Source organism: Nicotiana sylvestris, chromosome 3 (genome assembly GCF_000393655.2).
Source record: "Nicotiana sylvestris chromosome 3, ASM39365v2, whole genome shotgun sequence".
Classification (NCBI taxonomy): Eukaryota; Viridiplantae; Streptophyta; class Magnoliopsida; order Solanales; family Solanaceae; genus Nicotiana; species Nicotiana sylvestris.
In genome coordinates this window covers 111,727,757-111,871,935 of record NC_091059.1, presented here as the reverse complement: position 1 = coordinate 111,871,935, position 144,179 = coordinate 111,727,757, and the positions used below count along the sequence as shown (strand labels likewise).

The 144,179-nt window shown below is 39.8% G+C and overlaps 7 protein-coding genes across 7 annotated transcripts; 3 read left to right on the top strand and 4 right to left on the bottom strand.

The window, feature by feature from the left end:
- Positions 1-55,551: 55,551 nt before the first annotated feature.
- Positions 55,552-56,226, bottom strand: LOC138887839 (uncharacterized). The gene has a single exon (XM_070169630.1). The coding sequence runs from the start codon at positions 56,224-56,226 to the stop codon at positions 55,552-55,554; it is 675 nt and encodes a 224-aa protein (XP_070025731.1).
- Positions 56,227-75,800: 19,574 nt separating this feature from the next.
- LOC104223964 (metacaspase-1-like) lies at positions 75,801-80,445 on the top strand. The gene is made up of 5 exons (XM_009775504.2): positions 75,801-76,298; positions 78,779-79,109; positions 79,326-79,446; positions 79,546-79,752; positions 80,083-80,445. Exons 1-5 carry the CDS (start codon positions 75,890-75,892, stop codon positions 80,140-80,142), a joined length of 1,128 nt encoding a protein of 375 aa, XP_009773806.1. The 5' UTR covers positions 75,801-75,889; the 3' UTR covers positions 80,143-80,445.
- Positions 80,446-86,230: 5,785 nt separating this feature from the next.
- On the top strand, positions 86,231-88,459 carry LOC104223965 (probable pterin-4-alpha-carbinolamine dehydratase, chloroplastic). The gene is made up of 3 exons (XM_009775506.2): positions 86,231-86,658; positions 87,226-87,421; positions 88,092-88,459. Exons 1-3 carry the CDS (start codon positions 86,311-86,313, stop codon positions 88,181-88,183), a joined length of 636 nt encoding a protein of 211 aa, XP_009773808.1. The 5' UTR covers positions 86,231-86,310; the 3' UTR covers positions 88,184-88,459.
- A 605-nt stretch (positions 88,460-89,064) lies between these two features.
- On the bottom strand, positions 89,065-92,511 carry LOC104223966 (uncharacterized). Its single transcript, XM_009775507.2, has 6 exons — positions 91,762-92,511; positions 91,581-91,623; positions 90,383-90,467; positions 90,229-90,284; positions 89,821-90,128; positions 89,065-89,727 (listed from the first exon to the last, which is right to left on the bottom strand). Exons 1-6 carry the CDS (start codon positions 92,509-92,511, stop codon positions 89,206-89,208), a joined length of 1,764 nt encoding a protein of 587 aa, XP_009773809.2. The 3' UTR covers positions 89,065-89,205.
- Positions 92,512-92,797: 286 nt separating this feature from the next.
- Positions 92,798-96,409, bottom strand: LOC138887838 (uncharacterized). Its single transcript, XM_070169629.1, has 7 exons — positions 95,908-96,409; positions 95,032-95,766; positions 94,529-94,728; positions 94,204-94,410; positions 93,612-94,096; positions 93,251-93,305; positions 92,798-93,187 (listed from the first exon to the last, which is right to left on the bottom strand). The coding sequence occupies exons 1-7, from the start codon at positions 96,407-96,409 to the stop codon at positions 92,798-92,800; spliced, it is 2,574 nt and encodes an 857-aa protein (XP_070025730.1).
- Positions 96,410-97,164: 755 nt separating this feature from the next.
- On the top strand, positions 97,165-99,747 carry LOC104223967 (superoxide dismutase [Fe], chloroplastic). The gene is made up of 9 exons (XM_009775508.2): positions 97,165-97,309; positions 97,412-97,455; positions 97,673-97,747; positions 97,887-98,075; positions 98,652-98,823; positions 98,911-99,029; positions 99,142-99,168; positions 99,300-99,323; positions 99,418-99,747. Exons 1-9 carry the CDS (start codon positions 97,255-97,257, stop codon positions 99,622-99,624), a joined length of 912 nt encoding a protein of 303 aa, XP_009773810.1. The 5' UTR covers positions 97,165-97,254; the 3' UTR covers positions 99,625-99,747.
- Positions 99,748-134,778: 35,031 nt separating this feature from the next.
- LOC104211762 (ATP synthase subunit delta', mitochondrial-like) lies at positions 134,779-141,951 on the bottom strand. Its single transcript, XM_009760877.2, has 2 exons — positions 141,551-141,951; positions 134,779-135,385 (listed from the first exon to the last, which is right to left on the bottom strand). The coding sequence occupies exons 1-2, from the start codon at positions 141,809-141,811 to the stop codon at positions 135,041-135,043; spliced, it is 606 nt and encodes a 201-aa protein (XP_009759179.1). The 5' UTR covers positions 141,812-141,951; the 3' UTR covers positions 134,779-135,040.
- Between the last annotated feature and the right edge of the window lie 2,228 nt (positions 141,952-144,179).

Below are 144,179 nucleotides of genomic sequence, written 5' to 3'. Positions count from 1 at the left end.
AGTATCAAGATAAAACATGCTGAAGTTTTTTCTTGCAGTTTGAGGGTTAGCAATGAGTTTTCCCTAAAAACATCAGAACAAAAATGTAGAAGTTATTTAGTTCATGTGATAAAACTTCAGACGGAACATGCTGAAGTTTTGTCCTGTAGTCTGAGGGTTAGCAATGAGTTTTCCATAAAAACTTTAGAACAAAAATACTGAAGTTATTTAGTTCATGTGATAAAAACTTCAGATTGAATATGTTGAAGTTTTTTCCTGCAACTTGAGGGTTAGCAATGAGTTTTCCCTAAAAACTTCAGAACAAAAATGCCGAAGTTATTTAGTTCATGTGATAAAACTTCAGACTGAACATGCTGAAGTTTTTTCCTGCTGTCTGAGGGTTAGCAATGAGTTTTCCCTAAAAACTTCAGAACAAAAATGCTGAAGTTATTTAGTTTATGTGATAAAACTTCAGACTGAACATGCTGAAGTTTTCTCCTGCAGTCTGAGGGTTAGCAATGTGTTTTCCCTAAAAACTTCAGAACAAAAATGCTGAAGTTATTTAGTTCATGTGATAAAAACTTCAGATTGAATATGCTGAAGTTTTTTCCTGCAACTTGAGGGTTAGCAATGAGTTTTCCCTAAAAACTTCAAAACAAAAATGCCGAAGTTATTTAGTTCATGTGATAAAACTTCAGACTGAACATGCTGAAGTTTGTTTGTTCATTTCCTCACACTTTATAGTAAACATGCAGAAGGTAAAACTTTATGGTAATATAGTTTGTTTAACATTGAAGCTAAAACTTCAAGCTAGCGAATGCTAAATTTATTTAGTTCATTTGCTAAAACTTCATACCAAAATAAGATGAAGTTTTTGTGACGACCCGACCGGTCGTCTCATGAGTTACCGCTCCATTTCCACCAGTTCTACTTCTTATTGTTATGTTTATTGGTATTATGTGTTATCGGGTTGGTTGGCTCGGGTTCGGAAAGGTTTTGGTGAGGTTTGAGACACTTAGTCTCATTGGATTGAGCTTAAGTTGAAAAAGTCAACTGAATGTTGACTTATGTGAAATAGGGCTTGGATGTGAGTTCCGATGGTTTGGATAGCTTCGGGAGATGATTTGGGACTTAAGAGTGTGATCGGAATGTGTTTTGAAGGTCCGGAGTAGATTTAGGCTTGAATTGGCGAAGTAGGCTTGAATTGGCGAAGTTTGAATTTTGGCGTTCTCCGATCGATAGGTGAAATTTAGATATAGGAGTCAGAATGGAATTCCGGAAGTTGCAATAGGTCTGTTGTGCCATTTAGGATGTGTGTGCAAAATTTCAGGTTATTCGGACGATGTTTGATAGACTTTTTGATCAAAGCGGAATTTGGAAGATTTTGGAACCTTAGGCTTGAATCCGAGGTGTTTTGGTTGATTCGATATTGTTCGAGGTGTTTTGAAGATTGGTATAAGTTTGGATAGTGTTATATGACTTGGTTGTGCTTTTGGTTGAGTCCCCGAGGGCCTCGGGGTGATTTCGTATGGTTAGCGGAAAGTTAGGAATTTGGAAGTTGCAGCTGAAGCTAGTATGTTGTCATAACCGCACCTGCGGCTAGGGGACCGCAGGTGTGGGCTCGCAGAAGCGGAGATGCAGTCGCAGATGCGGCCAAGAGGGAGATCAGCTGGAACCGCAGAAGCGGCTAAAGGAGCGCACATACGGTAATGCAAGTGCGAGATTGTGATTGCAGATGCGGTAATGGACCTTTAAGTAAAAACCGCAGATGCGGTTGGTTGGACCGCAGAAGCAGAAATAGGACCGCAGGTGTGGAATCCCTGGGTCAGAAAGTATATTTTCCATCCTTCATGATTTTTGAGCTATTCTTCACCATTTGCATGCGAGTTTGAGCTTGAGGGAGCTATTTGAAGAGGGATTTCATAGACGTAAGGTTTTTGGACCCTAAACTCGATTCTATGGTGTTATTTCACTGATTTGGCTTGTAAATTGATGGAAATTAAGGGTTAAAAATTGGGAACCTAGGGCTTGAGATTGGAGACCTTTGAGCAAGGGTTTGAGGGGTCATTTGTGGTCAAAATTTAGTACTTTTGATATGTATGAACTCGTGGGGAGAAAAGGAGTCTATTGATGTAAATTTTATCGGATTCCGAGATGTGGGCTCGGGGTCGAGTTTGGCCAATTTCGGGATTTTTTGTATAATTTAATTATTTTTGCATGGGCTTTGTTCCCTTAGCATATTATAATGTTATGATTCTGATTTTTGTAGATCTGGCGTGAGTTGAGGCCGAGGCGAGAGGCAAAAGCGTTGCGGAGTAGTATTTCATCTGGTTTGAGGTAAGTAACCATTGTAAATCTGGAACTGAGGGTACAAACCCCGACATTTCGTATTGTTTTGATAAATGAGGTGACGCACATTCTAGGTGACGAGCATGTGGGCGTGCACCGGTAGGGATTGTGACTTGGTCCGTCCCATAGCGACTATTAAGCCGCGTATTTGATTTGAAATCTTATGATATCACTTATTTTAGAGATTGATACTATATTCTGGGTTGTATGTCATGTTTGGGACCTTGTGCCGATCTTTAAGACCCTTAGGGGCATTTTTACTATTTTCCCCACTCTATTTGTTTGAAAGCATATCGTCAGTCATGTTTTACCTGTTTATTGTTTAAACTTGGGTTTATCACTCTACTTCTTAAAAATGTGCAAACTGTTTGGGTTGAGTTCCCTGATTTCCACTATTATTCCTGAGTGGCTGTGAGGTTAATGACTGAGGGGGGTTGAGGACCTTATGGTGAGGATTATATATATTATGGATAAGGTTGCACGCCGCAATAATATTATGTGTATATATATATTATGGATCGGGCTGCACGCCGCAACGATACTTATATGGATCGGGCTGCACGCCGCAGTGATATATATATTGGATCGGGCTACGCGTCGCAGCGATATAACGCTTGGGTTGTAGGATCCCCTCCGGAGTCTGTACACCCCCCAGTGAGCGTAGTCGACTATAAACTATGGATCGGGTTGCACACCGCAGCGGTTATTATGATTACTACTATTATGAGTTATTATTGAGGCGGAGTGCTGAGTGTGAGTACTGTGTGACGAGAGCTGAGTCACGAGTGACTGAGAGAATTACCCGAGAGGCTATATTTATGAGTGATACTTTGCCTGAGGCGCCCATTTTGTGACATTTTTGCTGATTTCACTCTTCCTCTATAATGAGCCTCTGTTGAAAACTGCTAAGTAAATGATTTCAAAGTATTTCAATTGAAATTGAAGTTTTATGAAGAAACTAGCTTTTAAACTGTTGAGTTTGACTTGATATTCTGTTGTATACTCTTATATATGATTTTTAACTGCTCGTCAGTGCTCTCGGACCTTATTTACTTTAGTTACTTATTGAGTTGACGTACTCACGTTACTCCTGCACCTTGTGTACAGATCCAGGTGCCCGAGCGGCAGAGTGAGGGTCCCCAACATTTTCCAGAACTTATCGGAGATGCAAGGTAGCTGCACGACGTCCGCAACACTGCTTTCCTCCTTCCTATCCTTGTTTTCTGTATTTTTAGACTTGTTATGTATTAAACAGTCGGACTAGTTGTATTTAGAGGCTCTAGACTTGCGATACCAGATGTTTGGGCTATGTTGGTATATTTTTGTAATATTTTCCGCACATTTGAGTGATTTATGTATTTCTTATTAAGATATAAGACTTAAACAGTTTTAGAAAAATGGAAAAAGAACTCCTGTGGTTACTCGTTGGGTTGGCTTGCCTAGTATTGTGATAGGCGCCAACACGACCGGGGGATTTGGGGTCGTGACAGTTTTTGTCCTACAGTCAACACTTTAATTATGAGTTTTATCTGAAACTTCAGCCTAAACAAGCAGAAATTATTTTGTTCATTTGCTAAAAATTTAGACTAAGCATGCTGAAATTTCACAAAAACATACTTAAGTTCATGATAAAAGAGACAAAAGTATTTGATATAATCCAAGACAACTTCAGACTAACTAACGCGAATAGAACAAAAATTTAAAAGACAGACATCACATAATTCACAAAAATTAATGTATATTCACAAATCTAATTTTGTTTTAACTTACATCCTTCAAAAAATAACAAAAAAATTGTTTTTCATTTAAAAGTTATTCTCTATCGAAAAAATTCACATAGAGTGTCTTCATATTCTCTATAGTCATGTCCTAGCTGCTCTTCTGGAGTTTCATAACCGCTATCTTCTTTCCACTTTGCATGAGCCTAAAGATTTGCAGACAATTCTCTCCTGAATGTCAACACATCACTTTGATTGAATTTGAAGACATCATCTTGCTTCAACCGGAACTCAAGGAGCTTAAGAGTAAATATACCACAATCAACACTACTAAAAGAACATGAAAAAAAATTGAAGAATAGTTAACACAAAATGAAAAAATGATAAACATAAGATGCATGGTAAACATATGTCAAACACGTACTTGTTATCCTGTAGGGGTGTGTTCATCCACTTAATCGCAAATTTTTCCACAAGATTTTTCCCATAAATTTTATTGTGTGTGCCAAAGTTCAAGCATTTGAAACAGTTTAGGATCAACCGGCCATAATTTTGGACATGTTCAACTGCACGCTCATGTGGTGTATTGCTCATGGAATAATACACATATATAGTTTTTTTTTCAAAGTGCAGAATTCCAAGAAAGTAGTGCGTAGATGTCTGGCCCGCCCTTGGCTTAAGTCGAAATGGAAAGAATACTTTTTTGACAGATGCCCATGTGATACCACATGAAAGGTCAATGCCTTTTACGTAGTTGGCCACCTTTTCAGTAGTTGATTCTTCAATAAACCGGGTAAACTCGGTAAGATCCTCAATCTCCACTTCTTCTTCTTCATAATCCTCAACTTCTTGTTTTTTGACAGTCCGCTTTCTCTTTGATTTGCTCTTTTTCTCTTCCATTTTTTCTCCTGCATTCTCTTTTCCTTCCTTATTCTAATTTTCTCTTTATGTTCATTAGAAATGATACCTTGGGACGGTTGTAAGGCTAAACAAATTGCTTCTGCTCCACGAACAGAGGACTGTGTTGGTTGTAAGAGATGTGAATCCGCCTGTCCAACAGATTTCTTGAGTGTCCGAGTTTATTTATGGCATGAAACAACTCGCAGTATGGGTCTAGCTTATTGATACGTTCGAGAAAACTCTACTTGAATCCATTTAATTTTTTTTACCGACAAACCTGTGCTCGAAAATCACAATATTTTGAGCACGGGTTTTTATGGTCCAAGTGTATCTTGTCTTTACTACGAATTATTTTCCTTGGTTAACAATAATTGTAGTTTTTCCAATATTTGCGGGTTCCTTAATTTTCTTTCTTCCCCATAAAGGAAATAGGGTAATTAGGTGGTATACGATATGTATATGTATTTTAGAACTCCTTCTAACGACTTATGCATTTTGTTATCATTTCCAATCGGATGATCCATTAATCCAACTAGTGGAGGATTATAAATGGATCAATTTTTTTGATTTCCATTGGAGATTAGGAATAGATGGACTTTCTATAGGACCCATTTTATTAACAGGATTTATCACTACTTTAGCTACTTTAGCGGCTTGGCCAGTTACTCGAGATTCTCGATTATTCCATTTTCTCATGTTAGCAATGTACAGTGGTCAAATTGGATCATTTTCGTCTCGGGACCTTTTACTTTTTTTCATCATGTGGGAGTTAGAATTAATTCCTGTTTATCTACTTCTATGCATGTGGGGAGGAAAGAAACGTCTGTACTCAGCTACAAAATTTATTTTGTACACGGCGGGGGGTTCTGTTTTTCTCTTAATGGGAGTTTTGGGTCTTGCTTTATATGGTTCTAATGAACCAACATTAAATTTTGAAACATCAGTTAATCAGTCATATCCTGTGGTTTTAGAAATAATATTCTATATTGGATTTTTTATTGCTTTTGCTGTCAAATCGCCCATTATCCCCCTACACACATGGTTACCAGATACCCATGGAGAAGCACATTACAGTACTTGTATGCTTCTAGCCGGAATTTTATTAAAAATGGGAGCGTATGGATTAATTCGAATCAATATGGAATTATTACCTCATGCCCATTCTATATTTTCTCCTTGGTTGATGATAATAGGTACAATACAAATAATCTATGCAGCTTTAACATCTCTTGGCCAACGGAATTTAAAAAAAAGAATAGCCTATTCCTCTGTCTCTCATATGGGTTTCATAATTATAGGAATTAGTTCTCTAACCGACACGGGACTTAATGGAGCCCTTTTACAAATAATATCTCATGGATTTATTGGTGCTGCACTTTTTTTCTTGGCGGGAACGACTTATGATAGAATCCGCCTTGTTTATCTTGACGAAATGGGCGGAATAGCTATTCCAATGCCAAAAATGTTCACGATGTTCAGTAGCTTTTCGATGGCTTCCCTTGCATTACCAGGTATGAGTGGTTTTGTTGCCGAATTGATAGTATTTTTTGGAATAATTACCGGCCAAAAATATCTTTTAATTCCAAAAATACTAATTACTTTTGTAATGGCAATTGGAATGATATTAACTCCTATTTATTCATTATCTATGTCACGCCAGATGTTCTATGGATACAAGCTATTTAATGCCCCGAAGGATTCTTTTTTTGATTCTGGACCGCGAGAGTTATTTCTTTCGATCTCCATCTTTTTACCCGTAATAGGTATTGGTATATACCCGGATTTCGTTCTTTCATTAGCAGTTGACAAGGTCGAAGTTATTCTATCTAATTTTTTTTATAGATAATTTGGATGACTGAAATAAAAAAAACCTATGTTTGTTTTGAAAAACATTCTTGGACAATGAAAAAAAGAAGACTTTTTTTCTTCTCTTAACTCTTAAGTTAAGTAAAAACAATGAAATTGAACTACATATGGTAGAAAACCGTGTGAATCAAATATTGTATTGATGATTCACACGGTCCGCACGCTGGTTCATACAATGCGCCGCCCGCTCTTGTATTTGTAATAACTTGTCTTGAATTCAATTAAATGTTGATGGAAAAGAACCATAACTATGTAACCCTATTCCTAAAAGATTGACCCCAAAATAGCATATCCAAATTATAAGAAAGCCTATAGACGCTACAATTGCAGAATTTGCACCCCGCAAATTTCTATTTGTTCGAGTATGTAAATAAATTGCAAATACGATCCAAGTAATAAATGCCCAAGTTTCTTTTGGGTCCCAATTCCAATACGACCCCCACGCTTCATTAGCCCATACCGCTCCCGAAAGGATTCCTATGGTTAAAAAAGTAAATCCTAAACTAATAACCCGATAACTCCAATAATCCAATTGTTGAATCAATTGGGACCTGTAATAATTTTTAGCAGAAAAAAAAGAAGTATTTTGTAAAACATTTTCACCCAAGAAAAATGACTCGTTTAAAAAACCATTGCTCTTATAAAAAAGCTGTCTGTTTTTTCGAAATGTAATCACTAGAAGTGCTACTGATAATAATGATCCACATAAAAGAGCTGCATAGCCCAATATCATCATACTTACGTGCATTATTAACCACTCGGATTGAAGAGCAGGTACTAATATTACAGATTGGTGTATTTCAGTTAAAATACCTGACGTAGCAAAGCCTTGGGTAAAAATAGCACTAGGGCCAGTTATTTTACTTAAAATTAAAACATTTTTTTTGAAATACGGAATTATATGAATAAGGGAGAAACTCCATGAAAGGAAAATTAATGATTCATATAAATCGCTTAGTGGGAAATGTCCAGAAGAAATCCAACGAGTAACTAATAATCCTGTTATACAGAAAAAAGTAACTATTATGCCCTTTTCTGATGAATCGTATAGTTTTACGATTTCATCGACTAAAAAGGTTATCAAATGAATTGTAATTACAATTGAAACGATCGAAAAGGAAATGTGAGTTAGAGAGAGAGAAGTAGTGCTATGAACGTCGGCATCTACCTTGCTAAACTCCAATGACTCTGCCTTTGATCAGCCAAAAACCCGCTACCGGGTTCATAAATACCTGAATCTGCACACAAGGTGCAGGGAGTAAAGTGAGTACTCCAACTCAGTGAGTAATAATAATAAATAAAGACTGAAGGTAAGAAATCACGTAAAGCATACCGAGATGTTGTATAGAAGCAGTTCAAAACCAGTAAGAAAGCAGTGAAGCTATAAAATCTCTTTAGAATATTTTGGCTCAGTTTACTTCTTTTGAAAATGACTTTTCCAACAGTTACGCAAATGAATGCCAAAAACAGTTAGTGCAGATAAGCATAGAAATCCGCCTCTCGGGCACAAATACCATAGTTTAACAAGTAAAATGACAAGTAAATATGAAAGGTAAACATATAAAGGTTCGCCCCTCGGGCAAAATGTCAACAACTCCGCCCCTCGGGTAATCACATAGAACAGGTACCAGCCACTCGGGCAAATCACATAGAACAATACCAGCTCCTCGGGCTATCACATAGAACAATATCATCCCCTCGGGCTATATCTCACATCACAATGGGTACCCGCGCTCACTGGGGATGTACAAACTCCAGGAGGGGCCCCTTACGGCCCAAGCGCAATATCAAGCCATCTCGTGGCATAAAATCTAGGCCCTCGACCTCATATTAGTCAAGCCACCTCGTGGCGTATAAATGTATCTCAAGCCCTCGGCCTCATATCACTCAGTGTATCCTCACATCTGGCCCTCGGCCGCACTCAGTCAGAAAATAATCACAAGCCCCTCGGGCATTTATATAACAGTAGTGCTCAGCCCAAAACTTCGTTTAGAAATATCATAAGTCTCAAAACTGAGTAAAAGTGGCTGAGTTGTAAAACAATGGAAAACAACAGGACTGAGTTCAAGTAATAAATCAATACAGTGAGGAAATAGTGATAAAAATCCCCGGAGGGTTCAAATAGTTGGCACGAAGTCCAAATATGGCAATCAGCCCAAACCGTGATGATAACAAACAAGTTTCAGTCAAATACGCGGTAAAATCATCAATTGGGATGGACCAAGTCACAATACCCAATAGTAAACGGCTCCACGCTCATCATCAAGCGCGTATCTCACCTCAATATAGCACTACGATGTGCAATCTGGGGTTTCAAACCCTCAGAGCATCATTTACAATTATTACTCACCTCGAACCGGCAAAATTCCTAGCTCGCGATTCCTTTGCCCCTCAAATCGGCCTCCACGCACATCGAATCTATCCAAAATCAGAACGAATACATCACAATATGCTAGGGGAATAAAGCCCAAGCAAAAACAATCAATATCGAGCACAAATTCCGAAATTACCAAAACCCGAGCCCCAGGCCCACTTCTCGAAACTTAGAAATTTTTATATCATTAGATTCCTTATCTCCTCACGAGTTCATACATATCAAAGGTTCTCAAATTCGATCCCAAATGGTCCTTCAAATCCCAAATCAAAAGTCCAATATCTCAAGCTCTAGTTCTTCAATTTTAGGCTTAGTTTTCCATGAATTTCTTGGTGGATTTCACAATATAATCGAGTTTTAAGACCAAGATTCTTACCTTAAGTCGGTTCCTCTTGAATCCCTCTTTAATTTCCTTCAAAAATCTCCAAAAACGAGCAGCCATGGGTGAAAATAGACCCAAAATCGCGGACAAGACGACTTAAAAACATTCTGCCCAGGCCTGACTTACCTTCTTCGCGAACGCGGTCAACCACCAGCGAATGCGTAGCACAAAAATTGCATTGACCAATTTTATCCTACGCGAACGCGACATGCCAGTTGCGAACGCAGTGCTTCCATAGCCTTGACCTTCGCGAACGCGTTTGCTCTATCGCAAATGCGATGACTAACTGACCATCAGATCCAATTCCTCCTACGCGATCGCGTATACACCCTCGCGAACGCGATGCAGTCCTCTCACAAACCTTCACGAACGCGGCATGGACCCTCGAGAATGCAATGCTTAAGAATCTCGGCCCTTCGCAAACGCGAGATCTCCTTCGCGAGCACGAAGGCCAACATGCCTGCAATTGAAACCTGCAATTTCTGAAGTTCTCAAAACATGAAATTGATCCGTTTAACCTCCCGAAACATACCCGAGTCCCTCGGGACCTCAACCAAACCTACCAACATAACCCATAACATCATTTGAACTTGTTCCAATCATTAAAACACCTCAAACAACATCAAAATACCCGAAACTCATCGAATTCAAGCCTAAGTTTTCTAAAAACTTCCGAAATATGTTTTCGATCAAAAACTCAACCAAACCACGTCCGAATGACCTGAAATTTTACACACACATCCCAAATGACATAACAAAGCTACTGCAACTCTCGGAATTTCATTCTGACTCCTGGATCAAAATCTCACCTACCAACCGGAAATCGCCAAAATCTCAACATCGCCAATTCAAGCATAGTTCTACTCCGGACCTCCAAAACCAATTCTGATCACGCTCCTAAGTCACAAATCACCCAACGAAGCTAACCAAATCATAAAAATTCCGTTCCGAGCTCATATACAAATAAGTCAACTCTTGGTCAAACCTTTCAAATTCAAAGCTTTCATCTGAGACTGTTCTTTCAAATTCATTCCGATTTTCCTGAAAATCAAAACCAACGATCTACATCAGTCATAATACATTACACAGGGCAAGTCATGCCCGAGAACTGGCGATCAAAGTGCAAAAGCTCAAAACGACCGGTTGGGTCGTTACAATGAATAAGGGAGAAACTCCATGAAAGGAAAATTAATGATTCATATAAATCGCTTAGTGGGAAATGTCCAGAAGAAATCCAACGAGTAACTAATAATCCTGTTATACAGAAAAAAGTAACTATTATGCCCTTTTCTGATGAATCGTATAGTTTTACGATTTCATCGACTAAAAAGGTTATCAAATGAATTGTAATTACAATTGAAACGATCGAAAAGGAAATGTGAGTTAATATATGCTCTAAGGTTGAAAATATCATAAAAAATCTTAAAAAAGAAGAGTCCCTTAATTACATAATTCTAAAAAGGAAATCGGGAATTGAATTCATTATAAGATCTATTTATCCTTTTTAGAAGACGGTATGCCGCCACTCGGACTCGAACCGAGATGCATTAGCACTGCTTCCTAAGAGCAGCGTGTCTACCAATTTCACCATAGCGGCCTGTCTTGAACTCATAATAGCCTATGAATAAGCAATCGTCGAGATTGAGGAAGCTATTTTAGTTTAGTAATGATTCAAATGGATCAATAACAATAAAAAGTTGTTCAAATAGGAATTTGAAGTTGAAGGTTCATTATTTTAGATTTGAGTTTAGAGTCTTAGTTTTTTTTATTTAACCTGGGACTTTCCCATATTTTATGCTTTCCTCGAATTGAACTCTTGTAACTAAACCGTTCTATACTCAATTAAGGAATAGAGTTCCCAAATTTTTTGTTTTCATTGTTTAATCAGCTATTTCCTATTTATTTTATTTCAGAAATCTAAAACAAAAAATGGATTTTGAAGACAAAATAGAAAGAAAAGAACCTATTTTGCATCGCTCAAAATTGACAACCAGTCATACAGAATTTCATTAAGCAATTTTCTCTATTGGGTTAAGGGCAAGATATACATGGGTATCTATATAATAATTCAGAGAAAATAAAGAGTTAGAAAGTTAGACAAAACAAAAAGGTTTCAAAATAGAATCAATTAGTTTCAATGAGTTCTTAACTTTCACTAATTTCACTAAAGATTTTTATATACGTTCTTCTATAGATATGGAAATAGAATGGAAATATAGAATTTTTTTTTAATGGAATTCTGCAAATAGGTCGATGGGGAAAATGAAACTCCCCACCTTGGAATAGAAATGATGTTTACTCTTTTGTCAACAAAAAAGTTATTATTCAGTAAATAGAGGATTTCCTAATTCTATTATTTTATCTATCAATCAGAAAAGCGAAGCGAGTTCCATTACGTATTGATTGGTGAGCTAATCAATATCAAATATGAAAGGGAAATCGTTAAATTATTCAATTATTATCTAATTGAATAATTTAAGAATAATTGAATTCTTTTTTAGGATCGGGTTACACGCTGCAACAGGTGTAATAAGGGTGGATTGATATGGTGAAATAAGGGTGAAATTACAATATTGATATTCATATATAGTGGGATCGGGTTGTGTGCCGCAATACATATATTATTTACTATAATTGATATTGGTGGAATAAGAGAGGATTATGTGTTGTCTGGTAGGATCGGGTTGTGCGCCGCAACAACCTATATGTTTCTATTTCTTGAATTGCGGTCTTTTTCCGATATTTTGTTTAAACTGGTAATATTGGTAAATTCTGGACGACACTGGTTTATTTTCGAGGTTGTGGTTATCATTCTTGTTGGCTGTTTAATTCTGTATTGTACTTCAAATTGTTATGTCATTATTATATAATGCGTACTGGTTTTAGTGTAAGTGGACCTCCTTAGCCTCATCGCTACTTCGTCGAGGTTAGGCTTGGCACTTACCAGTATATGGGGTCGGTTGTACTGATACTGCACTCTGCACACTATGCAGATTTTGGAGTCGGTCCCAGTGACGGATACTAGCGTGCTCGGATTGAACATTGTTGGAGACTTGAGGTACGGCTGTTCAGCGCCCGCAGCTCCTGAAGTCCCCATTCTCTTTTATGTTTTTAGCTGTATAACTTTATTCAAACAGCTTGTACTTATTTCAGACTCTTATGTGTATTACTTTAAAAGCTCGTGCACTTGTGACACCAGGTTCAAGGAATTGTAATAGACGTTTGGTTGTTTAACTTTCGCATTTATACTTAGAACATAGCTGTTATTTCAGTTCGTTATTAATGCTATCACTTAAACTGTTAAAGGAAGTAAATTGTTCGAACATTGGCTTGCCTAGTAAGTGAAATGTTAGGCACCATCACGATCCCGACGGTGGAATTTTTGGGTCGTGACAAGTTGGTATCAAAGCACTAGGCTACATAGGTCTTACGAGTCACGAGCAAACTTAGTAGAGTCTGGAGGATCGGTACAGAGACGTTTGTACTTATCTTCCAGAGGCTATGGAGCTAGGAACAATTTCATTTCTATTCTACTCTGTCGTATGATTTTTATTATATCATTGCTGATTGAACTCTTCTATTCTGTTCTCTCACAGATGGAGAGAATATGCACTGCATCTTCAGCTGAGTAGCACCCAGAGCCCCCAGTGGTAGCTCCTATGAGGGGCAGAGGTCGAGGCAGAGGCCGTTCCAGAGGCAGAGGCAGGGCTCAGCCCAAAGCTCGAGTAGCAGCACCAGTAGTGGAGCCTCAGGTAGAGTTTGATGATGAGGTTCCAACCCAGACTATTCCTGCCGGACCAGCTCAGATCCCGAAGGGGTTTATAGCCACCACAGTGCTTCAGGATGCTTTGGTCCGTCTAGTGGGCCTTATGGAGAGTGTTGCTCAGACCGGGACATTTCCTGTGGCACCAGCCATCTCTCGAGCTAGGGGAGGAGTCCAGACTCCCTCTGCTCACACTCCAAAGCAAATGGCTCCCCAGCTTCAGACTCCAGGAGCTCAGCCAGTTAGGGAAGTTCCGCTGGGTGTTGCAGCACAGACCGGTAACGGATCAGCTATGTCTTATGAGGCTTTGTGGAGATTGGATAGGTTTACCAAGCTTTTCTAGTTCACTATAGTGGTACATCTTCAGAGGATCCCCAGGACTATCTGGATAATTGTCATGAGGTGTTACAGAACATGGGGATAGTGGAGACCAATGGGGTCGACTTTGCTGCATTTTATTTGTCGGGTTCCGCCAAGAAATGGTAGAGGGATTATATGTTGGCCAGACCAGCTGGGTCGTCGGCTCTTACTTGGGACCAGTTCTCTCAGTTGTTTCTTGAGAAGTATTTTCCTATCACTCAGAGAGAGGACTACCAGATGCAGTTCGAACGTCTGCAACAGGGTTCTATGACAGTCACTCAGTGCGAGACTCGATTTGTGGATCTGGTCGGTCATGTTATCCTTCTGCTTCCTACCGAGAGAGAGAGGGTAAGGAGGTTTATTGAGGGACTTGCCCAGCCTATCAGATTTCAAATGGCTAAGGAGACTGGGAGCGAGATTTCCTTTCAGGCGGCAACTAATATTGCTAGGCGAGTCGAGATGGTTTTAGCTTAGGGGAGTGGTTAGGGGTCTGACAAGAGGCCGCGTCACTTCGGTGGATTCAGTGGGGCCTCATCTGGAGGTCGAGGTACTTTTAGTAGAGGCCATCCTCCTAAGCCATTTCATTCAGCGCTCCAGACTTCCCACAGTGCTTCAAGGAGTCGTGGTCCTTATGTGCCTCATTCTGGGCAGCCAGCTTACAGTGCACCACCATCTTCTATTAGTGTACCTCCTATTCAGAGTTATTGCCATGGTCAGTTGGCCCGCTTGGGCCAGTCTCAGTTTCAGCAGCCACATTATCAGGATAGATATTTCGAGTGTGGTGGCTATGGGCATATTAGGAGGACTTGTCTGAGATTATTGGGCGTTCTACCACAATAGTAGAGTTCTCGTTCCATAATTCCGGCATCGGATGCAGCACCGCCCACTCAGCCAGCTAGAGGTAGGGGTCAGGGAGCTAGAGGTAGAGGTTAGGCCGCTAGAGGTGGAGGTCAGGCTATTAGAGGTGGAGGCCATCCAGCAGGAGGTTGTCCTAGAGATATGGTTTAGAGTGGTGGGGCTCAGCCCGGATGCTATGCTTTTCCATCTAGGCCTGAGGCTGAGTCTTTTGACGCAGTTATCACAGGTACTATTTTAGTTTGCAGTAGAGATGCTTCCATTCTATTTGGTCCAGGGTCTACTTACTCCTATGTGTCATCTTATTTTGCTTCATATTTGGTTGTGCCCCGTGATTCCTTGAGTGCCCCTGTATATGTGTCCACACCTGTGGGGGATTCTATTATTGTAGATCGTGTCTATCATTCGTCTGTGGTTATTATTGGGGGTCTTGAGACTAGTGTAGATCTTCTACTTCTCGATATGGTCTATTTTGATGTCATTTTGGGGAAAGATTGGCTATCACCTTATATTTTGGACTGTCATGCCAAGACAGTGACCTTAGCCTTGTGGGGGTTGCCTCGATTAGAGTGGAGAGGGACTCCTGGTTATTCTACCAGTAGGGTTGTCTCTTATATGAAGGCTCGACGGATGGTCGAGAAGGGTTGTCTAGCTTATTTGGCTTATGTTCGCGATTCTAGCGCAAAGGTTCCTTCAATGGATTTTGAACCAGTTGTTCGAGAGTTCCCAGAGGTATTTCCTGAAGACCTGCCGGAGATTCCACTGATAGGGATATTGACTTCTGTATTGATTTGGTTCTGGGAACTCATCCTATTTCTATTCCGCCATGTCGTATGGCCCCGCCAGAGTTGAAGGAGCAATTGCAAGATTTGCTTGATAAGGGCTTTATTAGACCTAGTGTCTCGTCTTGGGGTGCGTCCGTGTTGTTTGTAAAGAAGAAGGATGGATCGATGAGGATGTGCATAGGTTATCGGCAGTTGAACAAAGTCACTATCAAGAACAAGTATCTATTGCCGAGGATTGATGAATTATTTGATCAGCTTCAGGGTGCCAAAGTGTTTTCAAAGATCGATCTGAGGTCTGGCTACCATCAGTTGAGGATTAGGGCGTCTGATCTCCCTAAGACAGCTTTTCGGACTCGATATGGGCATTATGAGTTCCTGATGATGTCATTTGGCTTGACAAATGCCCTAGTAGAATTTATGGATTTGTTGAACCGGTGTTAGAGCCTTACCTGGATTCCTTTGTAATTGTGTTTATTGATGATATTTTGATTTACTCCCGCAGCCGAGAGAAGCATGAGCAACATCTTTGGATCGTGCTTCAGATGCTGAGAGACAGCCAGTTGCATGCTAAGTTTTCAAAATGCGAGTTTTGGTTGGACTCGGTCACTTTCTTGGGGCACGTTGTTTTAGCAAAGGGTATTTAGGTGGATCCGAAGAAGATTGAGGCCGATCAAAATTGGCCTAGACCTACTTCAGCCACAGAGATTCATAGTTTCTTAGGATTGGCAGGTTATTACCGTCGGTTTGTGGAGGGGTTTTCATCTATAGTAGCCCCGTTGACCAGGTTGACCCAGAAGGGTGCCCCGTTCAGATGGTCAGACGAGTGTGAGGCGAGATTTCAGAAGCTCAAGACAGCTTTAACTACGGCGCCGGTGTTGGTGTTGCCTATAGGTTCAGTGCCTTATATAGTATATTATGACGCATCTCGTATTGGACTTGGTGCGGTATTGATTCAGGGTGGCAAGGTTATTATATATGCTTCATGGAAGCTGAAGGTTCACGAGAAGAATTATCCTATTCATGACTTGGAGTTGGCAATCATTGCTTATGCGTTGAAGATTTGGAGGCACTATCATGTCGTGTGAGGTGTTCACGGATCATCGGAGTTTGCATTATTTGTTCAAGAAAAACGACCTCAATTTGAGGTAGATGAGGTGGTTGGAACTATTGGAAGACTATGATATCAACATCTTGTATCATCTCGGGAAGGCCAATGTGGTGGCCGAGGCTTTGATAGGAATTTAGCTAGTATAGGAAGCCTTGTGTACATTCCAGTCGGTGAGAGACTGCTTGCATTAGATGTTCAGACCTTAGCCAATCAGTTCGTGAGGTTGGATGTTTGAGCCCAGTCGTATTTTAGCTTGCACAGTCGCTCAGTCTTTTTTGTTTGAGCGCATCAAGGAGCAGCAGTATGATGACCCTCATTTGCTTGTCCTTAGGGACACAGCGCGACATAGTGATGCCAAGCAGGTTATAGTTGGATATGATGGAGTTTTGAGGATGCAGGTTCGTGTTTGTGTGCCAAATATGGATGGACTTCTGTGAGTTGATTCTAGAGGAGGCCCACAGTTCCCAGTATTCCATTCATCCAGGCGCTACCAAGATGTATCAGGACTTGTGGCAACATTAATGGTAGAGGAGGATGAAGAAGGATATAGTTTCACATGTAGCTCAGTGTCTAAATTGTCAGCAAGTAAAGTACGAGTATCAGAGACCTAGTGGTTTGCTTCAGAAGATAGAGATTCTTGAGTGGAAGTGGGAGCGTATCACTATGGATTTCGTTGTTGGACTCCTACAGACTAAGAGGAAGGTTGATGCAGTTTGGGTTATTATGGATAGACTGACCAAGTCAGTGCATTTCATTCCCGTAGCAGTTACCTATTCTTCAGAGCGGTTGGCAGAGATTTATATCCGTGAGATCCTTCAGTTCATGGTGTGCCCATGTCTATCATTTCTGATCGAGGTACGCAGTTTACCTCGCACTTCTGGAGGGCAGTTCAGTGTGAGTTGGGTACACGAGTTGAGTTGAGCATAGCATTTCATCCTTAGACGGACGTACAGTTCGAGCGTACTATGCAGATCGTGGAGGATATGCTCCGCACATGTGTTATAGACTTTAGAGGATCGTGGGATCAGTTCTTGCCGCTAGTGGAGTTTGCCTACAACAACAGCTATCAGTTGAGCATCCAGATGGCTCCCTATGAGGCATTATATGGTAGACGGTGTCCGTCACCGATGGGATGGTTTGAGCCGGGGGAGGCTCGGTTATTGGGTATAGATTCGGTACAGGATGCCTTGGATAAGGTTAAGATCATTCAGGATAGACTTCGCATAGCTTAGTCCCAACAGAAGAGTTATGCCGACCGTAGGGTTCATGATGTGGCATTCATGGTTGGAGAGAGAGCGTTGCTTTGGGTATCACCCATGAAGAGTGTAATGAGGTTTGGGAAGAAGGGCAAGTTGAGCCCTAGGTATATCGGGCCTTTTGAGATCCTTGAGCAAGTGGGAGAGATGGCCTACAGACTTGCGTTTCCACCAGCTTTATCAGCAGTACATCCAGTGTTTCATATGTCCATGCTTCGGAAGTATCACGGCGATCCATCCCACGTGTTAGATTTCAGTATTGTCCAGTTGGACAAGGATTTGACCTACGAGGAGGAGCCGGTAGCTATTCTAGACAAGCAGGTTCGTTAGTTGAGGTTGAAAAGGTATCCTTCAGTTCGATTGTAGTGGAGAGGTTAGCCTGTTGAGGCAGCTACCTAGGAATCCGAGTCCGATATGCGGAGCAGATATCCCCACCTTTTCATCAGCTCAGGTACTTTTCTATGTCCGTTCGAGTACGAACAATTGTTTTAGACGTGGAGAATGTGATGACCCAAAGGGTCATCTTATGTTTTAGAACTCAATTCTACACTCTTAAGCCTTAAAAATCTCATTTATACCCTCCTCAGTTTGCTTGCGCAATCTGGGTGTGTTTCCGAAGAGCTTTTATGTTGAAAGTTGATGAAAATAATAATTTTTGCCTTAAAAGTTGATTTTAGTTGACTTCGGAGGTAAACAGACCTGGAGCTGTATTTTGACGATCCTGGTGGGTTTGTAATGAAATATGGGACCTGGGCGTATGCTCGGAATCGAATTCCGAGGTCCCTAGCTCGAGATATGATTTTTTGTTAAAAATTGAAAGACTGAAAATCTAATGGTTTTAAGAATTTGGTTAATGTTTGATCTTGTTGGTATCGGGTCCGTATTTTGGTTTCGGAGCCCGGCATAGGTTCGTTATTCGATTTGGTGCTAAATTCGTAGTTCTATGTGTTATTTTGGCGATTTGATTGCACTAGCAAGTTTGTTTGATGTTTTAGGACTTGTGTGCATGTTTGGTTTGGAGCCCCGAGGGATCGGGAGAGTTTCGAATAGGCTATGGGAGGTTTGGACTTAGAAAATTTTGGTTTTTCTTCAACTTTAGTATTTTCTTGTTTCCTTCTTCGCATTCACGAAGGTACTCTCGCGAACGCCAAGAGTGAACTGGAGCTGGGTGGATTTTATTCTTTGCGAACGCGTAAGCTTGGTCGCGAACGCGGAGCAGTGGGGGTTTTACCCTTCTCGAATGTGGCCGACATCTCGCGAACGCGTAGCGTTAGGGACTCGGGGAAGGGGACAACCATTCTTCTACGCGAACGCGAGCACTGGATCGTGTTTGCGAAGGCCAGGGGAGAAGCCTTCGCGAACGCGTTGTAAGACTCGCGAACGCGTATGCCTTTTGGACCACTACCTTTCGCGAACGCGGCAGGCCCTTCGCGAACACGAAGAAGGCCTAATGCCTATAACTTAAAACATAATCAAAATGGGAATTTGTCCATTCTTTCAAATTTTTCAAAACTAAGAGACCTTGAGGCGATTCTTCCACAAGAATTTCTTTCCCAAATTTTTGGTAAGTGATTACCTACTTTCTTTCAATTACCCAATATATTTCATGAATTTTCAACCTAAAATCTAGGGTTTTCATGGTAGAAATTGGGGGTTTGGGTAGAATTAGGGATTTTTGTAAAATTGGAATTTAGGCCTCGAATTGAGGTCGGATTCCAACACCAATTATATAACCGTTTTGGGGGTGAATGGGTAAATGGATTTTGGTCCGAACCTCGAGTTTTGACTAAGCGGGCCCGGGGTCGATTTTTGACTTTTTGGGGGAAAGTTTGAGAAATCTAAATTTATGCATTGTAGTTGATTCCTTTAGCAATAATTGATGTTATTGAGTTAATTATGGCTAGATACGAGTGGTTTGGAGGTGGATACTAGAGGAAACACAGTAATTGAGCATTGAGTGACCCGCGAAGCGAGGTAAGTGTCGTGTCTAACTTGGACTCGAAGGATTAGGAACCATTGACTTATTTGCAATGTGAAATCCATGTGAGCGGCGTATAGGTGAGGTGACGAGTACCTATGCGCTGCCAATTTATCTGTTTTGCTTGTTTCCTTCCCGTTCATCTTATATTGCCTTTTCCTACCTTAACTACTACATGTTTTACTTGTATTTCTATGCCTAATTGCTACTTATTAGACATTGTTTCTCTTTGTTGAAAGTATTAGTTCTATCGTAGCTTCGTTGTCTCCTTTTATTTGCTTAAGTTGTTGTCGGTACTTTCAAGGCATATTTTCTAGATTGGTCTCACTGTGTAGTATTATTCATGCAGATTTTATATTGATTGAGGTTTCCTTTTCTTGGTTCAGTTTGGTAATTATTTATCGTAAAGGCCTTGTGATTTAGACTGTTGATTTGACTGCGTACATTGAGTGTTTGGTTTTGATATGGTGGAATTGGGCTGCACGTCGTAACAGGTGTAATAAGAGAGGATTGATATGGTGGAATAAGGGTGGATCTATCTATATATATATATATATATATATATATATATATATATATATATATATATATATGGAGGGATCGGATTGCACGCCGAAATAGGTGTAATAAGGGTGGATTGATATGGTGAAATAAGGGTGAAATTACGACATTGATATTCATATATGGTGGGATCGGGTTGCGCGCCGCAACAAATATATTATTTACTGTTATTTATATTCTTATGGTGGAATAAGGGAGGATTATGTGTTGTCTGGTGGGATCGGGTTGCTTGCCACAACAACCTATCTGTTTCTATTTCTTGAGCTACGTTGTTTTTCCGATATTTTGTTTGAACTGGTAAAATTGTTAAATTCTGGACGACACTGGTTTATTTTTTAAGATGTGGGTTTCATTTCCTGTTGGCTATTTAATTCTATATTGTATTTCAATTATTCTATCATTATTATATATTACATACAGGTTTTAGTGTAAGTTGTTCGCTTTAGCTTCGTCACTACTTCATCGAGGTTAGGCTCGGCACTTACCAGTACATAGGGTTGGTTGTACTGATATTGCACTCTGCACACTGTGCAGATTTTGGAGTCGGTCCCAGTGACGGATACTAGTGTACTCGGATTGGACATTATTGGAGACTTGAGGTACGACTGTTCAGCGCCCGTAGCTCCTGGAGTCCCCATCCTCTTTTCTTTTTTTAGTTGTATAACTTCATTCAAACAGCTTGTACTTATTTCACACTCTTATGTGTATTACTTTAGAAGCTCGTGCACATGTGATACCATGTTCAGGGAATTGTAATCAACATTTGGTTGTTTAACTTCCGCATTTATACTTAGAACATACTTGTTATTTCAGTTCGTTATTAATGCTATCACTTAAACTGTTAAAGATAGTAAATTGTTCTAACGTTGGCTTGCCTAGCAAGTGAAATGTTAGGCGCCATCACGATCCCGATGGTGGGAATTCTGGGTCGTGACAACAACTTCAGCAGTTTTAGCATGCATAAGCCTGAAGTTTACCAAATTACAGTACAAAAACTTTAAAACAAACATAAGGTTAAAGTTTTAGGAAATACAGTTGAAAACCAATTCAAAAAACAAACTTAATAACTTACTTCTTCTGAAAGATCAGAGGTAGGGTCCACAAGCTCGGTAAAGAATGACTTTGGAATATCAATTCCAGCAAAGCTGAATGGCTTTGAATTATATTCACTGGCATCCGTCTTCAACCAGTCTGTAAATCTCTACATCAATCCACTGTCTTGGTTAACATAATGGAAGGGACACCTTCGTGCAGTCTTTCCTTCTTTCTAATCTTGCCCCCTTCGCTTTTGTTTAGGAACGACGTAAGGAGATTTTGACCAAATACTCTCCACATGAATCCTTTTCCCTATTTTAGCTGGTTTTCTTTTTGCTTGCTCTTACTGTTGTTCTGTCACAACTAACTGTTGTGGTTCACCAGCAGCGGAAATATCCATAGCCATAGCGGCAAACACTTGACCAACTCCCTACTGTTCATGTTGTTCTTGTCTCTCTTCGCCAACAACAACAACAGCATAATTACCTTCTGAACCAGTCCCTTCTCTACTACCCAACGAAAATGAACATAACTTGAAGTTGGGGATATCACTGGTGTCACGCAAAATATTAGGAGAACTGGACATTTTCCTTCTCTTAGGATTTGGAAGAAGTTGTGATGCATCATATGAGATCTGCAAAAAACAATGAAAATATATACATTGATACAAATGATACAAACACACATTAGGAAAAAAATACCTTGTAATCGAATTGCAGCAAGTAACTACCTGGTCTAAGTGTTACAACACATATTCTATTTGCATTCCAACATATCCACTTGCATTACCCTCAGATTTGCCTATCTTCATGCAAAAAAAATATTAAATAATACTGACTAAATTTTGAAAATACTACAAAGACACTTCATACTTGTTTGTGAACCAACGGGTGTGAATAGATGTATTTCTCCTTTTTCATAGAGCCGAATGAGCTCACCAATTTCTTTTTTCGCAACATTGAGTCGTTCTAAATCATCAAAAAGCATAAAAAAGAAAAGAAAGTACGTAAAATTTCAAACTGAAAATATATACTTGGATCAAATGTAATAAATTCGTGATCTGTAGAATACCTTGACGTTTGACTTCCACTACGGTTTTGCCAGACTGTATACCTTTGTCGATCTCAGTAGCTCCAGCTTTCTTCAGTGGTGCAGCAATGTCCAGGAGCATTGGAGTATTCTCTGGAAGGATTTTCTCAACTATATCTTCAGGAAATGCAGCATCATCGGAGAGTTTCCCATGATTTGAGTACATTTGGGTTGTTGCTTTTTGGTGCACGGATTGCACGGTTTGTGGCTTCAGATCGTATTGATGTGTCATGTCACCAGAGTAGTCGTGTTGGATGAGATGAGGTCATTGAACCTAGAATGAATACTATAGGATTCGGTTTCAGCATGTTTGAAAGGTAATATTAGATTTCGGCTTAGAGATTTACTACGGTCCGTGCCGACAGAGAGGGGACTCCATGGCTGGTTGATCGGAGGAGTGAGTATGATTTATGTATGTTTCTTTCATCATTGGCAGTATACGTAAGTGTTGGAATGAGGCTTTGGTTTGATAAGAGGTTTATCACCAGAATTAGGTTGTTTGGGCAGTTGTTGTGATTAGAAGTTATTGCTATGAGTATTTGAGTTGTGTGTTATATCATGTGATTTTCATCTTGAATTGTGGTTATGGCTTAATACAGCGTGTTCAGATTTATTCGGTGTGTAGATGAGAGATTCTGATCTTATAGATAATTTTAGAAGCGGAAATTTAGTTCTAAGTATGGGCTAGGTTGGATTGTGAAATTTCAGTTACATTGTGATATCGTACCTATATGAGATAGAGTGACGTGGGATCACCCCCGGGTATGTGCACGGTAAGGTTATACAGCAATTTTTTGGCTTTTGGAACAACTATGGACACGTTCGAGGACGAACGTATGTTTAAGTGGGGGAGGATGTAACGACCCGACCGGTCATTTTGAGCATTTGCATTTTGCTCGCCAGTTCTCAGGCATGACTAGCCTCGTATGATGTATTATGACTTATGTAAATCGTCGGTTTTGGTTTTTTAGGTTAATCGGAACAGTTATGGAAGAATTATTCTCATCTTGAAGTTTTAAATTTGAAACGTTTGACCAAGATTTGACTTTTTAGTATTCGATCTCGGATTTGGATTTTTAAGATTTGATTAGATCCTTTAGGTTATTTTGGACATGGGGGCGCGTCCGGAATGTGATTTGGAGGTCTGTGGTAGAATTAGGCTTGAATTGGCAAAATTGGAAATTTGGCATTTTTCGGTCGGTAGTGGAAATCTTAATATCGGGGTAGGAATGAAATTCTGGAAATTGGAGTAGGTTTATAGTTTCATTTGTGACGTGTGTGCAAAATTTCAGGCCATTCGGAGGTGATTTGACAGGTTTCCGCATCGTTTGTGGAATTTGAAAATTTGTAAGTTCTTAGGCTTGAATCCGAGGTTGACTCGGTGTTTTGGTGTTGTTTTGAGTGATTCGAAGGCTCGACTAAGTTTGAATGATGCCATGGGATGTGTTGGTATGTTTGTTTGAGGTCCCGAGGGCCTTGGGTGTGTTTCGGATGCTCAACAGGACATGTTTGGACTTGAAAAGTTGGCAGTTTTACTGGTATTTCTGTTGCAGAAGGTCCTTCTTCGAGATCGTGGAGAGAAGGACGTGGTCGCGTAAGGGAAAGGTCTGAGGCTGCTTGTTTCTTCTTCGCATTCATGATAACTAGGGATTCTAATCTATTTTATGCTCTTTTTTGCTTGAGTTTGGGATTAAAAGTGTGTATAAGTATTCCCAATACTAACTTATTGTACTTGTTTTTAGTGTTTTGTTAAAAAGAGACAAGAAAGTCAAAATCAGATCAAAGAGGAGTGAAACCTGCACAAGTCAAAGCTAGGTCAACTAAGCACTGACAGCGAAAAATCAACCGCGGACGCGGAGGGTCCATCGTTGAGGCAGTCTTGATCTCGCGGTCCGCGGTGGCAAGGTTCAGAGCACTACATTTTTGAGATTGCAAGTTACCGCTGCCTGTGGTGCTTTTGTGCGGCAGCGATGCCTCTACCGCGACAGCGGTCCTTTTATTGTGGTCAGTGGAGGAAAGATTCAGAGAGTCTGAAGTTGAGCTGAAAGTTGAAGACCGCAGTCCGAAATTTGATTTTATGCGACCGTGGTAGCCTCACCGCTACAGCGGTCCATTTTTTGTTGTCAGCGGTACCTTCATCAGTGGCATTTTTGTCCATGTGTATAAATACTTCTTTTTTAGATTTTTAGATCATCTTTTGTTTAGCTGAGCACGTGAAACCACCGTTTTTACTTTTTTGAGTAATTTTGGAGCTTGTTTAAAAATTAGTCTTAGACTTTTATCTTGTAATTAATTTTTATGGCTTCTATTTCATCTCAATCTATGATTTCTTCTTCAATTATGAGTAGCTAAACCCATTAGCTAGGGTTGTGGCTCAACCCTAGTATGGGTATTTAATGGGTATTTAATGGATTTTCTATTTTAGGGCTTAAATATTTATGGGTGATTGATATTTGGCCTGATTTATGCTTTAAATGTTAAATTAGTGGTTGTGAATACTGATTTTTGCCTTTTTAACTTAGGCTCTTCTTGAGAAAGAGAGATTAAGTCTAGAAAATTCAGGCCAACAAGGAATTGGGGTGCATTCAAGAGATTGATAGCCCCAATTAAAGGGTTAAACCTAGAGATAGTAATATCCGACTTGAGACAACTTTGCTTGCACAAATTGAACACCCAATTCGGCTTGAGAAAGCCAATTAGGGCAAAGTCACTCAAACCACCGAGAGGTATAGAGTGAGTAGCTACGTGCATTGGCTATATCATGAACCCAACTACAACATTATTGCCCTAAGTTCTAGATCCCGTTAGATACTCACCTAGGAGTAAGTCACTTCCCTAGTGCCTCTTTACCAATTTACAAAACCCTACAGAAATATCTACTTAGATTAATTTCATACATCATTAGTATAAAATTAGAATTAGCAAGCAAACCAAGAATGATTGGAAGTGCAATCAAGAGCACTACACAGTGCTAGATTAGATAGGAATCCAACTCCAAATATATCTTAGCTCCATGTGGATTCGATCTCGACCTTATCGGGTAAAAGCTGCATCGACCTCTCTTGCCACTTTATAGTGGTTTAGGGTTGGCTTCGATCAGTTCGCAAACATGGGTCCACATTCACATAGGGTGTGGCAGATGGAGCATCGCGTTCGCGTAGGTGAGCATGTGTTCGCGTAATGTTGGGTCTCAGCTGAGGCAGGGTGGTTATCTCTTCGCGTTCGAGAGGTTAGTTCCGCAAACGTGTAGTTCAGTTAGTGGTGCTTAACGCGATCGCGAAGTGTATTATGAGACCGCGTAGGGGCATTTTTTTCTTCCTCTTCGTGATCGCGATGGTACTTCCTGTGATCGCGATGGATATGTATCTGGATAGATTTAAAAGATTCAAACGAGGGTTCCGAGTTCATAACATAAAATGGAAGTGGGAGCTCGGTAGAAGGCGATTTTTGAAGGGCTTTCAGAGAAATGATTGGGGTAAGTGTTCTTCACGTAATTTTGGTTAAATTCCATGATTGTGTCTTGATTTTTCAACATCCAAATTGGGAATTTGGGGAATAAGTGGAGGAGAATTGGAGAGTTAATTTTAGGTATTTGGATGGTCATTTAACGTCGGATTTTGGTGAATTTGATATGGGTACACTCGTGAGGGAATGAGCTTTCTAGTTTTGTGATTTTTATCGAATTCCGAGGCGTGAACCCGGGGGGCTGGTTTTGAGCGAATTCAGGATTTTGATCTAATTTGATAATTTTTGTATGGGTTTAATTCCTTTAGCGTATATTGATGATAATATACTAATTTTGGTTAGTTTCGGAGAATTTTGAGGCCGATTGAGAGGCAAGGGCATCGTGGGTTAGAGCTTTGGCTTGGTTTGAGGTAAGTAATGCTTCCAAACATGGTTTTGAGTGTTCGAAACTCCGAACGTTGTGCTATATGATTTGTATTGAGGTGACGCAAATGCCAAGTGACGGGTGAGTAGGCGTGCACCATAAGAATTGTTGCCTGGTTCATTCCACGGCACCGATTATTGGCCCTTTCTTGTTGATATCTGTGTTGTGATTATATAATTAAGGAAATGAACTGTAAATCATGCTAATTATCATGTTAGGGCTTCATGCCAATACTGTTGAGACCCGAATGGTCATTGCTTGCTGTCATCTTATTAGTTTCATTGATATTCTGTACTCAGTCTTGTTCATGCATATAATTTACATCTCAGTCTCAGTTGTTATTTATTTGCACATCATATCATTCTTCCGGGCTAGTTTTCCTGGTATTATGAGCCCGTGGGAGAGACTGGAGATGATGACTGAGTGAGGACGAGAGCCTAATTATGAGTGACAGTTATGGAATTGAGCTGCACGCCGTAGAAAATTATTGATTATGCCTTTGTTGGCTTTTATAACGCTTGGGCTGAAAGGAACCCCTCCGGAGTCTATACACCCCCAGTGAGCGCGGTGATTATATTCAAGGATGGATATTCCCTTGGTATGGAGATGGATCTTCTTTGTGAGGTTGGATTGGCATGTTCCTCGGTACTAGAGACTGATGGTCAGTGATGTGTATATATTCCGGGATGGATCTTCCCTAGGCCTTGTAAGCCATATATAGTACCGAGTGGTTGTGAGGTTGTTATTGTTATTATCTGGAGATGGATCTTCTCTATAGGCTGGATCGGCCTTCCTCAGTACTGAGTGACTGCTGTGAGAGAAGTATATATTCTGAGATGGATCTTCCCAAGGCCGTATGAGCCATATACAATACTGAGTGCACGAGTAATTTAGATTTTAGGCACATGAGGCACTCAGCATGGTGCATTTCATATAGCATGTGCATAGGCATGTAGATGTAGCAGAGTTGCACTTCTTTACCCTGTTCATACTTGCTCTCTTTTACTGTTCGAGCTGTTTATTTAATTGAAAGCATGCCTATGTTTCTGTACATTATTTCTGTTATCCTTAATGAGGTTGAGTTCGTCACTACCTATCAGTCCAAAGGTTGAACTTCTTACTTACTGAGTTGGTATACTCACGTTACCCCCTGCACCTTGTGTACAGATTCAGGCACCTTTTGGATCCAGTGATGGTGCTTGATCGTGGTTTCTGACTTAGGAGATTATTGAGGTATCTACACGGCGTTCTCATGCCTTGGCTCTCCATCTTACTTTCCAGTTGTATTTCAGTTGCTCCTTTAAACATTATAATAGACTATGCCTAATTGCTACTTATTAGACATTGTTTCTCTTTGTTGAAAGTATTAGTTCTATCGTAACTTCGTTGTCTCCTTTGATTTGCTTAAGTTGTTGTCGATACTTTCAAGGCATATTTTCTGGATTGGTCTCACTGTGCAGTATTATTCGTGCAGATTTTATATTGATTGAGTTTTCTTTTCTTGGTTCAGTTTGGTAATTATTTATCGTAAAGGCCTTGTGATTTAGTCTGTTGATTTGACTGCGTACATTGAGTGTTTGGTTTTGATATGGTGGGATCGGGCTGCACGCCGCAACAGGTGTAATAAGGGAGGATTGATATGGTGGAATAAGGGTGGATATATATATATATATATATATATATATATATATATATATATATATATATATATAAGGTGGGATCGGATTCCACGCCGAAATAGGTGTAATAAGGGTGGATTGATTTGGTGAAATAAGGGTGAAATTACGACATTGATATTCATATATGGTGGGATCGGGTTGCGCGCCGCAACAACCTATATGTTTCTATTTCTTGAGCTACGTTGGTTTTCCGATATTTTGTTTGAACTGGTAAAATTGGTAAATTCTAGACGACACTGGTTTATTTTTTAGGATGTGGTTATTATTTCCTTTTGGCTATTTAATTCTATATTGTATTTGAATTATTCTGTCATTATTATACATTACATAGAGGTTTTAGTGTAAGTGGTTCGCTTTAGCCTCGTCACTACTTCGTCGAGATTAGGATCAGCACTTACCAGTAAATAAGGTCGGTTGTACTGATATTGCACTCTGCAAGCTGTGCAGATTTTGGAGTCGGTCCCAGTGACAGATACTAGTGTACTCAGATTGGACATTATTGGAGACTTGAGGTACGACTGTTTAGCGCCCGCAGCTCCTGGAGTCCCCATCCTCTTTTCTTTTTTTAGTTGTATAACTTCATTCAAACAACTTGTACTTATTTCAGACTCTTATGTGTATTACTTTAGAAGCTCGCGCACTTGTGATACCGGGTTCAGGGAATTGTAATCAACATTTGGTTGTTTAACTTCCGCATTTATACTTAGAACATACTTGTTATTTCAGTTTGTTAGTAATGCTATCACTTAAACTGTTAAAGGAAGTAAATTGTTCTAACGTTGGCTTGCCTAGCAAGTGAAATGTTAGGCGCCATCACGATCCCGACAGTGGGAATTATGGGTCGTGACAACAACTTCAGCAGTTTTAGCATGCATAAGCCTGAAGTTTACCAAATTACTGTACAAAAACTTTAAAACAAACATAAGGTTAAAGTTTTAGGAAATACAATTGAAAACCAATTCAAAAAACAAACTTAATAACTTACTTCATCTGAAAGATCAGAGGTAGGGTCCACAAGCTCGGTAAAGAATGACTTTGGAATATCAATTCCAGTAAATCTGAATGGCTTTGAATTATATTCACGGGCATCCGTCTTCAACCAGTCTGTAAATCTCTACATCAATCAACTGTCTTGATTAACATAATGGAAAGGACACCTTCGTGTAGTCTTTCCTGCTTTCCAATCTTGCCCCCTTCACTTTTGTTTAGGAATGAAGTAAGGAGATTTTGACCAAATACTCTCCACATGAATCCTTTTCCTTATTTTAGCTGGTTTTCTTTTTGCTTGCTCTTCCTGCTGTTCTATCACAACTAAATGTTGCGGTTCACCAACAGCGGAAATATCGATAGCCATAGCAGTAGACACTTGACCAACTCCCTACTGTTCACGTTGTTCTTTTCTCTCTTCACCAACAACAACAGCAGCATAATTACCTTCTGAACCATTCCCTTCTCTACTACCTAATAAAAATGAACATAACTTGAAGTTGGGGATATCACTGGTGTTACGCAAAATATTAGGAGAACTGGACATCTTTCTTTTCTAAGGATTTGGAAGAAGTTGTGATGCATCATATGAGATCTGGAAAAAATAATGAAAATATATACATTGATACAAATGATACAAACACACATTAGGAAAAAAAATACCTTGTAATCGAATTGCAGCAAGTAACTACTTGGTCTAAGTGTTACAACACAGATGCTATTTGCATTCCAACAGATCCACTTGCATTACCCTCAGATTTGCCTATCTTCATGCAAAAAAAATATTAAATAATACTGACTAAATTTTGAAAATACTACAAAGACACTTCACACTTGTTTGTGAACCAACGGGTGTGAATAGATGTATTTCTCCTTTTTAATATATCCGAATGAGCTCACCAATTTCTTTTTTCGCAACATTGAGTCGTTCTAAATCATCAAAAAGCATAAAAAAGAAAAGAAAGTACGTAAAATTTCAAACTGAAAATATATACTTAGATCAAATGTAATAAATTCGTGATCTATAGAATACCTTGACATTTGTCTTCCACTGCGGTTTTGCTAGACTGTATACCTTTGTCGATCTCAGCAGCTCCAGCTTCCTTCAGTGGTGCAGCAATGTCCAGGAGCATTGGAGTATTCTCTAGAAAGATTTTCTCAACAATATCTTCAGACAATGCAGCATCATCGGAGAATTTCCCATGATTTGAGTACATTTGGGTTATTGCTTTTTGGTGCACGGATTGCACGGTTTGTGGCTTCAAATCGTATTGATGTGTCATGTCACCAGAGTAGTCGTGTTGGATGAGATGAGGTCATTGAACCTAGAATGAATACTATAGGATTCGATTTCAAAATGTTGGAAAGGTAATATTAGATTTCGGCTTAGAGATTTACTACGGTCCTTGCCGACAGAGAGGGGACTCCATGGCTGGTTGATCGGAGGAGTGAGTATGATTTCTGTATGTTTCTTTCATCATTGGCAGTATACGTAAGTGTTGGAATGAGGCTTTGGTTTAATAAGAGGTTTATTACCGGAATTAGGTTGTTTGGGCAGTTGTTGTGATTAGAAGTTATTGCTATGAGTGTTTGAGTTGTGTGTTATATCATGTGATTTTCATCTTGAATTGTGGTTATGGCTTAATACAAAGTGTTCAGATTTATTTGGTGTGTAGATGCGAGATTCTGATCTTATAGATAATTTCAGAAGCGGAAATTTGGTTCTAAGTATGGGCTAGGTTGGATTGTGAAATTTTAGTTACATTGTGCTATGGTACATATATGAGATAGGGTGACGTGGGATCACCCCCCGGGTATGTGCATGGTAAGGTTATACAGCAATGTTTTGGCTTTTGGAACAACTCTGAACACGTTCGAGGACGAATGTATGTTTAAGTGGGGGAGGATGTAACGACCTGACCGGTCGTTTTGAGCATTTGCATTTCGCTCGCCAGTTCTCAATCATGACTAGCCTCGTATGATGTATTATGACTTATGTAAATCGTCGGTTTTAATTTTTTAGGTTAATCGGAACAGATATGGAAGAATGATTCTCATCTTAAAGATTTAAATTTGAAAGGTTTGACCAAGTTTTGACTTTTTAGTATTCGATCTCGGAGTTGGATTTTTAAGATTTGGTTAGCTCTGTTAGGTTATTTTGGACTTGGGGGCGCATCCGGAATGTGATTTGGAGGTCTGTGGTAGAATTAGGCTTGAATTGGCAAAATTAGAAATTTGGCATTTACCGGTCGGTAGTGGAAATCTTAATATCGGGGTAGGAATAAAATTATGGAAATTGGAGTAGGTTTGTAGTGTCATTTGTGACGTGTGTGCAAAATTTCAGATCATTCGGAGGTGATTTGACAGGTTTCCGCATCGTTTGTGGAATTTGAAAATTTGTAAGTTCTTAGGCTTGAATCCGAGGTTGACTCGGTGTTTTGGTATTGTTTTGAGTGATTTGAAGGCTCGACTAAGTTTGAATGATTTCATGGGATGTGTTGGTATGTTTGGTTGAGGTCCCGAGGGCCTTGGGCGTGTTTCGGATGCTCAACAGGACATGTTTGGACTTGAAAAGTTGGCAGTTTTGCTGGTATTTCTGTTGCAGAAGGTCCTTCTTCGAGATCGTGGAGAGAAGGACGCGGTCGCATAAGGGAAAGGTCTGAGGCTGCTTGTTTCTTCTTCGCATTCATGATAACTAAGTATTCTAGTCTATTTTATGCTCCTTTTTGCTTGAGTTTGGGATTAAAAGTGTGTACAAGTATTCCCAAAAACTAACTTATTGTGCTTGTTTTCAGTGCTTGGTTAAAAAGAGATAAAAAAGTCAAAATCAGCTCAAAGAGGAGTGAAACCTGCACAAGTCAAAGCTAAGTCAACTGAGCACTGACAGCAAAAAATTAGCCGCGGACGCGGAGGGTCCACCGTTGAGGCGGTCTTGATCTCACGGTCCGTGGTGGCAAGGTTCAGAGCACTGCATTTTTGAGATTGCAAGTTACCGCTACCCGTGGTGCTTTTGTGTGGCAGCGGTGCCTCTACCGCGACAACGGTCCTTTTATCGTGGTCAGCAGAGGAAAGCTTCAGAGAGTCTGAAGTTGAGCTAAAAGTTGAAGACCGCGGTTCGCACTTTGATTTTATGCGGCCGCGGTAGCCTCACCGCTGCAGCGGTCCATTTTCTGTTGTTAGCAGTACCTTCGTTAGGGGTATTTTTGTCCAGAAAATTTAGTTGAGTATAAATACTTCTTTTTCAGATTTTTTGGTCATCTTTTGTTTAGCTGAACACGTGAAACCACTGTTTTTACTTTTTTGAGTAATTTTGGAGCTTGTTTAACAATTAGTCTTAGACTTTTATCTTGTAATTAATTTTTATGGCTTCTATTTCATCTCAATCTATGATTTCTTCTTCAATTATGAGTAGCTAAACCCATTAGCTAGGGTTGTGGCTCAACCCTAGTGTGGGTATTTAATGGGTATTTAATGGATCTTCTATTTTAGGGCTTAAATATTTATGGGTGATTGATATTTGGCCTGATTTATGCTTTAAATATTAAATTGGTGGTTGTAAATATTGATTTATGCCTTATTGACTTAGGCTCTTCTTGAGAAAGAGAGCTTAAATCTAGAAAATTCAGGCCAACAAGGAATTGGGGTGCATTCAAGAGATTGATAGCCCCAATTAAAGGGTTAAACCTAGAGATAGTAATATCCGACTTGAGCCAACTTTGCTTACACAAATTGAACACCCAATTGAGCTTGAAAAAGCCAATTAGGGCAAAGTCACTCAAACCACCAAGAGGTATAGAGTGAGTAGCTACGTGCATTGGATATATCATGATCCCAACTACAACATTATTGCCCTAAGTTCTAGATCCTGTTAGATACTCACCTAGGAGTAAGTCACTTCCCTAGTGCCTCTTTACCAATTTAGAAAACCCTACAAAAATATCTACTTAGCTTAATTTCATACATCATTAGTATTAAATTAGAAGTAGCAAGCAAACCAAGAATGATTGGAAGTGCAATCAAGAGCACTACACAGTGCTAGATTAGATAGGAATCCAACTCCAAACATATCTTAGCTCCCTGTGGATTCGATCTCGACTTTCTCGGGTAAAATCTGCATCGACCGCTCTTGCCACTCTATAGTGGTGTAGGGTTGGCTTCGATCAGTTCGTGAACATGGGTCCACGTTCACATAGGGTGTGGCAGATGGAGCATCGCATTCGCATAGGTGAGCAGGCGTTCGCGTAATGTTGGGTCTGAGTTGAGGCAGCGTGGTTATCTCTTCGCGTTCGAGAGGTCAGTTTCGCAAACGCGTAGTTCAGTCAGTGGTGCTTAACGCGATCACAAAGTGTATTATGAGATTGCGTAGGGTCATTCAGGGGCATCTTTTTCTTCCTTTTTGCGATCGCGATGGCACTTCCGTGATCGCGATGGATATGTATCTGGACATATTTAAAAGATTCAAACAAGGGTTCCGAGTTCATAACATAAAATAGAAGTAGGAGCTCGGTAGAAGACGATTTTTGAAGGGGCTTTCAGAGAAATGATTGGGGTAAGTGTTCTTCACTTAATTTTGGTTAAATTCCATGATTGTGTCTTGATTTTTCATCATCCAAATTGGGAATTTGGGGAATAAGTGGAGGAGAATTGGAGAGTTAATTTTAGGGATTTGGATGGCCATTTGACATCGGATTTTGGTGAATTTGATATGGGTACACTCGTGAGTGAATGAGCTTTCTAGTTTTGTGATTTTTATCGAATTCTGAGGCGTGGGCCCGAGGGCGGTTTTGAGCGAATTTGGAATTTTGATCTAATTTGATAATTTTCGTATGGGTTTCATTCCTTTAGCGTATATTGATGATAATATACTGATTTTGGTTAGTTTCGGAACATTTTAAGGCCGATCGAGAGGCAAGGGTATTACAGGTTAGAGCTTTGGCTTGGTTTGAGGTAAGTAATGCTTCCAAACATGGTTCTGAGTGTTCGAAACTCCAAACGTTGTGCTATATGATTTGTATTGAGGTGACGCAAATTCCAAGTGACGGGTGAGTGGGCGTGCACCATAAGAATTGTGGCCTGTTTCATTCCACGGCACCGATTATTGGCCCTTTCTTATTGATATCTTTGTTGTGATTATATAATTAAAGAAATGAACTGTAAATCATGCTAATTATCATGTTAGGGATTCATGCCAATACTGTTGAGACCCGAGTGGTCATTGCTTGCTGTCATCTCATTAGTTTCATTGATATTCTGTACTCAGTCTTGTTCATGCATATCATATCACATCTCAGTCTCAGTTGTTATTTATTTGCACATCATATCATTCTTCTGGGCTAGTTTTCCTGGTATTATGAGCCCGTGGGAGAGACTGGAGATGATGACTGAGTGGGGCCGAGAGCCTGATTATGAGTGACAGTTATGGAATTGGGCTGCACGCCGCAGCAAATTATTGATTATGCCTTCGTTGGCTTATTACAACGCTTGGGCTGAAAGGAACCCCTCCGGAGTCTATACACCCCCAGTGAGCGCGATTGATTATATTCAAGGATGGATCTTCCCTTGGTATGGAGATGGATCTTCTCTGTAAGGCAGGATTGGCATGCTCTTTTGTACTGGAGACTGATGGTCAGTGATGTGTATATATTCCAGGATGGATCTTCCTTAGGTCTTGTAAGCCATATATAGTACCGAGTGGTTGTGAGGTTTCTATTATTATTATCTGGAGATGGATCTTCTCTATAGGCTGGATTGGCCTTCCTCAGTACTGAGTGACTGCTGTCATAGATGTATATATTCCGGGATGTATCTTCCCAATGCCGTATGAGCTATATACAATATTGAGTGGACGAGTAATTGAGATTGTGGGAATATGAGGCACTCAGCATGGTGCATTTCATATAGCATGTGCATCGGCATGTAGATGTAGCAGAGTTACACTTCTTTACCCTGTTCATACTTGCTCTCTTTTACTGTTCGAGCTGTTTATTTAACTGAAAGCATGCCTATGTTTCTGTACATTATTTCTGTTATTCTTAATGAGGTTGAGTTCGTCACTACCTATCAGTCCAAAGGTTGGCCTTGTTACTTACTGAGTTGGTTTACTCACGTTACCCTCTGCACCTTCTATTTAGATTCAGGCACCTTTTGGATCCAGTGATGGTGATTGATCGCGGTTTCTGACTTAGGAGATTATTGAGGTATCTACATGGCGTTCTCATGCCTTAGCTCTCCATCTTACTTTCCAGTTGTATTTCAGTTGCTCCCTTAAACATTATAATAGACTATGCCTAAATGCTACTTATTAGACATTGTTTCTCTTTGTTGAAAGTATTAGTTCTATCGTAACTTCGTTGTCTCCTTTTATTTGCTTAAGTTGTTGTCGATACTTTCAAGGCATATTTTCTGGATTGGTCTCACTGTGCAGTATTATTCGTGCAGATTTTATATTGATTGAGTTTTCTTTTCTTGGTTCAGTTTGGTAATTATTTATCGTAAAAGCCTTGTGATTTAGCCTGTTGATTTGACTACGTACATTGAGTTTTTGTTTTTGATATGGTGGGATCGGGCTGCACGCCGCAACAGGTGTAATAAGGGAGGATTGATATGGTGGAATAAGGGTGGATATATATATATATACATATATATATATATATAAGGTGGGATCAGATTGCATGCCGAAATAGGTGTAATAATGGTGGATTGATTTGGTGAAATAAGGGTGAAATTACGATATTGATATTCATATATGGTGGGATCGGGTTGCGCGCCGCATCAACCTATATGTTTCTATTTCTTGAGCTACGTTGTTTTTCCGATATTTTGTTTGAACTGGTAAAATTGGTAAATTCTAGACGACACTGGTTTATTTTTTAGGATGTGGTTATTATTTCCTTTTGGCTATTTAATTCTATATTGTATTTGAATTATTCTGTCATTATTATACATTACATAGAGGTTTTAGTGTAAGTGGTTCGCTTTAGCCTCGTCACTACTTCGTCGAGATTAGGATCAGCACTTACCAGTACATAAGGTCGGTTGTACTGATATTGCACTCTGCACGCTGTGCAGATTTTGGAGTCGGTCCCAGTGACGGATACTAGTGTACTCGGATTGGACATTATTTGAGACTTGAGGTACGACTGTTTAGCGCCCGCAGCTCCTGGAGTCCCCATCCTCTTTTCTTTTTTTAGTTGTATAACTTCATTCAAACAACTTGTACTTATTTCAGACTCTTATGTGTATTACTTTAGAAGTTCGCGCACTTGTGATATCGGGTTCAGGGAATTGTAATCAACATTTGGTTGTTTAACTTTCGCATTTATACTTAGAACATACTTCTTATTTCAGTTCGTTATTAATGCTATCACTTAAACTGTTAAAGGAAGTAAATTGTTCTAACGTTGGCTTTTCTAGCAAGTGAAATGTTAGGCGCCATCACGATCCCGACAGTGGGAATTATGGGTCGTAACAACAACTTCAGCAGTTTTAGCATGCATAAGCCTGAAGTTTACCAAATTACTGTACAAAAACTTAAAACAAACATAAGGTTACAGTTTTAGGAAATACAATTGAAAACCAATTCAAAAAACAAACTTAATAACTTACTTCATCTGAAAGATCAGAGGTAGGGTCCACAAGCTCGGTAAAGAATGACTTTGGAATATCAATTCCAGTAAATCTGAATGGCTTTGAATTATATTCACGGGCATCCGTCTTTAACTAGTCTGTAAATCTCTACATCAATCCACTGTCTTGATTAGCATAATGGAAAGGACACCTTCGTGTAGTCTTTCCTGCTTTCCAATCTTGCCCCCTTCACTTTTGTTTAGGAATGACGTAAGGAGATTTGACCAAATACTCTCCACATGAATCCTTTTCCCTATTTTAGCTGGTTTTCTTTTTGCTTTCTCTTCCTGCTGTTCTATCACAACTAACTGTTGCGGTTCACCAACAGCGGAAATATCGATAGCCATAGCAGTAGACACTTGACCAACTCCTTATTGTTCACGTTGTTCTTTTCTCTCTTCACCAACAACAACAGCAGCATAATTACCTTCTGAACCAGTCCCTTCTCTACTACCTAATAAAAATGAACATAACTTGAAGTTGGGGATATCACTGGTGTCACGCAAAATATTAGGAGAACTGGACATCTTTCTTTTCGTAGGATTTGGAAGAAGTTGTGATGCATCATATGAGATCTAGAAAAAATAATGAAAATATATACATTGATACAAATGATACAAACATACATTAGGAAAAAAATACCTTGTAATCGAATTGCAGCAAGTAACTACTTCGTCTAAGTGTTACAACACAGATGCTATTTGCATTCCAACAGATCCACTTGCATTACACTCAGATTTGCCTATCTTCATGCAAAAAAAAATATTAAATAATACTGACTAAATTTTGAAAATACTACAAAGACACTTCACACTTGTTTGTGAACCAACGGGTGTGAATAGATGTATTTCTCCTTTTTAATATAGCCGGATGAGCTCACCAATTTCTTTTTTCGCAACATTGAGTCGTTCTAAATCATCAAAAAGCATAAAAAAGAAAAGAAAGTACGTAAAATTTCAAACTGAAAATATATACTTGGATCAAATGTAATAAATTCGTGATCTATAGAATACCTTGACGTTTGTCTTCCACTGCGGTTTTGCTAGACTGTATACCTTTGTCGATCTCAGCAGCTCCAGCTTCCTTCAGTGGTGCAGCAATGTCCAGGAGCATTGGAGTATTCTCTGGAAGGATTTTCTCAACAATATCTTCAGACAATGCAGCATCATCAGAGAATTTCCCATGATTTGAGTACATTTGGGTTATTGCTTTTTGGTGCACGGATTGCACGGCTGGTAAAATTGGTAAATTCTAGACGACACTGGTTTATTTTTTAGGATGTGGTTATTATTTCCTTTTGGCTATTTAATTCTATATTGTATTTGAATTATTCTGTCATTATTATACATTACATAGAGGTTTTAGTGTAAGTGGTTCGCTTTAGCCTCGTCACTACTTCGTCGAGATTAGGATTAGCACTTACCAGTACATAAGGTCGGTTGTACTGATATTGCACTCTGCACGCTGTGCAGATTTTGGAGTCGGTCCCAGTGACGGATACTAGTGTACTCGGATTGGACATTATTGGACACTTGAGGTACGACTGTTTAGCGCCCGCAGCTCCTGGAGTCCCCATCCTCTTTAATTTTTTTAGTTGTATAACTTCATTCAAACAACTTGTACTTATTTCAGGCTCTTATGTGTATTACTTTAGAAGCTCGCGCACTTGTGATACCGGGTTCAGGGAATTCTAATCAACATTTGGTTGTTTAACTTCCGCATTTATACTTAGAACATACTTGTTATTTCAGTTTGTTATTAATGCTATCACTTAAACTGTTAAAGGAAGTAAATTGTTCTAACATTGGCTTGCCTAGAAAGTGAAATGTTAGGCGCCATCACGATCCCGACAGTGGGAATTATGGGTCGTGACAACAACTTCAGCAGTTTTAGCATGCATAAGCCTGAAGTTTACCAAATTACTGTACAAAAACTTAAAACAAACATAAGGTTAAAGTTTTAGGAAATACAATTGAAAACCAATTCAAAAAACAAACTTAATAACTTACTTCATCTGAAAGATCAGAGGTAGGGTCCACAAGCTCGGTAAAGAATGACTTTGGAATATCAATTCCAGTAAATCTGAATGGCTTTGAATTATATTCATGGGCATCCGTCTTCAACCAGTCTGTAAATCTCTACATCAATCCACTGTCTTGATTAACATAATGGAAAGGACACCTTCGTGTAGTCTTTCCTGCTTTCCAATATTGCCCCCTTCACTTTTGTTTAGGAATGACGTAAGGAGATTTTGACCAAATACTCTCCACATGAATCCTTTTCCCTATTTTAGCTGGTTTTCTTTTTGCTTTCTCTTCCTGCTGTTCTATCACAACTAACTGTTGCGGTTCACCAACAACGGAAATATCGATAGCCATAGCAGTAGACACTTGACCAACTCCCTACTGTTCACGTTGTTCTTTTCTCTCTTCACCAACAACAACAGCAGCATAATTACCTTCTGAACCAGTCCCTTCTCTACTACCTAATAAAAATGAACATAACTTGAAGTTGGGGATATCACTGGTGTCACGCAAAATATTAGGAGAACTGGACATCTTTCTTTTCGTAGGATTTGGAAGAAGTTGTGATGCATCATATGAGATCTGGAAAAAATAATGAAAATATATACATTGATACAAATGATACAAACACACATTAGGAAAAAAATACCTTGTAATCGAATTGCAGCAAGTAACTACTTGGTCTAAGTGTTACAACACAGATGCTATTTGCATTCCAATAGATCCACTTGCATTACCCTCAGATTTGCCTATCTTCATGCAAAAAAAAAATATTGAATAATACTGACTAAATTTTGAAAATACTACAAAGACACTTCACACTTGTTTGTGAACCAACGGGTGTGAATAGATGTATTTCTCCTTTTTAATATAGCCGAATGAGCTCACCAATTTCTTTTTTCGCAACATTGAGTCGTTCTAAATCATCAAAAAGCATAAAAAAGAAAAGAAAGTACGTAAAATTTCAAACTGAAAATATATACTTGGATCAAATGTAATAAATTCGTGATCTATAGAATACCTTGACGTTTGTCTTCCACTGCGGTTTTGCTAGACTGTATACCTTTGTCGATCTCAGCAGCTCCAGCTTCCTTCAGTGGTGCAGCAATGTCCAGGAGCATTGGAGTATTCTCTGGAAGGATTTTATCAACAATATCTTCAGACAATGCAGCATCATCGGAGAATTTCCCATGATTTGAGTACATTTGGATTATTTCTTTTTGGTGCACGGATTGCACGGTTTGTGGCTTCAAATCGTATTGATGTGTCATGTCACCAGAGTAGTCGTGTTGGATGAGATGAGGTCATTGAACCTAGAATGAATACTATAGGATTCGATTTCAGAATGTTGGAAAGGTAATATTAGATTTCGGCTTAGAGATTTACTACGGTCCTTGCCGACAGAGAGGGGACTCCATGGCTGGTTGATAGGAGGAGTGAGTATGATTTCTGTATGTTTCTTTCATCATTGGCAGTATACGTAAGTGTTGGAATGAGGCTTTGGTTTGATAAGAGGTTTATCACCGGAATTAGGTTGTTTGGGCAGTTGTTGTGATTAGAAGTTATTGCTATGAGTGTTTGAGTTGTGTGTTATATCATGTGATTTTCATCTTGAATTGTGGTTATGGCTTAATACAAAGTGTTCAGATTTATTTGGTGTGTAGATGCGAGATTCTGATCTTATAGATAATTTCAGAAGCGGAAATTTGGTTCTAAGTATGGGCTAGGTTGGATTGTGAAATTTCAGTTACATTGTGCTATCGTACATATATGAGATAGGGTGACGTGGGATCACCCCCCGGGTATGTGCATGGTAAGGTTATACAGCAATTTTTTGGCTTTTGGAACAACTCTGAACACGTTCGAGGACGAATGTATGTTTAAGTGGGGGAGGATGTAACGACCTGACCGGTCGTTTTGAGCATTTGCATTTCGCTCGCCAGTTCTCAGTCATGACTAGCCTCGTATGATGTATTATGACTTATGTAAATCGTTGGTTTTTAATTTTTTAGGTTAATCGGAACAGATATGGAAGAATGATTCTCATCTTAAAGCTTTAAATTTGAAAGGTTTGACCAAGTTTTGACTTTTTAGTATTCGATCTCGGAGTTTGATTTTTAAGATTTGGTTAGCTCTGTTAGGTTATTTTGGACATGGGGGCGCATCCGGAATGTGATTTGGAGGTCTGTGGTAGAATTAGGTTTGAATTGGCAAAATTAGAATTTTGGCATTTACCGGTCGGTAGTGAAAATCTTAATATCGGAGTAGGAATAAAATTATGGAAATTGGAGTAGGTTTGTAATGTCATTTGTGACGTGTGTGCAAAATTTCAGATCATTCAGAGGTGATTTGACAGGTTTCCGCATCGTTTGTGGAATTTGAAAATTTGTAAGTTCTTAGGATTGAATCCGAGGTTGACTCGGTGTTTTGGTGTTGTTTTGAGTGATTCGAAGGCTCGACTAAGTTTGAATGATGTCATGGGATGTGTTGGTATGTTTGGTTGAGGTCCCGAGGGCCTTGGGTGTGTTTCGGATGCTCAACAGGACATGTTTGGACTTGAAAAGTTGGCAGTTTTGCTGGTATTTCTGTTGCAGAAGGTCCTTCTTCGAGATCGTGGAGAGAAGGACGCGGTCGCGTAAGGGAAAGGTCTGAGGCTGCTTGTTTCTTCTTCGCATTCATGATAACTAAGGATTCTAGTCTATTTTATGCTCCTTTTTGCTTGAGTTTGGGATTAAAAGTGTGTACAAGTATTCCCAAAAACTAACTTATTGTGCTTGTTTTCAGTGCTTGGTTAAAAAGAGACAAGAAAGTCAAAATCAGCTCAAAGAGGAGTGAAACCTGCACAAGTCAAAGCTAAGTCAACTGAGCACTGACAGCAAAAAATTAGCCGCGGACGCGGAGGGTCCACCGTTGAGGCGGTCTTGATCTCACGGTCCGTGGTGGCAAGGTTCAGAGCACTGCATTTTTGAGATTGCAAGTTACCGCTACCCGTGGTGCTTTTGTGCGGCAGCGGTGCCTCTACCGCGACAACGGTCCTTTTATCGTGGTCAGCAGAGGAAAGCTTCAGAGAGTCTGAAGTTGAGCTAAAAGTTGAAGACCGCGGTTCGCACTTTGATTTTATGCGGCCGCGATAGCCTCACCGCTGCAGCGGTCCATTTTCTGTTGTCAGCAGTACCTTCGTTAGGGGTATTTTTGTCCAAAAAATTTAGCTGAGTATAAATACTTCTTTTTTAGATTTTTTGGTCATCTTTTGTTTAGCTGAACACGTGAAACCACTGTTTTTACTTTTTTGAGTAATTTTGGAGCTTGTTTAACAATTAGTCTTAGACTTTTATCTTGTAATTAATTTTTATGGCTTCTATTTCATCTCAATCTATGATTTCTTCTTCAATTATGAGTAGCTAAACCCATTAACTAGGGTTGTGGCTCAACCCTAGTGTGGGTATTTAATGGGTATTTAATGGATCTTCTATTTTAGGGCTTAAATATTTATGGATGATTGATATTTGGCCTGATTTATGCTTTAAATGTTAAATTGGTGGTTGTAAATATTGATTTATGCCTTATTGACTTAGGCTCTTCTTGAGAAAGAGAGCTTAAATCTAGAAAATTCAGGCCAACAAGGAATTGGGGTGCATTCAAGAGATTGATAGCCCCAATTAAAGGGTTAAACCTAGAGATAGTAATATCCGACTTGAGCCAACTTTGCTTGCACAAATTGAACACCCAATTGGGCTTGAAAAAGCCAATTAGGGCAAAGTCACTCAAACCACCAAGAGGTATAGAGTGAGTAGCTACGTGCATTGGATATATCATGATCCCAACTACAACATTATTGCCCTAAGTTCTAGATCCCGTTAGATACTCACCTAGGAGTAAGTCACTTCCCTAGTGCCTCTTTACCAATTTAGAAAACCCTACAAAAATATCTACTTAGCTTAATTTCATACATCATTAGTATTAAATTAGAAGTATCAAGAAAACCAAGAATGATTGGAAGTGCAATCAAGAGCACTACACAGTGCTAGATTAGATAGGAATCCAACTCCAAACATATCTTAGCTCCCTGTGGATTCGATCTCGACTTTCTCGGGTAAAATCTGCATCGACCGCTCTTGCCACTCTATAGTGGTGTAGGGTTGGCTTCGATCAGTTCGTGAACATGGGTCCACGTTCACATAGGGTGTGGCAGATGGACAATCGCGTTCGCATAGGTGAGCAGGCGTTCGCGTAATGTTGGGTCTGAGTTGAGGCAGCGTGGTTATCTCTTCGCGTTCGAGAGGTCAGTTTCGCAAACGCGTAGTTCAGTCAGTGGTGCTTAACGCGATCACGAAGTGTATTATGAGATTGCGTAGGGTCATTCAGGGGCATCTTTTTCTTCCTTTTCGCGATCGCGATGGCACTTCCGTGATCGCGATGGATATGTATCTGGACATATTTAAAAGATTCAAACAAGGATTCCGAGTTCATAACATAAAATAGAAGTAGGAGCTCGGTAGAAGACGATTTTTGAAGGGGCTTTCAGAGAAATGATTGGGGTAAGTGTTCTTCACTTAATTTTGGTTAAATTCCATGATTGTGTCTTGATTTTTCATCATCCAAATTGGGAATTTGGGGAATAAGTGGAGGAGAATTGGAGAGTTAATTTTAGGGATTTGGATGGCCATTTGACATCGGATTTTGGTGAATTTGATATGGGTACACTCGTGAGTGAATGAGCTTTCTAGTTTTGTGATTTTTATCGAATTCTGAGGCGTGGGCCCGAGGGCGGTTTTGAGAGAATTTGGAATTTTGATCTAATTTGATAATTTTCGTATGGGTTTCATTCCTTTAGCGTATATTGATGATAATATACTAATTTTGGTTAGTTTCGGAATATTTTAAGGCCGATCGAGAGGCAAGGGTATTGCGGGTTAGAGCTTTGGCTTGGTTTGAGGTACGTAATGCTTCCAAACATGGTTCTGAGTGTTCGAAACTCCAAACGTTGTGCTATATGATTTGTATTGAGGTGACGCAAATGCCAAGTGACGGGTGAGTGGGCGTGCACCATAAGAATTGTGGCCTGTTTCATTCCACGGCACCGATTATTGGCCCTTTCTTATTGATATCTGTGTTGTGATTATATAATTAAGGAAATGAACTGTAAATCATGCTAATTATCATGTTAGGGATTCATGCCAATACTGTTGAGACCCGAGTGGTCATTGCTTGCTGTCATCTCATTAGTTTCATTGATATTCTGTACTCAGTCTTGTTCATGCATATCATATCACATCTCAGTCTCAGTTGTTATTTATTTGCACATCATATCATTCTTCTGGGCTAGTTTTCCTGGTATTATGAGCCCGTGGGAGAGACTGGAGATGATGACTGAGTGAGGTCGAGAGCCTGATTATGAGTGACAGTTATGGAATTGGGCTGCATGCCGCAGCAAATTATTGATTATGCCTTCGTTGGCTTATTATAACGCTTGGGCTGAAAGGAACCCCTCCGGAGTCTATACACCCCCAGTGAGCGCGATTGATTATATTCAAGGATGGATCTTCCCTTGGTATGGAGATGGATCTTCTCTGTGAGGCAGGATTGGCATGCTCCTTTGTACTGGAGACTTATGGTCAGTGATGTGTATATATTCCAGGATGGATCTTCCTTAGGTCTTGTAAGCCATATATAGTACCGAGTGGTTGTGAGGTTGCTATTATTATTATCTGGAGATGGATCTTCTCTATAGGCTGGATTGGCCTTCCTCAGTACTGAGTGACTGCTGTCATAGATGTATATATTCCGGGATGTATCTTCCCAATGCCGTATGAGCTATATACAATACTGAGTGGACGAGTAATTGAGATTGTGGGCATATGAGGCACTCAGCATGGTGCAATTCATATAGCATGTGCATCGGCATGTAGATGTAGCAGAGTTGCATTTCTTTACCCTGTTCATACTTGCTCTCTTTTACTGTTCGAGCTGTTTATTTAACTGAAAGCATGCCTATGTTTCTGTACATTATTTCTGTTATTCTTAATGAGGTTGAGTTCGTCACTACCTATCAGTCCAAAGGTTGGCCTTGTTACTTACTGAGTTGGTTTACTCACGTTACCCTCTGCACCTTCTGTTTAGATTCAGGCACCTTTTGGATCCAGTGATGGTGATTGATCGCGGTTTCTGACTTAGGAGATTATTGAGGTATCTACACGGCGTTCGCAGGCCTTGGCTCTCCATCTTGCTTTCCAGTTGTATTTTAGTTGCTCCCTTAAATATTATAATAGACTATGTATTTTCCTTAGACGCTCATGCACTCAGTGACACCCCGATTTTGGGCTGGATTGTATCTATTCTTTGAATTTCTTATGTTTCAACTAGTTATTTAATTGTTAAAAGCTTCCGTAAATATTTTGAAACTTATCATTAACATGTTGATTGTTGAGTTAAGACTGTCATAGTTTCACGAAAGGCGCCATCATGACGGGTCGGGTTTTGGGTCGTGACACTCGGTTGATAACTATTCATCATATCCATCAACTTTGCTCAGTCTATCAACACTAGAACATTGCTATTCAACTTGTTGTTCAACATTTTGAACTTCGTCGAATACTTGAACGTCGCCTTCAAGAGCTTCTTCCTCACCTGTTACATTTTCATCTGCGACTTTATGCAATAGATCATGAGCAGCATTAAAATCCAACAGAGGTTCGAACGAGTCATTCATCCTATCATATTGTCGATAGTTCATCATATCAAAATCTGCATAGCCATCATCTATTCCTTTTGATTTGTCGACAATTTTAAATAATTTTTCAAACTTCTCATCAAAATATTCCTATAAAAACTTACTAACAATGATTAATCTGAATAACATTAGCAGGAAAAAAAGTCTTCTCTCTAAAGAAGCTTACCTTGACTTTTTTCAAAACCTCATCCACAATAGCAGATCGCTCATCCCTTTGAAACCCCTCAACAACTTTTTTCGCGATCATGCGCCTTTTTTCTTGCGTATCTTTTAACCTCCTTCATTACCCTCTAGTATATAATAGACACAGCACAATAATTTCATATTATAGAGAGACAGAACAAAACTTCACATCTAAGAATGCTGAAGAATCTACACTTACATTGACATCTCATATCAGCTAAATAAAGAAACTTTGCTTTTATTGTGTATAAATCTTTTAAGCTGATTTTTCCTCTTTTTTAGAGGCTTCTTGTATTACAAGTTTCTTTATGCTACTATTATATGTCTGCTAGGGTGTTAAGTTAGCATTTTTTGTTTTAAAAAAAATGAAAATAGAATTTATCTTGTTAAATTCTAGGAGAGAGTGGTAGACCTAAGGGTGAGGAGGAGTGTGTCTATTTCTGAGAACCAGCTTGGGTTTATGCCAAGGCGTTCGACTACAGAAGTCATCCACCTTGTTAGGAGATTGATGGAGCAGTATAGGGAGAGAAAGAAGGAATTGCATATGGTGTTCATCGATTTAGAAAATGCGGACAATAAAGTTCTGAGGGAGGTTTTGTGGAGATGTTTGGAGAATAGAGGTGCACATGTTACCTACATTAGGTTGATTAAGACATGTATGATGGAGTAAAGATCCGAGTGAGAACAGTGGATGGGGACACGGACCATTTTCCGATTATGATGGGGTTGCATCAGGGGTCGACACTTAGCCCTTTTTTGTTTGCTCTAGTGTGGACGTACTAACGTGCCAAATCCAAGGGGAGGTGTCGTAGTGTATGCTATTTGCAGATGATATTATATTGATTGACGAGACGCGAGATGGTGTGAACGCACAATTAGAGGTATGGAGGCAAATCCTGGAATCTAAAGATTTCAAGTTGAGCAGGACCAAGACTGAATACTTGGAGTGTAAGTTCAGTGGCGAGACTCAAGGAAGGGAAGGGAAGAGGGACTAAGTCTAGGAAAACTAGGCTAACAAGGAATTGGGGTGAACTCAAGAAATTGATAGACCCAATTAAAGGGTTAAACCTAGAGATAGTAATACCCGACTTGAACTAAAATCACTTAAATTACATGAATACCCATTTGGACTTGAGAGAGCCAAATTGGGCAAAATCACTCAAACTACCGAGAGGTATAGAGTGAGTACCCGGGTGTGATAGCTATATTACGACCCAATTAATCACATGATTGTCCTAGATTCTTGCTACCCGTTAGATATCTACCTAGGTGGAAGTTACCACCCTAGTCCCTTTAAACCCTTGAAAATCAACAACAAAACACTGTACTTAGTTTCCAATATTGCATGCAATAAAATAGAAGTAGAAGTAGATAACAAACCAACCATTTGTGGAAGTGTAATTAAGAGCAAAACCCCTATCTAGACTTGGATATAAACCTAATTCCAAATATTAACTCACTGTGGATTCAATCCCGACCTAGTTGTGTTAAAACTTCATCGACCATCCTCTCTACTCAATAGTAGTGTGGGCTTGGACCCATCAATTTTTGGAGCCGTTGCTGGGGAGTTAGACAGTTTTAGCTATATAAATGAGTATTTGTGTGTTTTGTTTTTCTTTCCTTACGTTTTTTCTAATTTTTGTGTGAATTACTTTAGGTACCAAATGGCTCTTAACAACAAAGCTCTCAGAAATTTACCATTGGTGGAGGAGGTAGATGATGATAACTTGGATGAGATTCAACCCGAACCTTAAGTACAAAAGAGAGGCCGACCACCTCATGATAATATTCCAAACTCTCCCCCACCTTCTTCAAGAGAAGCACACCGGGTATTGCCCAACGAAGGCTATGTGAGTGCAATAGTACCACCTCGGATTAGGGCGGGTAACTTCCAAATAACCAATCCCATGCTTACACTGTTAGAACAAAGGAGTTTCTTCACTGGAGCTCCACACAAAAATGCCTACAAGCATATCACAGGTTTTGTTGACACGTGTTGGGGGAGCAAGCAAACCAACGTTTCTGAGAATGCATTGAGGTTAAGGCTATTCCCATTTTCTCTAAGGGGAAAGGATTTGGATTGGCTAGAAAGGTTACCCAACCATTCCATCACCACTTGGGATGAGTTGGCCGAGAAGTTCATCGCAAAGTTGTTTTCTCCGGTACATATGGCGACGCTAAGAGATGAGATCCTTGCTTGTAAACAAGAGCCAAATGAACCACTGCATGAGATTTGGGAAAGGTATCGGATGATGGTTAAAGAATGTCCGAATAATGATATGACTGAAACCATGATCCAACAAACATTCTACTGTAGCATCAACACAACAAACCAATGTGTGGTTAATCAACTCGCCAGGGAAAACTTCATGAACACGTCATATGCCGAAGTGTGTGAAATACTTGATGAGATGGCGGATACTTCTTCGGCGTGGCAAAGTAGAGCCAATGTGTGAGGCTAAACTCACAGATCATCCCTAGGAGGGGGAGTTTTAAGTACCTTGGGTCTATTATTCAGGGGGATGGGGAGATTGATGAAGATGTCACACATCATATTGGGGCAGGATGGATGAAATGGAGACTCATTTCTGGTGTTTTGTGTGACAAGAAGGTGCCACCAAAACTTAAGGGTAAGTTCTACAGAGTGGTGGTTAGACCAACAATGTTGTATGGGATGAGTGTTGTCCCGTCAAGATCGCTCATATACAAAAGATAAAGGTAGAAGAGATGAGGATGTTGAGATGGATATGACACACTAGGTTAGGTAGGATTAGAAATGAGGTTATTCGCAACAAGGTGGGTGTGACCCTTATTGAGGATAAGATGTGCGGCATAGGTGGTTTGGTCATGTGAGGAGGAGGAGCATAGATAACCTGGTGAGGAGGTGTGAGAGGTTGAGATTGGAGGGCCTACAAAGAGGTAGAGGTAGGCCAAAGAAGAGGTGGGGAGAGGTGATTAGGCAAGACATGGTGAAGCTTTAGCTGACCGAGGACATGACCCTTGATAGAGAGGTATGGAAGTCGATGACTAGGGTAGTAGAGTAGGTAGTCTAGAGTTTTCATAACATTAGTATTTGCAAGCAGTCTCGCTTTCTGTTGGTAGTAGGTTTTTATGACTAACTGTTGTTTTCTTTGATTGTTAATCATCTTACTGTCTTGTGGTTTTTATTCTGCTTTTATATGGTTGTTTGGTGTTGTCCCTTCTTGTCTATATTTTCACTAATGTGGTGCTTATGCTTTCCTGAGCCGATGGTCTATTGGAAACAGCCTCTCTATCCTTACAAAGTAGGGGTAAAGTCTGCATACACACTACCCTCCCCAGACCTCATGGTGTGGGATAATACTGGGTATGTTGTTGTTATTGTTGTTTTAATTTATCTTGTTAACTTGATTGTAAAGTTAAAACTACTCCATATAAACACCTTACGATTTATAGCTTCGTTTTTAATTGTTTTTGTAACGAGATAGAGAACTCATCTAGAATAAAATAGCAAGAAAATATATCAACTACTCGTTAATTAAGTGGAAATGCAATAGAGGATTATATAATATACTATGAGAAGCTTGATGTATGCATACCATGTTTACCACTTTCCTTTATAATTTGTTTTAATCAACAATTTCCTTTTCTATATCTCGAGAAATGCTAGGATATGTTCTCGGATATGAATATGGACATTAATTAAATAAACAATTTTTAAAAGAAAACTTTCAAGAAATATTTTATATATTTAGGCAGGGCTTTAAGAGATCTGTGGCAAGTGTTATATACTCATTAATTCCAATGACCCCTTATAATATTTTAGTGGAAGGAAGAGATTATTATTCCTCAAAATGTCCTTAAATGTTCTAATTCGAAGTCAAATATTCAGATGTTCCACGCATTTTCACTAATAAAGCAAAGCAAAAGTTTTATATCTTTATATTTTATTAGAAAACTATACTTGAATTGATCTGATTAGTTGAATACATATATTGATTATAAACTATTAGCTTAAAGAAATGTCTAAGATTAACAACGGAACTTTCAAATATTGAATTTAGAGAATATTATGTGGTGATTAAGAAAAATATTGGTGTTTACCTAGAAAATACGAGTAATAATTAAACTTGTTTATGGTTTTAAAGATATGTGCTTTAGTTCAATACTAATTAATAACCAAGAAATCTAACGTATGAATGAAAGAAGTAAGTAAAATCAAACCAGTGTGCAAGCCAGTCTCGACTTCGAGCTAAGGTGGCATCGAGGTAGGTCAAGAACAATAAAGTAAGAACAATAAAGTTAAAGGACAATTCTGATGAGTAATGAGCAAGAAAGTAAGAGAGTATATTCTTTTGCCAATGATTGATGATGGATACAAATGATTGGGGTCCCCTTTATATAGTAGAAGAACCCTAAATAAGGTACATTTCTATTTACAGTAAGGAATCTTATTGGAACAGCTGTCTAATCGCTTAGTACAAATTCGTACTAACTCGTACAAATCTATTTCGGAATTTACGTCATGATCTTGGGGATGTGGCGGCAATCTTGCTCTCTCTGTTACAAACTCATAAAGGCATCATCTCGGGGTCGGTCATACTCGGCTTCGGTGCTCATCGCGTACTTCGATCCTCGAGCCTTGTACTCTGTCATCGGGCTCGAGCTTGGTCCATCGAGCTTGAACTCGATCCATACAGAACTCGGGCTTGGAGCGACTCTTCGAGCCCGTGAAATCAGGCATATCTGATTTCGACTGTATATAGATAGTCCCTGAGTTTCTAAGAGTAAGATGATAAGAAACGATTTGATCCCCAATCCACCAATGCCTCGATCATGATGTCAATCTCGTGATGTCAGCGACTGAAGTGATTGAAAGGTTGCGTCTGCATAGTTCCCAAGGCCATTAATTGAAGGCGGATGATGGTCGGCCATTGTCTTCCCCAAACTGTTAAAGCGACCACTATAAATTGTTCAATTTTATAACTTTTACAACATTTACTTCACAAATCTTTCTCAAAACCTCACTAACTTCTTCATTTTTCCTGAGTTCATCCTTTCTTTAACTTGTTCTTGCTACAGCATCAACTTCCTTCTTTTGAATTTCTCATAAGTAATGGCCAAAACATTTAAAACCATTCCCCAGAAAGAAAAAGCCTTCTCATCATTGCGGTCGGCCGGTGATAGAATGGCAGCACCACCTCGTATCGAGGAATGTATTCCTAGGCCATGCGAGCAATCTTTCGATTTTAAAATCGACAATCCTCCATCTGTTCCAGGATGATGCGAGCCTATGTCCTGGTACATCTGCTCGATCTCTAAGGCCGATCTCAAGAAGGTGAAAGAGGACTTTCATTGGGAGAACAAGGAAGTGGTAATTCCTTCCATAGAGGAGGACATCACTACCCATGTGAAAGGATACCTAAATGTGTATACTTATCCTTTCACACTAGGTCTCGTAGATCCGGTACTTGGTCCTGTAGATCCGGTCATTCTCGATTTCTGCCACCAGTATCGGGTGACCCTTGGCCAGATCTACCCTTCTTTCTGGCATATCGTCAAATTGCTCAGGTTCTTCTCGGGCAAGGTCAAGGGGGGTTGCCTTTTACACTTGACCATCTAATTAGGCTATACAGCCCTCGCCTCTACCAAAGAGGTTTGATAAAGCTCCAGTGCCGGTCCTCAAAGTCGCTATTCTCTAATATCGACGAGGACAAAGACTGAGGATGGATAAATCGATTTGTCCGAATCAAGACCTCCGACTTAATCCCTGCTGAAAGGATGCCATTCCCCGAGGAATGGAACATGAAACGTAAGTGCAACCCAATTGATGATACTTACTACTCTAATTTCCCTGTTCTTTCTCGATCTAATTCCTTTTCTATGATGCAGCTTCTTCTTGGTTTCCTGGTGCGGTCCCGGACCTTGCAGGTTGAGTCCGACAACTGGCCTCCACTTTTTCACACGCAAAAAGTTGTTGGCGTGATTTGGCTAAGGGTCGGTGGGAAGCCAAAAATCATGGTGAGTTCCCTTGTTTATATGTTAACTCTTTCTTGCAAGATACTTGCTTTCCCTTTACGCGGGCCTCGGAGATACTATTGCGATGAGACCGCCCCCGCCCGGTGAAGAGGAAATCCCGAAGCCAACCAAGGAGAAGAAAAGGAAAAGGGCTTTGCCTGCAAGTCCCTGAAGCCCAAGAAAAATAAGGCTCGAAAGCCTAGGGCCGATCCTGCAGCCCTATCTGCGGAAACGGCCCAACACCTTCGGGATGACGATGAAGAGGGAGAAGATGTCACTGCCCGTTGGTAACTCGAAAGAGGGGGAGAACTAAAGTTTCAAAGTCCGCCGACCCGGTGGTGGATGATGCAGTTTCATCTCGAACCGAAGAAGTCTCGAAGAGGAGCTCGAGCAGAGTCCCCGAACCATCGGGTGGTAAAAGCGCTCCTCGCCTAGAAGGACATCTGACTGGCAAGTCGAAGAGCCTAACTCCGAGGCCCTTCAAAGAGAAGAGAATGTCCCAAGTGAATCACTTAGGATAATTAATATAGATGAATCCCCACAGGGCCCTGAGTTTTCCGAATGGCAGATCTGAGATGCTCGGGCTACAAAGACTCCTGACGTAGAGACGTCCAGCGAAGGGAATGATATTTTTCAAGAATGCTTAGCGGGGGTCGAAGATGGTCCCGACCCAGATGCTTCGTTTATTTTTTACGAGGCCCAACATCTTTTTAAACAAGTCTCTACCCTTAAAATTACGCCTGTGTTTTACTCTCGTTGTTTTGAGTCTAACTTTTTCTCTTTGTGTGAAGGCCGCGACGCTCCATTGAGAAGAATTTTCCAAGTCTCAAGCCGAGCTTGCTCGTTGTGAGGCCAAACTTAAGAAGCTCGTGGAAGAGAGGGACAACCTTAAGGTACTTTACATCAAAAAAGAGAGGGAGATCAACGATCTTCGAGCTGAACTGGTGAGGGATCATCAGGAACAAACTAAGCTCACTGAGCAGGTAATGCAACTTTTGGGAGTTATTTACATGTTTATTTGACTTAGTGATTAATGCTTTCAACTTTGCAGGCCCAGCAGAAGGGCGAGCTGTTGGAGCAGCTTTGAGAGGAGGTTAAGCTGAAAGAGGCCGAGACCCTGGGGTGGAAGCAGCAAATGGACCGTCTCGCCTTAGAGAAAGAGACACTATGGGCCCAGTTGGCTTCGGTTGAATGCCAGCTTCAAAATTCAAAGGGGCAAAGCTTGGCCCAGATCCGAAAGATTGAGGAGCTCGAAGCTAAATCGGCAGCTGAGCTTGCGAAGGCCAAATCTGAGGGCGAGGCGTTTGTGGCCTCTTATCGAGCTGACGCTGAGGCTGCTAACATTTGGGCACAGGAAGTCTCCATTGTTGCTAAAGTCAAATTGTTATGTGCTCTCAATCACGCCAGGCGGCAATCCCGGAGAGAAACTCTCGAGGAAGTGCACGCTCGTGGCTTTGACCTCTCGGCTGATATTGAAAAGGCAAAAGCTTTAGAGGAGGAGGATGCCGCTTTACTCTCCGATGATGAAGATTCTACCAGTTGTTACGAGAGTGAAAGAGATGAGGATAAAGTCCCCGAGAAAGAGGTTCCCGAGGATGCGGCTCCCAAAGATGTGGCTCCCGAAGATGCGACTCCCGAGGATGCGGCTCTCAAAGTGGATTAGGCTCTTAGGATTTTGTTTTTTGTTTTTTTGTCTTTGTGTAAGTCCCCTTGTGGGCACTGTAAATACCATTTATTAATATAAGGAATTTATTTCCGCTCTATCTCCGATTTGTTTCGAATTATCTTTCGTCTTTGTTTTGTAAAATATATTTATGTGTAAGTTCAAAAATTGAGTGAGCACTGTCTCGGGCTCAGAGTAGAACAAACCATTAGGTTTTTTAGTAATTAATGGGCGATCTTTGGACTTATAATGTAATATCTCTTAAGGTTTTTTGATGAATCCTCGAGTTGTGCTTAAATCGATTTGATGCGACCTCGGGATGATGGGACTCTTAGGTCCGACTTGAGTGAGAGCATGGTCTAGAACTCTACATGTTTTGGCCCTTAGGTTCTTTTAGATCGGTCCATTATGGCCTCTAAGAGATGGCTATTATTTCCCATTTTCGGCTTAGAAGACTTGGTAAAAATTTATTTATGCCTTGGCATGCATTTTTTACCCACTGGGTTTTTTGAGGGTTCGGTGTCGATCGGAACCCTTTATTTTTAGTGCCTTAGTGCACATTTTCATTTGGATAATTCGATACCTCTTAAGGTTTTTCGAGGGCCGATTTTATCGAAGCCCTTTGATTATTTTGCCAAGGGTAGCCTTTATTTAACTGGTTTTTTGAGAATTCGAAGGCCTGTTTTTATTGCGGAATAAGGACGTCTCCGAGCCGCGTTATTTCGGCCATAGCCTTATATTTCGGTCATGGGCTTTATTTTAGCCGTAGCCTTTAATATGATTGTAGCCTTCGGGTATATCTTTTGGACTTGTTTCCCAAATTAAAGTCCCCGAGTTTGATGGCCTTGGCCTTTATGTCAAGGGATGCCTCTTTGAGGTCATACGAATTCGAGTTTAGACTTGTTGACTGTCGATGATAGTCCCCAAGTATTCAAGGTGTATTTGTATTTTGGCACTGCGATGATAGTCCCCGAGTATTCGGGGTGTATTTGTGTTTTGGCCCTTGAGCTGTTTCTCACATAATCACAAGTATGGAGTTCGTATAGTAGCAAATTCCTTTGAGACACAAAGTATTTTGATATAGAAAGAATGCTTCTTTGAATAATTGATACATGCATACATGTTTTGCCATAGGGGCTCGGTTATTCTATATGGACACAGTTCATCTGACCATTTGGCCCATTATAAAGTTTTCCTATCGAAACACTCTTTGGCGGGAAGTATTTTGCCCGAAAATATAACCTCCCAGGATGATGCCCCCCAGTATTCGAGGTTGATTGAAAAGAAGCCTTGGATACTGTTGAATTCTCCTTAGGTAGCACATAGTTGTTGCCTCATTAAAAACCTCACCGGAAAAACCCATTTGTGATAAAACCTGATCTAAGAGAAAAAGAGTGCAACGCATACTTTAAAACCTAAGATCTTCGTGTGGAAAGGTGCCCTCGACATCTTCTATCGAACACCTACAATGAGTTAGTTTTAAATACAAATGGAGAAAAGGAGAAGTCATACCTTAGCAATAATATCGTTTGAGTAGTGATACATTCCAATTGTTTGGCAATTGTTCGCCTTCCATGGTGTCGAGTTTGTAAGATCCTCTACCGATAACTCTGATGACTCGGTACAGTCCTTCCCAATTTGGGCCTAGTTTCCCTTTATTCGAGTCTCGAGTATTGAGGGTGACTTTTCGTAGAACTAAGTCCCTGATTCCAAAATGTTGAAGGTTGGTCCTTCTATTATAATATCTCTCTATTCTTTTCTTCTGCACGGCCATCCGAACAAGTGCAACTTCTCGCTTTTTATCCAATAACTCGAGGCTAGTATTCATAGCCTCATGATTTGATTCCTCCAATGTATGTCGAAATCTAGCACTGGGTTCCCCGACCTCGAATAGAATCAAAGCCTCTGAGCCATATACTAGGGAGAACGGGGTTGCCCCCATGCTGGACTTCAATGTCATTCGATATGCCCAAAGAACCTCGGGCAGAACTTCTCTCCATTTCCCTTTAGCGTCGTTCAACCTTTTCTTCAAGTTTTGAATGATAGTCTTGTTTGTCGATTCAGCCTGCCCGTTTCCGGTGGGATGATATGGTGTTGATAAAATCCTTTTTATTTTGTGTGCTTTGAGGAATTTCGTTACCTTGTTGCCGATGAATTGCTTCCCATTATCGTATACGATTTTAGCAGGTATCCTGAATCGACACACAATGTGGTCCCAGATAAAGTCAATAACCTCTTTTTCTCTGACCTTCTCAAAAGCTTGTGCTTCCACCCATTTAGAAAAGTAGTCAGTCATAAACAAAATAAATTTAGCTTTACCTGGGGCCGTTGGTAGAGGGCCGACGATGTCCATTCCCCATTTCATGAAAGGCCATGGGGACAGGACTGAGTGAAGTTGCTCTTCGGGCTGATGAATTATCGGTGCAAATCTTTGACATTTATCACACTATTTAACAAACTCTTTATTGTCTTTTTCCATGCTATCCTAATAATATCCTGCTCTAATAATTTGCGAATTAAGGACTCGGCGCCGGAGTGATTCCCACAAGTGCCTTCGTGGATTTCTCGTAGAACATAATCGGTGTCGCCCGGCCCTAAGCATATCGCAAATGGTCTATCGAATGTCCTCTTGCACAATGTTCCATCTTCATCCAATATGAACCTAGCAGCCTTTGTTCGTAGAGCCCTTGACTCTTTATGATCCGATGAGAGCTTTCCATTTTTCAAATATTCGATATACTTATTCCTCCAATCCCAAGTCAAACTTGTAGAATTTATCTCAGCATGACCTTCCTCTACTACAGATCTCGATAATTGGATGATAGTCCCTAGGAGGATATCATCTTCTTCAACTGATGACCCTAAGTTAGCAAGTGCATCGGCCTCACTGTTTTGTTCTCGAGGCACATAATCTAGAGTCCACTCCTTGAACCGGTGCAAGGTTACATGTAGCTTGTCCAAATATCTTTGCATCCTATCCTCTCGAACTTCGAAGCTTTTATTTACTTGGTTTACCACCAACAGAGAATCACATTTGGCTTCAATGACTTTTGTCCCCAAGCTTTTATCTAGCTCGAGACCTGCAATCATTATCTCATACTCGACCTCATTGTTAGTCAACCTAGAAGTTTTAATAGATTGTCTAATAGTGTTACTTGTAGGTGGCTTCAAAACGATGCCAAGCCCGGACCCTTTTACATTCGAGGCACCGTCCATGAAGATGGTCCATACCCTCGATGATGTACCCGATTTTAGTAGAAGTTCTTTTTCCACTTCGGGTATGAGGGTCGGTGAAAAAATCAGCCACGAAGTTAGCTAAGATTTTAGACTTGATGGCCGTTCGGGGTTGATATTCGATATCGTACCCACCAAGTTTGACGGCCCATTTGGCCAACCAGCCTGATAACTCGAGCTTATGTAAAACATTTCGGAGAGGATAAGTGGTTAACACACATATCGGGTGACACTGGAAATATAACTTTAGCTTTCTAGATGCGTTTATTAATGCAAGTATTAATTTTTCTAAGTGTGGATATCTAGTTTCAATATCTCCTAGAGTTCGACTTACGTAATAGATAGAGAACTGCGTACCTTGCTCTTATTGAACTAGTACCCCACGTATCGCTATCTCGGACACTACCAAATATAAGCAAAGCTTTTCATCTACCTTTGGAGTGTGAACCCGATAAGTATCGCTTCAATTCTTCCAATGCTTGTTGACATTTTGGGGTCCATGCGAAATCATTTTTCTTTTTGAGTAAGGAAAAGAACTTGTGGCTTTGATCTGACGACCTCGAAATGAATCGGCCCAAGGCAGCTATTCGTTTGGTTAGCCTTTGTACAGCTTTCACACTATCTACGATGGTGATATCCTCGATCGCCTTAATCTTATCGGGGTTGATTTCGATTACCTAATTTGATACCATGAAGCCGAGGAATTTTCCTGAGCCGACCCTGAATGCACATTTTTCGGGGTTAAGTTTCATGTTGTATTTCCTCAAGATTTCGAATGTTTCCTGAAAATTAATCAAATGGTCCTCTGCGTACAGGGACTTAACTAACATATCATCAATGTAAACTTCCATTGATTTGCCTATCTGTTCCTCGAACATTTTATTAATTAGGCGTTGATATGTAGCTCCTGCATTTTTTAGCTCGAAGGGCATTACATTATAATAGTATGTTCCAAACTTAGTGATAAACGAGGTCTTCTCCTGGTCCTTCGGGTTCATCTTAATTTGGTTGTACCCGTAGTAGGCATCGAGAAAGGTAAGGATCTCGTGTACGGTCGTGGCATGGATCATGCGGTCGATGTTAGGTAGTGGAAAGGATTCTTTAGAGAATGCCTTGTTCAAATCCTTATAATCTACGCACATTCTAAGTTTGTTCCCCTTTTTAGGGACTACAACCATGTTGGCTAACCATTCGGGGTATTTTACCTCCTGAATAGACCCTATTTTAAGAAGTTTAGTTACCTCATCCTTTATGAAAGCATGCTTCACCTCAGACTAGGGCCTTCTTTTTGCTTTACTGGTTTGAACCTGGGGTCGAGGCTTAGCCGGTGTGTTGTTATTTCTGGTGGGATCCCTGTCATGTCTAAATGGGACCAAGCAAAACAATCCATGTTATCGATAAAAAATTAAATGAATTTTTTCCTGAGTTCAGGGGTTAACCTCGTTCCCAGGTATACCTTTCTTTCGGGCATATACTTGATTAGTATGACCTGCTCCAGTTCCTCGACAATAGATATGGTTGCATCCGACTCTTCAGGAACAACGAAAGTTCGAGGTGTAAGGAAATCCCCTTCTTCTTCTTCTTCGATTACCTGTTTCTCCGATTATGTCAAGGCTGGGGACGGTGATTACTATTTGGCCATCTGCTTATCTTTGGTGCTCGATTTTTTCGAGGTCGAAGGTGCTGGTATTGGTGTCACTTCATCGGCTGCAAATATTTCCTTTGCAGCGTGTTGTTCTCCGTAAACTGTTTTCAACCCATCAATTGTTGGAAATTTCATGATCTGATAAAGGGTCATGTTGTGGATCCATGGCCTCCCAAGTTGTGCATTATATCTCATGTCACCTTCAATGACATGAAATTTTGTATCTTGGATGGTCCCGGCCACGTCTACTGGTAGGATGATATCCCCTTTGTTGTTTCACTTGCCATGTTGAAGCCGTTTAGGACCCGAGATGCAGGTACAATTTGGTCCTATAGGCCGAGCTGCTCTATGACCCTTGATCTAATTATGTTTGTTGAGCTACCTGGATCCACTAGAACACGTTTAACTTGAATTTTATTTAACAAGATAGAAATTACCAGGGCGTCATTGTGCAACTGAGAAATGCCTTCCACTTCGTCATTATTGAACGATATGATGCCCTCGAGCACATAATTCTGAGTCCGTTTTTCTCTGGTGATTGACACCTTGGTACGTTTGAATATAGCCCTTGAGAAACATCGACCCCGACAACCATCATATGAATTACATGTTGTGGCTCTTCCTGGTCACTCTTCCTATTGGCGTCTCTTTCTCTGAAGTGATTCTTAGCTCGATCACGGAGAAACTCTCGAAGATGACCCTCGTTGAACAATCAAGCTACCTCCTCCCTAAGCTGTCTGCAGTCTTCAGTCTTATGGCCATGAGTGCCATGATATGTACTCATCAAGCTTGGATTCCTTTGAGAAGGATCAGTTTGTATAGGTCTGGGCCACCTGGTGTCTTTGATCCTTCTAATAGCTGATACGATCCCCGACGCATCGACACTGAAATTATACTCTGATTGCCAAGGTGCTTCTGCAAGATCGGTAGGTTTGTTAAAACCACTCTTACTCATAAGTCCTCGAGAAGTTTGCCCTCGATCATTTCTTCGATCATTCCGAGGAGGATTGCTCCCCGAACTGTTATTTCTTCGATTTGCGACATATGGCTGATACCGTTCCCTATTTGATCTTGGTTCCATGTTTGTATCCCTCAGGGGCTTAACTGCCAATCTATTTGGATGAATTGAGCCCGAAGGGGCTCCCAGCTGGTCGTCCTCGACCTTTATCTTCGACTAATACCGATTATGTACATCTGCTCAAGACACAGCTGGATACTCGATCAGATTTTGCTTCAACTATCGTGACGCGATCGAACTCTGCTCATTCAACCCTAGTGTAAAAGCTTGAACGGCCCAATCATCCGAGACCGGTGGTTATTGCATTTTCTCCATTTGAAATCGGGATATGAACTCCCTTAGCATCTCATCATTCCTCTGTCTTATCTTAAAAATGACTGATTTCCTTGTCGCAACCTTTATGGCCCCGCCATGTGCTTTCACGAAGGCGTCTGCTAACATAGCGAATGAATCGATAGAATTCGGTGGCAAGTTGTGATACCAAATCATTGCTCCTTTTGACAAAGTTTCCCCAAAAATTTTTAAACAATACCGACTCGATCTCATCATCATTTAAGTCGTTTCCTTTAATCCCGTAAGTGTACGAGGTAATGTGTTTATTAGGATCGCTCGTTCCATTGTATTTAGGTATATCGGGCATACGGAACTTCTTGGGGATGGGCATCGGAGCCGCGCTCGAGGGAAACGGCGTTTGCACGAATTTTTTGGTATCCAATCTTTTCAAGATCGGGGGTTCCCCCGGTATTTGATCAACACGGGAGTTATACGTCTCCACTTTTTTGTCATCATCCTCAATCTTTTACTCCCCCGACTCGATTCTTTTGGTGAGCTCCTCGAGCATCCTCATAATTGTGGGATCAGTCCTCGAGCCATTACTGTTCGATCTTTCTGGCACCGGCTCAGTACGGCGAGTGTTTTCTGGTTCGACCACACTTGGAGTTTTATGCTGACTTTGAAGCTGAGCGATAGCAATCTGTTGAGCTTGTAACATCTCGAATATTACTTGGAGGCTAACTCCCCCATCTCATATACCCTATGTTCCTTGACCACCAGATCGGACTTCCCTGCGTACATTTCCTCCGGAGTCTGCTCCCAAATCCGCATTCAAAGCAATGTGTGAACTAACATGAACTGGTTTCACATTAGGCACTTCCCCAGGGTTAATCGGTGGTACACCGGTTCTCGGAGCGGCTACATTATTGTTCCCCATGAAATCCAAGACCATCATCACCGTGTACGGGTGCGTTCTATGAGTTTGACATGTTTTAAACTAAAAACAAAGATTCTTGACAAGAACAAGTGTGAAAATAACGTGTGTTATCAAAATCAGTACTCAAATAACCACTATTATCTTTACCCCCACGGTGGCCAAACTGTTTACCTCAAAAATACGAGTAACAATTAAACTTGTTTATGGTTTTAAAGATATGTGATTTAGTTCAATACTAATTAATAACTAAGAAATCTAACGTATGAATGAAAGAAGTAAGTAAAATCAAACCAGTATGCAAGCCAGTCTCGACCTCGAGCTAAGGTGGCCTCGAGGTAGGTCAAGAACAATAAAGTTAAAGGACAATTTTTATGAGTAATGAGCAAGAAAGTAAGAGAGTATATTCTTTTGCCAATGATTGATGATGGATACAAATGATTGGGGCCCCCTTTATATAGTAGAAGAACCCTAAATAAGGTACATTTCTATTTATAGTAAGGAATCTTATTGGGACAGTTGTCTAACCGCCTAGTACAAATTCGTACTAACTTATACAAATCTATTCCGGAATTTAGGCCATGATCTTGGGGATGTGGCGGGAATCTTACTTTCTCTGTTACAAACTCATAACGGCATCATCTCGGGGTCGGTCATACTCGGCTTCGATGCTCATTGCGTACTTCGATCCTCGAGTCTTGTACTCTGTCATCAGGCTCGAGCTTGGTCCATCGGGCTTGAACTCGATCCATCCTGAACTCGGGCTTGGAGCGACTCTTCGAGCCCGTGAAATCGGGCATACTTGATTTCGACCGTATACAATTGGAACAGTTCATTTCAAACGAGACAAAGATATCCTTTTTTGGGTCATGAGACAAGGTAAAACTTACCCGCACCAGGTGTTTACACCAAACCAATAGATACATGACATGTGTCTTGCATATCGACTTCAATCATTTAACCATAATAAATTATATGCATTCTCATCTAATTAAATTAATTAACCATGGTGAGTTAATATAGTTTGTATAAACACCCGATGTGAATAAGTATTTACCCATGAGACAGATATCTCAAATTGATAGGGGGAGACCCGAGACCATTTCTTTAAATTATTTTGAATTTATCCGTTTAAGAAATGATTCTCTATACATTATAGTTTTATATAGTTTTATGTCCAAGAAAGAGGAATGATTGATCGTCTCGAATTTCGATCGTCCAACAAACCATGGGTGGCTCAAGTCAAGGGTGAGGCTAGTAAGTTTCCTTTAGGCCCAAAATTTTAAGACCCAAAAAGTATTGACGGTGAAATACATAATAATATTTTTGTTTAGTCAATATTAAAGTTTAAAAGAAAAGTAACAAAATTTGTATAAAAAGAAAATAAACAAAGAATGTCTACGTTTTTAACATTATAAATATTTTAGAACTTTAAATTAAACTACTGAAATCTTCATATTAGTAGATAATTTTTTTTACAACAAGATCCAAGGTAATGTGTCACAAATATATGGCTAATATCTAATTAACTTGAAATAACCCTTACTAATATAAATAATAATATTCCTAAGTGAAGTTAAAAGTCTTGTATTTTGTAAGAACACTACACTATAAATAAGTACGAAAAAATGAAAAGATAACATTAAATTTTTTGCATATATTTGTATAAATATATAAAATTTGGATTCTTATTAAAATTTGGCTTTAGCTAGGCTACTGAATTTGTTGAGCCATCCTTTGTTTTGTGTAAATTTCTCTATTTATCATATAACAAAACAATCATTGAAATAGAACAGAAGTCTTTCTTGATCGTACTTAGTTGGCTAAACGATATTTGATCAGTGCACAACTTTAGAAAAAATAAGTATTTTTAATCCTACATTACCAAAGATCCACTGTTATCGTTAAATTTCTTATTTAAACTTGTCAAAGATTAAAATTAGAAAAAGTTATTGGTCAAAATTAATATCCATAATTGCTTATGAGGCAAAAGATAACATCATATCGTGATATTTTAGCTCAAATTGTACTTCGAGCTTCGGCTTAGCTAATTAAAAAATAACTTATGAACTCAACTAATGCTCAATTTTTACATATTTATAGAATTAGTAGTTATCTCTCACAAACTATTGGCAAAGTCGAGATCTATATTCAACTGACTTAATTTTATTTTTATCTTTTTATTATTATTTTTGCATTTTAGATAATATCAAAGTATTTTAACTGAATCACTTTATCGTTACCATCTTTTCAATGGATTTTAAGTTTTATTATTTCTCAATCAACCTTGAGTTTAGTGATTATTGTCTTATGAATTTTATATTAATCACCTTAATATATAGTATGTGTATTAGTTGAAAAAGTTATTTTTAAAGGACACCAACTCTTCTTTGTTCTTTTTTGGTACACTAAAAAAATTAAATAAATCTCTTAATATCTTTCATAAAGTTACATAGCTTAAGCCAACCAAGAGAACAAAAATTTATTTATTTGCATCTTCTAAATTACCAGTTCTTCTTCGTGCTCGTGACCTTCATTTGCCAAAAATTTTATAGATTAGCTTCATAGGCGGATCCACATACAGACTTGTGGTGCTCAAGCACCCATTTGCCCATGAAATCGGACATATAATTTTATAGATAATTTGTCATGAAATAAATATTTATTTAGGTGAGCACTCATTACTCAAACAGACTGGTGGGTGCTACAGGTTAATGGAATTTAAGTATGCCCTCTGCGTGATCCGGAGTTTGATTCTTACGTAGTGCACTCTTTGACTTTTCTTTCGTCTCCCTTTTACATGGCTTTCCCTTTTGTTCTTAACTTTGCCGGGTTTTTTTTCTTCAATTCATTTAGTTCATCGTGGTAACAACAACAACAACAACAAAAAATCCAGTTTGATCCCAACAGATGGTGTCTGGGGAGGGTAGTCTGTACGCAGATCCTACCCCTACCTAATGCAGGTAGAGAGGCTGTTTCCTTAGTTCATCGTGGTACAAAAAAATATAATCAATTTACCACCACCAAATTTGACAACCTATATTGTGGTTTGGAATCCTCACAATAATGATAATATTCAAGAAAATATGAATACTCATATTTTTTGTCATTTAATCTATGTTTTATTCGTATTAAATATGAGTGATTCGGAAATTTTATTCGTGTTGTCTAAAACGTATTCAATCCGTGCATATCAATCCGACTCCTCCCATCATTTGCTAGCACTAATTAATAGTAAGCATTCATTACCTTCAAATACAGGATTCGCCATTGATTAGCTTACCTCCATATGTGTATAATAGTTGTCCATATCCATAACCTTCAAAGGCAGCTCGAATAATCTTTTTCATTTTTAAAAACTTTTTTTTTATATTATTTTTCATTTTATACCTCGACCACACTTCTTTATAATTTTAATGTAATTTTTGAAAATTTAATATTCATTGGTACATGGTGTAGACAATAAATTTGCGTCGAGAAAATAAAATCAAGACCGAAAAATATCGCAACAATCATAGTATTTATTTCGAATATTTGAGTGTACAATCTCTATGAATCCTCTGATTCTTTCTTTCAATAGTAAATAAATTTAAGGGCCTTTGAGCTTGATCTTGAATATGTATTTGTTTTCATGAACGATGATCTTGTTCTTGAGTTTGATTGCTTGAACTTGATCTTGATTCGTTCTTGAGCTTGATTTGTTCTTTTTGAACTTGACTGCTTGAAGCTTGAAACTTGTAGAGAAATTTGCGGCGTTTGATCCACGAGCTCTCTCTTGCTTCTTGTTATATCTTCCGGTCTCTTTTCTGAGTTATGAAGACCCCTATTTATAGTTGTGGAAAGGAAGAGTTGTGATAAGAACAAACTCTTTCCGACCAATTAAATTGAAGTGTTACATGGATGCATTTGATTGGCCAGAACATGTCACTTGCACACGTGGCGCGATTTCATTGGCCTTTTAGCGTGACTGGACATGCCTTGTCATTTTGACACGTGGCATGGTCCTATTGGCTCTTTCGTTTGACTTGGCACGCTACGTCATTTGACACATGGCACCAAACTGGGCCTCTGGGAAGATGACATCTTGGGCTTAATGGAGTTGGCTCATCACTTTAGCCCAACTAAATGGGCTAGCCCACTGGATTAAGACTTATTTATTTAATCCATATATATTGGTCTTATATAATTAATTCAATTATATTAGCCCATAGTATTTATTTGGACTAGTATATTTAAGATATAGTCCAAATTATGTATTGAATTTGAATCCAATAAATTTTACATGCCTACAAATGCCCCTACTTCAAGACTTGTCGAGTTGTAGACCTTAATGACTAGACTTGAAGTATTTAACGAAGGCAACATATCTTTACCGTTCTTTCACGTAAATTCTTTCATTAAGTTCACATGATCATTCTGGAGCACATGGATCAGTTGTAAAGCTCAAAGGCTTTATTTGACTTATAATCTTACGTGCCTCACATTAGAAAATTTAAAACAACATTATTATAACATTGGGCATTGGATAGAAATATAGTTCACGTTAGGATTTTCCTATCCTATTCATCATAGAACTCCTTAATTTAATCACTTGCACATCAACATCACTTGCACATCAACTTGAATGCCAAAATCACTGCATGTAGTTTTCTTTTTCAATTAGGTTAGGACAACCCAATTCCTTTTGGATTATAATATTCACTGCTCCCACATCGGAATAAATTTCCTTACAACTGCCTTTCACTCCCTATATAAACACATGCGCATATCTTTGTTCAGTATCAATCCGCATGTTTGCAAGTTATTTGAGTCTAGTTTCGTGTACTCGGAAGCATTGACGCGAAGGTAATTTCTTCTTCTTTTCTTGTGCTTTCTTTTCTGTTGTCTTTTTTTCTTTTTTTTTTTTAGGTCAAGCGAGAAAGATATGTCTTCAATAAGATGATCCACGCATGAAGAAGACAATCTTGGGGTGTGAGGGGATGAGTATTCATCCTTGCCCGAATATTAGATAGATTACTCTCATGGCCCGACTACCGGAGAGGTTACTCTCAAAATGGCCCGATTCTTGGAGAGATTACTCTCAATGTGGCCCAATTCTTGGAGAGATTACTCTTAATATGGCCCGATTCTTCGAGAGATTACTCTCAATGTGGCCCAATTCTTGGAGAGATGACTCTCAAAATGGCCCGATTCTTCGAGAGATTACTCTCAATGTGGCCCAATTCTTGGAGAGATGACTCTCAAAATTGCCCGATTCTTGGAGAGATTACTCTCAAAGTGGTCTGACTACCGGAGAGATTACTCTCAAAATGGCCCGATTCTTGGAGAGATTACTCTCAAAATGGCCCGATTCTTGGAGAGATTACTCTCAATGTGGCCCGATTCTTGTAGAGATTACTCTCAAAATGGCCCGATTATCGGAGAGATTACTCTCAAAGCGACCCTACTATCGGCGAGGCCAACTTAAGGTGCAAAGGGACTCATATGTCCACCTTAAGATTGGAAAGTTATAGTTCATTTTAAGGATTAACCCACGAAGAGGCCAACTTAAGGTGCAAAGGGACTCATATGTCCACCTTAAGATTGGAAAGTTATAGTTCCTTTTTAAGGACAAACCCAAGAAGAGGCCAACTTAAGGTGCAAAGGGACTTATATGTCCACCTTAAGATTGGAAAGTTATAAAGCTTCAACTTGAAGACGACATCGACTTGAACACTTGGAGAACTTTGAAGATTTGGCGGACTTTGCAGACTTCAACTTTGAGACTTGGAGGGCCTAAATATTTCAACTTGAATATCGGCGAATTTGAAGACTTCAACTTGAAGACCGATGGAATTGAAGATTTCAACTTGGGGACTTCAACTTGAATACCGACGGACTTGAATACTTCAACTTGGAGACTTCGAGGGCTTAAATATTTTAGCTTCTCTTTTGCTTTACATTGTCCGACTTTTATCTTAGTCGCATAATTTTCAGCTTTACGCGCTTGTAACAAAAGATTAATATCTTGTTGTGGGAGAGTCCAAATAATGAACCGTTTGATGACTTCAATATCTAAAATATATCCAACACTTAGAATCAAAAACCTTCAGAATCGCGTCGGATAATATTTTGAAACCAACTTTAGATTTCACCGTGTTGAAAATTTCAGATTGCGCAGTCTCACCAAAAAAAATTATATCTCGGTGTGGAAATATCGAAATTGCAAACCGTTTGACTTCAGGAATACTATACTTCAAGATCTAGAACATATCCAAAATTCTCAATCAAATAACTTCAGAATCGTCCCAGATAATATTTTGAAATCAACTTTAGGTTCCACCACGTTGAAAAATTCAGATTTGCGCGACTTCACCAAAAGTTTTGAATCTTGAAGTAGGAACGTCGAAATCATAAACCGTTTGATCTACTGGAAACTTAACTTCCAAATATATAACATATCCAAAATTCAAGATTTAATGCCTTATGGCTACATTCATATAATATTTCGAAGTCAACACTAAATTCTGATACACCGACAATTTCAGATTTGCGCGACTTCACCAAATATTTTGTATCTTGATATGGAAGCCTCGAGATCGGAAGACGTCTTACTTGCAATAAATCGAAATTTAAGAGCCATATTCTCACAAATATCTTGGGGTTCAAATCTCACTGAATTTGAAACGTTACGCCAAGCAATCATTTCCTTATACTTGTGTTTCCTTTTGACGCCTCGCTTCTCTTCCCCCTTTTATTTTAGGTAGAGGGCGGACTTGGAGACCAACAAACTTGAAGGTTTGGCGAACCTGAAAACATAGAGAATCCCTGGACTTCAAAGCAAATACTTGACATCCTTCTAAAATCGGCCCATTGAAGATATCAATTTACCAAGGAGGGTTGCCCCCTTTAAATCAAATGAGGTCAAAGTTCAGTAGGAGGATGGCATTTCAGCTTGATCTTACATTCCTTCATACTTCATTCGAACAACAATTGGGGCAATATGTATCTTTTGAACTTAAGTGACTGAACTTAGAATGAAACTCTAAGCTGCCTACGTACCTCGGTGAAGAGGATCAAGTCATACCGTAGTTCAGGCTGGGTAGTTTTTTTTTTACGTCCTGACTTTTGCCTAGGCCGCCTCTTTTGAGATTTTCAACCTAGCAGACTTTTTTTGGGGGGGGTTCGTACACAGTTTATACTCTTGCGGGCCAGGAGTGTGACAACATGCAGTTTAGGCCCATACGTCAAGGAGCATCATGACTTGCAGTTTAGGCTCTTACGTCGAGGAGCATCATGACTTGCAGTTTAGGCTTGTAGGTCGAGGAGTGTTATGACTTGCAACTTCATGGATAATACTTTTTCAAAAACTTGTCGTTGATAGGGCCGATTCTCATACCATCTGCATCAACCAGCTTGTAAGCCCACTTGAATAAGCTTCTTGTACGATATATGGCCCATCCCATTTTGAAGTGAACTTCTCTACAGGTTTATGGGAAGTAATAATGGGTCTTCGTATGGCAAGGACTTGATCTCCTACTTGAAAGGATCTCGGACGAACTCTTTTATTGAAGGCGCGAGACAATCGAGCTTGATAACATTCAAGACTCTGTTGAGCTTCCAATCTCTTTTCATCAAGAGATTCCAACTCTGCTAATCGAAGTCGAGCATTTTCTTCATCAGTGATCCCTTCTTGAATAGCCAGTCGTAACGAAGGTATTTGACGCTCAAGTGGCAAGACGGCTTCGACTCCATAAATGAGTGAATAAGGAGTCGTTTGTGTTGGCGTGCGATGAGTCGTTCTATATGCCCATAGAGCTTCTTCCATACAGTCATTCCAATCTCGTTTGGATTTGGAGACAACTTTCTTTAACAAGTTGCATAGAGTTTTGTTGAATGCCTCAGCTAGACCATTGGCGGCAGCATTGTACATCAAAGAGTTACGTTGCTTGAAGCCAAAGAGATCACAAATCTTGTTCATCAACCTATTATCGAATGGCTTTCCATTATCCGTTATTATGTAACGAGGAATGCCAAAGCGATAAATAATGTTTACTCGGATGAAACTTGCAACATTTTCCTTTTTTACTTCCTTAAGAGCAATAGCTTCAGCCCATTTTGAGAAGTAGTCAGTTGCAGCCAAGATGTATAGGTGCCTACCAGAGGACTTTGGCAGTGGTCCAACAACATCCAATCCCCAAGCGTCAAATGGCCAGGATGCAACAGTCGGGTGCAACACTTCAGGAGGTTGATGAATAAAATTCACATGGAATTGACAAGCCTTGCATATTCGAGTGTAGTCCAAGCAATTTTTTACTATCGTTTGCCAATAATATCCCATCCTTTTTATATGGAAGTGGAGCTTTGGTCCGGACTGGTGTGACCCATATACCCCGGAATGTTCCTCTTGCAAAACTTGGAAAGCTTCTTCTTCTCCTAGGCATCGCAAGAGTACTCCCTAGAACGACCTTCTGTATAGAGTATCCTTATAGTAAAGGAAGCGAGGTTTACGACGACGGATTTCAGTCCTTCTCCTCGGATTTTCTGGAAGTATCCCATAGCATAAGTAGTCAATAATGGGTTGTCGACACTCTTCTTTCTCAACTTCATAAACAACAACAAGATGCTTGAGTTCATTTTCTTCACCTTCGACCTCATTTGGCGGCAGTACTACCCATTTTTGGCAGACGGTAACTTGCGCTTGGTCAAGCAGGGCTAATGACGAAGCTAGAGCAGCTAAAGCATTAGCCTTCTTATTTTCTTTCATTGGTACATACTGAATAGTCACATCGCTGAGCCACCCCATCAACTTTTTTGCGTAATCATGATATGGGCGTAGTTCAGGCTTCTTAACCTCATAACTACCCAAAAGCTGATTGACCACTAACTGGAAGTCACCAAAGACTTGCAATTGCAATTGCTTCATATCAACGGCCATTTCAAGCCCAAGTATTAATGCTTGATATTCAGCAACATTGTTGGACCAGAGTTGTGTCAAGGTGAAGGAGTAGGGCAAGACTTCACCTTGAGGAGTGAAAAATACTACGCCAGCCCCGGCTCCCCCACGATGCGCAGCACCATCAAAGTACATCTTCCATGGAGGTTGAGTTTCAACGACCATTGCGTCCTCATCAGGTAGTTCATCAGCTAGCTCCCAGTTATCAGGTATCGGATGATCTGCCAAGAAGTCTGCCAATGCTTGTACTTTTATACCCTTTTGAGGGATGTACAGAATCTCGAATTGTTGAAATTGGAGGTACCATCTCGCTAGTAGATCACTAAGAACGGGTTTTGACATCACGAACTTGATGGGATTTGCTTTAGAAACAAGACGGACAACATGAGCTGGAAAGTAGTGCTTCAGTTTTTGAATTGAGAAGACTAGCACCAAACACAACTTTTCAATTGGCGAATAATTCAACTCGTTTGGTGTCATCATCCTGCTCAAGTAGTAAAGAGAGTTTTCTTTCCCCTAACTATTTTCTTGGGCCAACAGTGCTCCAACAGACCTTTCCTGCGCCGTAATGTATAGTATCAATGGCTTTCCAGGTATAGGAGCTGCTAAAACTAGAGGCTTCATCAAGTAGGTTTTGATACTTTCGAAGGCATTGCTACAAGCTTGATACCACTTGAAAGGAATGCCTTTCTTCATGAGGTGACTAAATGGTTGGCACCTCCCAGCTAGGTTTGATATGAATCTTCTAAGGTATGCTAGCTTTCCTTGCAGACTTTTCAATTCATGGATATCTCGAGGCTCAGGCATTTTCAAAATGGCATCCACTTTGGCTTGATCAATTTCGATCTCTCGATGTCGGACAATGAAACCAAGGAACTTTCCAGAAGTAACTCCATCAACGAATTCATCCTAAGTTGGTACCTCCGGAGCAATTCAAATACCATCCTCAAGTCTTTCATGTGGTCGCCCTTCTTCATCAACGGATTCATCCTAAGTTGGTACCTCCGGAGCAATTCAAATACCATCCTCAAATCTTTCATGTGGTCGCCCTTCTCTCTTGATTTCACCACCAAGTCGTCAACATGGCATTCGACATTCTTGTGGAGAAGATCGTCAAAAATATTCTGCATAGCCCTTTGGTAAGTAGCACCAGCATTCTTCAAGCCAAAAGGCATTACCTTGTAGCAATAAATACCCTTGAGGGTGCGAAGTAGTAGCATCGATCATCAGCTCTGGAATAGGAAGCGGGAATTCATCTTTGGGACATGCATTATTGAGGTCCCTGAAGTCAACGCATACTCGAATCTGGCCATTCTTCTTCCTTACAGAGACAATACTTGAAACCCATGTTGGATATTTAACTTCCCGAATAAATCCAGCTTCAATGAGTTTGTTAACTTCAGTTTCAATTAGGGGAACCAAGTCCGGCCTAAAATGCCTTTGAGTTTGTTTAATAAGGCGAGCACCATTTTTGACTACAAGGTGATGGACTGCACCTTTCGGGTCCAAGCCAGGCATCTCTTTGTAAGTCCAAGCAAAGACATCCCTGAATTCTTTGAGTAACTCAATATAAGTGTTCTCTTCATCAACTTCTAGTAAAGCACTTAGGTAGGTGGGTCTTGGTTCCTCATCGGTGCCAAGGTTAACTTCTTTTAAGGCATCAACTGTCGTCTTCACTCCTTCTTCAAGTTCAGGTGGAGCATCTTTTGCATCTTCATCTTCTTGAGGGTCCCCATCATTGAAGGATATGTGATAACACGGCGAAACATCCTCCAATTCCGCATTATCTTCCATCGAAGGCGAAACGCCATTCTCGCCTTGTACAATGACATGATACGAAGAACCTACACTTTCTTCATCTTCGTCACGTTTATTAGTGTAGACCACAGTATATGGCTTTACCTTCAGTACTTCTTCACATGAAACCACCAGTTTTGTTTGTCGTCTCATTCTGGAAGGAACCAAACTTTGGAAATCCTTAGAGATCTCCTGAATTTTGGGTGAGGCGGGTGTTCTTGTATTTCGATGATTTTTCTGGAACTTATTTCCCTTCTTTAATGGACCCAATCTCTCAAATACAGAAGTTCTCATAGTTGACTTTCTAAGCCAATCAAAGACAGAAGGCCTGTTAGAAGCGGCAGATTCATCTTCTACACTGATATAATTGCTACTCGTCCTTCTTATTGAGATGTGCACTCGTGACGGTTGCTTGTATCCCAGACCTTCACGTGGTTGCCTCGTTGCAGCTTCTGATGGGAGCTTCCCTAACTTCAATGGCTCATTGGGATTTATCCAGCTTTTGCAAATAGCTTGTAAGCGTTAGGATCGAAACCTTCATCTGTTCGCTTTGTAGGGAGTGCCACATTCTGCAAACGATTTTGGGCTACAAACCCTGCAAGCGGCTTTGAGGACAACTTTACTACCTCAATTCGTTTTACCGGAAGAGTTAACTCCCTTAACGTCTTGGTTTGGAGATTATGTGATCCGCCCTCGTCTTTCTTCCTTTTAGGGACATATTGGAGCGCGGGACTTACTTTCTTTCTATAAGACGCACTACCCCCTTTATGAAATTTATTCACGTTGGCGAGTACCTCCTCAGTAATAGTTTTGGCTTTACCAATAGTCACATCAGCTCTTTTAGTTATGGGTTTGTCATTCTTGCTTTTCATTCCATCATCAGCTTTCAACTCCTTCACAACGCGATTCTTCAAGTAGAACTTTGCATCGGCGAAGTGTGACTCAGCCTCGGTGAATGGTTCATCATCAGCAACTACCGTCTTCTCGACTTCACCCTCGTAGTATTTTAGACATTGATAGTAGGTAGATGGAACTACTTTATTCTCATGTATCCAAGGCCTCCCAAGCAAAACATTGTATGAAGTCTTCGCATCGATCACATGCAACCATGCACTTGATTGCATATCTTTAATAGTGATTCCCAGCCTGATCGCGCCTATGGCTCTTTGCCCCCTTGATTGAATCCTTAGATCATCACACGACTTTCTGAGAGTTCGTTCATGGGAATACCAAGTTCTTTTACAGTATGTATTGGAAAAATGTTCACTGAGGATCCTCCATCAACCAAAATTCGATTTACCCTTTTGTCGCGCATATAGCCAACCAGGTACAATGGGCGGTTATGATGAGTGTCACCTAGCAAAAGATCGTCATTTGTGAACGTGACCTTTTCCTCACAAGCATTAACTTCTTGAGGAGCGGACTCGATGGGTTTTTTCGAAGATGGTGCCAACGGTAGGTCATCACTCTTTTCTTCCTCTTTGTCAGCATGGAAACAAGAGGCATCAATGCCCTCATGGGAAATCTTCGTACGGAACCAACTTGGTAAAAACTCCTCCAAGGTCACTGGATTTCATGGCTTTTGAGGGTGGTGCATCTCCATTTTTGCTTTCTTCAAATGCCTAACTGGATTCTTTTTTATTGGTCTTTTTACCATCATCTTCCTTGTTGGTTGTTCCACTGATTCTTTTTGTGGGCTCCTTTTGTGGCGCCTACGACGAGTCACCAACGTCCAACCTTCATCATCATCAGGTTGGTTGACTTCAGCTTTGTCGCTCTACAGTAATTCTTCATTTTTACTTTCTTTAAAATTATATAATTCATCCGGAATGAATGAGCCAAAGGTGATAGAGACTTGGTTTGCGCTTGCTTTCTCATCTTCAAGCACGATCTTCTTTTCGCGAGCCAAGTCCATGACTTTATCCTTGAAGACAAAGCACTTCTCTAGAGGGTGGCTTACAAGTCGGTGATAGTTGCAGTAGTTTGGGTCATTTGTTTTCCCAGCTTCATTTGGTCGCTTCATCTCCGAAAGCTTGATGAGATTTAACTCGATGAGTTCTTCGAAAATGGTTGGTACATCAGAATCCAGGAATATTTACTCTTTTTCCTGCATTTCTTTTAGAGTCAACTTTCCACTTGGCTTGTCTTGAAAAGAAGTGGATTTCATACTCTACTTATTGCTCACCTTCGTCGTGAACTTCATAGGTGACGTATTGACATTCATAGCTTCTTTGCTTTCAGACTTGGGTACGAACTTGCCCCACTTCCTGACTTCTTGCTTGTCATTCACTTTGCGAGGTTCATAGATGGGTAGCCTTTCATTTCCAGCGGAGGCCATGCTCAATTCCATGTCATGGGCACGAGTTGCAAGTTCTTCAAATGTGCTAGGCTTGATACCTTGCAAGATGTAGCGCAATCCCCAATGCATGCCTTGGATGCACATCTCTATGCCTGAAGCTTCACTAAGCCTGTCTTTGCAGTTGAGGCTTGCATTCCTCCAACGATTAATAAAGTCGATAACTGGTTCCCTCTTTCATTGACGAATATTTGTAAGCTCTATCATACTCACTGTGCGTCTTGTGCTATAAAAGCGATTGAGGAACTCTTGCTCTAGTTGATCCCAGTTGTCGATAGATCCAGCCTCGAGGTCCGTGTACCAGTCAAAAGCATTTCCTTTTAGCGAGCGGACAAACTGCTTGATGAGGTAATCTCCATAAGTCCCAGAATTGTTGCACGTCGAAGTGCACAATATGTTGCTTTGGGTTACATTTACCATCAAACTGTTGAAACTTCGGAGGTTGATAACCAGTAGGCATCTTTAACATATCGACCCTTGCAGTGTACGACTTTGCATATGTAAGGGGGATTTGGCAGCAACTTCATATTTGTTCTTAATGGTTCCTTCGATGAACTCCTTCAGTTGATCGATTGGAATCATCCCTTCAGATGAGACAGGGATAGCCTTAGTGGATGCTGCTTGTCTTGGGGGAGAGTCACTCTCTAGAACTTCTGGGAGCTTGCCGGGTGCATGGGTAGATTCTTCTTCCATCAAGATTCCCACCCTGTCTGTTAGCTTGTCAATTCTAGCCTCTTGATTTTGCATGCATTTGGTCAAGCCAGCGATTGCTTCCGTCAAGTTTGCCAACTGCTCCTCTATAGATGAAGTGTTTGTCACTATAGCTTGCATGATTGTCGTGGATAACGGAGAGTAGCATGGATTTTCACACAGATTGATCCTTGACTTGCTCACGCTATGTGGTGTAAGTGGGGAGGATCCATCGCTTGAAGCATCATCATCTTCCTTCACAACAGAGTGCTTGGAGCCGGAGAGGTCAAGCAGAGTAAGAGTTTTCTTGATCTTTGCAGCGACATCGCTTCCTCCTTCAGATGCGTTTGTGGAAGATCTTGCTCCTTTTGAGGATGAAGATCCGAAAATAAGGGTTGATGCGGACGGCACTTGGGGTGCTTGTTGTCCTAAAGAGCTTGCTTTGCTCCTCGTAACTGGTCCGAAACTTCCAAAGGTGACATCGAGGATGCTTTCCACATCAGCATAAAACCTGGAGTTAGCAGCCTTGGTGGATGTTAATCTGGAGTTGATTTTCTTCGAAGCCATTTCAATGTTCTTGAACTTTGTGATTGAAAAGTTGAGATGAGAGGTAGAGATTGTCCCACTGGGCGTGCCAGAATTTGTAGACAATAAATTTGCGTCGAGAAAATAAAATCAAGACCGAAAAATATCGCAACAATCGTAGTATTTTATTTCGAATATTTGAGTGTACAATCTCTATGAATCCTCTGATTCTTCCTTCCAATAGTAAATAAATTCAAGGGCCTTTGAGCTTGATCTTGAATATGTATTTGTTTCCACGAACGATGATCTTGTTCTTGAGCTTGATTGCTTGAACTTGATCTTGATTCGTTCTTGAGCTTGATTTGTTCTTTTTGAACTTGACTGCTTGAAGCTTGAAACTTGTAGAGAAATTTGCGGCGTTTGATCCACGAGCTCTCTCTTGCTTCTTGTTATATCTTCTGGTCTCTTTTCTGAGTTATGAAGACCCCTATTTATAGTTGTGGAAGGGAAGAGTTGTGATAAGAACAAACTCTTTCCGACCAATTAAATTGAAGTGTTACATGGCTGCATTTGATTGGCCAGAACATGTCACTTGCACACGTGGCGCGATTTCATTGGCCTTTTAGCGTGACTGGACATGCCTTGTCATTTTGACACGTGGCATGGTCCTATTGGCTCTTTCGTTTGACTTGGCGTGCCACGTCATTTGACACACGGCACCAAATTGGGCCTCTAGGAAGATGACATCTTGGGCTTAATGGAGTGAGCTCATCACTTTAGCCCAATGGATTAAGACTTATTTATTTAATCTATATATATATATTGGTCTTATATAATTAATTCAATTATATTAGCCCATAATATTTATTTGGACTAGCATATTTAATATAGTCCAAATTATATATTGAATTTGAATCCAATAAATTTTACATGCCTACACATGGTACACGCAAAAGGGCTAGTCGTATGAATGTAACACAAAAAGCATACAGAAAATTTTCGTCAAAAGTAACTAAGATTTTTCATTTAAGAAATGCAATTTATAAACTTACTTAATTGGCAAAAGTTAATAACCTAAATTATACAACTACAAACCCAAGTTATGCATGAAAACAAAAAAAAGGGGGAAGAAAATAAGAAAGTTGCATGAAAGTCAACCACGAGCCTTCGTCTCCTCCTCCCTTCTCCTTCCTACCAACTCCCACTTCTCCTATTTTCTCTATAAACTCACACCTTTGCTTTCACCCACCTAGCCACTACCACTACACCCCCAGAAAATAAATTTACAGCCATAGGAGTATATATAGAGATCACCATTTTCAGTATTTTTTGTATATCAAAATTTCATGGTTTGTGGCTTTTTTAATAAAATAATGATGCTTGTTAACTGTTCCAATTGCCACACACCTTTACAATTGCCACCGGGGGCAAAATCCATTCGCTGCGCAATCTGCCGAGCCATTACCCTCATCGCCGATCCTCGCACTGCCCCGCCACCGCCACCACCAGCTTCCGCCTATAACAACCACTACTATCCTCCGGCCCCTGCCCCATCTCCTTATAATTATCACTCAACTACCAGTCAAACTCCCTCGCCGTCGTCACGCGGCGGCCGGAAGAGAGCTGTGATTGTCGGGATTTCGTATAAGAATACCCGGAATGAACTGAAAGGCTGCATCAATGATGCTAAATGTATGAGGCACTTGCTGACTAATCGGTTCAAATTTCCTCAAGACTCCATTCTCATGCTTACTGGTAAAATTCTTTAATTTCCTCTTTCTTCTATTCCAAATTGTTCTATTTGACTGCATTGTACATTTCTTGTTGACTATATTACTTCTTCCTCATCCTGGATTGCATGATTCACTTGATTTTGACTTGCTCTGAGGTAAGTTTGACTATTTCTGAATGCAGTGTGTCCCTATTTTTGAAGGCAATTACATTAATCACTTCATGATATACGAAAATATTCAGCTTGTTAATTAATTGAATTTCAAAAACAGGGTTAGTGACCAATATTTTGGAGTTCAGGAGGGAAACAAACTAGCAATTGAAAGAAAGTCAGTGAATGAATACTTTACTTTTCTTTACTATTTTATACTACTAAATTTGTGTGCAGACAAGAGACCATTCGATAATTGTAGAAACCCAAAGTATTGAGTCCAACAAGCATTTTAGGTTCCCGATTAGTTATATTGTACAAATGCAATGTTTTATGAATTTCAAAACCAACTGATAGTGTTGATCGCCAAATGGAAAAGTATTTTTTAACACTTCCTTTACAGGAAAGATCAACCACTTTTTGTGTAAACTTTTCACTTGGTTTTTCTTATGTGAACTTTTCGTAAAAGCAGTGCTTCATTGTCAATTTTGCCTTTAGTTCGGTTCTTTATGTATCTCTTACTGCAATTGTAGACGAATATTTCCACTGTGCTATTACTAACCAAAATCTTCGGTTGTCAGTTGCCACTATTCAGCAGAAACTAGTATAGTAATAATTTGAGATTATGTTGTTTTAGAAGGCCAGTAATGTCTATATTCTCGTGATCGTTCTGGGTTTATGTTTTATGTATAAGGCACTTCACAGTTTTTTTAGTGTTTATCCTATTTATTCCTCGGTCCCAATTTATGTACTTGTAACTATCTTTCTTTTCTGGGAAGTTGCAAAATACTTGACATTTGTTGCAACCTTCAATAGTTTCAAGAATTCAAACTTGTTTAACAAATCGTATTAAACAATAATGTGGTGTTTGCTCTATCAACTAACATTTAGCTATAATTAGCAATAGATAAGTCAGATTAACTTCTAAAACTTTGTTCGCTCAATTGTATTACAAAAGAGGAGACAGGGGGAATATCATGAGGAGACAGAGGGAACAACATTTAATAAAAAGAGATGTACCTAAGATGCCCTTTATTTTTTTCTTTACACCTTTATGCGACAATTGGGGGTGTTCATTAAAATCCGAAAACCCGAACCAAACCGAAAACCAAACCAAACCGACCAAAAAAACCGATACTTTTTTGTTTGGTTTTAAAATTTAAAAACTGATCAAATTTGGTTTGGTTTTGGTTTTAATTAAAAAAAACCCGACCAAACCGAATATAGGAGTAGCTATTTTAAATTTATTATTACACCTATATATATGTATACTTTTATACAAAGTTTTAAAAAAATTATAGTAAATATTAATCGTTTACACTTTTAGTACAGTTCTTTACCTTTACATTCTAGTTTAATTGGTAGTTTTCTTTTGTTAAGTGTAAGAATCTATTTCATGTTAAAAATAATATATTTTTAATTGAGTCCTTAAATTATTCATCACTATTTGATTCAATTATCATCAATATATCTTGGTAAATAATATATTTCTCTAAGGGCAATTGATTTGATAGTGTTACGTTGAAAATGTGGTCACCGAAATGTGTGTTTGGTAGTGTATGTCGTATATTTAAGAAAAAACCGACAAATAACCGGAAAAACCGAAAAACCGACATAAACCGAATCCAGAAAAACCGACTTACTTGGTTTGGTTTGGTTCTAATATTTGAAAAACCGACTTAGTTGGTTTGGTTTCTGTTTAGAGAAAAACCGATCCAAACCGAACCATGAACACTCCTAGCGACAATCACAGCTTTCTCCCAAAGAGTGTGCTGATGTAATGCCTGGAAGTGAGATGTCAATGCTGGAACAAGCAGCTGATGTCTCATATCCTTAACTACTATGCATAAGTCAATCATCAATGTTAAAATAACCTTATTAACATTTGCTACTTAGTGTCATGACTTAATCATCTGAAAGCAGTGAGTAGCTTCCCTAGAACAGTTAAAAAAAATTGACACAAATCAGAATGTATTGTTTGAGGATTTAATTCCATGTTGAAGCTTGAGGTTAGGTCCAGACTAATCAATGGAATACAGGTTAGAAGTTCTCTGGTATATAGAGAACGGCCTTGACATAGAAGTCTCGTGTCTAGCCATGTTTTAAAATCATGACTTCGTGCACTTTTGTAGGGGGCTGTGTTCACAAAAATTGTGTTAGTATTCTGTTATGTGTTTCTCATGTTTGGTGTCTTGGTAATAATCCAATTCATAAAGGCTATTTAAATTTTCCTCATTTATTGTGATCCCAAAAATTGCATGTTCTCATATTATATAATATATCAGTCTGGAGAAGCTCACTATAACTAATCCTAACTACGAATCTCCATTTTCCTATGGAAGTATACTTTCAGAAGAAGAGAGGGATCCATACAGAATTCCAACTAAACATAATATAAGAATGGCAATGTACTGGCTTGTGCAAGGATGTCAAGCAGGGGATTCTCTGGTCTTTCATTATTCAGGTCATGGTTCACAACAAAGGAACTACACTGGAGATGAAGTTGATGGGTTTGATGAAACACTTTGCCCTTTGGATTTTGAAACTCAGGGAATGATTGTTGATGATGAAATTAATGCAACACTAGTTAGGCCCCTTCCACGTGGCGCTAAGCTTCATGCTATTATAGATGCTTGTCACAGTGGTACTATGCTAGATCTACCGTTTCTCTGTAGGATGGACAGGTCTGTAACGCTACGCACTTTTTCTACTTAATTCCAAATTGTGTTATAGGTTAGGTGTGAGGATGAGAATAGAATAGATATTTTTTTGCTCAATGAGCAAATGTCTAATGGTATGTAGGTTCTTAAACTAGAATCTAGTGGATGGCTCTCAGTCTAAACCTATTTAGAAATATTTATTATACCTATAATCTCATATTTAATTCCCTTTGAATATAGAACTGGACGATATGTATGGGAAGATCATCGTCCTCGATCAGGAGCATGGAAAGGAACAAGTGGTGGAGAAGTTATATCCTTCAGTGGTTGTGATGATGATCAAACCTCAGCTGATACGGATGTAAAATTCCTTTATCCTCTTAAGTTTTGAATTCTGGATATGGACGTTAATCAATTCAATGTAACAGAGACAATTGAATGACCTTTTGATTGATGACAGAGTTTGTCCAAGGTCACTTCAACTGGTGCAATGACCTTTTCCTTCATCCAAGCAATTGAGCATGGACAAGGAACTACATATGGGGGTATTCTAAATGCAATGAGATCTTCCATTCGCAGTTCTGATAATGGTATAGGGGGTGGCATTGTCACATCTCTTCTGACAATGCTGATTACTGGAGGAAGTGTTGGTATTGGAATGAGACAGGTATTTTTTGCTAAAAGAATATGTTTGTTTGCTTAATTTAGATGTTTAAATCATAATTCTTGGTAGAAATTTTTAAGAAGAATTTTAAGTACTGGATGTGGAATAGGTTCATTTGTAACCAATCGCTGATGGCGCATAGAATTGCATAACTGATAGCTTTTACCCATTCTTTTCTTCTCGAAAAAAGTTCTTTTTTTTCAGATGAAAGGTACTCTTTGCTTTCTTCTCATCAGTATCAGTCCAATCATGAACATTGAAACATAAGTAGTATCTAGTTATCTGGAATCAATAGTTGAATGTCAAACTTGTTGTTGTCCTCTTTGGTTGCAGGAGCCACAGTTAACAGCCAATGAGCCATTTGATGTTTACACCAAGCCATTTTCGTTATAGCATCTTATCAAGCAACAGTACCAACCCAGGTCTCAACTTTTCATATTGTTTTGGGTGTAGAGTTCCTGTACAGTTAGTCAGTTACTAAGAAGGCACTCGCAAAGTATTACGTAAGATTTTATAGTTCTACAATTTCATACAAGCTATTCATGTAAAACTGTGATTGTTGTAGTAGGAATTTCATTTGTATTGGAGTATTAAGATTCTGAAGTTCTTCAATTTCACACAAGTTATTCATGTAAAACTGTGATTGTTACAGTAGGCATTTCATCTATATTGCTGGATTATAAATCCATATCTCTATGTTTTTCCAGTTTTACGTTCTTCTTTCCTAACCCCCACCCCCAAACCACCTTTCTTCCCCCATGAAATCAACAGACCACTGAATAAAAGCATTTTAATTTTAGGTAATTTAAGAGGGCGAACATATTTATAGCAAATGTACTAAGTAAATGAACTACGGCATCAAGAATAGAATTACTCCAATTCAGTACACCATTCTTTATAAACTCACATCTGTGTTCTGATCATTTGTGCTTCTTGCCCAAGAAGAAAAAGAAAAAAGATCAAATACCTTCATTTGATCATGGGAGAGCTTAGACCATATCTTAGTCAATCTCTTGCTTGTTTCTCCAAATGACGAATGCTTGACTTTACTCCTGGTTGCCATCACAAAGAAAGAGGAGGAATTGCAGGGCTTAAATGGAAAAAGTACCCCGTTAGAACTCTTTCCGACAAATCTCCGTTTTCTGTCTCTTTCTTTTTCCTCCTTTCTCTGTTCCTCGAAACCAAAGCACCTTAGAACACCCCATAACTGTGAGGAGAATAGTTCACAGGAGAAAAAACTCCACTTCTCAACCTCGTTAGAGTGATGTCTCTTTCACCATTATTGTCACCATATTGCTTTTGAATGGTCTAATTGTGTTCTTGATCCGTATCATCAGGGGTTGAAATGGAATTAGGTGTCATGCAAGAAGATGGACTAGAAATGGAATCAAACGGGGCTTGAATTTCCACGGGATTTATATCTAGAAAAGGAACAGAATTGTGAAAATCGTGCTTGTGATGGAGGTTGAGCTTGAATTGTATAGAGAACTGTAAACTGGCAATGTGCCTAAAACTTGAATGGTTGAAGTTGCCACTCAAGAAACCGCTTAAGTGGAAAGGAGTAACAGAGTGACATGTTGTTGAAGGAGTTGAATCCATAGATTTGGACATTTTTACAAGGGTGGTGTCCGATACTGAAGCAGAATGGTTCAATCAGTATAGCGCGCCAAGATATGTGTCGTTTCGAATTCACCTTGGCGGTAGTTATAAGAAATCTGTTATAAATAATTATCTAGTGGTGGATATCTATGTAATACTATAAATAGAGGATGAGAAGTGATACTGTACCCACTTGACACACTCTCATCTCTTGCTCTCTACATTCTTGTCTATTTTCTTGTTTTATTAGTTTGAGCTAAGTTTCGTAATACGTTATCAGCACGAGTCTCTAACCAATTGAGATATCTATTTCAATCGGATAGTATCTCCTTCCTGAAAGACTTTTACAATCATCACAGTTCGCCTCATTGCATCAAGACCAGCGAGTTAGACAAAGTTTGCAACTTTTCCAAAGTGTTCCCGTGAGCCATTGAAATATCTTGAAGATACATTAATATGTCATATGGTTGCATGAGTTCAACTAGCTTACAGGGAATGAATCTATGCATTCTTATTTTAAATTATTTTGAGGTTAGCTTGGTCTAGTTTATATTACATGATAATACAAATAAATTTTTGCAGGAAAATAAGCTGGCTAAATGAAGAATGTCCATATTGACTATGGCTTGAGGGTAAGACGGTGGATTCAAGTTTACAGCACCATGAGGGTAAGGCTTCGGGTGTGAGCCCCGGTGCACCGTGATTATAAGAGTTGGATTTGATCCCAATGCATTATAGCCTTACATGCCTTTATATGGGTAAGGCATTGGGTTTGAGTCCTAATGCACCATATTGATGATCTAATGATGACTAATGAAAATAATTTTTCATGATTGTATGAATGTACGAGTGCATGGCAAGCGACGAAATAATAATTGTCATCACAATGGTAACAATAAAAGGAGAACAATAAGGGTTCTCGAAGTAATCCTTCAAAAGGTGAAGGAAATATTTACCATCAAATTGGTATGGAAAATTTATAAAGCACGTCGCGATAATTATACTCCATTCTTTGAAGAGATTGTGACTTGTGATAAGCATTGAGAATGCAGATTTATTCTTGAAGGTGAATGTAACAATATGTAATAAAAATAATGAATAAAGACGTGCAATGCATGATTGGATACACACCACAACTCACCTCTAAGGGAGGTTTGAGAGAAAGAAAGATAATGAATATTACTATATGGTTACATGAATATGTCATTGGTCGCGTACATGTGGTATACCAAAAATATTTTGACATGCCTTATAAAAAGTTATTAAAGGCAAACTTAAAGCAAGAAATGATTTTGCTTATGATGATTAACCATGACTATAATAATTTAATTTTTCTCCGTGAAGGAGACATTTACCATATGAATGGTGAGAAAAAAGTCTTGTAGTACAAAATCAATTAAGAGATCCGAAAAAGCTAATTTGTTACTACCCGAATAAATAAAATTATCCATGACATTGATATTGTAGTAAGTCTCAAAAGAAATTTTTGAGTTTCAAATATATTAGCCAAAGTAGTTGGCATATTGAGACTATACATGAAAGAAAGATTGAATATCTTTATACTACTATAATCATACCGGGTAAATATAAAAGGTTACCCAACTTTTCTTCTATTTGTACTACAAATATATAAGCATGATGATGGAATCACGTGCCATAGTAAATTAAATGTTTACTGAAACAAAGATTAGTTGGCATGACCGGTTGGCCATCTCGATTCAATTATGATGCGAAAATTACTTGAGAATTCACATTGACATATTTTGAAGAATTAGGAGATTCTTCGAGAATTTTCATGTACGACTTGTTCTCATGATAAACTGATTACTATACCAACTAGGGTTGGGATTGTATTCCCTAATTTTTGGAACGTATAAAAGGTGATATATGTATGGACCCAATCACCTGCGATGTGGACCGTTTACTATTATATGATTTTAATAGATGCACCTATTGTATGGTCACATGTGCTTTTGTTATCAACTTGCAATTTGGTTTTTGCAAGGTTGTTTGCTCAAATTATTAGAGCACAATTACAGAATATAAATTATGATAATTTATCTTGATAATGCTGGTTTAAATCCAAGTTGGTTTAGCAGAAACTGTATGCCTCCAATTATAGCTAAACCATTAGTTATGAGAATAAAACTCCCAAAAAGAAATTTGGTATGAGGTATATTATTTAATAGATAGTACCACTTGTACGCATCTAGCCAATAAGTTATGATAAGTTCTCCCTATCTTAATTGATTCAGGGTCAGGAACCAAATATTCCCATCTAGAAATATGGATATGCTATATGATTTAATTGTGCTGTCACAATGCATAAAGATGAGTTCCCAAAGAAGGTTGTGAAATGTATTAGTGATCCCAACATTAGGGGGAGAAAATGGGCAGCTGAAAAAGTGATACATGGAATGAATTATTATAAATATATCTAGATCCTCGTACAAGAAAATGTGAACTTGAAGTTCAAATGATAATTCATTTCCAAAATATTGCAAGGTGCATTTGCTAACCCAAAGCTAAATGTCATATTTCAGCTGTTAATACTCCAAATAAATAAAGTCCATGATGGACAGAGTTTATGACACACATGAAGCGTAATAGACTAATCGGTTCTAAAGATAAAGCTCCTTGAAGAAGGAGATGGACAAATGTTCAAGATGGACACAATAAGGAGGCAAGTGCTTTATAAGAGCACCATGATATAACACTTTATAAGACCTCATGGGAGAGGCTCAGGTACCTGAAAATAATGAGATAAAGAGATCACAATAAGTTATGTCTTTAGTGGGTAACGACGGAACCGATGTAAAATGATCGTCGACGATATTATTAATATAATGTAGCGCTCAATATTATTAATATTGAAGAGGATCTTGAGCTTAATTCTGTCATGGAATTTGGACAGATAAATAATTGGCCAATTGAAAAAATACGCAATGAAATTTGATTTCACCTGAAAAATGTGAAGTTGGACCGATAGTCCCAACACCTGAAAGTGAAACATAAAATCAAGTCGGTAGATATAAAGACAACTTGTGGAACACAATTTTTCATAAATATCCCGGCATTAGTTATATGTAGACAGGTTCTCCTATGGTGAATGAAATTGTTTTCAGGTTTTTATATGGCAATACATGAAAAACTTGATATGTGTATAATAAAAATCCTTGAAGGATTTAAACTGTTCTGAAGCATATAGAGGTTCCCAACAATTTTGTTAAATAAAGCTTCAGCAATCCATGTATGACATATATGATTTATTTTTGTGTCTTAGTGCACTGGGTGCACTTATGTTTCTTGCTAGAACCTTGAGTATAACGTTATACTAGCAAGATTTAACTTTAATTCGATATGGAGATACTGGAATGCAATTAGTAATATAGTACAAGAGAATCATTGATAGATTTGTTTATTCTAACAAATATTGTCAAAGTTTTGTTGGTTATGTAAATGCAGGGCATTACATGAAGTTCGTTCTTCATATCAAGATATTAACATCTGATAAAGCAAGTGACTCAACACACAACCGACGTGTGACTTTTCTTTGAAGAGATGATTCCAATAATATTGAAGACGATGCTGCTTGCATAGCTCAATTGAAAGAAAGATATATTGAAGGAGACAAAATAAAGCACATTTCGCCAAAAAAATTTTTTAGTGACGATCTTCAATAGAAAGATGAAATAGATGTTCAAGAAATCCGTTCAAGTGATAATTTGGCGAAATAATTATACAAGCTTGAAATTCCTCGTCTCTGGTAAATAAAGTGATGTTTTCATCAGGGAGGGGCACATACGTGCTGCACTCTTTTTTCCTTAGCTGAGGTTTTATCCCATTGGATTTTCCTAGCAAGGTTTTTAACGAGGCAACAAACAATGCGTATTACAAGATATGTGTACTCTTTTTCCTTCACTAAGATTTTTTTTCCCACAGGGTTTTTTCTTAGTGAGGCTTTAATGAGGCACATTATCTATAGACATCCAATGAGGAGTGTTATAAATAATTATCTAGTAGTGGATGTCCATAACTTCTAAAGGAGTAATACCCACTACTCTTCTCTATTATCTCCATAACTCTCGCTACTTCAATACTTATGGAGTTATTGTTATAACTCTCATACCTCCATAACCCCCCCCCCCCCGATCTTCCTACATAATCTTAAATGTTTAATGTCATGTTTATGACATTCTTTTATATACCTCTATGTAATACTACACACTTGACACACTTAAAAAGAAATAAGAAGCTCTCATCTCTCGCTCTTTACATTCTTGTTTATTTTCTTATTTTATTACTTTGAGCTAAGTTTCGTAATAAAATCAACCTCTTTTTTTTTTCCTTAACCTTTAAAAAATGGTGCATCTTTTTTTTCCTTCCTCCGTATAATCTTGTTGCCATTAATTTTTTTTGTAATCATGTATTTTAAATTTGGCAAAAATGAAAAATTGGCTGACGAAATTGACCACTTAACTAACTCTAGTCTCATGAGTGAACCTGTAATGGCGAGAAAATCAACATTTTTCTCAAAGCGAGAAAATATTTCTGCCTAAATTAAATAAAATAAAAATTTCTCTCACACTGAGATCAATAGTTTCTCCTTAAATCTGTCAAAATACTTCATCAAGTGATGACCAAAAAAAATAAAAAATACTTCATCAAGCTACCACCACAAAATTCTCAAATAAAAAAGAGAATACGTTGCAAATTTCGGGCCAGCAATTCGCCAAGCAAGCAATATTTGGACACACGAGCTAATCAAGAAATCCAAAGCGGAAAAGTAAAACTAAGGTGGGTCTATCCAATTGGCCCCACTGATAAACGAGTGGCTCTTGGATTTGAGAAACCTCCTGAACCGGATGCTAACTTTCAAACCGACCGGCTCCTTCAAGATAAAAATACCATATCCTCCACTTTCTGCAACACTAAGCGCAGAGCAGTGAACTTTTCTTTCTCATGGCTACTGCAACTCATTTTTGTTTCCCTCCACCAATTTCAGTCTCTGCTCAGAAAGTTCAAAACGCTAAATTTTTTACCCCCAGTCTCCAGACTACCCCATCTCGAATTTGCACCAGAATTCGTTGCAATGGGGGAGACCTATTGGGCGATTTTGGGGCGAGAGATCCATTCCCAGCTGAAATAGAGAGTAAATTCGGTGAAAAAGTTTTGGGTAATACTGACACGGAGCACAAAATTCTCATTCCAACTGCCTCTGCTCTGTCTCTTGCTCAGCAAGAGTGCACTGTCATCTCACCAGGTCAAACTCCCCTCTCGGAATATGAAGCTCGCCAGCTCCTATTCAAGGTTAGCTATATGAATTACCCATTATAACCCTCCATGTTCTTTGCTTGCTTTGGAAATTCTGATTTATCTGAAGCTCATTTGCCGCTTGGATGAAATGTTGGCCAGAGAGCCGACTGTTAGCCTAGATATCTCTTCTTGTTTCAGAACCTAAGAATTGGAAGAGGGCTAGAATTTAACAATGATTCTTGAGAAGTTTCCAAATTTGAATCATTTAGATGGGACCAGGGTACATTTCTCTTAAGAAATTTGAAAAATTTTAGAATGTAAGAAGCTAGAGCCCCTAGCTTCACCATTTTGGTTCTAACAGAATAAATACACTTTATAAGACCTACATCGGCCAGCAAGAGTTTCAGAAGGTAGTATAGATCAATGGCTGTTGATGATTGGTGGAATAAATTAGTAGCATGTTGACTTGAATGAATTATATCATGTAAAACTGGTTGTATCAGTGAGAAATGTGGTTTAATAAGTAAAACCTAAGATCTTTATTGGGTTGTATTGGAAAACAACATTGTATTACGGTTAAAGAAAAAATAGTCACATTTTAACGCCCAATCTGTTCTTCAGGTTGTTGGCTGGAGACTGGCACATGAAGATGGGGTGCTCAAGCTACAATGTACGTGGAAATTAAGAGACTTCGAATGTGGGGTTGAACTTATCAATAGAATAGGCAAGGTGGTGGAAGGCACTGGGCACGTCCCCACACTTCTTCACTTAGAGCAGTCCAATCAAGTTCGTGCTGAGCTATGGACTGCTTCCATCGGTGAGTACACTTTTTCAGTCGCTCCTCTCCTCCATCCCCTTCTTTTGTCATCCCTGGCATTGTTCACAAAATCATCTAATAGGGTGTTTTAAGTGATGTCATTATGAACTTGCAGTAGAAAAGGGTAAGAAAACTTACCAAATTAGGATTCTTGCCAAACTTGCTCCATCTAGGCATGAAAATGAAAAGCCTCCTTATGAAACAGATATAAGCATGCCATTTCAATAGAAACCTTAGCGTAGGTGGTTTACCAGAGGAATGTTCATTGTTTTTAAAATGCACTAGTAGAAGATAGCACTGGGAAAATGGCGAAAAACTTCCAGAGAACAGTAGTGGTTTTGTGACTGTGATCAGTCAGATCTTTTAAAGATTGGATCATTTGCCTTCACAGGATCTGAATCCAAGTGTGGAATTTTGAAATGGTACTTTCCCAAATGTCAAATATTTGGGAAATCCTTTAATCTATTAATGTCTATACCAGACATAGCTAGCCTGCTTCCTAGCTTTATCACTTGCCAATACAATGTGGTTTTTTAATAAATTTTTCGCGCAATAATAACTTTCTCCTGGAAATAGCTTTAATCTGATTCCCCCTTCATAGTTAAAGAATATTGTCTCTTTTACTTGTATCAGAATTTTTGATGATCATAGTGGTGTACTCTTATTGCAGGAGGTTTGAGCATAAACGATTTCATTATAGCTGCTAAAATAGATCAGATAAAGACATCGGACCTTGTCCCAAGAAAAAGAGTTTGGGCATAATCAGATAGCTTTGCATTTTGCACCAAATCCGGCTTCCACAATTCTATTCGCTTGTTTTTTGGATTGGACCCATAAAACAGATAGTGCTGGTGGTAAAACCTTGTCTTAAGCAAATGGCAAGGATTATCGCAATGATTTTGTATTAACATTTAGAAGCAATAAAATAGCTGGCTGCATATGTCGTGATTCATTCTAAACAAGTTGTAATTGTTCCTGTAACATATACTTTTGAAGTAATTGTTTAATATTTCTGGCAAAACAAATGATTGTCACCTACTTATGTCTCTTCTGTCATTGAAAAATACAATACTGTTCTGAAGAAGGTCTCACTTAATCTTAACTGTTTTATATACTTCATATATTTTTGTAAATAACAGTCCTACTATTAATACTATTAAGTTGTCCCAAAATAGTGTTTACTCTAAATTAATTCCACATTTATCTGCCCTATTTCATTTAATTATGAAAAGAGTAATTTGAGACCTAATTTCTTTTTGAATTACGATTAAATTTTCAAAAAAAAAATTATTAAATTTTCAAAAAAGTCAAGTTTTTAATGTATTTCCATTTATAATGAAGTTTAAACTTCAAAGTCAATGGTCGTGACCTAAGATTTGAAGTTTTTTTTGAAAAAAAAATAAATTAAACTTAGCTAAGCAGCAAAGGCAATGATTTTCTAGCAATGACTTCTATTAGTAACTTTTTATAAAACGAAGTGCATCAGAATCTTTTTGTAATTGTAAAGTAAATCAAATGAAATCAAGTAATTAAAATAGAAGTAATGGTCCACCATAAAAAAAAAAAAATCAAACTCCGAACCAATAACATTAATTCATAAAATATATTTATTACATTCATCTAATAATTAAGCAAAATAGAATCTTTAAACCTCCAAGCAGTAGCAAATGGAGGAAACATTATTAAATATAAGTCTTAATTAAGCAAATAAGAGTTGTCGTTTTATTCAAACTCCTTGATAGGAAACCGGAGGGACGAGACCATTAGACCATATTGAGGCCAACTTAAGGGATTATGACTTCGAAGCTATTAAACTTGGGAACGCTACAAATAGGGCAGGCACTCGCAGTAGCAGCACATTTTGCGCAGAGACAAACATGGCGACACGGCCATATCATCATCTTAGCATCTTCTTTGTCACAGGCCTTACACGGCCCAATCTTCCCTGGTTCAGCTCTATGTGGATCAACGAAAGAGGACTCAGCGTCCTCTTGCAACGGCGCCTCAGGGCCACCGAGCCTGGCGCCTGCACCAACATTGAAAGCACCGCGAAGAGTAGCATTTTGGAATGCTGCTCTCATTCCAGCATTCTGATTCTCCAAGGTTCGAACCCTATTCTGTAGAAATTGTCCCTGGTAGGTCAGTTGACCGACGACCGCGTCCAGTTCGGCTATCCTCATCTTTGCTTGCCTTAGTTCCTCTTCCTTCTCCTTCAGTTTCGTGCTTGCCTCTTCATACGTGCTGTTCATGATGTTCTTGTAGTGACGCATCCAAACATCAAACAACATTTTCCTCACTTGGTCAGCCTGCATTAACGTTATAATTTAGACGACGTACGTGAAATGGAGGAAATATCAATAATCATGCATGTGGAAAACACAAACAATGAATAGACGTACGTAGGCTTTGGTTGTCTGTTCGATTTGGTCCTGCACGCGACGGAGACTAGCTGGGCCATAATCTTCTTCTGCTTCAGTTAATAAAGCAGTGTAGGACGTAAAAGGCCTAGTCAAAAACCTGTCCAAATTGTCGGGTTCAGAAGGCTGGGAAGTGAATTGGGAAGGAAGTGGTTGGTTAGGCGCAGCAATGTGGACAGGAAACAGATTCATAGGAATTGTTGTTGGCGGAGTCACTGCAGCAGGAGTTGGATCCACCATCACTTCTTTCATCTTCCTCTTTGAATTCCTTGCATCCGAATAAGGAGCCGCTGCACCAAATTCCAAAAAAACATGACATCAAAATGACAACATTTTTTTCCGGACAAATTAAAGAAGAAGAATTTAGAATGTGGTAGTAGGGGAACTAACATCCGTGCTTGGGAGGCATTCTTGCAGTTTTCTGTCGCGGATGCGCTGTGACAATTCTGCACAATAAAAGAAGAAAATTAAGTGAGATTTTCAAGGACGAGAAACCATTCGAAGAAAGAAAAGAAATGGTGCGCAGTTTGGTTAGAAGTTAAACCTGAAGATGGAGAAGAATGGCGATGAGGAGAAACAGCCATAGGGGAATTGATATTTAAAGAGAATGAAATGAAAAGGTGGCAACTCTTCGCCAAGAGCAACGATGGTTTAACATGTCTAAACACGACAACTGCTACTGTCAATCGGTATGATCCCTTTTCCTGAAACAGGGCTTTCTTTTTTTCTTGTTCGTTTATTTATCTGAAACAACACCTGCTGTGTGTGTGTGTTTTTTTTTTTTTGAACAATATAATTTATCTTCTTATATATATGTTATTTTCCTAGGCAGCCCAAAAATTATACTTAACACAACTTAAAATAAAATTCCTTTTTTTCAACGTTAATTTCCTAGGTAGCATTAAAAAAAAAAAAAAAATAGGTAGCCCAAAATATACCAAACAATAAGGCCTTGGAGGAAATAATGCAGTTTTCTTCAATCGGCTAAATAATGTGCAGACTACAACTTTTTTGTTTCCTTTGGTTTTATGAAAAAATCAAGCATATTATTCCTAGCAGATGAAAATTTACTACTAACGATCGGCATCAAGAGACTAGAGTAGTAAAGTAGGAAAACGTCTTAAAATGTTCGATTTTAGAATTACTATTGTCAAATCATATTAAAATGAAATACCAAATTTTAAAGAATCCATATGGTCTTGTAACTCATGTTTGCTCCCCCTTTTTATTATATCTGTTACACGCTTCTAACTTATATTTGCTGTAGAACCAGCATGGTTAGAAGAAGGCTGGTACAACTAAGTATTTTCGTTGTAATTTGAAGAACTCTGATATTCTAGTAATGCCAAGTATAATTCAGCAATTTCGTGTAACATTAAGACGATATATTCACTAGCGAAATGGCTTTCGAATTTTGTCTATTTCCAAGAAAAATATTTTTACTGAATACATTGACAACAAGGGTATGTTACATATGAGTCCATATCATCCAACCATGTAAATATAGAGAATTAATATGAAATTAATTACTCAGTCATTTGGGTATTGGATGCATTCTTCGTCATGATAATTGGTCCGTATTTTTGCCTTGTCATAGGAGAAATATATCTAGGGCACAATAAACATGTTCCATGTAAGTTTTTTTAATTGTTTAATTAATTGTAATACCTAAGTAAATACTTCATTAATTAATTAATTATCCCTCGTTTCTATTTTTTTTTTTTGGTAACAATGTGAATTACCATTAACTTCAACCAACATTACACTTATAGAGCACCTGATTCCCTGAATGGAAATTAGGCCTCCAACAAACAGAAAAACTAATTACATGTGATTTGTTTAATGAAATTTCTACATTTTTGTGCTTTCTTTGATTTCTATCACTTCTCTCCTGATTTGTATAACTACCTCTTCAGTATTTACCTTCCTGCCTTGAATTTTTTTTATGTTTCTTGCTTTCCATGTATAGTAAACCATAGCTAAGTGCACTGCAGCTATGCCTTCTTTTTTGAATTGCTTACAGTGTTTCCTTTTGATATGCTCCAACAGTTGCCTCACTCCTGTATATTGTACATCATGCCTTGTCCATTTGTTCAATTCTTGCCTTACTGCTGTTATCCATCCACATTGTGCAAACAAGTGGTCCTGAGATTCCAATGCATCCTCATTGCACAATATGCAGTTAACATTTTCAACCTGTATCTGCATACCAATCATTCTATCCTTTGTCAATAATTTTCCTAGTGATGCTAGCCAACCTATGAATCTGTGTTTAGGTTGAGCTACTGCTGACCATACTAGATCTGCTATTTCCATCTTCTGTTGCCTCCCTATTAGTGCAAGATAACTGGAATTAATAGAGTACTTCCCAGCAGGATTAAGAATGTATCTGCTCTGTGAATACCACTCCCTCATCCCTTCTTTTACTGAGTTTAGTTTTCTCCAGTACCAACTACTATCTAAAGGTGGAGAATGTGTCCATATATCTGGATTAGTCTTCATATACAACCCATGAACCCACCTTACCCACAAAGACTCCTTGTTCAATGCTAACTGCCATACCAGTTTTCCAACTGAAGCTATATTCCATTCCTTACATCCCTTTATGTTTAGCCCACCCATGCTTTTTGGACAATAAACTTTCTCCCATGCAACCAAGGCAACCTTCCTCATCTCCTCCTTTTCCCCCACAAGTACTCTCTACATAACTTGTCTACTCCTTTCACCACACTTTGAGGGAGGATAAAAATATTCCCCCAGAAGCTGTGGATAGAGAATAGTACAACATTGACTACTTGAAGCCTTCCTGCATATGACAATTGTTTGGAGTATGTAACACTAATTCTTTGTGTGATTTTTCCAATCAGCATCTGGCAGTCCATCTTGTTCCATCTCCTAGGTGATAGAGGTAGTCCCAGATATTTGATAGGAAATAATTCTTCAGTGAATTTAGTTCTGCTCAGCAACTGCATTTAATTTCATCTTCAACTCCAGCTACAAAGATATTTGACTTTTCCATGTTGGCAATCAAACCTGAAACTTTACTGAAATGATCTAGGGCTTCCGTCACTCTATTCACAGAACTAGTATTGCCTTTGCAAAATATCATCAGATCATCAGCAAAAATAAGATGAGTCAGCTTGATCTCTTTACACATTGGATGAAACCTGAAATCTGGTAACCTGCTAATTATACTCAATGTTCTAGACAAATACTCCATGACCAAGGCAAATAGCAATGGTGACATAGGGTTACCTTGTCTCAGTCCTCTCTTACCATCAAAATATCCTTGCCCTTCATCATTAACTTTGACTGTGAATTTTGCAGTAGAAACACATATCATAATCCACTATATAAATTTGTCTAGAAATCCGTATTCTGTTAAAGCTCCCTATAGAAACTCCCAGCTCACCATATCATAGGCCTTTCTTAGATCAATCTTCATTAGACATCTAGGAGTAGTCTTCCTGTTATAGTGTCTAAGTAGATCATGACATATTAGCACATTATGCATCATTGATCTTCCTTGTACAAATGCTGATTGGTTTTCTGCTACTATGTGGTTGATTGCAGGCTTCAATCTAGAACATATCATCTTTGATATACATTTGTATAGTACAATACAACATGCAATAGGTCTGAATTGGCTTGCATTCTCAGGGGCCTCCACCTTGGGTATCAAAGCAATGTTGGTTGTGTTTATTTGTCTAAGCAGTCTTCCATTCTGAAAGAACTCTAATATTGATTCAGTTATATCATCTCCCACTACTCACCATGCAGCTTTATAAAAACCACTCCCATATCCATCTGGACTAGGGCTCTTATTACTGTCTATCTGGAACATGGCTTGCTTCACTTCCCTTCTCAAAAAAGGTTGTGTTAGTTCATCTTGTTGAATTTCTGTTAATCTGCTCCCAATTCTGATTATACTCCTGAAGGTCTTCACTATGTCATTAGCTTCCCTCCATAGTAGGTTCTCATAATATTCAACAAATGTATCTGCAATTCTATCGGGATATGTTAGCCAGTTGCCTGAGCTGTCTTTTATCTGTGTGACTGCCTGCTTCAATTTCCTGTGTTTAATTACTAAGTGAAAGTACTTGGTGTTATTATCTCCCAATCTTATCCATGTTTCTTTGCTCCTTTGTTGTAAGTATTCTTCATCTAAGTAGGAGGAGTTCCTGAACTTCTGATATGTTGCAGCTTCAGTTTGTTGATACTCTACATTTAGTGGATTTCTCTGCAATTGCTCTTGTGCCTTTTTAGGTTTGTTCTATCTTTAATTGCTTCTGTCAGACTATTATTAAATGCCTGGGTATTTAAAGCTCTGAGTCCCTTCTTTAACATCTTCAACCTTTTAACAACCTTAAACATTTTGCACCCTTCCAGATTGATTTCCCAGCCTTCCTTGACTATCTTCATAAAGTTTGGATTCTTTGCCCAATTATTACAGTATTGAAATGCCCTTTTAATTCTTTGTCTCTCTTCTACCATGGCCACCTTTGCTGGACAGTGATCACTTATTCCTTCATTCAGAAATCTGGCAGCAAATTCTGGCATAGCGGTTAGCCACTGATCATTTATAAGGATCCAATGAATTTTTGAGAATATCCTATGCTCCTCATGTTTAATCACTCCAGGTATACCTATTCCCTTGTGTAATCAATTCCATTAGTCCACACTCCATTACACATTTATGAAAATCCACCACTTCAGCCCATGATACTTCCTTTCCACCTATTCTGTCCTCAGCACTTAACACTGCATTGAAGTGATCACTTATTACCATCCATGGCTTGCTACACCCTCTACTGTGATTGATTAACCCTTCCCATAGTTCTCTTCTCTCTTCCTTTGTATTAAAAGCATAAACATATGTAATCTCAAATGCTAGCTTTAGAGGAATATACAAGACTTCACATGTTATTAATTGAGCAATTTTTTCCTTAGGCATTACCTGATAGTAGTCTGGCCTCCAGGTAATCTAGATTCTACCATTATAGTGCATTCCAAATTTGTTATATATTGCCAGCCTGTAAACATCTTTTCTGTTATCTTCTCCATTCTCTCTTTTTTGATTTTTGTTTCTAGCAAGCCTATCAACCCTATCCTTTCCTCATTGCAAAGGAGTTTAGTCTTCTTTTGCTTATTAGGGGCATTAAGCCCCCTTGTATTCCAGCTTAGTAGACTAACCTTCCCCATTGTGAGGGATGCTTGGACCACCCACATTACTTACTTCTTCCCCTTCTTTAATCAATTTCAGCTCCTCTTGCTTGTTGAGTATCTGAAATGAGTTAGACTTCTCCACTTGTTCCTTCTGCCTCACCACAGGTTTGCCAAACTTATTAGGTGTTTGCCATTCCTGGTCTCCTTCCTTTTCCTTTTGTGCCCCAGGATTCTTAGCTACATAATGGTGAGTTTTCCTTATGGCTCCTTTCCCTGCATCATTCCTCTTCTCTGGTCCATCTGCTTTATGAGCTTCCTGGTTTGAATTGTTTACATTTTGTCCTTGACCTTGCCTCTCCACCTGTGTATCTGCCACCTTTTCCTTATTCATAAGTTCAATTTTTTGGAATTTCTTCTTGATTCTGCACACTTCTTCCTCATGCCCATACTTGAAGCAATGTTTGCACGGAGATGGTTTCCAATCATAACTGACCTCTTGCTCTATTATTTTACCTTTCTCATTCCTAAACTTCACCACATCAGGAAATTTAGTATTCATTTCAACCTCCACCAACAGCCTTGCAAACTTCAGTCCAATCCTCTTATCTGTATTTTGATCAACCATTAGAGGTTTCCCAATTAAGCTTCCTATCTTACTTAGCCCTTTTTGACTCCAATACTTGAAGTCCAGATCTGGTAACTTGATCCAAATTGGTACTGTCAGTAGTTCCTCTCTAGTGAACTCCAACTCAGGTGTCCAACCTTTGACAATAAGAGGTTTATTGTCAAAATGGTATATGCCCCCCCACCCCTCAATTACCTCTTACTTCCCTATTGCAGTATCAAATCTAACAACAATTACACCATTTTTTAGCATTGCTATTCTATCTTACCCATGTTTACCCCACAACCTCTGTATATAGCCTTGAATTACTGTAAATGGTGGATGAGCCCCAAGCACGTAGCATATCACAGCATTTCTCCAGTATTCGACTTCTGTACTTATGTCTTCCAACTCAATTTCAACAAAATTAAGCTCACCTGTCGTTTTAGGTTGGACGTACTCCAGTTTATACCCAACGTTTGATATTTTTGTAATATCAAAGTTGTCCCACACTGAACTCTTCTTCCCATGTGTTTCATTCATCTCTTCTACCTCATCGGCCCATGACTTCCTTCCATCTCGCGCATGCACCATTGAATTACTACTTGTTGATGCTTCCTGAACTTCTTCCCATACTTGAATTGCTTCGATTTCCTTCTGCTTCTCATTTCCCAGCTTTCCTGTTACTGTTCCATTGACATTAGGGCTCAATTGTTTACCTCCAGAAATTTCAGTTGCTACTGCACTTCCTCTGGTACCTCGCTGATTTTTGCTTCGTAATTCAGCTGCTTCATTCGCCATTAATGCTCTCTGAGACGGGATCCGTGCTCTATTACCCATGGTAGGCGCAAGTTAGTTAACATGCACCGAGAGAGAGAATCCTCGTTTCTATTTTGATGATATGCTTTTGAAGTAATTTTCTAATATTTGTAGCAAAACCATATGAAGGTCGCCACTCATTTTTGTGCCCTTTGAAAACATAAATATTTCATTGAAAAGGTAAAAGAATGTCTCGCGTAATAATTATTTGAGTACTATCACCAAAAATTGATGGATATAATTCATCAATCGTTAACCCGGTGGTCCTGGGATGAAAATTATTCTAGCTTCTCTTAGTGGGCCTTACATGATGTAATCGGGATTAATTGGGGACACCAATATTAGTACCGGACACTAGGTGAAAACCCAAAAATAAAAATGTACTACTTCATATTTCCTAAATAGGTGTCATACTTCCAATTTTAAGTAGCTTAAGATTGTGTTTACATTCCTACAATAGAAATATCAAACCCTCCGCGATAAAATATATATTTATTTGTTCTTTATAAATAAATGTAAACAGAATATTTAAGAGTGTCTTAATATGGGAAAATTCGTAAAAGCAAAAAACTATATCTAACAAATATACCGTATAATAATATTTAAGTCATCAATTTCTTAAATATAAGTTATTGCCGATATGTAGTTAAAAGAGTATTTAAAAAATAATATAGTTTGAGACGTTTTGGAGGAAAAAAGCACTTCAAATCGTAAAGTGTGCATAAATTTTTTTCACATATTAAAGACTTATCCTCGGACAAAACTGTTTTCCCCATAAGTAAAGCAGCAAACCAATTTAGCAGACTCAAATTGTTTGGTTGCTCCTGATGATGGCCGCTACAGCTTCTACTACCCTCACCTCTGCATTTCTTCCTTTCCAAGGTTCGCCCTTTTTTTTAAATTTTTTTTTCTTTATCCATTCTCTGTATCTTACTATAAAGCACCTTTCTTTCAGTATTTTTATGCTTTGTATTGGCAATGTAGGATTTCGTGAGTCATGTCGAACCCTAAATTGGAGAACCCACAAGGTATTTATGCTTTCCTGACATATTTTCGGTTAGATTTGATATAATATAGTCAAATAAAGGTCTTTACTTTGGCAGAAGTTGAAAGATATCTTTAGTATACATGGTGTTCGACGAAATGCTACAGTTGTGATTATGTATAATTTGCAAAATTAAGAACAAATGCTGTAGGGGTCTGGCTTTACTTCTTACTTATTGCTGACGAGTTTTTTGGTTGCAGAAACAGTTTGCTAGAAAAGCTGGTCTTGTTAAAGTTACAGCTAAATTTGAGTTGATGCCTCCACCTTATCCCATGGTATTGTTTCAATTGTCAAAACCAGAATATCTCGTTTATAACTTCTTCCCTCTCATCTCCTGTTCTCCACTTTGCCTGCTGACATAGTGTTTCTCCTTCAATATGCTTTGACATTTGACATGTGGATATCATGATGTAGAATGCTTTGGAGCCACATATGAGCCATACTACATTCGAATACCACTGGGGGAAGCATCACAGGGCTTATGTCGACAACTTAAACAAGCAAATAGATGGAACAGAACTGGATGGAATGACACTAGAGGACATAATACTTATTACATATAACAGAGGTGATCTCCTTCCACCATTCAACAATGCTGCACAGGTGAGAACCAGAGAGCAATATCCTTCCAAACTTTATTTTCCCTCTTTAGAGCTCTCCAAGTGCAAGGCCTGTTCTGAGAAGCAGCGGCGAAGCTATGTGTGGCTAAGGGTGGTCAACTGAACAGCCTTCGCCGAAAAATTATACTTAGTATAGATTATAATATTACTTGTTATTGATCAAAACATAGATTTTGAACATCCTTGCATAGTCCACTGGCAAAGGGTGTTCAGATTTTGAACACTCTTATTAAATTTTCTGGCTTTGCCAGTAATCGCCACTGCAGTGAGAAGGGGTTTGGCTGAAAAACCATACTCTCTTATCATTGATATTCTTAATTTATTTGGGATGGTCAATGAATAGGGATTCTTCATCAGGACTACATTTTTTGTTTCTCAATTGATCTAAGTGCATTGTACTGAACCTTACTTTCAGATGGTTGTGATGTTGGTGATGCATATCTGCATAAAATCACAGTTATGTGGTGAGAATGCCACATAAGTCAGGTGACTAGACTTGCTTTTGGTTGTTTTTGCCCCATCTAAATCCAATTCTTTTGTATCATCTTTCTCTATACAGGCTTGGAATCATCAATTCTTCTGGGAATCTATGAAGCCTAGTGGAGGAGGAAAGCCATCGGGTGAACTATTACAACTAATTAACAGAGACTTTGGTTCGTTTGAAGCATTTGTTAAAGAATTTAAGGCAGCCGCAGCAACACAATTTGGTTCTGGTTGGGCTTGGCTTGCATGTGAGAAACACTTTTGCCTTCTATCTGCATATCTACTTTTTCTTGACCCTAACTATAATCCTAATGCTTCTTTTACTCACTTTGTAGACAAAGCAAATAGACTTAATGTAGGAAACACGTCAAATCCCCATCCTACCGATGAGGACAAAAAGCTTGTAGTGGTGAAAACTCCTAATGCTGTAAACCCTCTCGTCTGGGATTACTCAGTGAGTAAAATTGCATAATTCTCTGCTGTTATGGTTCATCGAGGTTTCGACTTCCTAGACTGGTAGTTTAAAATATTAGGTGAATCTCACAATTGTGCGTTATTTGTTGCAGCCTCTCCTCACTATTGATGTTTGGGAGGTAAGCTGAGCATATTTATTTTTTTCGATATACTTGATTCATTTTCGTCCTCGTCTTTTTTTGCTTTTTGATGATTTTTATGGTTACTGGTACCACGTCTAATTCTCTAAATCTCTTATTTGAAACTGCAGCATGCTTACTATCTCGACTTTCGGGTAAGCCTAGCTGATAAAATGCTTAAATTTCTGTGATTTTCCTGTGAAAAAGATTGTGTGGGTTTAACAGTTGCACTGCCATCTCTTCCTCTAGAATCGGCGCCCTGACTACATATCAATTTTTATGGAGAAGCTTGTATCATGGGAGGCGGTGAGTTCTAGGCTTGAAGTAGCAAAAGCTAAAGCTGCTGAGCGGGAAGAAGAAGAGGAGAGGAAGAAGAGAGAGAAGGAAGAGGAATATAAAGCAGGTGGTGAAGTTAGAGAGATGTATGTGGAAAGTACAGATTCTGATGCGGAGTAATTGTGTTATCGATCTCAAGTGCGACAGTTTTAGAAATTGTATCAAGTCAAATTTTGAAAGCAGAGGAAAGATGGTTAACTAGCATTTCAGTTATAAAGAGCTATAAATGTAAGGAATGCAAAAGCATTAGGGATGGCAATTGGGGCGGGCGGGGCAGGGGGGACATTTAAATGGGGCGGAGCGGGGCAGGGCAAAATCTAATTTTTGAAAAATTTCAATGGGGAAGGGCAAGATTTTGGTTAGTATTTGGGTTGAATAAAAAAGAGATGACCGTGTATTTTTACTCTTTTTGCTATGCTCTTACTTTGAATACGACTTCGAAAACTATCCCTGAAGGTTTCTTCTACGAGCACACATCATCAGATTCTATATAGCTTGATTTTTCTTATCAGATTCTATATAGCTTGATTTTTCTTATCAGATTCTATATAGCTTGATTTTGCTAAGAAAAAGTTTTGTTTCTTTAATGATTGTGATTAATGCTGTTAAATGTTTATTGATTAATCATCTAATTATCAATGTAAACCACAATTAAGATATAGTTGATGAAGCTGAATAATTTCCTTTTAGGTGATTATTTTGGCTGACAGTTGTATAAGAACATTAACCTGCCATTTTGATTAATCATTTAATTATTAATGTACACCACAGTGTAAGAGGAATTTGGTCTTTGATAAATTATATAACATTGATAAAAATTATATTTTATTCAATCAATATGCATAAACAACTTTTATTGACATGTCAATTTTAAATATTTCAATAGAAAGTTGAAAAGGTAAAAAAAAATAAAAGGATACTGCAAAATAAAATATAAAGAGAAAAAAAAAAAATATAAAAAGGGGTCTAAATGGGGCAGGGCTTAATAGGGCAGGGTAAAATTTTGACAAAAGGTTAAACGGGGCAGGGCACAGCGGGTCAAAAATTTAGTGGGTCAAGGCTTACCCTGCCCCGCCCCGCCCAACCCCATTTACATTCCTAAATAGCAAGATAAATGTCACGACCCGGAATTCCCACCCTCGGGAGTCGTGATGGCGCCTGCTAATGTGAGCTAGACAAGCTAACCCTTAACTATCTATTACCTTTTTCATATTACTTCTTTTAAAACAAACATAGGGCGACAATATAAATAAAACGAAAGTTAGGAAATAGGCGGAAGTCAACATTTATTAAGCTTAAAGCTACGTCTATTACCACTTTTAAACTTCAATACCCCAAAATCTGGTGGCACAGTACCACAGACTGTCTAAGAGTCACTACATACAAAGTCTGAAGAAAATACATAGCACTGTTCCTGAGCAAGAGATAAAGGAAACAGGAAATAGAGATAGAGGGAGACGCTAGGGCCCGCGAACGTCTTCAAGTCTACCTTGCGTCTCCGGATGGACTGAAAGAAGCCCTCCAACTACTGTCCGAAAGCTGCTCCGGGATCTGCACACAGTGCAGAGTGTAGTATCAGCACAACTGACCCCATGTGCTGGTAAGTGCCTGGCCTAACCCCGGCAAAGTAGTGACGAGGCTAGGACCAGACTCCAGATAATCTGTGCAGTTATATAATATATGGCGGAAAAGTAAACAGATAATAAGCAATTAAAGTTAGGGAAGGGGAACATGCCTTGGGGATAGCTAAAAAAGCAAAATAGCAAGGAATAAATAAGGAAGCTGACAATATAACTTCTGACACAAATAAAGAAAAGTAAAGACAACTTTCACTTTCAGTTTCCATCTTGTTGCAGGCGTGCAACCCGATCCCATTTCTCATATCTTGTGGTAGGCGTACCATCCGCTCCCATTTCATAATATCTTGCAATTTCAAGGAATCTCGGCAAGGGAAAATAATCAATATAATAACTTCCCGACAAGGGAACACAACAATGTAATAATTTTCCCGGCAAGGGAACAACAATATTGAAATAGTCATCCCGGCAAGGGAGAATCAGCTATAACCAATCTCAACTTAGCTTGTACTCAGTTCAATTATTGAAAATGCTCAATCATAGAAGATCATTAAGTAAGGCGCCCAAGTGTCATTTAAGAACATAACAACTTTCAATTTAAGACTCACGGTCATGCTTGACACCAACGTGTAGATACTCGTCACCATTGTGAGCACGTGATTTTTGTTTTCACACGACAATCTCTCCAAAAAAGAAATAAAAACAAATATAATTGGCCCTGCTGTACAATTTCGGATTTCTGTGCAGCACTTTGTTGATTTATTTGTGACTTTGGCCCCATTTTTATTTATTTACTTTATTAAAATAAAATTCAAAAAATATATGTGTCCTGCATAATTCAAACCGTAATCCGGTCGTTAAATAGAAAATCATGAATAGGCATTTTCGTCCGTTGATTTTATTTGGTTTGACTTTACCTGTTTTGAAATATTTTAGTGTGTGTGCAAATAATTGTATTGAGTGTGTATTTAATTTTAATTTGATTTTTTGGCTTAGTTTTGTTTTAAAATAAATAAGAAAAAGGAAATAAATAAATAAAAAAAAATAAAGAAAGAAAGAAATCCTTCCGGACTTGGGCCAATTTTAACAAAATTGGCCCAAACAAACTCAGCCCAAACCCAGGCCTGCCCGGTCCAACACCAGTGGATGCCCAGGGTGTCTAAACGACACCGTTTTAATCCAGTGTGGTCTGGGCCGTTGATCTCAGATTGATCAACGGCCAAGATCATTTCCCCACAACCCACTGAGGAACCCGACCCATTTCCACCCGGACCGACCCCAACCCTCAACACTTGAAACGACACCGTTTCATTTAAGACCATCAGATCCAAACCGTAGATCTAGATTGATCTAACGGTTGAGATCAACCCACCCACTAACTATATAAGCCTAGATCCTTACCCTGCCCCCCTATCCAATACCCCAGCCTCGTCGTCTTCACCCAAACCCACAAACCCTAGAGCCGCCCCTGCACTCTTCACCATGAAAACCGGCGGCATGAACGCCGGTGACCTCGCCATGAACACCATAGAACCCCCTCACCACCCTGAACATAGACCTGTTAACCGTTTGGTTCGAATCACCCCCCAGGTCCTCGAATCTTCATTTGAAGATTCGAGTTAAAACTCGATCTACACCAAACAACCCCAGCTTCATACCAGACACTCCCCGGACCCTCCTCGTGACCAAACCATACTTGGTTTGGTCCGAATCTAACCAGGGAAGCACGAATATTAGATCTGAGTTTTGAAACCACAAGGTCCCTCTTCACTGGTTCAAAACGGTTCAAACCAAAGAGTTTAAGGTCTGATGGACTTTAATCAAAGTGTTTCTCATTTGAGAGACACTTCGATTAAAGTCCGTTCAGCCTTAAGAAAGTTTGTCCGAGTCCGAGTTTGAGGTTTTTGATTTTTCAAGATTTAAGGTGAGTTTCTTTCCCTTCTTTATTTGTTTTGGCCCATTTGATTGTGTTAAAGTCTGTTCATGCTTTTTGTTTGTGTCCTTGACTTTTAGCAACTGTGCCTTGACCACTTTGCTTGAACCTCTGCTGTTTGATTGAGTCTTTCCATTTGTTTTGATAATGTGTATGTAAGTGTTGGGCAACTAGCTGATTTTCAAATTTGGACTGACTAATTGATTCCTCGGGTACCACTTTGCTTAGTCAGTGTAATTCAAATCATGTGTCGATACTGTTAAATGTCTGATTTTTGGTTACGATTGTATGTGTTATAACTAGTATAGTCGAGTCGACATATGTCGTCAATTAGTTTCAGTTGTCCGAACGATAACAAATCAATGTACTTTTGATAAGCATGGCTTGAATCACTTAGGAACTGAGTTTAGTGCTTATAATTAGTAATTTGAATCAGAAGTGTAAAAGAGCAATGTTCTGTTTAGTCACAGTTCTAAAATTGGAGAGCATGTGCACTTATGCACAACATGTGCATTTTGTGCACAGCCTGTGCCTTGCCTAAATGTTTTTGAATTAAATAGTTTGACAGCATGTGCTGTCAGACTACATTCTGCTGCCCATTACCTTACTTTAGTTCAAAAATATTAAACCTTGCCTAAAAGTAAGTCTTCCAGGGAATATCATGGGCTGGTGTTCTTATTTAAATAGTAAGTGGAATCTGAAAATAAGGGAGCACATGGGAGGATGTTCTGATTGATGATGGGAGGCTGATATAAAAGGGGGGATTGGGATAAGAGAATGGACGGGGGACAGACAGACAAAAAAAGGGAGGAGAGGAAAAGGATACCATCTGATAATAGAGGTCAGAGAGAGCATAGATAGAGGAGAGTTGAAGTTCTGGAGATACAGACAGAATTAGAGACAGGATTGAGAGATAGAAATACATACACACACACACAAAAGGATAGACATTGAACCTTAAGAGCTGAATAGGAAAAACACAAACAGAGATAGAGAGAGGTTAAGGGATAGAAGCTATACAACCAACAATCAGAAACCTTCTTCCTCCTATTGTTATTGGGTTTTCAGTTGTTTCAATTTGTTCAAGCCAATTCTGATCCTTTGAAATCTCAGTTGTGTCTATTAGTTGAGTGCTTTCATTGGTCTACTACTATCTGGAGTTCTGATTCTATTCCACTGGGTGTTGCTGTTATTTGGCTATTGCTTTCTATTGGCTATATTTGCATCTCTGCACTCGAGCTGGGTTCTTGCTGTATTGCTTTGTCTGCTGCTATTTCTGCCCTGCTGCTACTGATAGTGTTGTGATTGCTGCTGCATTTTGTTGTCATTATATTCTGCTGACTCCCCCTTTCCTTCAATTGTCAAATATTTCCAGGTACACAACCTCTGAAACTTTGTATTGTTGAAAGTTTGAAGTTGAAATAAAGAAAAGAACAGCTGTTCATGTTATAACATTGGTGTTAAAAATAGGTCGAATGTTAGTGGGATTGTATTTTACTGCAAACTGCAAACACTTTGTATAAAACTAGCATACATTCTGCTGAGATGGACTGTTAGATAGCGCTGTTCAATAGCAATAACAATATGATAGACAGCATGTTTGATTTGGGATACGTTCAGTTCAGTATAATACTGTTTGGTTTAGTTACGACTGTATAACATAGAGTCAGGGCAAACACTTGTATGTATTTTTGCCTAGACCACTGAATCGACAAATCTGTGGTATTAGGTCTGGGATAGATGTATCCCAAACAAACTCTCATGCAGTCATATTAAAAGTCTGGCTATGAATGCCAGTTTCGCTTGTCAGTTTATTTGTTCCAATGCCGGTTTGATATCAGGTTTCGGTACAGATTCTTCGTTTCGAAATGATGTAATGATTGTTGAGAAAAACTAATAATCATTTTTGAGTTCAATTAGTAGTAATTTTTCCTAATAAAACAGCCGATTTCTTTTATCAATTTCAAATAGGTTAGAGTGTTAAGAATAGAACTTGGAGGTCGTTAAAACATAACTCAATATATGTTGTTAGTTTGTTTGCAATCTCACTTAGCGAATTAATAAGCATATTCACTTGTTGAAGACAAAGAATGTCGTAGCTTTCACCTCATGAACAATCAATCAGGTAATCAAACAAGTTTAGGTTCGGCAAACATAATAAGGATTCAGTCCGTATTTGTCTAAACCAGCAAAATTCGGCATCATCCTTCCCTTTAAAGATAAATGTAGTAAAAATGTAGTCCTTGTAGGGTACCCTTCTAAAATAATGAGACGAGCCTCGCCGAATCAAAAGGCAAATTGCGGGGCCCTCAATAATTGGTCATAATAAATACTTAGAATTTGGGACGGGCTGTTTAGTGAATTCCACTCCCCTCCCCGAAGACAATAACGCGTTAGATTCTTTAGGCGCGACTTAATCAAATTACATTCCTAAATTCGGGTGCGCATTTATGTGACCCAATTTCAAATCTCAATGGAGTCGAAATGTGTTAACAATTACGGGTGCATTGATTGTGACGTGGTTCGAGATACATTTTCACGACGTTGCAATTCTATAAAAATAAATGATAATAATAAAAGCGGTTAAAACTTAATAAAAGCACATAAGTCACAACATGTATTTAAATCAGATATTTAGCCATTATAACAATTTAAGCGACCGTGCTAGAACCACGGGATTCGAGGGTGCTTAACACCTTCCCTCGGGTCAACAGAATTCCTTACTTAGAATTTCTGGTTCGCAGACTTCATTTGGAAAAGTCGAAAATTTCCTCGATTTGGGATTCAAGATAAACCGGTGACTTGGGACACCAAAAGCCAAACCTTTCCCAAGTGGCGACTCTGAATTAAATAAATAATCCCATTTCGAATATTGTCACTTAAATTGGAAAAACTCCACCCGCGCATTTCTAACCCTTCGGGGCGGGCGCGCAAAAAGGAGGTGTGACAGCTCTGGCGACTCTGCTGGGGACTTGTACACCCAGAACCACTGGTTCAGGGTTCAAGAATTCGAGCTTAGAATAATTGTTATATTTGGCTTTATTATCTGATTTTTATTACATGTTTTTTGCGTAACGTGCTAAATGTTGTCTTTTACCGCTTTGATATTATCTGAACTGTATATAAACTGTGCCGAAACCTTTCTCTTCTTACTTCCGGGGAGAAGCTCGCTGGTCGGGACTCCCTATTCTGTTAATGTCAATACCTAAAATAAGAAAGAGGACGGACAAGTTACAAAGCCGGACGATCTCGCGGGTCCCCGGTACGTAGCCCCCTCCTCGACTCGAGTTGTCCGCTCGGGTGCACAGTCTAGAACAAATACCCAGGTTACGAACCTAGAATAACTTGACTTCATGCCGGATCCCTAGTAGGAACGCTTATCTGCATCATGTTGCATTTGACTTAGGGGACTCAACACAGGGGTTGGGTCCGTCTAGGACAGGCAGCCTGAAACGAAAAAGACCCCCTGGTGCATCCTATTTGTGTTGTGCATTTATTTGCTTCGGTTCCGCATGTCGACCGGTTCCTAAAAAGGGGAAAATAGCAGCGTAGGGGAGATAATTACTTATTTTTGGAGAATAAAACCAATGTCCAAGTAGTGTCAAAACCTCGCCGGAATTTTTTCTAAAAAAAAAACTGTCTTTTATTGAGAGTTATTAAAAAAAATAAAAAAAAAATTTCTTTTATCACTTTCAAAATAAAAAAAAAGAAAAAGTGTTTATTTTAAAAGTAAAAAAAAAATGGAAAATCCATAATTCAAAAAAGTGTGTTGTTTCTTTTGTAGTACCTCTTTTATAAATTCAGACTAATGATCCAAATATTGCAAAAAAAAAAAAAAAATATTTTTTCTTGAGCCTTTATCTTTTTTCAAAATAATAATACTTATTCTTGATTTCTAGGTTTTCTCTATTCATGATATGCCCGAACTACGCCGGTTTGATTCTCACCGGATGTGAGATACGTAGGCAACCCTCGTCGGGTTCAACCCCATTTTTCTAAATAGCCAAAAATCAGTAAATAAATAAATAAAAGATGTGTCAAATTTTTAATAGAGTCGTAAATAAGTCAGGTGACATTGTTTTATCATAAATAGCCAAATGTTCCCGAAAGGGACGCCGGAAGGCTGACTTTGCATAAACAGCCACCTTTGGGTCTTGTTTAGCGTTTTTTTTAGACCCGCACAGCCTTAAAATCTTTGTCTCCGAAGTGTTTAAAGGCCGTGGGCAAAGCTTGATCCTCTCTAAAAAAATATATATTTTTTGAGTCAGTCAATTTTGTTAAAATCACCTTAATAAATGTGCAGGATGAGCACGATGCAAAATGAACATTTTTCAATAATGACCAAAATCCCTGTCAAGTTACGGCTATGGTGGAATGATCTAGGTGTTGAAGGACAAAATGAGGTTAAGAAATATTTGAAAGGTCTTGTGGGTCTGTTGGAAGTCCAGCCTCGGGGAGATATCATAAGAGCTTTGGTTACCTATTGGGACCCGGCGCACAATGTTTTCCATTTCTCTGATTTTGAGCTCACCCCAACTTTGGAAGAAATGGCCGGATACATCGGGAATACTGAACTCCCGTTGAGGGAAAAATACTTGGTCGCCCCAAGAGTCGTCACGGTACATCGATTCCTGGATTCATTGAAAATACCTAGAACGGTCCACAACCCGGATCTAGCAGCCGGATTCTGTACTTCATGCTTCATATATGATAGATACGGTCACGAGGGGGGATTCAATAATCCAATCAACAAACTGTGCAGCAAAGGAGTTCGTCAGAAGTGGGACGAGCACAGACGGGTGGCGTTCATGATAACGTTTCTGGGTCTTCTGGTATTTCCGAGAAAAGATGGAAACATTGATTTGAAGATATCTGGGGTCGCCAGCACTTTACTCACGCAAAGTGGCAGCACTCTCGCGCCAATGGTGGTATCTGACATCTTTCGAGCTCTCACAACTTGTAAAGCTGGGGGAAATTTCTTCGAAGGTTGTAACTTGCTCCTACAGATATGGATGACCGAGCACCTCTGCCATCATTCCGGGGTATTGAGCCATGGTTCCCCGGAAAAAACCCGCATAGAAGAATCTTACACGAGAACCAGAGAGATCACTTGGCCTAAAGGAGTCCTGGCATGGACCTCGTTCTTGCAAGCTCTTACTGCCAGCCAAATACAATGGGCGTTGGGATGGTTACCTGTTGATGAGATCTTATATATGTCGGCGGCTAAAACTCATTTCTTACTGATGGGGCTTAAGAGCATTCAACCTTACGCACCCTGCCGAGTTTTGAGACAGTTCGGAAGGTGCCAGACAGTACCTCATGAGGAAGATCTTAGCACTCAAACAGTTGAGATAAGTCCTAACGGACAATTCCCAGAAGCGAAGATTCGCCAAATCTGGAATGAGGGTCAATATTTGAAATCAGATACTTGCGTGCGGGATCGAGCCAAGGGAGAAACGGCGCCAGGTTACCTTGCATGGTATAGAAGGGAACTCGAGCATGAAAGGCCAGCTAAGAGACCCCACATCCGGGATTTCACCGAGTCATCGAAAAGGCATTGGGATTGGTTAGCAAAGGAAAGAGGTTATTGTGCCGAAATCAGCAGATTAAAACAACAAGTAGAAGGCATGAAATACGAGCACAGCGTGCAAATTGCTACCGATCTGGGAGAGCGGAACAGGTTAACTCAAGAAAATGAGATGCTCAGAGCTCAGATCAAACAAATAAGGTTGGACGCAGATAGACAACCAAGGCGTCGATCGGACGAGCAGCTGATAAAAGGGCTAAAAGGTGAAATCAGGGAATGGCGAGATGGTTTGGAGAAATCTGAAAACATCATAGCAGAGTTCAAGGCACAGTGGGATACAAGAGCAGATAAGCATCGCAGACACCTGAATCAATTGGAAGGCGACCACGAGAAGACTGTTGCTAAAATAAAGAGAGAGATGGCAGCACTTGAAATCAAAGCAGCTAGTCAGGCCAAGGATTTCCAAATGGAAAGCAGATACTGGTATGACACAATAGCCCATATGAAATTGGAAGTACGGCGATTGAAGCATCAACACGTGCAAGATGTTCAAGTCTTCAAGATATGCAGCGATCAGATAAAGCACCTGCTTGTAGAGAAGAAGCAAACCAGAGATAGGATCAAAGCCGTTGCCCACGCCATCACCAGACGATGTCTACGATGTGAGAACATGTCTAGTGTTACCTTCCTCTCGGCAGTAATGGTTTATGTCAAGCAGACTATGCACGAGCTAGAGCAACTTGAGAGGGATCTCACGCCTAGGACCGCGGCGAGGCCGAACGACGCCCCGCGGAAACCAATTTTTAAAACCATAATGCATTCATAGGTCAAATCTGTATCTTAGCATCTTCTGCCTGTTTTTTCATCAGGGTGATTTTTAGTCTATTTTTTGAGTCTAGGTTTATTTTCAAAGTTTGCTTTTTCTTTTGCAAAATGTAGTTTGTAATAGACTGCTTCAATAATAAAGAGTTTGCTTCTTTCACGCTCATTTGTGTTTTCGAACTACGTAATGATCTGATTCACGTGAGTATCGTGATACGTAGGCAATCCTCATCGGATCCGATCGCATTTTCTTTTACTACAAAAAAAAATATAAAAGAAAAATAAATGTAAATAAAATAAAAGGAAAACAAAAGAAAAGAAAAAAAAGGGGGAAATAAGAGAAAAAATACCGGAATGACGCATGCTCTCGTAGCAGACATATAGCAATCCACTTAACTGTATAGGTGCATCATGCCCAACGTGAGATTAACTATCCGTTATTTGCTGCAAATTAACCATGCACTTGTCATTGAGCATTTTCCAGGGTTTTTGAAAAGACGGTTGGTTTGGTGAAAGTCTGGCCTCGCATTCATACTTCACGAGATCAAGGAGAGGTGTTCAACTACCTGTTGTTAGGACTAGAAGCAGTACTCACACTTACTTCACCAGGTCAAAAGGAAGTGTGGAAATGTCTTCGGAAATTCCATTGCAAACAGTCCCCGTCTCTGAGGAGAGCTCAATCTCAGCCGTCCTCACGCCTGAATCCGCAACTGCGGAAGAAAATAGAATCCTACGGCTCCGCATGTTGGAAATGCTGGATGACTGGAACAATGGGAAAGAGCCGCCAAGTGTCGTCCCCGGATTCCCTGAATTATTCTCCAGGTCAGGTGGGACTTCTAATGTCCCCATAAATTACCCTGCTACCCCATTCGGGTACCCAGCCAACTCCGCCTTCTCCGCAGGATCACCTTCTGAGCCTCATCCCCGAATGTCGGCCACTGATGCAAGCATGAACATCTTTACTGCATCGCCTTGCCCAGCTACGGCACAGCCTGCCACATACAAGCCAAGCTTTGACTCATCCTCTTTTACATTCCAAGCACCATCGTTCTCAATGGAACCAACCAGGTTCGCTACCAACAATAATCCTCTACCGCCTCAGTGCGAACTCGCACCGGGACAGGATCAGAACCCCAGGATTGCAGAACAAAATGAGATTGCTAAGAGAATGAGAAGCCTTGAACAAAGTTTGAAGAATATGCAAGGGTTGAGCGGACAAAAGAGCGTCTCTTACGCCGACCTGTGCATGTTCCCTCACGTGCACCTGCCGACGGGTTTCAAGACCCCCAAGTTCGAGAAATACGATGGGCACGGTGACCCCATTGCACATCTTAAGAAATACTGCAACCAATTGCGGGGAGCCGGCGGAAAAGAAGAACTGCTAATGGCGTATTTTGGGGAAAGCTTAGTAGGGATAGCTTCGGAATGGTATATGGATCAGGAAATGTCCCGATGGCATATATGGGATGATCTCGCCAGAGATTTTGTAAAGCAATTCCAGTATAACATCGACATTGCGCCAGACCGAAACTCTCTGTCGAATTTGAAGAAGAAGCCTTCGGAAAGCTTTAGAGAGTATGCTATTAAGTGGCGTGAACAGGCGTCGAGAGTGAAGCCTCCCATGGATGAAGTGGAAATGGTCACTACCTTTCTCCAGGCTCAAGAGTCTGACTATTTCCAAAACATGATGTCGGCCATGGGTAAGCCATTCGCGGAAGCAATCAAGATAGGAGAGATGGTAGAGAATGGGCTGAAAACGGGTCGGATTCTGAGTCAAGCAGCCCTAAGGGCAACCTCCCAGGCCGTCCAAAGCGGGTCTGGAGGGACGACAAGGGGGAAGAAGAAGGAAGAAACGGCTATGGCAGCCTCTGAAGCAAGGGAGTATCGTCATCCCAGACCCCATTTTCCGGAAAGGGCCCCACAACACTACTACCCCCACTCAAATGTGGCATATGCTCATCAACCTTATATGGTCATGAATGCCCAACCTTATAACCATCCACCACAACAAGCCAACCGAGGCCCAGCTCCACCTCCCAGAAATCAGCCTCCTTACCGCAACCACTATAACCCACAACCCCCGCAGAATAACTACCGCCCCCAGGAGCCACCTCGACGGCGGACTTTCACGCCCATCGGTGAACAATACTCTACATTGTTCCCTAAGCTAGTCCAGTTGGGTTTCTTGCAACCAATTCCCCAAACGAGGCAAAACCCGACATCTCCTTCTTACAAAGCCGGAGTCAGATGCGCCTATCATTCAGGGGCCGAGGGACATGATACAAACGACTGCTGGTCATTGAAAAGAGTGGTCGAAAATTTGATAGAGCAGGGGAAAATAGTGCTAAGGGACGAAGAGATCCCGAATGTGACTAACAATCCATTGCCCGCTCACAATAATGGGCCGCTGATCGGCATGATTTGTGAAGACAAAGAGTTCGACCCTGCCTTGAAAGCCATAATTGCCATTGTCGACACGGGGAGGAGGCCTGAAATAGACCAGAAATCAGAAAGGGGGGAGGAGGTCAAGGCTGCAGAAAGCAAGCCTGAAAAGAAGGTGGAGAAGAAAGTGGTACCAGCAAAGGGTGGAGTTCTTTACATACCGCGAGGTCAAGCCAAGAAGACGCAGAACTTCGGGATCAAAAAGACAAAACCTATGTATGTGCCAAAAGGGGCCTATGTGGTCCGGGGGACGATTCAACCACCTCGGCTGAATGAGCCAGTGGTTATCGGACGCGTGCCACAAAAGCCAATGACCAACCCGTCCACAGTGCCGTGGAATTATCAAAAGACTTTGGTAACATACAAAGGTAAGGAGGTCATGGAAGAACTTCCAGAAAATACTTTCGTTGGAGGGTACTCAAATACCCAAGAACTGAACAACGCCACACAAAGGCGCTTCCCTCCAAAGGAGCCCGTGAGTGTTGAAGAAGCGGAAGTGTTCTTCCAACAGATGAAGATGCCGGATTACGAAGTGATAGATCAGCTGCGCAAGCACCCTGAGCAAGTATCCATGCTGTCATTATTAATGAGGTCAACCGAGCATCAAAAGATCCTGCTGAAAACCCTGAATGAAGCATATGTACCGGTCGAAACCTCGGTGGAGCAACTAGAGCGGATGACAGAAAGATTCTTCGCTGTCAACCAAATCTCTTTCAATAAGAATGATTTACCCCCGGAAGGAGCAGCACACAACAAGGCCTTACACTTAACAGTGAAATGCGAGGACTACTATGTCAAGCGAGTAATGCTGGATGGGGGATCAGGTGTTGACATTTGCCCGCTCTCCACGCTACAAAGAATGGAAATTGGGGCAGGAAGAATCCGACCCAATAACGTCTGCGTGAGAGCTTTCGATGGCATCAAGAGAGATACCATGGGAGAAATAGACCTGTTGTTGGTCATAGGACCAGTCGAATTTCGAGTAACCTTCCAGGTGATCGACATGGACACATCCTATAATTTCCTCCTTGGCAGACCTTGGATCCATGCGGCAGGAGCCGTGCCTTCCACTCTTCACCAGATGGTGAAATTCGAGTACGAAGACCAAGAAATCGTGATCCATGGGGAAGATGAACATGCCATTTACCGGGACCCATCCATTCCGTATCTTGAACCGAGAGAAGGGAGTGAGCATACGGTCTATCAAGCTTTCGAGGTGGTACTGGCCGAGCAACACGAAGAGGGAGTACCTTGCCCCCAGCCTTTCTTGTCTAACGCTTCGGTCATGGTAGCCAAAGAGATGATCCGGCATGGATTTAGGCCAGGGAAGGGACTTAGACGAACCCTTCAGGGAATAACAGAACCCGTTACTTTGCCAGTCATCAAGAAACCTTTTGGACTAGGTTTCAAACCTACTCTAACGGACGAAAAATGGGCAAAGAAAAGGAAAAATGAGGGCTGGGAGTTGCCTCAACCACTGCCAGACTTATATGCGACTTTCGTCAGGCCAAGGTACATCGAAGAAGAAGATGATGAGGTCTTCACAGCCGAGGAAATCGAGGAAATATGTGAGGCGATGAGAGAAATGCTCTACGAGGTCCACATGGTTCAACCGGGTGAAGGCACAAGCACTGCTGAGATGCTGTACATGGGACCGAACGCCCAACTTCAAAACTGGGAGGCCACCCCATTCCCGACTAGACGGAAGTCCGGGTAGATCTGCCCTGCCACCTTTCCTGTATCACAAGTCATCTCCGGGACTTAACTTGAACGTTTTCTTCTTTTCAATTGTTGTTTTGAATTCCCAGTTGTAAACATTGTTGTCTTCCAACTTTCCAAAGAAAATATACAACAAAAAAAAATCATCATTGCTTTCCTATTCTTTCTTTTGCTTTGATTTTTTATTAGTTTTCCTTTTATCTTCCTTTTCAGTCCTAATAATGCGGCTTTGAATATGACATGCTTGCGGACTTCACGCCCAGATCACAATGAGCTATTTAACTGCGAATTAATGAACCCAGAACCAGAATATGATGCGGAAGAGGCTTTTAGGGAGATAAACCGAGAGTTGGAATATTTCGAGAATAAACCTAAGCCAAATCTGAATGACACTGAACCGGTAAATTTAGGAACCCCGGAAGAAATCCGGGAGACCAAGATAAGCATTCACACGGACAAGAAAACGAGAGAGGCGATAATTCAACTTCTTTTCGAATTCAAAGACGTGTTTGCTTGGTCATATGATGACATGCCGGGACTAGGTGTCGATCTAGTGGTTCACAAATTGCCAATTCATCCTGATTGTCCTCCGGTTCAACAAAAGCAACGAAAGTTCAAAACCGAGGTCAGTGACAAAATTAAAGAGGAGATCACCAAGCAACTGAAAACAGGAGTGATCCGGGTAGTCCAATATACAACATGGTTGGCGAATGTGGTTCCAGTACCGAAAAAGGACGGGAAAACTCGGGTATGTGTAGATTACCGAGATCTGAACAGAGCAAGTCCCAAAGATAATTTCCCGCTGCCCAACATCCACATCCTCGTTGATAATTGTGCCAAACACGAGATACAGTCTTTTGTAGATTGTTATGCTGGGTATCATCAGGTACTGATGGATGAAGAGGACGCCGAGAAAACCGCTTTCACCACGCCTTGGGGCACCTACTGTTATCGGGTCATGCCATTTGGTCTAAAGAATGCTGGGGCTACTTACATGAGGGCCATGACCGCCATTTTCCATGACATGATGCATCAGGAAATAGAGGTGTACGTGGACGATGTAATAGTCAAGTCCAGGACGCAGGATAATCACATCCAAGACTTGAGGAAATTCTTCGAGAGGCTAAGGAAGTATGACTTGAAGCTAAATCCAGCCAAATGCGCTTTCGGAGTTCCGTCGGGTAAACTTTTGGGTTTCATCGTAAGCAGGAGAGGTATCGAGCTAGATCCGACTAAGATAAAATCTATCAAAGATCTACCTCCCCCAAGAACGAAGAAAGACGTGATGAGTCTTTTGGGCAGGCTGAACTACATCAGTCGGTTTATTGCCCAGCTGACAAGCACGTGTGAGCCCATATTCAAGTTGTTAAGAAAAGATGCGGCGATTAAGTGGACAACGGAGTGTCAAGAAGCCTTTGATAAAGTCAAAGAGTACCTTTCGAATCCCCCAGTCTTGGTCCCTCCAGAACCAGGGAGGCCACTTTTCTTGTATCTGACAGTCTTGGAGAACTCTTTTGGCTGCGTCCTCGGGCAACACGACGTAACCGGGAAAAGGGAGCAGGCGATCTACTACCTGAGCAAGAAATTCACCAGCTACGAGGCCAAATACACTCTGTTGGAAAAGACATGCTGCGCTCTCACATGGGTTGCTCAAAAGCTGAGGCATTATCTCCAAGCCCACACTACATTCCTCATAAGCAGGTTGGATCCCTTGAAATATATATTTCAGAAACCAATGCCTACTGGGAGACTGGCTAAATGGCAAATCTTGCTTACGGAATTCGACATAGTTTATGTCACTCGCACGGCAATGAAAGCCCAGGCGTTAGCAGATCATTTGGCCGAAAACCCGGTCGATGAGGAATACCAGCCATTAGATACTTACTTTCCAGATGAAGAGGTAAACACCGTAGAAGTGATCTCGGAGGAAGCTCATGTTTGGAAGATGTTCTTTGACGGAGCCGTGAACGCCAAGGGTATAGGGATTGGGGCAATTTTGATCTCACCTGCCGGTCAGCATTATCCCGCCACAGCTAGACTTCGTTTCTTCTGCACAAATAATACAGCTGAATATGAAGCCTGCATTATGGGCATACATATGGCAATCGATCAGGATGTCAAAGACTTACTGATTATGGGAGATTCTGACCTGATCATCCGGCAAGTTCAAGGCGAGTGGGAAACTCGGGATGTCAAGCTTATCCCATACCGACAACATGTGGAGGACCTCAGCAAGCGCTTTACCTCAATAGAGTTCAGGTATATTCCGAGGTGTCACAATGAACTGGCAGATGCACTTGCTACTCTGGCTTCTATGCTACCCTACCCGGGCAACGCCCACGTCGATCCTTTGGAAATCCAAATCAAGGAAAGACACGGTTACTGCAGTGTAATCGAGGCGGGATCAAATACGCAGCCTTGGTACCATGACATCAAGAGGTTCTTAAAGACGCAAGAATACCCCGAGCACGCTACTGGAGATCAAAAGAGGACCATTAGGCGACATGCAAGTGGTTTCTTTCTGAGCGGTGAATTGTTATATAAGAGAACTCCGGACCTCAATCTCTTAAGATGTGTCGATATCGAGGAAGCGAGAAAGATCATGCACGAAGTACACGCAGGTGTGTGCGGACCTCACATGAACGGGTATGTCTTAGCGAAGAAGATCCTTAGAGCGGGTTATTACTGGATGACCATGGAAAAGGATTGCTTTAGCTTTGTTCGGAAGTGTCATCAGTGTCAGGTGCACGGTAATTTGATTCATGCACCTCCCACGGAACTGCATCCCATGTCCGCACCTTGGCCATTTGTCGCTTGGGGCATGGACGTCATTGGACCAATTGAACCAAAGGCTTCGAATGGACACAGGTTTATACTGGTTGCCATCGATTACTTCACAAAATGGGTAGAGGCTGTCACTCTCAAGTCGGTCACCAAGAAAGCTGTAGTGGATTTTGTACACTCAAATCTTATCTGTCGCTTCGGTATTCCTGCGACTATCATTACAGATAATGTAGCGAACTTGAACAGTCACTTGATGGGAGATGTATGCGAGCAATTCAAGATAACGCACAGAAATTCCACTCCTTATCGGCCGAAAGCCAATGGTGCTGTGGAAGCTGCAAATAAAAACATCAAGAAGATTTTGAGGAAAACAATACAAAGTTCCCGACAGTGGCATGAGCAGTTACCTTTTGCATTATTGGGGTACCGCACTACGGTACGCACATCGGTGGGAGCGACTCCTTATCTTTTGGTTTATGGGACCGAGGCTGTAATACCGGCAGAGGTAGAAATTCCTTCGCTTCGAATCATTGTCGAAGCAGAAATCGAGGACAGCGAGTGGGTTAAGACTCGGTTAGAGCAATTGACGTTGATTGATGAAAAGCGGATGGCTGCAGTTTGTCACGGACAGTTATACCAACGAAGGATGGCCCGTGCTTACAACAAGAAAGTCCGACCCCGGAATTTCGAAGTAGGTCAGCTGGTACTGAGGCGTATTCTGCCGCATCATGAAGAAGCAAAAGGAAAGTTTGCCCCAAATTGGAAAGGCCCATACATCGTAAGGAAAATATTGCCAAGAGGAGCATTGTATTTAGGTGATATCGAAGAAAATGACCCTGACACAGCGGTGAATGCAGATGCAGTCAAGAGATACTACGTCTAGATCATACTCCAAGCAGTCCTGACACATTTGAGAATGGCGAAGGTTTTATCCCCCACTACTCCCAAACACTACCCAATCCTCTCTACAAAAAGAAAAAAAGAGAAACAAAAAAAAAACAAAAAAAAAAGAAAACAAAAACAAAATTTGATTGAGGCCTGAACTACGTTTGACTTGATTCCGAAAGGATACGTAGGCAGCCTCTCCCTGAGGTTCAGTCACACCAACAATAAAATCCCATCCACCCTGAAATTGAAAACCGGGGCACGTCGAGCAGTTGAGAAGTTAGTATCACTACCTCTCTTTACCAAGCACAAGCCTTCAAATCAATTACCAAATATGGTGGGGAATCAATAAGCGTCACAAACGAAGACCATCACACTCTGAATTGAGAGAGATAAAATGAGAGAGTCTCGGCGGTGAAAACCTTCGGGCACCACGAGGCGACGGGAGAAGAGAAACCAAAATGAGAGAGCTTGTTTAGTAAAAACTCGCAAAGAGTGCTATCAAGCGATGACAGGAAGAGAAATGAGAGAGGTCAGCCAGCGAAAACTCGCAAAGGGCGCTGTTTGACCGAAAAAGAATGACGCCATCCCAAGAAAGTTTCGGCAGAGTGCCGCCAGTTTGGAATCACAGATCCGTTCTGGTTCAGGAAAACGCAAGCTCTTAGAAGGTCAGACGTCCAGTCCAAAAAGCATGTCATGTCATTTAAAGCCAGCGTTATCTTCCTCAGATAAGTCTTTCTCATCCCGAAAAGGGTATTCCTTTTCTGATTTGTTTTCCCCTTTCTTTGTTTCTTTTCGAATCCCTTTTGCATTTTAACCCCGAGTTCAGGACACACCGGAAAGGACAGGTGGCAGGTTTGTTTGCACGGAATCCCGTCTCATGAAGGAAAGCACCTCATCTCATTGATATGATTACCCAAGCATGATGAATCATGACGTTTGATGGTGTTCCAGAGTAAAGAAGAAAGAGAGGAATCTTGAAATCTTCCCCCGGCAAGTCCACCTTCGGACAAATCCCCACAGAGTCTCCCCCTGTACAGAGCCCCACAGAGTTTCTCTTTTGTGCATTCTCCCACAAAGTCTCCCCAGTATATATATATAAAAAAAAAAAAAAAATCCCCGTTGGAATTTCATCAGCACATCCCCAGCGAGTCCTTTTGTAAATATTCCCCAACAAGCTTACCCCAACAAACCCTGGGAAACCCGTTTTGAAACAAAAAACCCAGCACACCCCATTGTATAGAATCCGCACAAAGGATCCACTTTGTAAATATTCCCCCCACATAGCTTCTTTTTGTACAAGTTCCCACAGAACACCTCCAATAAAATCCCCGTTGAGAACCTTCAATCAAAAGGGGACACAAAAAAAAAAAAAAAGAGCCTTACGGAGCAAGTCATCGCAGAATCCGGAAATACAAGCCTGAGCAGTCTAAAGGTTTCGCCATTCGAATCAAATCAATGGCGGGACTTCGCAACATAAATAGAGACGCAACAAAGCAATTGGGAACGATCAAGGCCACCGAACCGACCGTCATTTCCGAACTAACAATTGTTCTTTGTCTGAGAAGTTGAGACAGGTTGTAATCCAAGACAACCGTGCAAGAAGCAGGTGTCGCCCAAAGAAGAAGGTACACGGGTATAAGAAACATTTTGGCAATAAGGAATTCACTCAAAAGGTAAGTTCCCGCAAAACTCCCTTTTATCTTCTATTAAAACAAGAAAACTCAAAAATAGATCGTGTAGTATTCTCGAGCTTTATCCCCAGCCAATCAGCATTAGGGTTTTTAAACCCTAAACTGAATTTTCCTTTTAGTCAGCATTAGGGTTTTAAACCCTAAACTGAACTTTTTCCTTTCAGCCAGCATTAGAGTTTTAAACTCTAAACTGAGCTTTCCCATGCAATCAGCATTAGGGTTTTAAAACCCTAAACTGAATTTTCTTTTTAGTCAGCATTAGGGTTTTAAACCCTAAACTGAACTTTTTCCTTTCAGCCAGCATTAGAGTTTTAAACTCTAAACTGAGCTTTTCCATGCAATCAGCATTAGGGTTTTAAACCCTAAACTGAATTTTCCTTTTAGTCAGCATTAGGGTTTTAAACCCTAAACTGAACTTTTTCCTTTCAGCCAGCATTAGAGTTTTAAACTCTAAACTGAGCTTTCCCATGCAATCAGCATTAGGGTTTTAAAACCCTAAACTGAATTTTCTTTTTAGTCAGCATTAGGGTTTTAAACCCTAAACTGAACTTTTTCCTTTCAGCCAGCATTAGAGTTTTAAACTCTAAACTGAGCTTTCCCATGCAATCAGCATTAGGGTTTTAAACCCTAAACTGAATTTTCTTTTTAGTCAGCATTAGGGTTTTAAACCCTAAACTGAACTTTTCCCTTTCAGCCAGCATTAGAGTTTTAAACTCTAAACTGAGCTTTTCCATGCAATCAGCATTAGGGTTTTAAACCCTAAACTGAACTTTTCCCTTTCGGCCAGCATTAGAGTTTTAAACTCTAAACTGAGCTTTTCCATGCAATCAGCATTAGGGTTTTAAACCCTAAACTAAATTTTCCTTTTAGTCAGCATTAGGGTTTTAAACCCTAAACTGAACTTTTTCCTTTCAGCCAGCATTAGAGTTTTAAACTCTAAACTGAGCTTTCCCATGCAATCAGCATTAGGGTTTTAAAACCCTAAACTGAATTTTCTTTTTAGTCAGCATTAGGGTTTTAAACCCTAAACTGAACTTTTTCCTTTCAGCCAGCATTAGAGTTTTAAACTCTAAACTGAGCTTTCCCATGCAATCAGCATTAGGGTTTTAAACCCTAAACTGAATTTTCTTTTTAGTCAGCATTAGGGTTTTAAACCCTAAACTGAACTTTTCCCTTTCAGCCAGCATTAGAGTTTTAAACTCTAAACTGAGCTTTTCCATGCAATCAGCATTAGGGGTTTTAAACCCTAAACTGAATTTTCCTTTTAGTCAGCATTAGGATTTTAAACCCTAAACTGAACTTTTTCCTTTCAGCCAACATTAGAGTTTTAAACTCTAAACTGAGCTTTTCCATGCAATCAGCATTAGGGTTTTAAACCCTAAACTGAATTTTTCCTTTGTTCGGCGTTAGGGTTTTAAACCCCAAACCGAACCTCTCCCCAGCTAGCCGGTGTTAGGGCTCCAGCCCTGAACTAAGCATGCATATCCTCTTTCATCAATTTTATGAACTTCCTGGTGAATAATTAACGAAATTTTCCTAGTGAAACTGGGGCAGAAATTTCGTTCGTTTGTTTGTTTTCTCCCGCAGGTCTAACCTCGAGCCACACGGATCGAAATAACCCGCGAGATGAGTCTCAACTCAAAATCAAAGAAGAAAAGAGGCGTCCCAAGGTTCGGAGTAAATGGAAGGCGGATTGACTCCAGCATTTAATTGAGGTCTTGAACCCTGCCAATCGCGCCTCACTCAGTATCCCAGAGATTAAACAGGTCACCACAACTCGCAAGCATCAAGATTCAGATCGGAGTCTACAAGCAGAATCAGCTAAGACCCAAGATCAAGTCGTAAAAGAATCATAGATAGGAATCTTGTAACTAGCAGTTGACATACACATAAGTAGTTAGCTCAGTTTTCAATTTCCATTTGGTTGTAATAAGGCGGTCAGTAACGTAGCAGTGACAACAGCAGCAGCAGTAGCAGCAAGCATTGCAATCCCATGTTAGTCCCAGCTACCAAAACTTCCCGAACTACATTGACCTGATTCTTGTTTAGCCCAGGATATGTAGGAAATCTTTGAAGCAAGATTCGGTCAGACCTTTCAAAAGAAAAAAAAAATGCTTCATACGGAGTGGTCTATAGGCAAAAATCGCTCATACACACTCACTTTATCTTTGCACAAAAACCCTTCGTGTTTCCGAACAAAGAGGGGCAGCTGTGAGCACGTGATTTTTGTTTTCACACGACAATCTCTCCAAAAAAGAAATAAAAACAAATATAATTGGCCCTGCTGTACAATTTCGGATTTCTGTGCAGCACTTTGTTGATTTATTTGTGACTTTGGCCCCATTTTTATTTATTTACTTTATTAAAATAAAATTCAAAAAATATATGTGTCCTGCATAATTCAAACCGTAATCCGGTCGTTAAATAGAAAATCATGAATAGGCATTTTCGTCCGTTGATTTTATTTGGTTTGACTTTACCTGTTTTGAAATATTTTAGTGTGTGTGCAAATAATTGTATTGAGTGTGTATTTAATTTTAATTTGATTTTTTGGCTTAGTTTTGTTTTAAAATAAATAAGAAAAAGGAAATAAATAAATAAAAAAAATAAATAAAGAAAGAAAGAAATCTTTTCGAACTTGGGCCAATTTGTTTAAAATTGGCCCAAACAAACTCAGCCCAAACCCAGGCCTGCTCGGTCCAACACCAGTGGATGCCCAGGGTGTCTAAACGACACCGTTTTAATCCAGTGTGGTCTGGGTCGTTGATCTCAGATTGATCAACGGCCAAGATCATTTCCCCACAACCCACTGAGGAACCCGACCCATTTCCACCCGGACTGACCCCAACCCTCAACACTTGAAATGACACCGTTTCATTTAAGACCATCAGATCTAAACCATAGATCTAGATTGATCTAACGGTTGAGATCAACCCACCCACTAACTATATAAGCCTAGATCCTTACCCTGCCCCCCTATCCAATACCCCAGCCTCGTCGTCTTCACCCAAACCCACAAACCCTAGAGCCGCCCCTGCACTCTTCACCATGAAAACCGGCGGCATGAACGCCGGTGACCTCGCCATGAACACCATAGAACCCCCTCACCACCCTGAACATAGACCTGTTAACCGTTTGGTTCGAATCACCCCCCAGGTCCTCGAATCTTCATTTGAAGATTCGAGTTAAAACTCGATCTACACCAAACAACCCCAGCTTCATACCAGACACTCCCCGGACCCTCCTCGTGACCAAACCATACTTGGTTTGGTCCGAATCTAACCAGGGAAGCACGAATATTAGATCTGAGTTTTGAAACCACAAGGTCCCTCTTCACTGGTTCAAACCGGTTCAAACCAAAGAGTTTAAGGTCTGATGGACTTTAATCAAAGTGTTTCTCATTTGAGAGACACTTCGATTAAAGTCCGTTCAGCCTTAAGAAAGTTTGTCCGAGTCCGAGTTTGAGGTTTTTGATTTTTCAAGATTTAAGGTGAGTTTCTTTCCCTTCTTTATTTGTTTTGGCCCATTTGATTGTGTTAAAGTCTGTTCATGCTTTTTGTTTGTGTCCTTGACTTTTAGCAACTGTGCCTTGACCACTTTGCTTGAACCTCTGCTGTTTGATTGAGTCTTTCCATTTGTTTTGATAATGTGTATGTAAGTGTTGGGCAACTAGCTGATTTTCAAATTTGGACTGACTAATTGATTCCTCGGGTACCACTTTGCTTAGTCAGTGTAATTCAAATCATGTGTCGATACTGTTAAATGTCTGATTTTTGGTTACGATTGTATGTGTTATAACTAGTATAGTCGAGTCGACATATGTCGTCAATTAGTTTCAGTTGTCCGAACGATAACAAATCAATGTACTTTTGATAAGCATGGCTTGAATCACTTAGGAACTGAGTTTAGTGCTTATAATTAGTAATTTGAATCAGAAGTGTAAAAGAGCAATGTTCTGTTTAGTCACAGTTCTGAAATTGGAGAGCATGTGCACTTATGCACAACATGTGCATTTTGTGCACAACCTGTGCCTTGCCTAAATGTTTTTGAATTAAATAGTTTGACAGCATGTGCTGTCAGACTACATTCTGCTGCCCATTACCTTACTTTAGTTCAAAAATATTAAACCTTGCCTAAAAGTAAGTCTGCCAGGGAATATCATGGGCTGGTGTTCTTATTTAAATAGTAAGTGGAATCTGAAAATAAGGGAGCACATGGGAGGATGTTCTGATTGATGATGGGAGGCTGATATAAAAGGGGGGATTGGGATAAGAGAATGACGGGGGACAGACAGACAAAAAAAGGGAGGAGAGGAAAAGGATACCATCTGATAATAGAGGTCAGAGAGAGCATAGATAGAGGAGAGTTGAAGTTCTGGAGATACAGACAGAATTAGAGACAGGATTGAGAGATAGAAATACATACACACACACACAAAAGGATAGACATTGAACCTTAAGAGCTGAATAGGAAAAACACAAACAGAGATAGAGAGAGGTTAAGGGATAGAAGCTATACAACCAACAATCAGAAACCTTCTTCCTCCTATTGTTATTGGGTTTTCAGTTGTTTCAATTTGTTCAAGCCAATTCTGATCCTTTGAAATCTCAGTTGTGTCTATTAGTTGAGTGCTTTCATTGGTCTACTACTATCTGGAGTTCTGATTCTACTCCACTGGGTGTTGCTGTTATTTGGCTATTGCTTTCTATTGGCTATATTTGCATCTCTGCACTCGAGCTGGGTTCTTGCTGTATTGCTTTGTCTGCTGCTATTTCTGCCCTGCTGCTACTGATAGTGCTGTGATTGCTGCTGCATTTTGTTGTCATTATATTCTGCTGACTCCCCCTTTCCTTCAATTGTCAAATATTTCCAGGTACACAACCTCTGAAACTTTGTATTGTTGAAAGTTTGAAGTTGAAATAAAGAAAAGAACAGCTGTTCATGTTATAACATTGGTGTTAAAAATAGGTCGAATGTTAGTGGGATTGTATTTTACTGCAAACTGCAAACACTTTGTATAAAACTAGCATACATTCTGCTGAGATGGACTGTTAGATAGCGCTGTTCAATAGCAATAACAATATGATAGACAGCATGTTTGATTTGGGATACGTTCAGTTCAGTATAATACTGTTTGGTTTAGTTACGACTGTATAACATAGAGTCAGGGCAAACACTTGTATGTATTTTTGCCTAGACCACTGAATCGACAAATCTGTGGTATTAGGTCTGGGATAGATGTATCCCAAACAAACTCTCATGCAGTCATATTAAAAGTCTGGCTATGAATGCCAGTTTCGCTTGTCAGTTTATTTGTTCCAATGCCGGTTTGATATCAGGTTTCGGTACAGATTCTTCGTTTCGAAATGATGTAATGATTGTTGAGAAAAACTAATAATCATTTTTGAGTTCAATTAGTAGTAATTTTTCCTAATAAAACAGCCGATTTCTTTTATCAATTTCAAATAGGTTAGAGTGTTAAGAATAGAACTTGGAGGTCGTTAAAACATAACTCAATATATGTTGTTAGTTTGTTTGCAATCTCACTTAGCGAATTAATAAGCATATTCACTTGTTGAAGACAAAGAATGTCGTAGCTTTCACCTCATGAACAATCAATCAGGTAATCAAACAAGTTTAGGTTCGGCAAACATAATAAGGATTCAGTCCGTATTTGTCTAAACCAGCAAAATTCGGCATCATCCTTCCCTTTAAAGATAAATGTAGTAAAAATGTAGTCCTTGTAGGGTACCCTTCTAAAATAATGAGACGAGCCTCGCCGAATCAAAAGGCAAATTGCGGGGCCCTCAATAATTGGTCATAATAAATACTTAGAATTTGGGACGGGCTGTTTAGTGAATTCCACTCCCCTCCCCGAAGACAATAACGCGTTAGATTCTTTAGGCGCGACTTAATCAAATTACATTCCTAAATTCGGGTGCGCATTTATGTGACCCAATTTCAAATCTCAATGGAGTCGAAATGTGTTAACAATTACGGGTGCATTGATTGTGACGTGGTTCGAGATACATTTTCACGACGTTGCAATTCTATAAAAATAAATGATAATAATAAAAGCGGTTAAAACTTAATAAAAGCACATAAGTCACAACATGTATTTAAATCAGATATTTAGCCATTATAACAATTTAAGCGACCGTGCTAGAACCACGGGATTCGAGGGTGCTTAACACCTTCCCTCGGGTCAACAGAATTCCTTACTTAGAATTTCTGGTTCGCAGACTTCATTTGGAAAAGTCGAAAATTTCCTCGATTTGGGATTCAAGATAAACCGGTGACTTGGGACACCAAAAGCCAAACCTTTCCCAAGTGGCGACTCTGAATTAAATAAATAATCCCATTTCGAATATTGTCACTTAAATTGGAAAAACTCCACCCGCGCATTTCTAACCCTTCGGGGCGGGCGCGCAAAAAGGAGGTGTGACAACCATGCCTATATGTCGTACTCCACAAGAAGCAAGTAGCAAATATGACTCAACTCCTAATCCCTCAAGCTAGGGTTAGACCAAACACTTACCTTGATGCCTTGAACACCACTCAAGTCTCAATTATAGCTTTACCCCTCGATTCCACCACCAATCCGCTCGAATCTAGTCACAAGTTACTTAATTACATCAATAAGTGCTAAATGAATCAACCCCAATGCATGAAAATGAGTTTTCCAAAGTTTTACCCAAAAAAGTCAAAATCACCCCGGGCCCACGTGGTCGAAACCCGAGGTTCGGACCAAAACCTGGTTACCCATTCCCCTACGAACCCAAATATATAATTTGTTTTGAAATCGAACCTCAAATTGAGGTCCAAGCCCCTAATTTTAGAAAAACCTAGGTTCTACCCAAAATACCCAATTTCCCCCATAAAAATCTTTGATTTGAGGTTGAAATCATGTTAAAAGATGTTAAGGAGTGAAGAAAATGAGTTAGAAATCACTTACCAACATTTTGGAGAAGAATGGTTGTTTGAAAAATTGCCTCTTATATTTTTTGGGGTTTTGAAAAGTGAAAAATAACTGAAATTCCCGTTTATTTATACCCCTCTCAGACCCCCCTGTGCGGACCGTATCAAATGGACCGCGACCGCACAGTCCTCGCTGAAGACCTGCAGTTCAGCACCCTGTGCGAACCGTACAAAGGCGACTGCGGCCGCACAGCCTCCACCGCGCTCCGCACAAAGGCGACCGCGGCCGCGCTGGCCCCTCCGCGGTCGCACGCGATTTCTCGCGGACCGCACTAGAGGGTTCAGAGACCTGCAACTTCCTGAACCTGCGACGTCTGACTTTCTAAGCCTAAGGCATCCCGGAACCTACCCGAAACTCACCCGAGCCCTCAACTCCAACCCAAGTATACACACAACCTCAAAAACATCCTACGGACATATTTGTGTAATCAAATTACCAAAATAACATCACGAGCATCGAATTAAACCTCGAGATCAATGAAATTTCTCAAAACTCTTTTAAACATCAAATTTCTCAATTAAGGTCCGGATCGCGTCAAACAACGTCCGTTTTAACCAAATTTCACAGGAATGACTCAAGTCATATATAAGACCTATACCGGGCGCCGGAACCAAAATACGGGCCCGATACCATTGCTTTCTAATCAGTTTTCATTTCAAATTTTCTTAAACAATTTCTGAAAATAATTTCACTTAAAAATTCATTTCTCGGGCTTGGGACCTTGGAATTCGATTCCAGGCATGCGCCCAAGTCCCATATTTTCCTATAGATCCTCCGGGACCGTCAAATCACGGATCCGGGTCCGTTTATCTAAAATGTTGACCGAAGTTAAATTTATTCATTTTAACATCAAAACTTAGCATTTTTCACAAAGTTTCACATTTAAGCTTTCCGGCTACGCGCCCGAACTGCGCACGTAAATCGAGGCGACTCTAATGAGGTTTTCAAGGCCTCAGAGACATAGAAATAAACTGAAAGCAAGTGATAACCCTTTGGGTCGTCACATTCTCCACCTCTAAAATAATCGTTCGTCCTCGAACGGACAGAAGAAGGAAGTACCTGAGTCGGGGAAAAGATGAGGATAACGGCTATGCATATCGGACTCGGACTCCCAGGTCGATGCCTCAGGAGGCTGACCTCTCCACTGAACACGAATCGAATGAAAACTCTTCGACCTCAACTGTCGAACTTGCCGGTCTAGAATAGCTTCCGGTTCCTCCTTATAAGACAAGTCCTTGTCCAACTGGACAATGCTGAAATCTAACACGTGGGATGGATCGCCGTGATATTTCCGAAGCATGGACACATGAAATACTGGATGCACGGCTGATAAGCTAGGCGGCAATGCAAGTCTATAAGCCACCTCTCCCACTCGATCAAGAATCTCAAATGGACTAATGAACCTAGGGCTAAGCTTGCCCTTCTTCCCAAATCTCATCACGCCCTTCATAGGCGACACTCGGAGCAATACCCGCTCACCAACCATAAAAGCCACATCTCGAACCTTGTGGTCTGCATAACTCTTTTGCCTGGACTGAGCCGTACGAAGCCTACCCTGAATGACCCTGATCTTGTCCAAGGCCTCCTGAACCAGATCTGTACCCAACAATCGAGCCTCCCCCGGCTCAAACCATCCAACTGGAGATCGACATCGCCTACCATACAAAGCCTCATAAGGAGCCATCTGGATACTCGTCTGGTAGGTGTTGTTGTAGGCAAACTCTAATAAAGGCAAAAACTGATCCCACGAACCTCCAAAGTCAATGACACAAGCTCGGAGCATATCTTCCAAAATCTGATTAGTCCGCTCGGACTGCCCGTTTGTCTGAGGATGAAATTCTGTACTCAACTCAATCTGAGTGCCCAACTCTCGCTGAACTGCTCTCCAGAAATGCGAGGTAAACTGCGTACCTCGGTCCGAAATGATAGATACAGGCACGCCATGAAGACGAACAATCTCTCGGATATAGATCTCTGTTAACCTCTCGGATGAATAGGAGACTGCCACAGGAATGAAATGTGTTGACTTGGTCAGCCTATCAACAATGACCTAAACGGCGTCGAACTTCTTCCGAGTTGGCGAAAGTCCAGTAACGAAGTCCATAGTGATCCGCTCCCACTTCCACTCGGGAAGCTCAATCCTCTGAAACAATCCACCAGGTCTTTGATGCTCATACTTAACCTGTTGACAATTCAAACATCGAGCCACATATGCAACAATATCCTTCTTCATTCTACACCACTAATAATGATGCCGCAAATCCTGATACATCTTCGCGGTGCCCGGATGAATAGAGTACCGGGAACTATGGGCCTCCTCTAAAATCAACTCTCGAAGCCCATCCACATTAGGCATATAAACTCGCCCCTGCAATCTCAAAACTCCATCATCACCTAAGGTAACCTGCTTGGCACCTTCACGATGCACCGTGTCTCTAAGGACATACAAATGGGGATTATCAAACTTTCGATCACGGATACGCTCCAATAATAAAGATCGAGCGACCGTGCAAGCTAATACTCGACTAGGCTCAGATATATCCAACCTCACAAACCGATTGGCCAAAGCCTGAACATCCAAAGCAAGCGGCCTCTCACCGACCGGAATGTAAGCAAGACTGCCCATACTAGTTGACTTTCTACTCAAAGCATCGGCCACCACATTGGCCTTTCCCGGGTGATATAAGATAGTGATATCATAATCCTTGAACAACTCCAACCATCTCCTCTGTCTCAAATTCAACTCCTTTTGCTTGAACAAATACTGAAGACTCGTGTGATCAATGAACACCTCACATGCCACGCCATACAGATAATGCCTCCAAATCTTCAATGCGTGAACAATGGCTGCCAACTCTAAATCATGGACCGGATAGTTCTTCTCATGAATCTTCAACTGCCTCGAAACATATGCAATGACCTTGCCATCTTGCATCAACACTGCACCAAGCCCAATACGGGAAGCATCGCAATAAACTGTGTAAGGCCCTGAACCTGTAGGCAAAACCAATACCGGTGCGGTAGTCAGAGTTGTCTTGAGCTTCTGAAAGCTTGTCTCTCACACGTCCGATCATCTGAACTAGGAGCCCTTCTGGGTCAACTTGGTCATCGGTGTTGCAATAGATGAGAACCCCTCCACGAACCGACGATAGTAGCCTGCCAATCCCAAGAAACTCCGAATCTCTGTAGCTGATGCTGGTCTAGGCTAGTTCTTGACTGCCTCAATCTTCTTTAGATCAACCTGAATACCCTCTACTGATACAACATGACCCAGGAATGCAACTGAACTCAACCAGAACTCACACTTCGAGAACTTAGCATATAACTGACTATCCTTCAGAGTCTGAAGGACCACTCTGAGATGCTGCTCGTGCTCCTCTTGGCTGCGGGAATATATCAAAATATAATCAATGAAGACTATCACGAACGAGTCCAAATAAGGCTTGAACACTCGATTCATCAAATCCATAAAAGCGGCTGGGGCATTTGTCAACCCAGATAACGCTACGAGTAGAATGACCAGGAGTTCCTCTCCACTCTAAACGAGGCATACCCATTAAAACCAAGGTCACAGTCTTGGCATGACAGTCCAAGATAGCATGGTAAAGTGATGACCAATCCATCCCTAAAATAACATCGAAGTCGACCATGTCTAAAAGCAACAAATCTACACAAGTCTCAAGACCCCCAATCACCACAATACAAGAACAATGGATTCGATCAATCACAATAGAATCACCCACCGGTGTAGACACATAAACAGGAACGCTTAATGAATCATTAAGCATGATCAGATACGGTGCAAAATAAGATGACACATACAAGTATGTAGACCCTGGATCAAATAACACTGAAGCATCTCTATCACAAACCAGAACCGTACCTGTGATCACTGCATCTGAAGACTCAGCCTCGGGCCTGGCTGGATGGGCATAACATCGGGGCTGGGCCCCACCACCCTGAACTACCTCTCTGGGACGGCCCGCTGCTGGCTGGCCTTCACCTCTGGCGGCCTGAGCTCCAACTCTAGGACCTCTACCTCCACCTCTAGCACCTCTACCCCCACCTCTAGCTGACTAGGCGGTCTGTGGAATATATGGTGCCTGAACCATAGCACGAGAACCCTGATGCGGAGAACTGCTCGAAGCTCGAGGGCAATACCTAGCAATGTGCCTCGGGTCTCCACAAGTAAAATAAGCTCTCGGCTGCTGGGGCTGACGACCCTGAATACTCTGAAGCGGTAGTGCACTGATAGGTGTTGGTGGTTCACTGAAGGACTGCTAGTCAGAATACTGCATCGGAGGACCACTGCTACCGGAAGCACCGTGAGAAACCTGAAGAGCTGACTGAAAGGGCCTAGGAAGATGGCCTCTACCATATGAATCTCTACCTCTAGACGAGGTACCACTGAATCTGCCTGAATGACGGGGCCTCTTAGCTGACCCCTGACTACCTCCCTGCGATAGAACCATCTTAACTCTGTGGGCCACATTGGCCGCCTCCTGAAAAGTGATCTCACTCCCGGCCTCCTTGGCCATCTGAAGACGTATCGGCTGAATAAGACCATCAATAAACCTCCTCACCCTCTCTCTCTCTCTCTTGGTAGGAAGTATGACAAGAGCATGGCGAGATAAGTCGATGAACCTGGTCTCATACTGGGTAACCGTCATGGAACCCTGCTGGAGGCGCTCAAACTGCCTCTGATAGGCCTCTCTCTGAGTCACGGGGAGAAATTTTTCCAGAAATAACACTGTAAACTGCTCCCAAGTCAAAAATGGTGACCCGACTGGCCTAGCTAAGCAATAATCCCTCCACCAAGTCTTGGCGGATCCCGACAAGCGGAATGTAGCAAAATCGACCTCATTGGTCTCAACAATGCCCATATTCCTGAGAACCTCGTGACATCTATATAGGAAATCCTGGGTATCCTCAGAAGAAGCACCGCTGAAAGTAGTAGTGAAGAGCTTGGTGAACCTATCCAGCCTCCACAATGCATCGACAGACATCACCGGTCTGAGCTGTGACACCTGGCTGCACTGCTCCACTGGCTGAACCACTGGAGTCTGAATATGGGGAGCTACCTACTCCGGAGTGCGTGTAGCAGGAGTCTGAGCCCCTCCTCCAGCCTGAGAAGTGGCTGGTGCTACAGGAAACAAACCTGCTCGAGTGACACTCTCCATGAGGCCCACAAATCGGACCAGAGCATCCTGAAGAACTGGGGTAGCAATAAACCCCTCTGGGACCTGAGCTGGGCCCACCGAAACTGCTGGGGCCGGAACCTCCTCCTCAAAATCAACCTCAGGCTCCGCCACTGGTGCTGCTGCTCGGGGCTGAACTCTGCCCCTACCTCGGCCTCGCCCTCTACCCCTAGCGGAAGCTGCTGCTGGGGGCTCGGGCTGCTTAGCGGTAGATGAGGAAGCACGTGTTCTCGCCATCTACGAAAGAACGGAGTAGAAATTCAATCAGTATTGGGAAACAGAACCGCACGACAAGAAAGAACAAATGTGAAGTTTTCCTAACTCTATAGCCTCTGGGGATAAATACATATATCTCCGTACCGATCCCTCAGACTCTACTAAGTTTGTCTGTGGACTGTGAGACCCATGTAACCTAGTGCTCTGATACCAACTTGTCACGACCCAGAATTCCCACCCTCGGGAGTCGTGATGGCGCCTACTAATGTGAGCTACGCAAGCCAACCCTTAACTATCTACTACCTTTTTCATATTACTTCTTTTAAAACAAACATAGGGCGACAATATAAATAAAACGGAAGTTAGGAAATAGGCGGAAGTCAACATTTATTAAGCTTAGAGCTACGTCTATTACCACTTTTAAACTTCAATACCCCAAAATTTGGTGTCACAGTACCACAAACTGTCTAAGAGTCACTACATACAAATTCTGAAGAAAATACATAGCACTGTTCCTGAGCAAGAGATAAAGGAAACAGGAAATAGAGATAGAGGGAGACGCTAGGGCCCGCGAACTTCTGCAGGTCTACCTTGGGTCTCTGGATGGATTGAAGGAAGCCCTCCAACTTCTGTCCGAAAGCTGCTCCGGGATCTGCACACAGTGCAGAGTGTAGTATCAGCACAACCGACCTCATGTGCTGGTAAGTGCCTGATCTAACCCCGGCGAAGTAGTGACGAGGCTAGGACAAGACTCCAGATAACCTGTGCAGTTATATAATATATGGCGGAAAAGTAAACAGATAATAAGCAATTAAAGTTAGGGAAGGGGAACATGCCTTGGGGATAGCTAAAAAAGCAAAATAGCAAGGAATAAATAAGGAAGCTGACAATATAACTTCTAACACAAATAAAGAAAAGTAAAGACAACTTTCACTTTCAGTTTCCATCTTGTTGCATGCGTGCAACCCGATCCCATTTCTCATATCTTGTGGTAGGCGTACCACCCGCTTCCATTTTATAATATCTTGTGGTAGGCGTACCACCCGCTCCCATTTCATAATATCTTGCAATTTCAATGAATCCCGGCAAGGGAAAATAATAAATATAATAACTTCCCGGCAAGGGAACACAACAATGTAATAATTTTTCCGGCAAGATAACAACAATATTGAAATGGTCATCCCGGCAAGGGAGAATCAGCTATAACAAATCTCAACTTAGCTTGTAGTCAGTTCAATTATTAAAAATGCTCAATCATAGAAGATCATTAAGTAAGGCACCCAAGTGTCATTTAAGAACACAACAACTTTCAATTTAAGACTCACGGTCATGCTTGACACCAACGTATAGATACTCGTCTCCATGCCTCTACGTCGTACTCCACAAGAAGCAAGTAGCAAATATGACTCAACTCCTAATCCCTCAAGTTAGGGTTAGACCAAACACTTACCTCGATGCCTTGAACACCACTCAAGTCTCAATTATAGCTTTACCCCTCGATTCCACCACCAATCAGCTCGAATCTAGTCACAAGTTACTTAATTACATCAATAAGTGCTAAATGAATCAACCCCAATGCATGAAAATGAGTTTTCCAAAGTTTTACCCAAATAAGTCAAAATCACCCCCGGGCCCACGTGGTCGAAACCCGAGGTTCGGACCAAAACCTGGTTACTCATTCCCCCACGAACCCAAATATATAATTTATTTTGAAATTGGACCTCAAATTGAGGTCCTAACCCCCAATTTTAGAAAAACCTAGGCTCTACCTAAAACACCCAATTTCCCCCATGAAAATCTTTGATTTGAAGTTGAAATCATGTTAAAAGATGTTAAGGAGTGAAGAAAATAAGTTAGAAATCACTTACCAATGTTTTGGAGAAGAAAGGTTGTTTGAAAAATCACCTCTTATGTTTTTTGGGGTTTTGAAAAGTGAAAATTAACTGAAATTCCCTTTTATTTATGCCCCTCTCAGACCCCCCTGTGCGGACCGCATTAAATGGACCACGGCCGCACAGGCCTCTCTGAAGACCTGCAGTTCAACACCTTGTGCGGACCGTTCAAAGGCGACTGCGGCCGCACAACCTCCATCGCGCTCCGCACAAAGGCGACCGCGACCGCGCTGGCCCCTCCGCGGTCGCACGCGATTTCTCGCGGACCGCACTAGAGGGTTCAGAGACCTGCAACTTCCTGAACCTGCGACGTCTGACTTTCTAAGCCTAAGGCATCCCGGAACCTACCTGAAACTCACCCGAGCCCTCGAAACTCCAACTCAAGTATACACACAACCTCAAAAACATCCTACGGACATATTCGTGTAATCAAATTACAAAAATAACATCACGAGCATCGAATTAAACCTCGAGATCAATGAAATTTCTCAAAACTCTTTTAAACATCAAATTTCTCAATTAAGGTTCAGATCGCGTCAAACGTCGTCCGTTTTTAACCAAATTTCACAGGAATGACTCAAGTCATATATAAGACCTGTACCGGGCGCCGGAACCAAAATACGGGTCCGATACTATTGCTTTCTAATCAGTTTTCATTTAAAATTTCCTTAAACAATTTCTGAAAACAATTTCACTTAAAAATTCATTTCTCGGGCTTGGGACCTCGGAATTCGATTCCGGGCATACGCCCAAGTCCCATATTTTCCTACGGACACTCCGGGACTGTCGAATCACGGATCCGGGTCCGTTTACCCAAAATGTTGACCGAAGTCAAATTTATTCATTTTAACATCAAAACTTAGCATTTTTCACAGAGTTTCACATGTAAGCTTTCCGGCTACGCACCCGGACTGCGCACGCAAATCGAGGTAACTCTAATGAGGTTTTCAAGGCCTCGGAGACACAAAAATCAACTGAAAGCAAGTGATGACCCTTTGGGTCGTCACAATAAAGCTGAGGTTTGGATGTTGGAAATGGGAACTACAGTGTGAAAAGTCCATGTATAGCGGAATTCATCTGATTTTGATTCCTTATTGCTCAGTGATTAGAGTCTTGGTCTGCTGCCTATAGTTGGAAAAACAAAAGACAATTTGGAAAGTAAAGGTCCCTTTCTTTCCTACTAATTCTAAATAAAACCAACAGCTCCAATTATACAAAACTTTTTCAATATTGAAGGAAAAGTTACTTCACATTACAGAAACTCATTACAATACATTTTCTTGTTGCAAGCAGGCGAAAGGTAAATATGAAAGAAAGCTTGCCCGAGTCTTCAATTCAAAGTAAATTAGGACTTCCACCAAAGCTTAGAGTCTAGTGATAAACTGACATTCAATTCTCGCTATACCCCTTTCCTCTTTCCTTTCCCTAGTCCCCCACTGTAATAAAAAAAATTTGGTCAAAAAAAATGCAATGCAAGACCTCAAAAGGGTATCACGTATGAAGAGAACTAGTGCCAGTGCTAGGAGGGCCATAGGCTGCATAAAGCAATGTAACAACAATTAAAATGATTGAGCGAGAGAACTGGGAAGGAGGAGACACCGCACTCTGAACATTAGGTAGCATGAAATTCAGCTGCTACCGAAAAATTTCTTTGAAACAATATACTTCTCATCACTGCAGTTCAGAGGTACAAATGATATGGCATCTACCACATATATGTTAGGAAAGCTTGTCCCCTACACTTATTCAAGTGATGCAGGACTAAAAACAGGTAACAAAATCAGTTTGTCCTAAATGGTTTGCGGCTTCCAACAGGTACAGAAGAAAAAAGAAAATTGAACAGGGACGGAGCCTGTACATCCACTAGCTTAACCGGTAAGAGCAGCATTAAGGGCGCTGTGTACATCAACTCCAATCTGGGCCTCAGCTTTCTCTACATCAGTTGATGCAGTGCTTAGCTTCTGCGTGAACTCTGTGAGGCCCTTTTGAACCAAATTGGGATCGATTTGGTCAAGTGGTACAGCTTCAATAGCAATTATATCTGCAAATGAATTTGCATGAACAAATGCAAACCCACCACTCACAAAGTACTTGGTCACATCGTTGCCTTCGTGAACTGATAGGAGACCAGGCTTCAGCTCTGCAATTGTCGCAACATGCCCAGGCAAAACACCCATCTGTCCTGTAGTTGCGGGAATGATAACCATGTCAACCTGCAATATGAAAAGAAAGAATAAACAAGCTTGGACTAATAACTTTGCAGATGATGTAATCCATGCACATTCTGCATAAAGATAAGTCTTCTGGTATCGTAATTCACATGACACCAAATGAAACATTTAGCCACAAGATTGAAAATTGAACAAGATTCTAGTTCGAAACAGGCAATATTTCCAGTCTCTAATCCAGAACTTAATGTGCACCAGTCAGATACTAGCATATGTTTACTTATGATTTCTGAAAGTGATCAACCTTGCAAAATTTGCCGAATTGAAGAGGAGCCTTGGAGCAACGGTAAAGTTGTCTCTATGTGACCTTATAGGTCAAGGATTCGAGCCGTTGCATCGGCCATGTCACGGTAGGCTGCCTACATCAACCCTTTGGGGTGCAGTCCTTCCCCAAGGATGTCCCAAAAGGGGAAAAAAAAATTGTATCACATCGAGTAATTATTAATTCGGAAATGCATATTGCTATCATCTAACTTGTCAGACATATTTTTTTTTATCAACAAAAAATATATCTGATAAGTCGAATGATGACAATATATATTTGCAAAATAATAATTAGTTGATATGAAGGGTGCCTTGGTGTAACTGGTAAAGTTGTTACCATGTGACCAGGAGGTCACGAGTTCGAGCTGTGGAAACAGCCTCTTGCAGAAATGCAGGGTAAGGCTGCGGACAATAGACCCTTGTGGTCCGGCCCTTCTCCGGACCCCGCGCATAGTGAGAGCTTAGTGCACTGGGCCGCCCTTTTAATAATTAGTTGATATAATCTATGTTTCGGTTTAAAGATTGATGATACCCCTACCTCACCTTTTGATAAATTAAAACAACAAACAATATACACTATCAGAATAATAATATCAAGATTAAGAGTTTAAGTACATTACTACATTTAATGGATTAGGGAATTCGTTTTATATAGTCAGTATAAAAACACTTATATCTACTTGGTCCTTTCAATACATACATAACGTACTGTCACAAGAAGTTGAAACTATACAATTCACATAATCAAGATAAATTACAGTTAATCTTGCGCTATGATCATTCTGATGGCGCGTCCAGTTTCCATATTAGATTATGAACTTGAACTTTACAATTTATAAATATTGATGATTTAATCTTCCATTTATAAGCTAAAACTCTATGCTAATCAACTACTATATAAGCAAACGAACACACAACAAAAATATGATCCATTTAAATCTTTATTAAAATTGAATAAATAATTGTTCTATAATAAATATTATATCTAAATGTTAAGAGTATATATCCCAACAATCTCTCAGTTAGACTTTTGACCAAGACAATTGTCAAAATAAATTATATCCAAATGCATGGTTAATAGTATATATCGCAATCTACAACTTTCACAAGTATTCTTTTGACACGACTATCAACAATTTTCACCAGTAAGCTCTTTATAAAAGGATCTCGCCAAGTTGTTTTCTGATACAATCTTACCATAGGATCTCGCCAAGTTGTTATCTCGCCAAGTTGTTTTCTGATACAATCTTACCATGCACTGCTTCATCGTAATTGACCGGCTCGGTATAAAGCTCTTCAAGGATCCTATCATGAAACTCTCCCAAGAGCGTACAAGAACAGTTTTCGTCCCTATTCTTTTGTTACAACCAAGTACTGCTAGTGTAGTATATGGCTATCCAACGGGACGGACGGGACGATATTTAGCCAGGACGGATGCGGGACGGGACGAAATGGTTGTCCCGTCCCGTCCCATTGACGATATTTAGCCAGGGCGGTAGCGGGACGGGACGAAATGGTTGTCCCATCCCGTCCCACTGGGATGGGACGGGACGGAACGGGATGGCGGGCCTTAAGTGGGTTGTTTTTAAAAAAAAAATTATTTAAGCATTAAGTTTGGCAACGGCTAGTTTTTTGACAATGACTAAGTTTTTAAAGTTTGCAACGACTAGTTTTTTGACTTATTTAATAAACTTAAATGTTAAAACGAAAATTAGGAAACTAAGTAAAGAATTATAAAATATTAAAACAAAAGACTTGTAATGAAATATTCTAGTAATTATAATAGAGTTATAATTTATTTAATACAATTTCAAGCCATTAAGTAACTAAGTAAGAGTGTAAGACAATTCATAAAAAAATGCTTAGAGCCTTTTATTTTATTAATAGAACTTTAAAATCTCACATACAAATATAATTCTTTTGAAGAGTACCTAATCTATGCAGCCACCTTCTAGGAAGGTTCTGTCTGAACTAGGCCTCTTGGTAGCCAATTACAAATTATCATACTAATATTTGTAAGCTCCTATATAGCTTCATTGTAACTTATCTATAATTTCTCTCAGACATTATTTTGGAATTAACAATGTTGATTGATGTTCTATGAGCTCCATGCCGTCATTGGTCCCAGTGCTAAGTATCTCATTGTATTTTTCTTCTTCCCTAGTAGTTAATTTTTCAAAACCAAGATTTCTTCTTTCTGCATTAATCCAATCTCTGAATAATACGGAAATCTCTAGGTTGTCCTCTGCTAATGAATGTCTGTGATCTCCGATTTGAAATATTGCTGCGCTAAAAGCATTCTCTGATGCTAAGAATCAAGTTCATCATCAATAGATGAATCAAAATCTATTATATCATCCATATCTTCCCATAGAACTACTCTAGACTTAGAAGTAGAAGGAGCAGTTTCACCACCGTTGTTTCCATAGATTTATATTTATCAAACATTGATCTAGATTCTAGCATAAGAATATATGTTAGCTTGGAAGTCTTCGAGAGATGGTTGTTCATTTTCTTGAATTGCTAAATTTTGACAAATTTTACGAACAAGTCCCTTTGCACCTCTTAATTTTAAATATGGGTTAAGTATTGTAGAAATTAAATAAACTTGGGGAATAGAGAAAAAATACTTTTTAAATTTTGCAATCATTTCATTAATGGTCGGTGCACAAGTTAGATTTGTTTTATACTTAACAAATACAACAGAAATTCCACAAATATACCATAAAAACTAGCGGGACAGGCGGGACGGGACGGGACGCGAGACGGGATCGGGACGGGACGGCCTGTCCCGTTGGACAGCCATAGTGTAGTCATACCATCATGTTCTTGAGTCTCAATATTCTCTTCATTACCTGGCAATATTGGAATATTAACAACTTCGTCGTGTAGTGTTCTTTTCTCAACATTACTTCCCCTACTTTGAGGTAGCAGATTTCCTTATGTCTATTAACGTTTGTCCCACTACTTAAATGCAATGAAACTTTAATTCCTGCATGTGGGTATCCATACACTCACACACATCCATTTGTAATTCTAACTTGTCTATTTTTCCTTAGAGCACATGTGTTGGACAACCCCATATCTGAACATGCCGCAAATTCGTTCTTCATTCCAACGTGCCCATTTTTCCTTTCAACACATGTGCTGGACAACCCCATATTCGAATATGCCGCAAACTGAGTTTACATCTAGCCCACAATTTTGTAGGTGTCAAGGTACCGATTTAGGAATTAATTCCTATCACCACTTAATCACAGACAATCTACACATAGTAGACTACGAATAAATATACTGCTCGATGGAAGATCTTTGTTAATCATAATTCTCAATCCAAATATAATATAATTTCACGGGTATAAAGCTATGAAGAATTTTCAATGATTCCAAATAAATAAATCACTTTGGAAGTAAATATTTATTAATCGTAAATTCTTAATCCATGTATGATATTGTAAATAGATTAAGAATTTATGATTTATAAACAGTCAACATCAAAATAGTATATTTATTTGGTTGAAAATTCTTAATACTTTATATTGCCCTAGTTTGAAGGTTTTCTAAGTCAAAGTCAATTCAAGATTTTTAAGATCATTTCCTAAATTAGTCTTTGACTTGTAATCCTAATTTGTTAGGACTACATTTAATGCTTTCCGTTGTTAGAATTTTATTTTCCTTCTCCTAAGGTTGTTTGATGGAGAGCCTTGGCATAACTGGTACAATTATTGTCATGTGACCAACAGGTCACAGATTCAAGCCGCAGAAACATCCTGTTGTAGAAATATAGGGTAAGGATGTGCAGTGTTATCAAAAGCGAAAAGCGCAAAAAAGCTCTACGGTCTGATGGGCTTTAAGCGCAAAGCGCAAATAAAGAGTAGTCTTTAATGAAAAGGCGCAAATGAAGAAAAACTACAAATATGTATGTGTAGTCCAAGACTAATATCTATAAGCATGAATACCATATATATGGACACGGAAATTGAAAAAAAAATTACGACAATGTGAAATATCAATTGTTTAGTGAAGGCTCTTCAGGATTACGCTCATTGGCAAAGAAAAGTGTGCTTTAGAGCCTTGACGACAACACTGAAGCGCCCGCTGCGAGGTTAAGCGCTCAACATGCTTTGAGTCTCGCTCCAGGGCTTAAGCGCGCCTTTGATAACACTAGTTGCATACAATAGACCTTTGTGGTCCGGCCCTTCCCCGGACTCCGCGCATAACGGGAGCTTAGTGCACCGGGCTGCCCTCCTAAAGTTGTTGGAATTCCTTTTGGTTAGACTTTTAGTTAGCTTTAGGCACCACCAAACTCTATACAAAGGGGTTTCTTTTTAAGTTTTTAGATTAAGATTATTCAAATTATTATTAAGAAAGGCCTCCTTTCTTGGACCTTTTAAGTGCTGAAATTTTGGCCTCTAATCTTCATCATGTAGACATCAATTTGGGCCTTGAATAGATAATTATAGCACTTGTCAAATTTATCTTCCATTGGCTCGAGTTCTTCTTCCAACACAAGACAAGTCTAATTTGCAATCCGTCCCAATTAGCTTGTCTTGAGTTCCTTTGTCTTGGATCTTGTCATAGGCCTTCTAAGAGCTTTGGAAGCTTGGTTTTTTTGTCTTCAATAGACTTCTATCAATGCTATCACTCCAGATGCTCAAAAGGATCAATTTAAAAAAGGACAGAGAGCGTATTGAGCTAGAAAAATGAAGGGTAGCTTGCCCATCAAAAGCAAATTCCCTTTCATGACTCCATTTGATTGTTCAAGAAGTTTTTTTCTCTTTCCTTTTTTGTGGTAATGCATATTATATGTACTTGATAAGTTTGAAGGCACAAAATATTGATGGTAGAGGACAAGTATCATTAGACGTTTAAAGAAGCATCAAACCAAAAAGATTGCTGAGCAGAAGGCCAACTCTGTGCTCTTTCTAATTCTGTAATCAATGCGCGCCGAAAGTTACTTTTGAACAATGTACAGTCAAGGTGACAGGGGAAGGAGGGCATATTGCTTACAAAAAAGTCATTCAGCAAGTGCAAGAGAAAAGCAAGACAGTCTCTGCGTCAAGCATTCTCCCTAATCTTTATATATTTCCCTTCGACTTATAAGTCTTAACACCGCAACATTTGTAATCTACTTGACTGATACAATTCCCCAATATAGTAAATTTTCCAGCGTTCATTTCCACGCCATTCGTCTAAATTTGCGCCGCAGAATTAAAGCTTATCTAGTGCACGATTTCTTGAAAATACTCCTTAAGGATTTATTTACAACCCAACTGGTTCAACATAGAACATGATAAAATTGACTAGCATGACATATGCAGTCATGAGCTACTTGATCTTCAATGTGTCTCGTGTGTTCTAAGACTTAAGCAACAACATAAGGAATTTTAACAGCTGGTTCCGAGACTTGAAACTAAGCAAGCACCAAAACAAGAATAAGAAAAGTAATACTACAGTTGGTTCTGATTATCGAAACTAAGCAACCACCAACAATTTAACTCAGTCATTAGCATGGGAAAAGTTGGAGTTATATATAACCATCCATAACAAACAAGATCATCAATAATAAATCAAAAGTTGTATGCATTTATAGTCCAACCAATTCTCATTTTTCTCTGCCCAGCTTGTTAATTGTCAACAGTCAGTTGGAAAGAAAGAAATCTAAACAATAAACTATGTAATTTGGAATCAAGGCACAGTGATTAATTGATTGATCCGAGGTACAGAATTAAAGTTCATAAAATAGGGCAAACCAAATCGAATTCTCTCCATTTCACAAATAACATTTAAAGACTCTAATTTTAAGAAGATTCCGTCATTGAATAAGTGCTAAAATTGAAAAATTAAAAGAAAAAGAAGAGAACTTTGAGGTGTGAAAAAACATACCTCTTTACCGGAGAGTTCAGAGGAGTAAGGAAGGACAAAGTTGACGGTGAGCTTTGTAGGAATAGATGAGGGAGTTGCAGGCCTAGGGTCCATGAATGCAAAAGGAGTCTTAGGTGGTTCAGTGTTGGGTATTAATTTCTTCCACGCTTCTACGAATGTGGAATCTACGCGGGGCTCCGCTGGCAGGCCGGTTGAAAATGGGCGGCGCCACCTCATTGTGGTGGCTCTACCTATGAGTTGTCTTGAACCGTGTCGGAACATGATCGTTGGTCGTGGTTTACGAGGCGGAGATCGGCGGAGATTGTGCAATCTGATCGGAAGAGGGAGGATGAGCGCTCTGAGATCGAGGCAGGTTGCAGCTCGCTCTTGTTCGTAGTAGTGTGTCAAAGTTGGGCTGTGCAAACAGGGTCTGGCTATTTGGATCAAATTAAAGGCCCAAAATAAGGAATGCTTAAATAAAAGATTTTTTTAAAAAAAACATTAAATTAATAAACTAAATTAAAATTAAGTAAAATACGTAAAATTAGTAAAAAATATATTAGGGCAATGGTGAAAAAATAGAAAATAACAAGGGGGAGTTACAAATATAGTTGTTCGATCAAAAATATTTATAGTCCCTAGCCATTATACACATATTATGGACTAATTATTGTATATATTTTTCGGTTGTTTTTTTGATCGAGCAGCTATTTAAGATAATTTTTCAAAATCAAATCTCATATCTGCTCGATTGTTGTCTTTGTACTCTTTTTTGAATCATCTTGTAGGATTCTTTTTTTTTTTCTTCTATCTTCAAGTATATGATGGTGTTTACTAGAATATTGGTTTTAATTCATATAACAATCTTCTTGTTTTCATTTTACTAAGAATTAATTTGTACAACGTTCACAATATCTCACAATTCAGATATTACTCTTTTTTCAACTATTAGTAAAATTACTTTGACATCCTTTTTAAATACAGCCAACTTTTCAATAATAGTTTTACGTAATATTTTTTATAGTATCCACTTCCCACTGGTGGGATTCTACCTGGATGGTTGTTGCTGTTGTAGTATTGTTTGCAACAAATTTTCGTAAGATGAAAAATAAACTGCAACAAAAATAATATAAAGAAAAGGAGATTTTATTAATAAATATTTGTGAGTACAATTCTATGTATCCCTTGATTCTCCTCTCTAAAATTATCCGTGATTCGAGGGCTTGAGAAGCATCTTTCTCGAATGTAGGATGATGCGGACCTCCTTGTAATGTATTTAATCGCCAAGAACGTCGATCAACACTTTGTTGTTACGGGTTGATCTCCGGGAAGAACTCTGTTGATCACTCCTTTGTCGAAGAACTAAGCACTTGATGATTGATCTCTCTGTTTGTGGATGCATTCACCAATTGCGGAGTGTTCTTCTCCAACTCTGAATGTCCCTTGAGAGTTATGTAACCCCTCTATTTATAGTTGTAGAGGATGGACAATCAAGCTACATAAGAACTCTCTTGCTTGATTCTGATTGGCCCATGTCATTTTAGCCACTTGACGACTTGTGGTTGGTTCTTGCTTTTTGACTTGGATTGCCACATCATTTAACACATGGCGTCACTCTATTAGCCTGGAGTTTGACTGGATATTCCATGTCACTTGACACATGGTATAGTCTGGGCCTTAAGATGAAATGGACCTTGGGCTAAAAAATATTAAAATGGACTTATTTAATTTATAAAGTCCAAATTAATTTTTCGACCCAAAGTAATTTAGAATTTAATCCAGATTTTGTACGACTAAATAATTGTTTACATGTCTACAGATGCCCTCTACTTCAAGCCTTGTCGCAATATAGACTTGTTGAGCCATAAAGACGAGACTTGAAGTACCAATGAAGACAATATAGTTGTCATGAATCCCCGATAAACTTGAAGTCATTTGCGCGTGCCTTGCAAAATTAACTCCAAGTCTGCACTTGAGATGGTTCAGAGCTCTCAAAATAATTTTAATTTTAATTGAACCACTTTGTCAAGTAGATATCATTCCCTCATAACATAACGTTATCAATTTTTGAGTATGTCTTTGACTTCAACTACATATGAAGGAAGGTTAGGTTCCATGTCCTTAGTGAATTAGGAGTGTCCGAAGAATGATATATATTGACATGAAATTGGTCTATCTTTATTTGAACCCCATACATTATATGGCACTAATTCCAATTCAAGAGCATCTCAAGAACTAGTAATTTTTTTTCCATATTTGACTTCCTCGACTATTACTTAGAAGGAAAATTCTTGTATACCAAGAAAAGCTCCACCGCCTTCGAACATCTATATAAACAACACTTTGCTAAAACTTATTCCATGTGATTTACTGCCGAGCCGCTCTCAAGTTTAAGGAGTTCATATACATGGGCATCGACTTTATCTCCTGAGAAAATTCCATAGGATAAGAACAAACAAACCTAAGAACGATTACGATGCCGAACTGCTCTCAAGTTTGAAAGTTGGGCAGCGCTGTTTAATTGGATTCGCTTATGGTTACTTCAAGGCTTTAATTTTTTTTCATTGTTACCTTCACTTCTTCCTTCTGATTCTTTTTATTAGTCTTGGAGTTTTTTTATTGCAGGATCAATCAGTCAATTTGGCATGCC

What these genes read in the sequence shown, in the direction of transcription:
- LOC138887839 (XM_070169630.1), bottom strand. Translation starts at nt 56,226, where the DNA reads ATGATTGCAGGTCTCGAGCTAGATAAAAGCTTGGGGACAAAAGTCATT.
- LOC104223964 (XM_009775504.2), top strand. Translation starts at nt 75,890, where the DNA reads ATGGTTTGTGGCTTTTTTAATAAAATAATGATGCTTGTTAACTGTTCC. An exon ending in TTTCTCTGTAGGATGGACAG is followed by an intron (nt 79,110 to 79,325) that starts GTCTGTAACGCT and finishes CTTTGAATATAG; the next exon opens with AACTGGACGATATGTATGGG. An exon ending in TTGGTATTGGAATGAGACAG is followed by an intron (nt 79,753 to 80,082) that starts GTATTTTTTGCT and finishes CTTTGGTTGCAG; the next exon opens with GAGCCACAGTTAACAGCCAA.
- LOC104223965 (XM_009775506.2), top strand. Translation starts at nt 86,311, where the DNA reads ATGGCTACTGCAACTCATTTTTGTTTCCCTCCACCAATTTCAGTCTCT. An exon ending in CTCGCCAGCTCCTATTCAAG is followed by an intron (nt 86,659 to 87,225) that starts GTTAGCTATATG and finishes TCTGTTCTTCAG; the next exon opens with GTTGTTGGCTGGAGACTGGC. An exon ending in GCTATGGACTGCTTCCATCG is followed by an intron (nt 87,422 to 88,091) that starts GTGAGTACACTT and finishes CTCTTATTGCAG; the next exon opens with GAGGTTTGAGCATAAACGAT.
- LOC104223966 (XM_009775507.2), bottom strand. Translation starts at nt 92,511, where the DNA reads ATGAGGAAGGTTGCCTTGGTTGCATGGGAGAAAGTTTATTGTCCAAAA. An exon ending in AATGTTGGTTGAAGTTAATG is followed by an intron (nt 90,468 to 91,580) that starts GTAATTCACATT and finishes CTCTTGGCGAAG; the next exon opens with AGTTGCCACCTTTTCATTTC. An exon ending in AACAGACAACCAAAGCCTAC is followed by an intron (nt 89,728 to 89,820) that starts GTACGTCTATTC and finishes ACGTTAATGCAG; the next exon opens with GCTGACCAAGTGAGGAAAAT.
- LOC138887838 (XM_070169629.1), bottom strand. Translation starts at nt 96,409, where the DNA reads ATGGCGAATGAAGCAGCTGAATTACGAAGCAAAAATCAGCGAGGTACC. An exon ending in CTATATACAGAGGTTGTGGG is followed by an intron (nt 95,767 to 95,907) that starts GTAAACATGGGT and finishes TTATTGTCAAAG; the next exon opens with GTTGGACACCTGAGTTGGAG. An exon ending in TGGTGGATTTTCATAAATGT is followed by an intron (nt 94,411 to 94,528) that starts GTAATGGAGTGT and finishes ATAAATGATCAG; the next exon opens with TGGCTAACCGCTATGCCAGA.
- LOC104223967 (XM_009775508.2), top strand. Translation starts at nt 97,255, where the DNA reads ATGATGGCCGCTACAGCTTCTACTACCCTCACCTCTGCATTTCTTCCT. An exon ending in TGCATTTCTTCCTTTCCAAG is followed by an intron (nt 97,310 to 97,411) that starts GTTCGCCCTTTT and finishes TTGGCAATGTAG; the next exon opens with GATTTCGTGAGTCATGTCGA. An exon ending in TGCCTCCACCTTATCCCATG is followed by an intron (nt 97,748 to 97,886) that starts GTATTGTTTCAA and finishes ATCATGATGTAG; the next exon opens with AATGCTTTGGAGCCACATAT.
- LOC104211762 (XM_009760877.2), bottom strand. Translation starts at nt 141,811, where the DNA reads ATGTTCCGACACGGTTCAAGACAACTCATAGGTAGAGCCACCACAATG. An exon ending in CTGAACTCTCCGGTAAAGAG is followed by an intron (nt 135,386 to 141,550) that starts GTATGTTTTTTC and finishes TTCATATTGCAG; the next exon opens with GTTGACATGGTTATCATTCC.